We start from the raw sequence: 144,179 nt of genomic DNA on the forward strand, positions 1-144,179 counted from the left end.
AATGCTAAACCCTATGATAATCTTCTTTTAACTAAATAATCTGCACTTGAAGTACCCCGGGAGTACCCCCAAACTGACTTTTATTCAACGTATGGACACAAATTGGGTCTAGCATTTGTAATTAGTAAATAGTCCCCATTGTATGTAATTCCATCATCATCTATCAGAGGAAGGTCAATAGATACTGGATCCCAAATAACTTTAAGGCCCCCCTATACCTAGGGATAACACATTCATAAACATTGCACATTGCACTAGGGCTCCTATCAGGTAGGGCAGTCTATTGATGTAGTGGGGTGTGGGACCAATCGGCTTTACAGGGAAACATTATTAATATTAAGTGGAAAGGTAAAAATGATGGCCCTGTAGGCATTTTGCACCTCCTAGAATTTACTGACAGCCTTTTGCTCCAGTGTACTTTACTGATTGGTTTCTGGTTGGGCAACAATGATATAAATGATATAAATAACCATCTTGCCCTGCTGTAAATATTTTGTCCTAATGCCACCATCTTCCCCTTTTGCAACCATCTACTACTACTGCCACCATCTTGCCTTACTCTCACTATCATGGTCTAGTGTCACCATCCTGCCTTACCTTCTCTATCTTGACCTACTGCCGCCATCTTGCTCTACCCTCTCTGTCTTGACCTACTGCTGCCATCTTGCTCTACCCTCTCTGTCTTGACCTACTGCTGCCATCTTGCCTTACTCTCTTACAGTATTACACTCTCTATCATGGTCTACCGTTACCTTCTTGCTCTACCCTCTCTATCTTGGCCTACTGCCACCATCTTGCCTTACTCTATTACAATATTACGCTCTCTATCATGGTCTACTGTTACCATTTTGCCTTACCCTCTCTATCTTGACCTACTGTCACCATCTTTGCCTTACTCTCTCTTTCTTGATCTACTGTCATCATCTCACCCAGTGGTTACCATCTTTATAACAATCTTGTCCTACTGTCACCATCTTGTCCCATTACTGCCATCCTGCCCTACTGTCGCCATATTGCCTACTGTCACCGTCTTGCTCTACTTTAACAATCTTGCTCTTCTGTCATCAGTCCAACTGTCGCCATATACTGAGGCCCTCAATAACCCTTATCACCCCCCCAAGTAGTTGCTGGGTCTGTTGACTATAGCTCAACCTTTTAAGGTCTGCCTGATTTCCTTCACCATGGAAGAGAATATCCAGTCATGTCTCCCTCTATTATCTTCGTTCATCTGCTGAGTACTCAGATTTATGCACTGAAATCTCTCTTGGGTACGAGGATTTTGACCTTTAGTCTCAGTATTGACATTATCGAGGTAGGCCTCCTATCCAGCCTGTGATACAACTCTGTGTACAGAAACGGTCGACTATTTGTATTGTGCCGCTTTTTCCATCTCCCCATAGATACCTGAAAAACCAATATTTACTTTAGAAATAAAAGTGTAATAACCAGGATAAAGAGTAACGTGCCAGTAACCAGCGCCTGGTGATCTCTAGCAAGGCAATATGTATTGCAAATAGAAGTCCTGGGTAACAGTGCCAATAATATTGTCTCATTTAATAAATATTTCTACTTAAATATGTAATATTTTAATGAAATGGGAAAACATGTTTTTTTCAAAACCCATCGGTTAAAAGAGCTTCTCCAGCAGAATCCTGCATTGTAATCTGTTTTTCCCATGGGGCTAGCCATATTCTTCATTTCCCAGGGTGCCACAGCCATGTGACCTTTGCAATGATAAACTTCAGTCTCACTTTACTGCTGCGCTGCAAGTTGGAGTGATATCCCCCCTCCTCACCTCCAGCAGCCGATCAGCAGAACAATGGGAAGGGAGCAAAATAGCAGCTCCCAGTAGGTATCAGAATAGCACTCAATAGTAAGAAATCCAAGTCCGGCTTGGGACTCCTCCAGTTACATGGGAGTAGGAGAAACAATAGGTTAGCTGAAAGCAATTCTAATGTGTAGCGCTGGCTCCTTCTGAAAGCTCAGACTCAGGCACACTTTACTGCTGCGCTGCAAGTTGGGGTGATATCCCCCCCCCCCTCCCCCCCAGCAGCCGATCAGCAGAACAATGGGAAGGGAGCAAGATAGCAGCTCCCAGTAGGTATCAGAATAGCACTCAATGTTAAGAAATCCAAGTCCGGCTTGGGACTCCTCCAGTTACATGGGAGTAGGAGAAACAATAGGTTAGCTGAAAGCAGTTCTAATGTTTAGCGCTGGCTCCTTCTGAAAGCTCAGACTCAGGCACACTTTACTGCTGCGCTGCAAGTTGGAGTGATATCCCCCCCCCCTCACCCCCAGCAGCCGATCAGCAGAACAATGGGAAGGGAGCAAGATAGCAGCTCCCAGTAGGTATCAGAATAGCACTCAATAGTAAGAAATCCAAGTCCGGCTTGGGACTCCTCCAGTTACATGGGAGTAGGAGAAACAATAGGTTAGCTCAGTGCTGTCCAACTTCTGTTGTACCGAGGGCCGGAATTTTTCCGACCTACGTGGTGGTGGGCCAATAATGGAAACCAGTTTTGACCACTCCCCTTTTTGAAACCGCTCCCACTTGAAAACACACCCATGTTATCACATGACCATACCCATATTAATGGTTGTAGTACAGCAAAAACCTGCCATACTCTGCCTGCCCTACCCTGCCTGTGTGTGCCATACTCTGCCTTCCCTACCCTGCCTGTATGTGCCATACTCTGCCTTCCTTACCCTGCCTGTATGTGCCATACTCTGCCTTCCCTACCCTGCCTGTGTGTGCCATACTCTGCCTTCCTTACCCTGCCTGTGTGTGCCATACTCTGCCTTCCCTACTCTGCCTGTATGTGCCATACTCTGCCTTCCTTACCCTGCCTGTATGTGCCATACTCTGCCTTCCCTACCCTGCCTGTGTGTGCCATACTCTGCCTTCCTTACCCTGCCTGTGTGTGCCATACTCTGCCTTCCCTACCCTGCCTGTGTGTGCCATACTCTGCTTGCCCTATGATGCCTTTGTGTATGGCACACACAGGCAGCCTACAGTGACACAATGCTGGCACTGCTCCTACAGTCTGCACAATAACTATATATTAAAAAACTTTTTAATTGAAGTACCACCTCAGTATATGTTCTTTTTGTAGTATGCAGGGATTGTTTGTGGGTTTCTACTGCTCCTGAGGTGTGAACAGGGGAACAATGGGGGTGATTACAGCCTGAGCCTGAGGTGTGAACACTGCAGGGGGTGAACAATGCAGAGATTAAAAGGTGTGAACAACACAAGGAATTACATATTTAAACAATACAGCCTGATTACAGCCTGAATCTGAGGTGAGAACCATGCAGGGGGGGCAGTTAATCACAGTACTGATACCATTTAAGGCTTACACAAGAGTAACCCATCAAAGCAGCCAGACAGGTGGGGGGCCAGCACTGGGTTAGCTGAAAGCAGTTCTAATGTGTAGCGCTGGCTGAAAGCTCAGACTCAGGCACACTTTACTGCTGCGCTGCAAGTTGGAGTGATATCCCCCCCCCCCTCACCCCCAGCAGCCGATCAGCAGAACAATGGGAAGGGAGCAAGATAGCAGCTCTCAGTAGGTATCAGAATAGCACTCAATAGTAAGAAATCCAAGTCTGGCTTGGGACTCCTCCAGTTACATGGGAGTAGGAGAAACAATAGGTTAGCTGAAAGCAGTTCTAATGTGTAGCGCTGGCTGAAAGCTCAGACTCAGGCACACTTTACTGCTGCGCTGCAAGTTGGAGTGGTATCCCCCCCCCTCACCCCCAGCAGCCGATCAGCAGAACAATGGGAAGGGAGCAAGATAGCAGCTCCCAGTAGGTATCAGAATAGCACCCAATAGTAAGAAATCCAAGTCCGGCTTGGGACTCCTCCAGTTACATGGGAGTAGGAGAAACAATAGGTTATCTGAAAGCAGTTCTAATGAGTAGCGCTGGCTGAAAGCTCAGACTCAGGCACAATGCACTGAGATGGCCAAATAGAAATAGAGAAACTGATTGCTTCAGAAGCAAAGACTTTTTTTTTTTGTGAAACGCTCGAGTTGTATAAAAGTCACAAAAACATTTCTTGACTTTTTTGAATTGTCACGCAAAAAAATTCCCTAAAGTAAAAAATCCGAAGAAAGATCTTCCAGGGAAGGGAAGCGACATCTGCCATTGGCTTCTATATGATCTTGATGAATCTTGAAAAAGTCATATCTATTTTTTGTATCTTTTAGCGCTAAAAATTGGAGGGGAAAAACCTAACTGTTAGTAAATGCCCCCCCCCATATCTGTCATAATTATATATGTACTGGTTTCCATGGTGGCCATTTTTTGGAAAACAGAAGGACTTCCAGAATCCATTTATGGACCTTTTTCACATAAGTCAACTAAATGAGCCAATGTCAGGAATACGGGTTCTGTTTTCTCTTTAAAGGGAGTAAATATTTAGGGGATAGGAGCTGCCAAAACTACTGAGAGTTGTAGTCTGACAATATCTATGTACCCCTAGGTCAGACCCTACTGCTCTATACACACAATTACTGTCTGTGTGGGACAAGGGATGCCATGTATGTGCCCCCCAACCCAATAATAATCCCCCCAGTTCTGTACAGGCCCAAACACATTGACGTTACTGTAACACATACTGTACTGCTTCCCCAGCAATGGAAAACTACTGGCTGCCCCAGGGGGCCAGCAGGTTTGTCACTTGTATTTATTGCACAGTTAACAATCTGCTTATTTTGTAACAACACCGCGGAACTATTGTAAAATTGCAGTCAAACTGCAGGCGGAGTCGGGTTAGGAGGCCAAATGGGGATTTACTTAAAAATAAGGTCACATGTTTGCTGATAGACAGATAAACTGTTATTGGTTTATTAACAGTGTCTGACCCAACACACCTTGTCTGATTGCCGATACTAACTGGGGTACCGTAGCCAGGGCCGCCATCAGGGGGGCACAGGGGGCACAGTCGTTCCGGGCCTGAGGAGTTTCACTTTTAAGGGGGGACAGGCTGTGCTGTGCTATAGTTGTCTCATTAGCTCGGGCCCCCTTTAATCAATTATGAGCCCTTTTTATTTAGCCATTTAGGCACCCAAGGGCTGCCCCCCTAAACCCCCGCCCTAGGCACGGACCCTCAAGTGCTTATATAGTAAACACATAGGTTTCTTCAATGTGGCACGTGGCACGTGGCAATAGGACACAAGAATAATGACATTCAAAGATGAAATCTGGGGAAATAGTGTGGGTCGTAAGTTGCTGGAATTCTTGAAAAATAGCTTTGCATTGGGATTTGTCTCTAAAATGTGCACATTGAACTGCATTGGTCAGTGGAGCCTTATGGGTAAGAGACATTTCTACTGTAAATAGGTTGTTCAACTTAAACGGGTGAAGGCACACGGAGCTACTAGTAGCAGCTACTTGTCATGGCTACTAAAATAGACAATGCTGATCATTTACTGATAATTGTCTCTATGTGTGTTTTAGCAGAGGCAATTCTCAGTATTGTCTATGGCAGGGGATTGTCTGCAGTTTAGTAGCCTTGAAAAAGTAGCTGCTACTAGTAGCCCAGTGTGTCTGAGACAATATGCAACTGCTCTTCGTTTTCTTGGATTATTTAGGTCTTGTTCAGCTATCTGGTTGCTAGGGTCAAAATTTAACCTAGTGATCATGCAGGGTTTGAAAGAGAGATAGCAATATGAAGAGAAAAATAAGAAATAGAAAGTAACAACAACAACAATAAAACTGTCACCTCGCACAGGAGTCGTGTTTTTGGGGGTCAGCGACCCCCATTTGAAAGCTGGAAAGAGTCAGAATGGGAAGGCAAATATTTCAAAAACTACACAAAATAAAAAATCAAGACCATTTGAGAGGTTGCTAAGAATAGGGCACAGGTGAACCGCTCCTTTAAGACTGTTGTACAGGGGTTTATTTTTCAGCTGGCATTTAGGGATAGGGAAGTGTCAAAACCACCCCCTGCCACCTAGGGGCAAAAGTATAGAGAAAGGGGAGACTCTGACTGTTAGGGGCCAGAAAGTAGGGGGTTCAAGGCACTAACTGATACGCAGTGTTATACTGCCCAATATTTGGGGGGGATTTAAACTGTGGGACCCTGTTGTTTCCAATTCCACAGCTTCTGGGTGAATGGGAGGATACTGGGTGGTTTTCGGGTGCTGCTCCCCCAACTAAATCTCTGCTGGGAGAACCCAGGGGGGCCAGAAGCCTCATTTATTGTTTGAATTCTCCTGCAACAAAATATTCTCGCAAAGCTCCCATCCATTTATTGCTCCTGGCAGGTGTATTTGTCCCTGTCGGGCCCTGGTTACTTATTAAGGGCTGATAAGGGCAGGGCTATGGGAGGCATGTGGGAATGAATGGCACACATTGAGGTTAATGGTTAAACCGGGCACACAATGGGCAGATAAACCCGTCGCTTCCACAGGAGCAAACAAACCAGCGCTGCTTATAAAACACTCAGTGTGCAGCATAAAGACATTTTCCCATAGCTGATAAGGTGCCTTTTATTGGTCGCCCTCCCAGCAGGTTTATGAGCAACGAGCCTATCTGTGGCCCCTGTAACGTGTCCTTGGGCACCATATCCATTGTATGGGAGCCTCACACCAGCTTGTTATCATTTACTTAGTCAGCGCTGGCATCTCTATCAGTGCCATAGAACCAGGGTTTAGAGACATGGGCTGAAATATATCAAAGCTGCAGTGTGCATGGGTCAGAAGAGCTTACAATCTAGAGGAATGCCGGTCGGGTACCCGCAGGCTACTTGCAAGAAAAGCTGGTACCCAGTGGGTAGGATTTTTGGATGCAGGTATAGATGCATTCAGGGGTCTGCAGGTCAGGGGTCGGGTTGCGGGTCTTATATTATATTTTATTACCTATATTATCAATAACAAAGCAAGTAAAAATGCAGGTTGTGGGTCCAGGTCACGGGTTGCAGGTCACAGGTCCAGGTCTCACAAACTGGTTCCACGCAGGACTCTAATGCAAAGGGAATAGTAGTGTCTACATTGAGAAGTAAGTACAGCGGTGACCCGGTTCTGAGTAGGGAAAAGGCCCGCTGAGATGAGGCACAAATCTAATGGTATTTTAAAGTATTAAAGGACAAGTGAATCCCAGTCTGGCTAGAAATGCTGTACAGGTAAGGGATCCCTTATCCGGAAACCCATTATCCAGAAAGCTCCGAATTACGGAAAGCCTGTCTCCCATAGACTCCATTTTAATGAAATAATTCAGAATTTTAAAACTGATTTCATTTTTCTCTGTAATAATAAAACAGTACCTGTACTTGATCCCAACTAAGATATAATTACCCCTTATTGGGGGCAGAACAGCCCTATTGGGTTTATTTAATGGTTAAATGATTCCCTTTTCTCTGTAATAATAAAACAGTACCTGTACTTGATCCCAACTAAGATATAATTACCCCTTATTGGGACAGAACAGCCCTATTGGGTTTATTTAATGGTTAAATGATTCCCTTTTCTCTGTAATAATAAAACAGTACCTGTACTTGATCCCAACTAAGATATAATTACCCCTTATTGGGGGCAGAACAGCCCTATTGGGTTTATTTCATGGTTAAATGATTCCCTTTTCTCTGTAATAATAAAACAGTACCTGTACTTGATCCCAACTAAGATATAATTACCCCTTATTGGGGGCAGAACAGCCCTATTGGGTTTATTTAATGGTTAAATGATTCCCTTTTCTCTGTAATAATAAAACAGTACCTGTACTTGATCCCAACTAAGATATAATTACCCCTTATTGGGGGCAGAACAGCCCTATTGGGTTTAATTAATGATTTATTGATTTTTTGGTAGACTTAAGATATGGACCCCTTATCCGGAATACCCTTGGTCCTGAGCATTCTGGATAATGGGTCCTATACTTGTATTACATATACTGAACTTATTGTACCAGCCCAGAGGCTTAGCAGCCCTATAATTGTAATGACCCAGGCCTTCAAAGTTGCCCCTAGCAGCTCCCCATCTTGGATCTTGTTAGGCCATCTGTGTGTCAGTGACACTGCACGTGCTCAGTGGGCTCTGGGCTGCTGTTGGGAAACTTAGCTAAGGGGTTGTGGGAAATCAACCAGCAGTAACTTAGGTGCTTCTGCCATAGAAGCTAAAGCTACAGGGCTAATATACTGATACTAATTAGCCTTTTGTTGTGAATGTTATATATTATATATACAGTATATTGTGAGTTGCCCTAAGTTCAGGCTAGTGAATGTGCTGGGAATCAGCAGAAAGATGATGGGGGGCTACTGGGGGCAACGTCAGGGGCACACATTTCCCTACTAAAGGGCTATGGGGGCCTCGGGCTGGTTCAAAAGTAAAAAGAGTTATTTCTCGGCTAATGTTTTGTTGAGGTTTAGTTCTCCTTTAACTCCTCCACCTGAGCTAGACTCTAACCTTACATATTCCTGATTGTAAGAACAATGGCCTCTGTACCTTTATTTGTTTAAGCCAAAGTGGAGGATAAAACTCCCCGGCCCATGGGCTAAATCCCACAATTGCACACTTTATGCTTCAATAAATAATGGATAATAATCTCCATTTCTGATGCAGGTCATACCCAAAATTACACGATGGTCTTTAGATAAAAAGAACATCTGTAACTTATTAATGAACCAGCAAGAATAATGCGGCGCATACTGCTTCTCCCCCCCAATCCCGCGTGTTCATGGGCTCTCCCCAAGCAGAATAATAATAATGAGATTGTCCTCCTTGGTGCTGCTATCAAAAGGCAACGAGCCCTTGGGTGTCCTGAACTGGGGGCCTATTGCCCTCTTGGACACAGATAGGAAGCTTCTCGCAAAGGTCCTTTTTTCTACCAACCCCTATTTCTGTAGGGAAATGAGAGCAGGGCAGGCAGTAACCTTTCCAACACTTTCCCCTGTCTCTGTCCCTATATATTAGGTACCTACCTAGTTCTACCAACCCCTATTTCTGTAGGGAAATGAGAGCAGGGCAGGCAGTAACCCTTCCAGCACTTTCCCCTGTCTCTGTCCCTATATATTAGGTACCTACCTAGTGCTACCAACCCCTATTTCTGTAGGGAAATGAGAGCAGGGCAGGCAGTAACCCTTCCAACACTTTCCCCTGTCTCTGCCCCTATATATTAGGTACCTACCTAGTGCTACCAACCCCTATTTCTGTAGGGAAATGAGAGCAGGGCAGGCAGTAACCCTTCCAACACTTTCCCCTGTCTCTGCCCCTATATATTAGGTACCTACCTAGTGCTACCAACCCCTATTTCTGTAGGGAAATGAGAGCAGGGCAGGCAGTAACCCTTCCAACACTTTCCCCTGTCTCTGCCCCTATATATTAGGTACCTACCTAGTGCTACCAACCCCTATTTCTGTAGGGAAATGAGAGCAGGGCAGGCAGTAACCCTTCCAACACTTTCCCCTGTCTCTGCCCCTATATATTAGGTACCTACCTAGTGCTACCAACCCCTATTTCTGTAGGGAAATGAGAGCAGGGCAGGCAGTAACCCTTCCAACACTTTCCCCTGTCTCTGCCCCTATATATTAGGTACCTACCTAGTGCTACCAACCCCTATTTCTGTAGGGAAATGAGAGCAGGGCAGGCAGTAACCCTTCCAACACTTTCCCCTGTCTCTGCCCCTATATATTAGGTACCTACCTAGTGCTACCAACCCCTATTTCTGTAGGGAAATGAGAGCAGGGCAGGCAGTAACCCTTCCAACACTTTCCCCTGTCTCTGTCCCTATATATTAGGTACCTACCTAGTGCTACCAACCCCTATTTCTGTAGGGAAATGAGAGCAGGGCAGGCAGTAACCCTTCCAACACTTTCCCCTGTCTCTGCCCCTATATATTAGGTACCTACCTAGTGCTACCAACCCCTATTTCTGTAGGGAATGAGAGCAGAGCAGACGTGCCTGTCTGAGCTGTGAGTAACCTACAGAATGGAGAGTGTTAGCCCGGGTCCAGTAGGGCCTGGGCGGACGCGTTCTCAGCGCGAGGCCCAGGCCTTGGGGCCTACAGTGGAGGGCCAGAGATCCACTAGAAACATCACTAAGCCCCAGGAGGAGAAAGCAGGGAAGAAGCCAAGATCTGCCTCCCTGGGGAGAGTCCCTGCAGCAGCCCCGGAGGAATGGGCCAAGCCGGCAGCCAGAGGCCACAGGGAAGCTACTGGTAAAGGGGAGAGTGGAAGTGGGAAGGAGGGAGGAAAGAGCCACAAAGGTGGAAATGTGGTGAAGAAGTGTGTGGGGAGGAGAGGAGGCAAAGTGGAAATGGCAGTAAGTGCAGACTCAGACAGTTCTGTTGTAGAAAGTTCTGCAGAAAATGTTACTGATTATGTTGTTACACCTGCATGTAAAACTGAGTGTGTGGCTCCCCCGGCAGTGACTGCCCCTCACCAACATGGGGCCCCTGCTGCTGCCCCTGGGGGGGAGCCAACCCTGCTGCCCAGTCACAACACATTGCTGGGTGATGTTACACACACTGCTGAGAGTACAAGTTGCACAATAACACAAACTGTTGGTGTACATACCCAAGATGGCGCATCTGTAAGTGCAGTACCAGCTCCCATAAACACTTCCCCTGCTCCATCCCAGGCTCCCACTGCTCTGGGGAAGGGAACTCCTTCTCTCCCTGGGGGGAAAGTGCTGAAGGAAGCCAGCAAGCAAGCACAGAATGCCAAACAGCAAGAGTCCAGCGGCCATCTTGGATATCCTAAGCACATGGCTTCCAAACAGGAAGTGCATGGTGCTGGCGGCCATCTTGGATTTCCAAAGCACATGGCTTCTAAGCAGGAAGTGGATGTTGCTGGCGGCCATATTGGATGTGGCAAAGAGCAGAGCCGACTTCATGGCAGCCATCTTGGTACTCCCAATTTGAGTAGCAGCCATCTTGGAGGTGCAGAAGGTTTGCGGAAGCACAGTGGCGGCCATCTTGCTACACCTGAATTGGAAGGCAGACATGTTGGTGCTCCAAGCCTGAATGTTAATACGCACAGTGCCAAAACAAATACCTTAGCTGGGCAGGCCATCTCTGTGCTTAAACAGTCTCCTTTTGAAGGGGACAAGATTGATAGTGACCAACTGATTCAGTCAATCAGACTGATGGAAGATCTGGAGGCAAAAAGGAAGCAGCTGGGCGTTGAGATGAAGGCTGCCTACAACCAGTACTCCTATGCAAAAGTGGAGGATCAGGAGTATTACTTGTCTAAAGTTAACCATCTAAATGCTGAAATGTTTTCACTGGAGAAAGAGCTGGACAGCGTGAGGGGCCAAATAGGGCCAATGGCGGAGGTGTACGCCAACAGGAGGCGCTTTGAAGCATCTGCGAAAATCCTGAAGGAGCCGGTGCCATACAGATCTCCCAGGCAGGTCTCCTCATCCGAGAGCGAGCGGGAAGGAAGAACGCCAGGGAAACTGCACCATAAGAAGACGGTTGTTGCCCAGATACATGCCCCTAATTTCGTCTTTACCCAGGAGGAACTGGCAACAGTGCAAGGGAAGGTGAAGAAGGGCAACCTGCCCCAGAGAGAGGTGGAGACTTTTGTCTTTTCCCAAGATGACTTTCCATCTCTTCCATCCTATCAGGAAAGTGGGGCCCCCCAGGGCCAAACCGAGGTTTCTGTTGTAAAACAGAGTGCTTCAGATGCTTCTGCTCTGGGGCATGGGGAGTGTTCGGATATGGAATTGACGGTAACACCTTGTGTGGATGGGCCGGTGGCAGTGAGTGTTGGAGTGGCAGATGGCAAGAAGGAGGAGCCTAGTGTGGGTGTGGCTTGTATGAGTGATGGAGAAAGTGATGGTGAGAATGCTGGGGTGGTAACGCGGTGCGTGGAGTCAGTTCTGCAGGAACCACAGGGCAGGGAGAGTGGAACTGCAGGGGCAAGTGATGTGGCAGTTGAGGCACCCTCTGGGGCTCATCAGTCCGTTCCGCTTACTGTGCCGGTACCTGGTGTCTCCTCAGCACCTAATCCATTAATGCCACCCCCTCCCTCATCAATCCAGGCAAATAACGCATCCATGGGTAGAAACTCAGGCCAAAAGACCAACCCCCCACAGCCACCTAATGCTTGGAATAGGCCCCTAAATCGAGTGAGAGTCCCAGGGGTGGAGCGGCGAGTTACTGGCCCAGTGTTCAAGCTGAGAAACCGCATTAGGCTGAAATGGGAAGGAGAAAGGGAGGCAATGCCCAGCAGGGATGTGATTGGGAAGGAGTTGCTGCTGAAACAGGCCACCCTAACCCCTGCAGATGTGAGAGCCTGCATAAAGAACTCCGAGTTGGAGTACGACATTGTTTTCAGGACCTCTAACAAACTTGAGTACTTCTGGCATGAGTATGACCACTTTAGATCCACGGGTCTCTGGAAGAACTTTAAGGTGATTCCAGTCACTAAGCCAGAGACCAAAAAGGTCACGGTTTTGTTTAAAAATGACAATGTCCCTCCTGAAGACATAGCAATATGGCTGGGCAGGCATTGTAAGGTTCTCTCCCCCCTCACTATGGACATAGACAACAATGGGTACTGGTCTGGGGGTTGGTGTGCTAATGTGGAGCTCCGAATGCGCTATAACATCCCTCAGCATCTCCCTAACTCAGTCTTTATTGGGGATGAGAGGGGAGTGGTCTTTTACCCCGGGCAGCCGAGGGCTTGTTTCAAATGTGGCTCTTATGGTCACCGTGCAAATGCCTGTGCAGTGGTCAGGTGTTCACTTTGTGGTGATGTTGGGCACATAGGGCGAGACTGTAAGGACGTAAAGTGCAACCTGTGTGGATTCTTTGGCCACTCGCACAGGGCTTGTCCTGAGGCTCTTCATAATATCAGGGAGAGTTGCCCTAATTTGGAGGAGGAGATGGCTGAGGAAATGCTGGAAGAGATTAGAGAGGAACTCAGAGAATGTCAGCCCCCAGTCCAAGGGTCAGAGTCTCATCAGTCCATAAGTCAGCCTATACTGGCTGTACAACCACACAACCCATCCCCACCTCCTCACCAACCCAAAGGTCCCAAGTCTGCTCCTTTGCCTCAGAGGCAGAGTTCTAAGCCCATACTCCTAAAATCTGGTTCTGTAGCTCCAAAATCCTCTGTCCCTTCTAAAGGAAAAGATTGGGTGGAAGTTGGCAGAGGGAAAGGAAAGCAGCAAGCCCCACAGAGACTAATTCCCTCCATGAAAATTGACCTCTCAAATAAATTTGCCCCTTTGAGTAGACAAAAATCTTGGGGGGAAGAAATGGAGGAACATGATGAGCTCAAAAGAATGGAAAGGGAGGAGGAGAGGCAGGCTGAGCCGGAGAGAGTCCCTTTGGAAGCTGATCCAGTACATTCCCCTGGTCAATGTCTTGCTGAAGAATCTGATAGTGGGGCGGAGGGGGATTCCGAAAGCAAGAGTGGGGATGAGGGGGAAATGGACACAGGGCAGGAGCATGTAACCCAAAAAAGGCCCTCTGAAAGGCAGGGGGTTAAAACCCAGGTAAAGAAAGGTAGTGGGGGTGGTTACCTTTCTGTGGACACAGATGAAATTGTGTCTATTGGGGATGATGATCCTGTCCCTTCAGGTGTTCAGGTCAAAAGGTATGGGGACCTGGAGGGGGATACCAGTCAGGAGGATAAGAGACAAGAAGAGGCAAGGAAGAGAAATAAAAGATATAAACATAAATCTTAACCATGGTTTTCTCTCCACTCAGGATCATGTCCACCAATGTATCAAGCATGAAGTCGCCCCGTGCCATGTTCCAAGTATATCAAGCCCTTGAACACTCCTCGGCAGATATCATTTTCCTCCAGGAAACCAGATTGGGATCCTCTGTGGATCTTCGGAGGGCTTCCCGGGAGTGGCATTGTGGTCCCAGCTTCTTCTCGATTGCGCCAGAACCAGGTGCAGGAGTTGGGATCCTATTTCGGGGACATTCAGGGATCCAGGTGCATCGTCTCGTGGAAGTTGAGGTAGGGAGATGTCTCCTATTGGATGTGTCAGTTGCGGGGCGCAGATTGCGGCTTATTAACACCTATGGGCCTCAGTCAGGGCTCGGGAGGAGAACTCTACTTAGGGAATTACAGCAGTACCTCCACACCTCCATCCCGGTCGTCTGGGCTGGAGACTTTAACCAAGTCCTTAATGCTGCTGATAGGTCAGGTCGCTTCTTTGATAAGCATGAAAGTCACTTCTTGAAGAACATGCTGCAGCAGGCGGATATGGTTGATGTCTTCACCCATGATGGCCGGGTAGGGAAACATACTTATCACTGTGCTGGGAAAAGTAGTCGGCTAGATATGGCTTTTGTCCAGTCAGAGGAGGTCTTCACAGAAGTTGAGGAAGTCCTAGTTGACTACTCAGATCATCTTGCCTTATCCTTTCTGTTGGGGGCTTCCTCAGTTCCAGCTAAGGGTCGGGGGTTGTGGAGGTTGAGTGCTGAATCCCTGGAGGGGGAGGCAGTTAGGCACTCCTTTGAGGCACTCCTTCAGCTCGAGTTGACAAGGACTATGCTTTTCGACTCTATGTCGCAGTGGTGGGAGGAGGCTAAGGAGTCATTCCGCAACTTCTTCCATAAACTATCTGTTGTTAGGGAGGGAAATAAGTATAAAAAGTACCTGTCCCTACGAAAGAAGCTTGAGTCTTATATTTCGGATGGGGTGGCAGGGGATAAAGTTTCCCAGCTGAAGCTCTTGATCAGGGAGCATCAGTACAGTCGCTACAGGTCTCTGGTTCTAGAGAGGGATTATGGTGGTTTCCATTCCCCTGATCCTTTTCGGAATTGCAGAGAGTCTGTGGAGAAAAAGGTAATAACTGGCCTGAAGGACTCCCAGGGTATAGTCCAGACATCCAAGGGTGGGATCTTGCGAGTTGTTCAGGACTACTATGCTGACCTGTTTAAGAGCAAAGCTTTGGAGGGGGAGAAGATAAAAGCCTTCTTGGAGGGAACCCCGGGTCCTGATCTGCAGAATTTGGACTTTTCGTCTTTGGTGGCTGACATTACAGAGGATGAGGTCAAAATGGCGATTGACCAGCTTCATTTAAAGAAAGCCCCAGGCCCAGACGGCCTCACAGCCGAATTTTATAAGACCTTTAAAGACCTTTTGGCCCCAATTCTCGTGGAGGTCTTTAGAGACTGCCTGGGAGGAGGTGTCTTACCTCCCTCCATGAGATTGTCCTCCTTAGTGTTGCTATCAAAAGGCAAGGATCCCTCGGATGTCAAGAATTGGAGGCCTATTGCCCTCTTGAACACAGACAGGAAGCTTCTCGCAAAGATGCTTTTCTCTAGACTGATTTTGTTTTCAGGCACTTTATTGTCCCGTGAGCAGTTCTGCACGGTGAAAGGGCGGAGCATCTTTGGGGCACTCTTGTCAATTCGTGAAGTGCTTGAAACATGCAAAGCTCAGAGTAGTGGGAGATATGTGGTAGGTCTTGACCAGGCCAAAGCTTTTGATAGAGTGGATCATCAGTACCTATGGGCCACCTTGCGTAAGTACGGCATCCCGGATCAATTTGTCGAATGGCTCACTGTTTTGTACAGGGAGGGAGAGAGCTTCCCACTTGTTAACGGTTGGCGTGGTGAAAACTTTGGGGTTGAGGCCGGGGTGCGTCAGGGTTGTCCTCTGAGTCCATTGCTCTATGTCTTTGCCATAGACCCTTTCCTGCGAGCGGTGCAGGCCTTGGATTTGGAGGGCTTTCGGGCCCCTCGTTGCCTGCCCCTGAAGCTGGTAGCCTACGCGGACGATGTCACAGTCGTTGTCTCACATCCTGAGGAGGTGAACTTGTTGACTGATGCCATCGAAAGTTACTCAGAGGCCTCCGGGTCGCTGGTCAACACTGACAAGTCGGAGGCTTTCTGGACTGTGGAAGGGGAGCCAGATTTCCCTCTTCCTGATTTTCAGCTTGCCTCCAAAGAAATTAGTATCCTTGGGGTCAAATTTGGGAGGGAAGACAATTCCAAACTCAATTGGGAATCAAAGTTGGATGCCGTGAATGCAAGGGTACAGCGGTGGAAAAAGTGGAGGCTGTCCTATAGGGAAAGGGTGAAGCTCATCAAAACTTACCTGGTCCCTCTCCTCCTGTATGTGTCTTTTGTTTATCCTTTGCCAGAAGCTTTCTATGCGAGGATCCACAGTCTGTTCTTCCAGATGCTCTGGGGGAGCAGGCTGAACCCTGTAAAAAGAGGGATAACCTACCTGCGGACAAAAGAGGGTGGGTTGGACATGTTGTGTCCTGTGGCCTTCTTTGGCACCATTTTCCTGAAGTTTAACTTTGGGCACCTGGGTCAAAGAACTGAAGTTCCGTGGCAAAGCAGTGTCAGGGCCTGGGTATCCCCTTTTGTAGGTGACTGGTTACAGGGCGATAGGGTGAAGCAGGTGCGGGTGCGACATAGCCATCTCCCATCATACTTTGTCCTTGGGCTGAAGCTTTTGAGGAGATGGGATATCAGAGTAGATGATCTCGGTACAGCCTCCAGGCGCGCTCTTTATATGAGGGTGCTAGATGTCTACTTTGCTATTCCGCTCGCCTTGAGGGACTGCGTTGGGAACACTCTGGTCAGGAGCTTGCGTTTCCTCAATAGCAAGAGGTTGCCTCCCAAGTTATTTGACCTATCCTGGCTCTCTCTTCAGGGAAAACTCTTTGTCAGGGGAAATGTCAAGTATTTGTCGGTGGTCGACCGAAATTGCCCCTGGGGATGTGGTGTGGAGGAGTCCCAGGAGCATTTTCTGCAGCATTGTCCCTTGGCAAAGAGTGTGCGCTCTCAGGTCTCCCGAGCTCTCTGTGCTCCGCTCCTGGACACTCTGGGCTATGCTGAACTGGCCTATGGTGTGTCGGCCCAACAGCACAGCCACGACCACGAGACGCTGTACCTGGTTATTACGGTATATAGGTACCATCTATGGCACGGGCGATGCCGCTATTCCTTTGGTTCGGATGTGACCCCTGAGAACATTGCTAAATCCATCATGGTGGAGCTAAGATACATTCGATCGTTAGAGTTGGCTCGATCCTCTTGTACCCCGGCATTATGGAGGGGCTTTACCCTGTAGGCTTCACCCCAAGGCAGTTTCCTTCTGCTACTGAGTTGGTTTTTGTATGTTTATATTTATTTCAAGAACGTGATACTGCCTTTTTGTTTATTTTTAGGCATTTTCAACAGATCCCAAGCCTTTGCCTTCATTATTATGGCGGAAGCCTTGTATTGGGTTTGGGGGTCTTCTTTTTCTTTTGGGTGGGGGAAGGGGTTAGGGTGGGCGTGGGCTTTGGAAATTTTGGTTTGGTGGAAGGGAATGGAAGCCACAAAATGAAAACTGGACAGAGACAAGACTTTGGAACTGGCTATCCATTGGGTGATGTGGGATTGGTGAGGGTGTGGGGAGGGGAGGCGGTCAATATGGACAAAGGGGTGGACTTTGATAGTTGGCCGTCCTCATGTGGGTGGAATGGGGAGGGAGTAACAAGTGAACTGGTTATGATTAATTCAACAAAACCCTTACTTTTGTATTGTTAGTATAAGAATTGTATTGTTTTGTTTCTTATTGTAAGCATTTTTATTTTTAATAAAAATTCCTATATATTAGGTACCTACCTAGTGCTACCAACCCCTATTTCTGTAGGGAAATGAGAGCAGGGCAGGCAGTAACCCTTCCAACACTTTCCCCTGTCTCTGCCCCTATATATTAGGTACCTACCTAGTGCTACCAACCCCTATTTCTGTGTCTCTGTGTCTTACTCACACTTAAATGTATGTATATGCCTTGTAGATTGTAAGCTCTTTACCTCTTCTAAGGCAGTGTGTTTGAGCTATACACACTTGTACAGTGCTGGGGAATATGTTGTAGCGCTGTACATGCTGATAGTAATACCAAGGATTCTGTGTGACTATTGGGAAGGAGGGTTTTCCATATATCATGAGAGAAGAGACGGTAACATGTCTCCATCTAGTGGCAAAATTATATCAAGCAGCAAAACTGATACATACAGGGAGATCCATATACACACGGCTCAAGAACAAGGCTCTTTGGCTGACTGGCAACCTATGGGTTCTGGCAAATGCCAGTAAGGTGCCATAGACAGTCACTATTTATTGGGCTGGTGGGGGGGATGTTTGAGCCTCTGGGTACTGGAAATCACTTAACATAACATCACTGTCAGTGTAGAAAACAACAATATAACCCAATATACCCCCACAGTTGCTGTCTAGGAGTCACATTTGATTCATTTATTCCCCACACTCAAACACTCCCTAAATTATGTCACTTTCACACGCATTCGACCCTCCTTACACAGCAGACTCCCAAAATTCTCACCCACGCCCTCATCATATCTCACTTAGACTACTGTAACTCACTGCCCCCACCCCAATGCCTCTCTGCCAGTCCCGGCACTGGTGCCCCCTATATACGGGATTCACTCCAAGACTCATGCACCCACTCACACCAGTGCTGCGCCACTATATACAGTATAACCCCCTTAATCACCTAGTGCCCCCCAACATAACTGTCACTCTGCACGTCCTTCTCTCCTCCGCCCTCATTACTGCCCCCACCCCAATGCCTCTCTGCCAGTCCCGGCACTGGTGCCCCCTATATACGGGATTCACTCCAAGACTCATGCACCCACTCACACCAGTGCTGCGCCACTATATACAGTATAACCCGCTTAATCACCTAGTGCCCCCCAACATAACTGTCACTCTGCACGTCCTTCTCTCCTCCGCACTCATTACTGCCCCCACCCCAATGCCTCTCTGCCAGTCCCGGCACTGGTGCCCCCTATATACGGGATTCACTCCAAGACTCATGCACCCACTCACACCAGTGCCGCGCCACTATATACAGTATAACCCCCTTAATCACCTAGTGCCCCCCAACATAACTGTCACTCTGCACGTCCTTCTCTCCTCCGCCCTCATTACTGCCCCTGCCTGTACTGCCTGCCTATAGCCTACAACTGCCCATTAACGCACCAATAGAATCCATTTCGTAAGATTTTCGGAACTTGTGTGGGCTCAGAAATATCGTCCGGACCATGCCGACTGGTCGTTTAGTCGATCAGACAGGTTCGGTGGGATAAAATCTGCGCAGTATTGTGTATCTGCCGTTACCCTTGGGGGACCTACAATGGGAGTCACTTTCGTACGATTGGTGCTGCCAACTATTTCATGTTCAGAACATCCTCCCATTGGTTATTATTAGGGCTTTATCCTACAATTTCAGGCTGAATGTGAGTTTAATATTGTTGCATTTAAACATACGATCAACATCCCAACGTTTGGCAGAAGACTGAAATCTGAACGTGTATGGGTGGCTTAAGGCCTCGGCAACTTGACCACCTACCAAGCCCCCAGCTCACACACACACAATTCATTTCTAACACTGGGTACCAATGTAGGGACCCATAGGGCTAATGGCCCCTATGGCTTTAAATCCCTACAGATTCATTTCCTTTAGTTCCTGGACAGAAGGGAATGTAGCTAAGTGAGTTCATTTACCTATATTTGTAGAGTGTAAGCTCTTTTGGGCAGGGCTCTCTTCCCCTCCTGTATCGGTTACTGATTGCTTTATATGTTACTCCTTGTAGAGTGTAAGCTCTTTTGGGCAGGGCCCTCTTCCCCTCTTGTATCGGTTATTGATTGCTTTATATGTTACTCTGTATGCCCAATGTATGTAACCCACTTATTGTACAGCGCTGCGGGATATGTTGGCGCTTTAGAAATAAATGTTAATAATAATAATAATACTGTATATACCTGAGGTCCCAATTCTGTTGGGGTGTGTGCCCAGGTTTCTAAACTCTTGCCTCAGGAGGACACAAAAGATAACTTGTACATAGGGTTTCTCTGTGTTTTATTCCCTTTTATTTTATTTCCTGTGTGTATGTGTAGGTCTCTTTTTGTAATATCTTTGTAAATGCACTGTTTACCCTTGTAATATTAAATATAAAATTTAATAAATTATGTCCTTTGGCTCTAAGACTCACCTGCTTGTACGACGTTTGGGACAAAAATGTATTAACTGTTTGTCTGTATGTGTGGGGGGGGGGCAAGTTCTGTGTAAGTGCTAATTAACTAGTTGAATGCCAGCAGGAGAGTGTGTTTGACTGTAATTTAACCCTTTGGCTGCTAGAGTGCTAACCCTAAAGCTAACCCTAACTACAGTGAGAGAGAGTAGGTGATACATTTGTGTATTAGGAATAGTACCTGTTGCAGAGAGCTGGCTAACAGGTAGGGTGACCACTTCCTGTCCCACTTTGATTTGGTGCTGGGAAAGGGGCTGCACTTCCTCTTTGGCTTCCGACTGAGGAGCCTGGGCCTTGGCCCTAGTAAAAGAGGTAGGACCTTGGTGAAGTCGAGGAATGGGGCCCCGTTAATGGAGCATTAGATAGCGTCAGGTGTAATGCCCCCATATCAGTACTACTCTAGGGGCCCTATTATTTATATTGTGTAAAATTTCCCACAGCTTTTTACACTGTTTTTTTTCCAGTGAATTTTGTTGAACACAGTAATAAATAGGCCCCTAGGGGTGTAAGGCAGTTAGGGTTGGGCCCCCATACCAGTACCACTCTAGGGGTGTAAAGCAGTTAGGGTTGGGCCCCCGTACCAGTACCACTCTAGGGGTGTAAGGCAGTTAGGGTTGAGCTGAAAGAGCAGTTCTGAGCTCCAACATAGGAGTGGCAGATTGGAGGTATCTCTCCCAGGCCATATTGCCTGTAGTGTAGGGATCCCGGTGGGTAGGGAATCAGGATAAATTAATTCCCTGAGGGGATCCAGGCCACTAGGGGGTGTCACAGAGGTGAAGTGAGATTCCTGCCAAGTCTGTACTCAGGGGAGTGTCAGTCTGTATTACACTCTGTATGTGGTGTCGCCTGTACCACTGGCCTCTGGGAAGCTGTACTGAGTAACCCTGTGGGTGTTCAATGTGTTCAATAAACTCTTTCTGTTTTGTTTTTGCAGGAACCTCTAGCGCCCTCTGCCTTTATTTTCCTGTATAGCAGAAAGAGAGGTTTACTTACACAACCCCCTCACTTTCCTCTTCCACTTAGCGAAGTCCCATTCTGGGTAAGAGAGCCCAGTGAAACCCATGTTCTACTGGTACCAGTCCAGGAAGGCAGTTATTGAGCCAAAATAGCAGTTACATCACTATTAGAATGTAAGCTCTCCTGGCAGGGCCCTCCCCCTATTGTCTCTTAATAATACTGGGTTGTACCTGTGATTCGATTTTGGTGACGTGTTCATTTGAACAGTTATGTCACAGTATCCCTTTTACTCTGTAAAGCACTGCAGAGAACAATGGCACTATATAAATAATAATAATAACTAATAATATACCAGCATACTATGAAAATAAAGCAGCATAGGGATTCCCCTGTACTAAGCACAATTCAGCAGGAACAGCCCCCTAAGTTTGCTCATAGTCTTTACAGAGAGATACCATAAAACTATGGCAGCATAGGGATTCCCTGTACTAAGCACAATTCAGCAGGAACAGCCCCCTAAGTTTGCTCATAGCCTGTACAGAGAGATACCATAAAACTATGGCAGCATAGGGATTCCCCTGTACTAAGCACAATTCAGCAGGAACAGCCCCCTAAGTTTGCTCATAGCCTGTACAGAGAGATACCATAAAACTATGGCAGCATAGGGATTCCCCTGTACTAAGCACAATTCAGCAGGAACAGCCCCCTAAGTTTGCTCATAGCCTGTACAGAGAGATACCATAAAACTATGGCACATAGGGATTCCCCTGTACTAAGCACAATTCAGCAGGAACAGCCCCCTAAGTTTGCTCATAGCCTGTACAGAGAGATACCATAAAACTATGGCACATAGGGATTCCCCTGTACTAAGCACAATTCAGCGGGAACAGCCCCCTAAGTTTGCTCATAGCCTGTACAGAGAGATACCATAAAACTATGGCAGCATAGGGATTCCCCTGTACTAAGCACAATTCAGCAGGAACAGCCCCCTAAGTTTGCTCATAGCCTGTACAGAGAGATACCATAAAGCTATGGCAGCATAGGGATTCCCCTGTACTAAGCACAATTCAGCAGGAACAGCCTCCATGTTTGCTCATAGCTTGTACAGAGAGAGTAACAACCTATTTTTTTATTTCAGTGCATTTTCTTTCAGGGTACAAAGATGTATTTCCCAGCGCAGCAGTGAATGTGGCCCCCAGGCAGCGCTCCCTAATTACCAGCGCTCTCCATTCCTCGCTTGAGTCTGAAACCATAAAACATTCCCACCGAGGGAACAAACCCATAAACAAACCAGGGAGGCCGATATTTAATAAGAATGAATTTATTTCAAGTAAAATAAGTGTTTGTACCAATCTGCAATACAAAACAATAGAAAGAAATCTCAAACTTTGGCTTTTTTTTTTCTATATACACAAATTTTAACATTTTCTTTTTGTACAAAATGTAGATTTTTTTTCTCACAAATACAAAGGCACGGGTAAATTGCATGCGCCAAAGGGAAACAACGAAATAAAAGCGCAAATCTGTCCAATAACGAAGCCGAACCGAGAAAGTAAGATTTTCCGTGATTTGTGTGGATTTGGCAGTTTTTGCAGAAAAAAATAAGTATCATAAGCAATGAATAGTGATGAGCGAATCTGTCCCATTTCGCCAAAAAATTCAGTAAACATCAACAAAATTGCGAAACGCGTTTGTTGCACGACTTTCTTGTCTCCCGTGTCTTTTTTTTCTTTTTTGCCCACACCAACCCATTTTGATGCAACTTTGTAGCGCCAAATTTCACGAAACAATTGGCCAATGCCGAAATTTTTCGCCAGGAATGACTTTGCAGAGAAATTTGCTGCAAAAAAAGTTGTGAATAAGGAAAAAGTCACAGTAGCGTCAAAAAAAATTGCAGTCACGTCTAAAAAGTCGCGTCAAACACATTGCGGTTGCACCAGAAAAATTTGTGAAACGGCGAAAAATTCACGTAACGCATTTGTCGAACCGCATCTTTTCTTTTTTTGCCGCTGCTACCCATTTTGCCACACGCGCCTATTTTGATGCAACCACTCCCAAATTGCTGCGACAAATTTTTCCGTGAATGAGGAAAAAGTTCCGGTCGGGTCAAAAAATTCACAGTAGTGTCAAAAAAAGTTGCAGTTGCATAAAAAAAAGTCATGGTCGCGACTAAAAAATCATATCAAACACATTGCAGTTGCACCAGAAAAATTGGCGAAACGGCGAAAAATTCACGTAACGCGTTTGTCACGTGACTTTCTTGTTGCCCGCGCCTTTTCTTTGCTGCCCACCCCTTTTCTTTTTTTGCTGCTGCTGCCCATTTTGCCACACGCGCCCATTTTGATGCGACCACTCACGCCGAATTTTCACTGAACTTTCACTAAACAATTGGCCAATGCCAATTTTTTTCGCCAGGAATGGATTTGCAGAAAAATTTGCTGCAAAAAAAATTTGTGAATGAGGAAAAAGTTCTGGTCGCGTTTTAAAAAAGTCACAGTAGCGTCAAAAAAAGTTGCAGTCGCATAAAAAAGTCATGGTCGCGGCTAAAAAGTCATGTCTGGTTTCACCAGAAAAGTCGCGGTCACATCAGAAAAGTTGTGGCTGCATCAAAAAAAGCCACACGATAGACGCGTTTCGCAATTTTTTTGCCGTTTTGCAAATTCTTCCACAATTTCGAATCCTTAAAAAAAAAAGCCTGGATTTGGCCCGAATCCCAAAACGAATCCGGGATTCGGTGCATCACTGCGAAATTCCGCATCTCGCCATTGCCAAATTATTTAGTGAAACTGGCGCAAAAATGTGCAAAGACAAAAATTTAGAGATGAAAACAGAGAAAAAAGTTGCGGCCGCATCAAAAAAGTTGTGGTTGTGTCAAATAAGTTCCAATTGCGTCAAAAAAGCTGCATTTCGTGAATTTTTCATCAGTTTTGTAAAAAAAATTTCGCCGAAGGTAAACGGGACAGATTCGCTCATCACTGTGTATCCTATTTGTGGGTGGAAAACAATTTGCACGTTTTATTTTACAAAATACTTTGCAACTTAGTTTGACCCCAATTCTACATCCGCATTTGTCTGAATTTGGGGGCAACTGTATTCAAATTCCCAAGTTTTGAGAAATGTAAAGAGGAATTTTGTAAACTTTTCAGAATTTGAGTTTTTCAAAATTTTTAGATTTAGCAATTGACAACATCTTGAAAATTTGAATGAAAAAATTCAGCAAACGCCACCTGTTGGGCATCTAGAGAAGGACATGGGAGGAGCTTTTTTTTTAGACAAAATTTTACTCTTTGAAAACAAATGGAACAGTCTTTTATAAATATCCCAGATATGGAAAACCCTGTGGCCCCTCCCATTTAGTTACCTCTCAGACCCCATAGTACTTTCTCCATCCCAGTCCAAAGACTGGCGTTGGGCTCAGGGGGCAAAACACTCTCATAGGCTGGATGTAAATAGTAACAGAACCTATCACGCCCACCAAGCCCAAGTGCCCAATAAAACTCTTCAGACAGAGATGACCATGTTTACATTGGACTCCCGAAGCCCTACGGCAGGGCAAGGTGTTTTGACCACCATGGAGCTGAAATGAAAACCCCCCATGAAATGAAAACCCCCCAATGAAATGAAAACCACATCTAGATTTAATAATAATTGTCTTGAATTAGTTGGCGCTGCCCAAGTATCCAACAACATCAGCAACAGAACTGCACTTTAGCATCTCCATCCTCTCTAAGCTTGACTCAGGCTCAATATTTTTTACATAAGGTTAAATCGACCACGCATTTCACGCTCAAGTTCCACACACGTTCTTCCTCTCTTGTTTAAGTGGTTTTGGAAAGAAAATCAATGATCTCAATACAGAGAGGTAGACGCCATATAATGATATGATGAGTAGAAGGTGCATAGATCAACCGGTTCAGGCATCAAACCAGCAGGACCGTATAATTCTGCCACCCAACACTATCACTTGATTGAATAACACTGGACTTCAGTTCTTCTTTTAATACAAAGTACATTAAACTCAGGAACCAATAGATAACGGTATCCATACATCACTGCAATCAGATTGATTTATATTGAATACTGTGTACTGGTTATCTCCCATTACAGTGACACATTACGCCCCAGAATCTGAATTAGAAATACTGCAGCTGACCAGTTACAGCTGATGGGTTAGTAGGTATGGGATATAAACATGGAGATCATTAGTAAACTGACCTCCAGGGACGGTGATTCCACTATATTTCTAGGTGGCATTCTCAAATTGGCAAGAGTTGGCTTCAGCCTTTAGATATAGATAACATGGCCCAATAGAATTACAAGTGAGTGTACTGGAAGATATGGGATTTTATATACATAGATATGTAAGGTTCTGGTTATGGTAGACTTGCCACCCATTCTAGAATAATACACCAGTGCCTTCATCACTGTTCTGGATCTTCCCACAAAGCATCATTCTTACCAGATAGGTGGATACCCTCTGTGAAGATCATGGTGGACTCAACATCATATGAATATGATTGTCAACTCATGTAATTCACTCACAATACACAAGCTCTTTGGTTCATCACATTAATTATAGCAGGGAAAGCAACCTTCCATGCCGGCTATTGTTGCAAAGACTCCAACTTCTAGGGCGCTACCACCAGTGTTGGAGGGGACATCCTGGGAGCTGTAGTCCGTGCTGGACTGGCCCTCAGGGATACCAGGAAAAGTCCCGGCGGACCCAGGTGTCAGTGGGCCCTCCTCCCTCTTACCATTTGGCCTAATTTATGGTCATTCCCTATTTCTCTATGGCAGGGATCCCCAACCTTTTATACCCGTGAACCACATTCAAATGGAAAACATGTTGTAGAGCAACACAAGCATGAAAAAAGTTGCACCTGGGGGTGCAAATAAGAGCTATAATTGGCTATTTGGTAGCCCCTATGTGGACTGGCAGCCTATAGAAGGCTCTGTTTGGCTTTACACTGGGTATTATGCAATCAACACTTGCCTCCAAGCCAGAAATTCAAAAACGACACTTACTTTGAGGCCACTGGGAGCAACATCCAAGGGGTTGGGGAGCAACATGTTACTCACAAGCTACTGGTTGGGGATCACTGCTCTATGGGAACAACTAAATATTAAGAAGAATAGATTATAGTATGTAAAGATAAAAGACTAGGAAAATATAGAGGTTGAGTGAAGAGTGAATAAAAAATAGTTTGGAGTGGGCCCCTGGTCTAGGGTTTTCTGGTGGGCCCCTGTCATCCCAGTCCGACCCTGGCCTATTCCAGCTCAACCCCAATGCAACCTTAAAGTGGCGGTGGTGGAATTGCCACTAACCCATGTTCACCTAATATATAAAACGTACAGTCCTCATTAAGCACTAACGACCAAAACTTTGATTAGAACAGAAACAGTCTCTCTTAATCTGGGCGTTCTAAATGGTCATGTTAATTGCCAATTCTTGACCAATCTGCCGTCCGTAGGTTGCGTATAGGACCGAAATGATTGGTATCATTCAGTCATTCGGATGTTGGGCCAAATTTGAGGAGCTCCAAACTATTGAACACTGCCGTATACACAAATAACAGCATTTTAGCCAAGCCACAATTCTGTTTGTAAATATAACTCCTTCCTGCCCCCAACTTAGCCTCTGCAAACAGTAACTCCAGCCAAGTTCTACCTTGCCTTGAAGAGTAGATACACCAGATGGCCCAAACAAGGCGATGACATAAAGTGACATTAGTGGAACCATATGATGCTTTGATACTTGCAAAGAAATATTTCATGACCTCCAACTTGAAAAATCACAGTTCTTCATTTATTTATACCAAAACTAAAATAAAAGGCGTCCCTTTCGGCTTGGGCCCCTACAATAAATACATCAGGTTAGAACTTGTGAGAATTTGAAAGCTTTCCTAAAAATAAATAATCACCTGGATACAAAAATACAATCGAAACGTAGTCAGTTTTGGAGACTAACAGTCCATTCAGCATGCGCGCATGGAAAAATATCCAACAATAGAAAGATCTACGTCCAAGAAATGTGTAAGTCGGTTCTGTTGAGCGGGTTCCAGTGTTCGGGGCAACCAAATGCGGAAATCCATTACGTTCTACATGGCCCTAAAGTGAACCTGACTGAAGAAAGTTCTACAATATAAATAAACTCGGAGCCCAACGTCCGAGGCTCCGGCTGAACTTGAAATGGCTCAAGGATGGATGATGATGATGAAATGTTACCATTGTTATTCCATTTGGAACAAGTCTTCTAAAAAAAAATACTTTTTTTATCCAAGTTAAAAAATAAGGAAACAAATCCCAGATGCAGCGCAAAAATACTCAAAACTAAATTGTGCCAAGTTACTGAGAAAGTAGTGGTTCAAGGGTGGTGGCCTTAGAACGTTGTCCACAGCCGCTAGAAGACCTCCATTGGAAATTATATTGTAGGGGGCAACAAACCCTCTATCGTCTTTCTACAAGTTAATCGGAGGCATTGTAGGTGGGTGATTTTTGATTTATCTGGAGAGGCTCCTAACTGAAGGCTCTTTAGAAATATATAGGAGTTTGTCTATGTTTGTGGAGGCTAAGCCTCCCTAAAACTTCATTATTCTGTACCCAAGACTAGAGGACAGAAAGGACATGACCAGCACTCATCTTCAAACACGTTGAACAATTCCCTACAGGAGAAAGAAGGAGGAGGCCATTTTGTAGCTGAGGCCACAGTTGAGTTGACTGTACATAATGATATGTTGAGCGTTATTGCTGGTTTCTATGGTCCGTAGGTAACTGCTGATCTCGGAGTATGTTCTCTCTCAGATCTGCTTAGGGTAGAGATATCGTCCATTGAGAACTTTTTCGTCAGGGATGTCTTTTCATCGACCTTTAGAATGCAGCCAATCACATTCAAGTCTCCATAAAGAGGTCCATGCCTGTTTCCACCAACAGCATTTCTGTAGGGTCATCTGCCTCTGAACATAAGTACTTTGTTGATGGAGGTAAGATTTGCCAAAATGCTGGCTTCGAAATCCCCATCGTGGACTCCCGTTAGGCGAAAAGCCCCGGCCGATGCATTGTTTTCCCAGTAGTGGTGCCAATGGCCCTTGCTGTCGGCTCCAAAGCCGTATAAATCCACCTACATAGGGAAGAAATATTTACATTTATTATTATGTTGGGGTTATGGGGACCAGTTGAAGAGCTACTTAGAACAGGTCCATCTATAATGTCCTAAATGTTAATATAAAGGAAAACTAAAGACTTTACCGTCCCAGCCCAGAAGTTCAGCAGCGCTAAAATAGTAATGATCTAGGTCTTCAGAGTTGGACCAGGTAAGTGACAGCTGCTGGGTATTAGCCGAAAGAAAGAGGGGAACTCCCGTGGACAGAGACCTTCCCTTCTAAAAGTCGGTGGTGGCCATAAGCTGGTACTGATACCCAAAATATGAGCTATAACATTCCTGGCTTTAGTTCTCCTTTAAAAGTAAAATCTCCATATAAAAACTGGTTGAGTTTGTACCTTATCACAGACATGAAGGGCAAATATGACAGCCAGGAGGCCCGTGGAGGGGTATCGGCCATGATTCAGTAGCCACTTATCGTACACGTACTTCATCAGCTCCGGACTATATACCAGAACCTAGAACATAAAAATCTCCTGTTAGTGACACAGTACCATGCAGATGGACATTAGGTCTAGAACCACATAGAGGAACCTGCAAATGGCATGCACACAGAGATTGCTGCAAGGCTTACAATCTAATCTTCTGCAACTGAGAGGAATAGAGATAAAGGGGGGATTTATCAGGTGGTTCAAAGCTTTTGGGCGCTCCCACCTGGCCAGGTAAGAGTTAGCTACATGGGAAATGTTGCCATTTCAGGACTTTGGGAACCCTGCCCTAGGGTGGGGGAGACTTGGGAACCTGGCTGTCTATAAGACTTATGTACAGATGCAGCCATGTTCCTTTACCATGTTGTTGGGTTATGTCTTTTCCAGTTAACACAGTGGGAAAAATACCAAAATTCACCACCAGGTGGCGCATGGTCTATGTGCTTTATTGTGTTCTATTGTGTTTTGATGTTTATTTTATTGTGTTTTATTGTGTATTGGATCTATTGTATTTTGCTGGCAAGTCTTTGCACTCTAGCACCATCTAGAGGCAGAATGTAACACTCATAAATGGTGTCTGGACAAGGGGAGACAAAATGTGAAAACTTGCTGGCTGTATCTGTACCTCTGTATAAAGTGCAACATTTAGAAGCAAACTGCCATGTTTTTACCCACCCTTGTCTATAGTTTATTCTGTGCACAGGCCGTTACCATCTCTATGTCCCATTTCATACATATGAGTGGGATCTGCCATGCTGGTTATCTCAGTTGAAACATGGAAGCAACAGCAGAACCATGCTATTTATTTTCTATTTTTATTTACCAATATGTATAAATACATAGATGGAAAGTTCTGGCCACAAAATAATCTCTATTCTCCCACTGTACTGTTTAAGGGAAGCAACATGGCAGCTCCTATATGTAAATATATAGAAGTATACAGAGAAGGAAGTCTATACGGTACATATTAGCCATGCCCTGGCCCTTAGGTTAAAATAAACAGATGAGGCAGAATGATAAGGACTTCTGTACCCAAGAGCTTACAGCCTCATACATAAAACAGCAGCCTGGCAGCAGGGCAGTAAATGCCCGTGTATCCTCGGATCTATGAGCAGGTTTATGGCCCCGGTCTAACTGGCTTTATGCTCCTCTGAGGGAGTTGGGGTTGTTTATAGGGAGCTCGGCACCATCTGACTTGTATTTATGTTATCTGCTGGGATAGTTGCGCAGACAGACTAAGCTGCCGTCCTTGGATGAAGCCCCAGGCAGAATTTTGGCAGCTGACTGGGAAGTGTGACGGTCGTATGATCCCCAGTAGTGATGAGCAAAACTCTTTGCCAGGCATGGAACCGCTGCAAAAAGGCATGGAATCCCCCGATATCGCTGTGCCTACGGGTGGGCAATATCAGGTGAATTCAGGCTAATTCGGTTGTTTGATCCTGGGGCCAACCGATCGAATTAGAACACCGGTAATAGGCGCAGTCAGCTGGGGGACTGTATCAACGAGCCAATACGGTCCCCGATTCGACTAAATTTTTTAACCTGCCCAAACGATATCTGGCCAAATTCAGGCCAGATATTGGTTGGGCAGGCCCGTCGGTAGTGCCCATACACGGGCCGATAAGCTACCGAATCTGTCTAAGGAACCAATATCGGCAGCTAGAATCGGCCTGTGTATGGGGACCTTTACTCAAATAAATTGCAGTCACGTCAAAAAAGTTGCTTAGTAGCAGTTTCAGCAGTTTTGCAGATTTTTCACCTGAAGCCAAAAGGGACAGATTCGCTCATCGCTACTCATCACTAATCCCCTGTCATTATGCCCAGAGCGCTACCCTAACGTGGCCATCACTGACATTCATGTGAGCGCCACAAGTCTTGCCACAATCCTTCTGCCCTTCCCGGAGCATTTAAAGAGATACTGCCATCATGTTTATCTAATCTGATTTTCTTCTCTCATTGCTGAACCATACGCTGTCCTCTCCAGGCAGCAGTGCTGTATATGTAAATAAGCCCATAAGATACAGAAGAATTGATCTTAAGGCACTTACTAGGCACTTTGCACCCCCTAGAAAAGTCACTCAGTGATCAACAGGCATAAACAGGGTCGGACTGGGAAAAAACCCGGTGGGCCCCGGGGGCCAACCGTTCCTCCCCTGGTGTGTTAAACTTACATGTGCTCAGGGAAGCACGTTGGGTGGGGGACCCTGCAGGGGGTTAGGGAGGTTCAGCAGGGGCCCCTGCGGGGGGGGTAAGGGAGGCTTGGCGGGGGGGCCCCTGCGGGGGGGGGAGTAAGGGAGGCTTGGCGGGGGCCCCTGCGGGGGGGGGTAAGGGAGGTTTAGCGGGGGGGGAGGTTAGGGGGTGCGGGGGATGTGGCCGACGGGGGCACCCCGGTGGACCCTGCACCCCCTAGTCCGACCCTGGGCATAAACCCTGACCCCGCGGTCTGCCTCTGGCATTGTAACCCTCCAAAGTGGCGTCCCTAAAGGGCCCTACTCTTTGTGGCATCCAATAAGTGCAGGTTAGAGAATGCAGTGCTTTACTGCCCCTTTCAGTTCACGATTTATAGCAACAAGGATACAACGAGAGGCGGAGGAAGAAATGAACCGTTGCCTCCTTACCTTGTCCTTGGAGACGCGGATTTTACGTGGGACTTGAACATACGTTCTGTGGAGAAGAAATAGAGAAACTAAATACAATGAAATTGATCACCCGATATTCCCATGTGTTAAACCATTATAGCACAATGCGGATTGGCACCGGGCTAGTAGCCCCAGTGTCGGACTGGCCCACGGGGATACCAGGAAAATTCCCCCAGGGGTCAGTGGGCCCTCCTGCTTCTACCCATTTGGCCTAATTCATTGTCATTACTTATTTTTCTATGGGAACAAAGCAACTAAATATATATAAAGATAGATTATAGTATGTAAAGATGAAAAAACTAGGAAAATATAGATACTGAGTGGATGAAAAAAGTTTGGAGAGTGGGCCCCTGGTCTAAGGTTTCTGGGGGGTCCCTGGGGTCCCAGTCCGACCCTGAGTAACCCCCAGCAGTTAATTATACATCATTCCCTGCCCCAGAGGAGCTTACAATCAAATTAACCTGCCTGTATATTTTTGGATTATAGGAGGAAACCACAATACCTAGAAGAAACCCACTCAGGAACAAAAGGAACATACACACTCCTTGTATGTATGTATGTATATTTTTATTTATAAAGCGCTACTTATGTACGCAGCGCTGTACTTGCAAATAGCGCCCTGTCTGGAATCGAACCTTGGCCCCCGGCAAGGAGTAAGTATTTCCAGCTTTAAAGGCTTCACCTTTCACTCTAAACTCCGTTAAACCCCAAACTATTGAGTGTCTCTGTCTCATGTTTAAAAGATTTTGTCAACTTGTTGCAATGACACTCATTTTGCCCTAGGGGGAGACAGAGAACTACTTGCTACTAATTCTGTTCATTATGAACTGAGAAAAACAAAAATAATCACTCAAGTGATACAAAGGCCGTGAAACATTTCCATGACTCCGGGGGGGAGTCACATAGAGTGTAACAAAGCCTTCTGTGTAATAAAATAAAGGGACCCGACCCCAATAAATAAAGTTATAGAGTATATACATACACATAGGCCTGTAGCAGTGTTGGCTAGGGAGGGGTGCTATAAGCCAGTGCTGGATAAAATCATTAATTCCAATGCTGAGGGAATTGTTTAAAAGGAAAGTGGCCCTAAAATGCTGTTGCGTAAAGGCAAACTAACCCTAATATAGCGGATGCACATTACAACTATATATTCATACCTGCTGAAGGGCCCCAGGGAACTGTTTCTACATGGCCCTATAAAGGGCAGTTCCTTTGTCCTGTGCTAAGGGGAGAAAGAATCCCAGACCTGCAGGAATGTGCCTTTATAAAACGTAAATGAGCCACTGATCACTGTTAGGTTTAGTTCCCCTTTAACTGCAAATTGTAAATGAAGAGCGTTGTGTTTCTAGGAATAGAGGCAGTTTACTTCTGTACATGGTGTTGCGCAATGAAATGATAAATAGCCTTGGCCGCACCCCGGGAGCTGCAGATGGTATCTCCCAATATGCACCCGGTGTTCGGCACCCATTGTGACGTCACTCTGACACTAACAAGTCAATTTAATGAGGCCCCGCCCACACATTCTGACTGGAACTTACTGGTTTTAACTAAAGCAATAAATAAATATGATATTTCATGGGGAATAAATATACGCTGACTTATGTATCCTTCTCCCTAGCAACACGGGGGCTTATAATTACTACCTGGTAACAGGCCCCTTTCCCCTGCCCTTCTTATACTGGGGTGCTTTTGAGCAGGGTAAGTGGGGGTTGCTACAGGGATTCTTTAGTAGCTCCAATATATATTTAGTTATTATTATAGATACACCCCTGGCCATGCCCCCAATCACACTCACAGCTTTTCTAGGGTTTATACCATTTTAAATGGCAGGGGGAAAAATTCAATTTAACTATAAAAAGTGGGGTCTTGGGGGGCTGCCAATCCACGTGACTAGTGAAAAATCTCTGCTTACACATATACACATGCATGGAAACTGCTGCACTGCTCAACTGAAATGCTACTTGTACACATCACCATCTAGTGGTCATAAACAGAATCACCAGCGTAAAATTCTTAGCCCAATCAAGCAATATGGCAGCTCCCAATCAAATGTATAGGTGCACAAAGGCAGAGGCCAAAGAGATCAGAGCTAGTGGCACAAGTGCCCCCCTTGGAACCACTGGAACCACTGGCAATGTTAGTTGCTTCGATCTGCCAACTGTCTGCATTAAAAATCCATAGTTTGGGTGCAAGGGATCCCTGTATGGTTTGCTTCACTTTATTTTATTACTGAGCCCTAAAATATTCTCTGCACACAGCGAGCTTTGCCTTTAGTTATAGGTAAGAGTCAGTTTCCTTTGGGAGGAATTTCCCAAAAAGAAAATGCTGCATCTGAATGGGATTAAAGTGTAACTAATATTAGTTTATTTTATAAGCCAAACACAATGCGCCTCTGTCGGAACCTGAGCAGTGAAAGTGGCACCGGGGAAAAGCTGATTCTGGGATCTGAACCTTTGTTTTAAAAGCTCTAAATAAAATCTATTATCTAGCGGAGTCTGGAGAGAAGGATTCTGGGATTAACAACAAGTAAAGGGAACATTGGGCCGGGCAGGGTTCTGGTACTGGTGCCAAGCTGACGACATTTCCCAACAAAGCTCATATTTGCAGATTAACTTTTTCGAGTGAATTCCACAAGGAGTAGGAGGGGCCACTTCCTGCCGAGTGGCGTAATAAGTGCAATCAGGGTCGGAGTTAGCCTTTATTTGCTCATTGTTACTCATAGGGTATCAGTTTATAGAGCAAATGTTTGCACTGAACACATCCTTATTGGCTCTGATGAGCTTAAGGGTTTAACCTCATAGGATCTTTACTTACTGAACATGTTAGTGTGGCGCTCAGGCTACTAATGGTGCTCAGGCTACTAATGGTGCTCAGGCTACAAATGGCGCTCAGGCTACTAATGGCGCTCAGGCTACTAACGGCGCTCAGGCTACTAACGGCGCTCAGGCTACTAACGGTGCTCAGGCTACAAACGGTGCTCAGCCTACTAATGGTGCTCAGGCTACTAATGGCGCTCAGGCTACAAATGGCGCTCAGGCTACTAATGGCGCTCAGGCTACTAATGGCGCTCAGGCTACTAATGGCGCTCAGGCTACTAATGGCGCTCAGGCTACTAACGGCGCTCAGGCTACTAACGGCGCTCAGGCTACTAACGGCGCTCAGGCTACTAATGGCGCTCAGGCTACTAATGGCGCTCAGGCTACTAATGGCGCTCAGGCTACTAATGGCGCTCGTATGGCTGTAGGCATAGATATGGTTCTGTTAGCCCCCTGTAGGCATATGTATGGTTCTGTTAGCCCCCTGTAGGCATACATATGGTTCTGTTAGCCCCCTGTAGGCATACATATGGTTCTGTTAGCCCCCTGTAGGCATACATATGGTTCTGTTAGCCCCCTGTAGGCATACATATGGTTCTGTTAGCCCCCTGTAGGCATAGATATGGTTCTGTTAGCCCCCTGTAGGCATATGTATGGTTCTGTTAGCCCCCTGTAGGCATACGTATGGTTCTGTTAGCCCCCTGTAGGCATATATTTGGTTCTGTTAGCCCCCTGTAGGCATAGATATGGTTCTGTTAGCCACCTGTAGGCATACATATGGTTCTGTTAGCCCCCTGTAGGCATAGATATGGTTCTGTTAGCCCCCTGTAGGCATACATATGGTTCTGTTAGCCCCCTGTAGGCACACATATGGTTCTGTTAGCCCCCTGTAGGCACACATATGGTTCTGTTAGCCCCCTGTAGGCATACATATGGTTCTGTTAGCCCCCTGTAGGCATAGATATGGTTCTGTTAGCCCCCTGTAGGCACACATATGGTTCTGTTAGCCCCCTGTAGGCACACATATGGTTCTGTTAGCCCCCTGTAGGCATACATATGGTTCTGTTAGCCCCCTGTAGGCATAGATATGGTTCTGTTAGCCCCCTGTAGGCATACATATGGTTCTGTTAGCCCCCTGTAGGCATACATATGGTTCTGTTAGCCCCCTGTAGGCATACGTATGGTTCTGTTAGCCACCTGTAGGCATACATATGGTTCTTTTAGCCCCCTGTAGGCACACATATGGTTCTGTTAGCCCCCTGTAGGCATACATATGGTTCTGTTAGCCACCTGTAGGCATACATTTGGTTCTGTTAGCCCCCTGTAGGCATACATTTGGTTCTGTTAGCCCCCTGTAGGCATACATTTGGTTCTGTTAGCCCCCTGTAGGCATACGTATGGTTCTGTTAGCCATCTGTAGGCATACGTATGGTTCTGTTAGCCATCTGTAGGCATACGTATGGTTCTGTTAGCCATCTGTAGGCATACGTATGGTTCTGTTAGCCATCTGTAGGCATACGTATGGTTCTGTTAGCCCCCTGTAGGCATACATTTGGTTCTGTTAGCCACCTGTAGGCATACATATGGTTCTGTTAGCCCCCTGTAGGCATACATATGGTTCTGTTAGCCACCTGTAGGCATACATATGGTTCTGTTAGCCACCTGTAGGCATACATTTGGTTCTGTTAGCCCCCTGTAGGCATACATACATACATACATACATACATACATAAGGTTTGGGTCTGGTTCATTATCTCTATTTCTCTTCCTACACTGTTACTTAGGGTTCTGTGTTGCCCTGGGCTCCTGGTGGCTCAGAGTTGGTTGCCGCCCCAGTCCTGTCTCTGCTTTCAATTTCCTATTTGGACCCTGATACTCCTTGTCCTGTTTGATTAACTGACTGGTTACTCCTCCTTATCTAGTTATCATAGGTCTGCTTATGACCCCAGCCTGTCCATTGGGTTCAACCTTTTGGTTTAAATGAAATCACTCCAGATTCTCTACATACTCCAACTAATTTTTGTTTTCTGGTTTGGTATTGGATTATTTGGGTTCCTTAGTTCTGCCTTTGTTTTTGTATAGTACTTCAGCCTTTGTTGCTGCTCTGCTAAGCATTGGACTCATAATAAGGCACAATTTCTGTTGACCCAGAGCAGGATCCAAGGGTTTATTCAAGGCCCCAGGTCTGCCCAAGAGCTTCATAGACTTCTTTATATGACACAACCTCAAAGCAATACAGCCTGTGGGTATTCACAGCAGAACAGATACAGAAACTGAACTTACCGGTTGATAGTCCCATGAGTGAGCGCGCTGGCTAACCACTGCAGGTCTAGAGTCTTGAAAGGGATAAGGATCATACTGACATTGGCCTGCAGGTCTCTGACGCTCTCAGGATACACAAAGTGGTGAGTGGTTTTACCTCCAACGTCTTTCTCAAAACGCGCCGTCGGGGCGTGGTTCATCCTGAGCGCCAATAAGAGAGAGGGAGTCATTCATATCCATGGTTTTCTCATTGACATTATGTTTAAATAATGGGATTTAGGCAACAAATTGCCGTTACTATATCAACTGATGGGAACTTTTTGAGGCTTTGCAAATAGCCAATCCCAAGGCTGAGGGAAACGTCCATGGAAGCAGTGAGCGTCACTACCGCGGCTCTGGATGAATAGGGCCCCAATGTATTTATAAACAGAATTGTTTTGTATGATTCCATAACAGTCTCAACACATGTATATATTAAAGGAGAAGGAAAGGTAAAAATCACTGGGGGGGGGGGGGGGGGGGGGGGGCGGTGCCAAAATGTTAGGCACATGTCTATAGGACAGCCCGAACCCATCCGACCCAAGGGTAAACCCAACCCGCACTTCCCTAGTGTCTAACTTTTGGCACCCCCAGTGAGTTTTACCTTTCCTTCTCCTCTAAAAGGGGGACAAATAACCCCCCCCAATACAACATAATGTAAAACTACCCAAAGTGCTCTTTAGGGCACTGGCTACTGGTACAAAAATGGCATTCAGTCCCAATTCCATATCATTTTTAAACCACTGAAATTGTATAATTAAGGTACAGGTATGGGACCTGTTATCCAGAATGCTCGGGACCTGGGGTTTTCCGGATAAGGGATCTTTCTGTAATTTGGATCTCCACAATTTAGGTCTGCTAAAAATCATTTAAATATTGAATAAACCCAATAGGGCTGTTCTGCCCCCAATAAGGGGTAATTATATCTTAGTTGGGATCAAGTACAGGTACTGTTTTATTATTACAGAGAAAAAGGGAATCATTTAACCATGAAATAAACCCAATAGGGCTGTTCTGCCCCAATAAGGGGTAATTATATCTTAGTTGGGATCAAGTACAGGTACTGTTTTATTATTACAGAGAAAAGGGAATCATTTAACCATGAAATAAACCCAATAGAGCTGTTCTGCCCCCAATAAGGGGTAATTATATCTTAGTTGGGATCAAGTACAGGTACTGTTTTATTATTACAGAGAAAAGGGAATCATTTAACCATGAAATAAACCCAATAGGGCTGTTCTGCCCCCAATAAGGGGTAATTATATCTTAGTTGGGATCAAGTACAGGTACTGTTTTATTATTACAGAGAAAAGGGAATCATTTAACCATTAAATAAACCCAATAGGGCTGTTCTGCCCCCAATAAGGGGTAATTATATCTTAGTTGGGATCAAGTACAGGTACTGTTTTATTATTACAGAGAAAAGGGAATCATTTAACCATGAAATAAACCCAATAGGGCTGTTCTGCCCCAATAAGGGGTAATTATATCTTAGTTGGGATCAAGTACAGGTACTGTTTTATTATTACAGAGAAAAGGGAATCATTTAACCATGAAATAAACCCAATAGGGCTGTTCTGCCCCAATAAGGGGTAATTATATCTTAGTTGGGATCAAGTACAGGTACTGTTTTATTATTACAGAGAAAAGAGAATCATTTAACCATGAAATAAACCCAATAGGGCTGTTCTGCCCCAATAAGGGGTAATTATATCTTAGTTGGGATCAAGTACAGGTACTGTTTTATTATTACAGAGAAAAGGGAATCATTTAACCATTAAATAAACCCAATAGGGCTGTTCTGCCCCAATAAGGGGTAATTATATCTTAGTTGGGATCAAGTACAGGTACTGTTTTATTATTACAGAAAAAAGTAAATAATTTTTAAAAATTAGAATTATTTGCTTATAATGGCGTCTATGGGAGACAGCCTTCCCGTAATTTGGAACTTTCTGTATAATGGGTTTCCGGATAAGGGATGTGCTTTGGAAAGCTGCTTATTATTACATTTTTGGGTTTTCAATATGAAATAAGCCCCTTTTTAAGAACTAAAACCTGATTTTTTTGTCACCATGGCTTGAGTTCTGCCAGATTTCTATGAGGGCATTTTGATTGTTGTCGGGCGTTGGCATCTCCGCTGCCCATGTGGGGGGGGGGGGGTTGTTCTGAGGAGGCAGTTTAATGAGGTTGTTTTTTCATCAAATAAAAGCTGTGTATTCATACAGGATGGTGTTTATTTTCGACACATCCCTGGGCTCATTTTATTCCGGTGACTCAGGATCCAAATCAGAGTTTATTTATTCTTAAAGAAGAGATTGCCTTGTTTGGCGTGGGGGGCAACTTGGGGCCTTCCAAGTGCCGACACTAACAATTCTGTCAATTGTTCTGGTTATTGAATTCCTCAATACAGGAATGATTTTATTCTATGGAATTATACATTCCCGAGTCTCCCGAGCAGGGAATTCATCTGACTGACAGTGAAGCCAAACAATATTATCTGCATCATTTATAGAGCAAATATTGTATGTGTGCGACTGTGTGCAAAGAAAACACGTCTGAGATTTGCCAGAGATCAGAAATCGTCTTTTAGCAAAACAGTCACACTAAGGGGCCAGTTTTTTCTTTTTCTGATTCAAATTTAGGGGCAGATTTATTAAAATGTGAATTTAAAGCTCAATACATAAAAACTCACCCACGTTTTATTAATTCCTATGGGATTCTTTGATATTTATCAATGGGTGAATAGAAAGTAGGTGAATTTTTCTATAGTGATTAATGATGGGCGAACAAATTTGCCAGGAATTGATTTCCACGAGTGACCGCAGAAAAATTTGGCACGCGTCCAAAAGTTGATGCCTGTGTCAAAAGAATTGTTGCGCGTCAAAAAGAATTGTCTCTCTCATCGAAAGAATTGTCTGGTGCCAAAAAGAATCGTCTCTCATCAAAAGAATTGTCTTTTGCGCCAAAAAGAATTGTCTCTCAACAAAAGAATTGTCTCTCATCTCTTGTGTCAAAAAGAATTGTCTCTCGCACCAAAAAGAATTGTCTCTCATCTCTTGCGTCAAAAAGAATTGTCTCTCGCGCCAAAAAGAATTGTCTCTCATCTCTTGCGTCAAAAAGAATTGTCTCTCGCGCCAAAAAGAATTGTCTCTCATCTCTTGCGTCAAAAAGAATTGTCTCTCATCAAAAGAATTGTCTCTCGTGCCAAAAAGAATTGTCTCTCATTAAAAGAATTGTCTCTCATCTCTTGCGTCAAAAAGAATTGTCTCTCATCTCTTGCGTCAAAAAGAATTGTCTCTCATCTCTTGCGTCAAAAAGAATTGTCTCTCGCGCCAAAAAGAATTGTCTCTCATCTCTCGTGCCAAAAAGAATTGTCTCTCATTAAAAGAATTGTCTCTCATCTCTTGCGTCAAAAAGAATTGTCTCTCGCGCCAAAAAGAATTGTCTCTCATCTCTTGCGTCAAAAAGAATTGTCTCTCATCTCTTGCGTCAAAAAGAATTGTCTCTCATCTCTTGCGTCAAAAAGAATTGTCTCTCGCGCCAAAAAGAATTGTCTCTCATCTCTTGCGTCAAAAAGAATTGTCTCTCATCTCTTGCGTCAAAAAGAATTGTCTCTTGCGCCAAAAAGAATTGTCTCCTCTCTTGCGCCAAAAAGAATTGTCTCTCATCTCTTGCGTCAAAAAGAATTGTCTCTCATCTCTTGCGCCAAAAAGAATTGTCTCTCGCGCCAAAAAGAATTGTCTCTCATCTCTTGCGCCAAAAAGAATTGTCTCTTGCGCCAAAAAGAATTGTCTCTCGCATCAAAAAGAATTGTCTCTCATCTCTTGCGTGAAAAAGAATTGTCTCTCATCTCTTGCGTGAAAAAGAATTGTCTCTCATCTCTTGCGTCAAAAAGAATTGTCTCTTGTGCCAAAAAGAATTGTCTCTCATCTCTCGTGCCAAAAAGAATTGTCTCTCGCATAAAAAAGAATTGTCTCTCATCTCTCGCGCCAAAAAGAATTGTCTCTCGCATAAAAAAGAATTGTCTCTCATCTCTTGCGCCAAAAAGAATTGTCTCTCATCTCTTGCGCCAAAAAGAATTGTCTCTCATCTCTCGCGCCAAAAAGAATTGTCTCTCATCTCTTGCACCAAAAAGAATTGTCTCTCATCTCTCGCGCCAAAAAGAATTGTCTCTCGCATAAAAAAGAATTGTCTCTCATCTCTCGCACCAAAAAGAACTGTCTCTCATCTCTTGCGTCAAAAAGAATTGTCTGACATTCAGGGAAATGGGTCAAGTCGTGGTTCAAAAACCTCCACAACCATGAAAATAAGAATGCGGATAAATGGGCCTCCCTCGTTAAAGAATATCAACTGATTTATTACATTTCCTAGACTTTTTTTTTCTTTTTGAATATTTCAAAAAGTGAAAACGACTGATTACATTTTCTAGATTATTTATTCAAAAATCAAAGAAGATGGGAAATGGATGAAATAAACTTTCTGGATTGTTTTTTCTTCTTTTAAAATGTAACAAAGTAAAACTTTTATCATTTTCTAAATTGTGTTCTTAACACTTATCTATTGGACTTGCTGGATTGATTTCTGCTTTCTCTTGTTTTTAAAGCTATTAGATTTCTCAGAGCCGTGTCATTTCCCCTTTAATAATCCAATAGACCATTACGTGGAGCTAATTTCTCACCTCAAGACAAAGTCATGTTCGTCAATCTCCGGCCCATAGTTGGAGCTCTTCAGATTTCCCGAGTTTCCCACCACGGCACAGGTTCTACAGCGGTACGGGCCCTGGTCCATCAAATCCAAATCTCCCGGAATGACTTCAAATAATTCTTCCATTACTTCATAAATGTCCTTGGGTTTCGTCTCGCCCTGCAGAGTCTGTTTGGGAAAGAAAATCGCCAGTAACCAACACATTCTCTGTATTTCTGCTGTATTTCTCTGAATGTCCTCAATTGGAAAATTCTTGGTTCTATTTGCAGAGAGTTTGGCCATTGGTGTAAAGATCACCAATATTGGACTTTGGAGCAGAGGAAATGAATCCTCTGGATACATGGCATTGCAGCATCTGGCAGTTTGACACAAATAGTCTAGGTTGGACAGTTGGACAGATGCCACCTACCTGAATGCTTAATGCCAGTGGTAAAGTTTGGTGGAGGAGAATCAATGGTCTGAGGCTTTTTTCATGGTTTGGATTAGGGACCCCTGTTGACATTGAAAGCACATCCTAAGGATACGGGGTATAAGGACCTCTCTGACAATTCTGTCCTTCCTACTTTGTGGCAAAAATTTGTTGAAGGCTATTTGCTTTTTCAGCCCCTGTACAAAAAAAAGTCCATACAGAATGGGTTTGCCAAGATAGGAGCGGAAGAACTTGACTGTACAGAGCCCTGACCTCAACCCAACTGGACACTGTAAGGAGAATTGGAACCCCAACTGTGAGCCAGGCCTAAACCCCAACATCAGTGCCCAAGCTCACTAATACTCTGGGGCTGAATGGAAGAGACTCCCAGCAACAGTGTTCCAGCATCTAGTGGGAACCTTCCCAGAAGGGCAGGGGCAGTTATACCCCTTGGTTTGGGAATGAGATGTTGCACAGGCAGGTGTTGAGACACTTCTGGTTATACAGTTATGGGACCTGTTATGCAGAATGCTCAGGATCTGGTGTTTTCCAGATAAGGGATCTTTGCATAATTTGGGTCTCCATACCTTAAGTCTACTAAAAAGTAATTTAACCATGAAATAAACCCAATAGGGCTGTTCTGCCCCAATAAGGGGTAATTATATCTTAGTTGGGATCAAGTACAGGTACTGTTTTATTATTACAGAGAAAAGGGAATCATTTAACCATGAAATAAACCCAATAGGGCTGTTCTGCCCCAATAAGGGGTAATTATATCTTAGTTGGGATCAAGTACAGGTACTGTTTTATTATTACAGAGAAAAGGGAATCATTTAACCATGAAATAAACCCAATAGGGCTGTTCTGCCCCCAATAAGGGGTAATTATATCTTAGTTGGGATCAAGTACAGGTACTGTTTTATTATTACAGAGAAACCATTTTAATCAGGTGTAAAAGCAATTTTTTTTTAAAACCTAATTAATTCTATACTTTTACTTTCAATTTAATACAGAGCTGATAAACCGCAGGTGTCAGTGCTAATATGTATAAATACACAGGGTTACATTGATGTTATATCCATAGACATTTATAGGCGCTTATAGCAGGCAGTGGGAAGTACAGTAAAGTACAGAATGCTCTGTGCAATGGTGAAAGGAGAAATCAATTTATATGGGGCCAACAAATTCCATTTATCAACAATAAATAATTGTTTTCAGACAGGCTAATACGCAGCCCGGGCAATTTGTGTGTTTTATGGTACGGCGCCGGCATTTCATTTTATCTGAGTACTATTGAACTACTCATCCTATTAAATTTTTTTTTTTTTTTTTGCAGGGAATATAGTAAATCTCAGCTGAAAAAAAAAGATTAGACAGCGAAACTTTGGAGTTGGGATGCACAGAATCCAGGATTAAAGGGCAAGTCAAGCAATTTACCAAACGTATCCCACACTTTACAAAAAATCAGAAAGAAATAAATTCAAAAAAGAATCATATTTTATTTGAAAACCATATTAAAACCATACGAACCCCAAAATACGCCGTCTTACGTGTTTCGTACCCCAATGGTACATGGGTCATAGGCAGAACTGCCGTTGGGGTACGAAACATGCAAGGCGGCGTATTTTGAGGTTCGTATGTTTTTAATATGGTTTTCAAATAAAATGTGATTCTTCTTTTTTGAATTTTTTTCTTTTTGATTTTTTGTAAAGTGTGGGAGAGGTTTGGTAGAAATAAAGGGGGCCATACACTAGAAGATTTGCTCGTTTGGTGAAGTCGCCAAGCAAGTGGATCTTCTCCTGATGGCCACCTAAAGGTGGGCGATGTCGGGACAATTCAATCGTTTGGCATAGGCGCCGTCGGATTGGGGACCGCATCAACGGGCCAATGTGTTCCCCGATCCGACATTAAATCAAATCTGCCCAATCAAGACCTGGCCAATTTTAGGTCAGGTATCAGTCAGGTAGGCCCATCGGGGGGGGGCCATAACCAGGCAGATAAGCTGCAGAATCAGTCTGAAGCACTGATTGACTGGGCTGCCGGGACACAGGGAAAATACCCGGTGGGCCCCAGCCGCCCAGACCCGACCCTGTTGCCGCTCCCCCTGCTGCCATTGTCCTCCCCTGACTGTTTCATGCACGGTGAGGGCAGGATGTTGGGCAGGGGCCCATAGGGGCAGGGTTAGGGGGGCGTGGCCAGTGGGGGCACCTTAAGAGGTGCAGGGCCCCTGGGACAGCAGCTCCGGTGGGCCCTGCAGCCCCCCAGTCCGACCTGAAGGACCCAAATCGGCAAATATACAAATTATGGGTTGGATTCTCCCGAATCAAAGAACTGATGGATTTACATAGTAACATAGTAAGTTAGGTTGAAAAAAGACACACGTCCATCACGTTCAACCATAATGCCTATATATAACCTGCCTAACTGCCAGTTGATCCAGAGGAAGGCAAAAAAACCCATCTGAAGCCTCTCTAATTTGCCCCAGAGGGGAAAAAATTCCTTCCTGACTCCAAGATGGCAATCGGACCAGTCCCTGGGGCAACTGGAGCTAACTAAGAGCTTACCATAACCTAGTTAGTGTATAGAGATTATTAGCCCAACATACCAACCACCACTTGTACACAGTATCCGGTATGACGTTATTCTGTTTGCTCAGTAGCGGCAAGACGGACAGATTAAACCTCTCGTCAAACCAGGTGGAAGCTTCCGGCTCCGCGACGCAGGTATCGCAGCCGCATTGCCTCCTGGGGCTCATAAACCTCCACAGCTGCTCCCGGAACTTGTACAGCGAAGTGGCCTTGGAGTTGTCAGTGTAAGTCATGTAAGTCATGATGAAGAGCACAACGAAACACACAGCCACAAATATCTTGGCATTCTTAAAGCGCCGAAACGCCATCATTTAGTCTAAATCCTCCGCCAGAGACGCAATTCCAAGTCAGATGTAACCGCGAAGCCACAATGGTCGCCGCCCCCGACTGAGCCGACGGTTATTTAGCTATAATTGTCTTTTTCTCAGTCTGATCGGCTTCCTCATGGCTGCAGTAGCTACAATTTTTCAATTCATTTTTTTTTTCCCCCGTTCTGCGATGGAATTCTTGATCCGACGTGGGGGCCGAAGATTGTTTTTTCTAAGTTCTTATAAATTTGTTTCAAATTTCTCGACACCTGGAAAGAAAATGGAAAACGGTTAGATTTCTATGGGCTTATTTAGCAATTCAAGTTCGTTTTTTCTAAATCCAATAAACTTGCAAATCAAATCCTAGTTTATTTATTAATGTGGTAAAGTCGTGTGATTAAAAAAACTCCAGTACCTCGAATTTTTGAGTTAATAAACTCGACTAAAACTTGAATATATCAAATTGAAAATACGGCTGGACTTTGGCTAGGACTCCCACTGACTTCTATTGACTTCTATAGAAACTCACAAGCTTTTATATGCCCAAGTTACATTACCCAATTTTCTCCCCCTTAAACAGGGTTGGACTGGGGGGAGCAGGTCCCACCGGGGCTCCAAGGTGGCCCCCTCCAGCCGCTTCCCCCACCACGCTCCATCCCCCCCCCACGCCCCCTTAACCCCCTTCCACGCTCATAAGTGAAACGCGTCACGGGAGGACACCTGCAGCTGGGGGGAGTGGCAACAGGCATCAGGTCTGGGTCGCCGGTGCCCACCGACGCTGCCCTTAAAATGATGAGTGAATCTGTCCCGTTTCGCTTCGCCGTAACATTCGCAAAACGTCAAGAAAATTCCCAAAACAGCGGAAAAATCCACAAAACGCATTTGTCGTGCAACTTTTTTGTCTTCAGTGTCTTTTTTTTGATGGCAACCATTTTGATGATACCGTGCCCAATTTGACACCACCGTGTTCATTATGATGCGGGCGATTTGCTGCGGTAAATTTTTACATGGCAAATTTTTTTTGCCAATGGCGGAATGCGGAAATTCGATGCAAATCCATGCTTGCCGGAAAAATTCGCTCAATTGCTTGAATGCGGCTGTGTAGCCTGTCAGCTGTATTCAAGGAACCCCCCCCTGAAATGCACATCTTTGCACTAAAATCACTGTGACCAGTGGGTAGAATAAATACTAACTTAGTGTGTTAGGGGAATAGACGGAACCCTAAATATATCCTTCATATCAAGAAGGGACTATACTCCCTATATATATATTGTCTGAGACAATTTGCAATTGGTTTGCATTTTTTATTTCTTGTGGTTTTTCAGTTATTTCACTATTTCTTTAGCAGCTCTCCGGTTTGGTATTTTAGAAGCTATCGGGTTGCTAGGGTCTTGTTTACCTTAGTAACCAGGCAGTGGTTGGAATGAGAAACTGAAATATGTTGGATTTGTTGTCTGAGACAATTTGCAATTGTTTTTTTTTTTATTTCTTGTGTTTTTTTTCAGTTATTTCACTTTTTCTTTAGCAGCTCTCCAGTTTGGTATTTTAGAAGCTATTGGGTTGCTAGGGTCTTGTTTACCTTAGTAACCAGGCAGTGGTTGGAATGAGAAACTGAAATATTTTGGATTTGTTGTCTGAGACAATTTGCAATTGTTTTTTTTATTTTTTATTTCTTGTGGTTTTTTCAGTTATTTCGCTTTTTCTTTAGCAGCTCTCCAGTTTGGTATTTTAGAAGCTATGAGGTTGCTAGGGTCTTGTTTTCCTTAGTAACCAGGCAGTGGTTGGAATGAGACCCGCGGACCCGTTTGCGGACTTTCGGCAAAACTCGCGAATATTCGCGAACTTTGCGAACCCCATAGACTTCAATGGGAAGGCGAACTTTAAAACCTAGAAAAGCCATTTCTGGCCAGAAAACTGATTTTAAAGTTATTTAAAGGGTGCCACGACCTGGACAGTGACATGCAGGAGGGGGGTCAAGCAAAAATTTCTCTGAAAAAAAACCGCAAAAAAAAAAAACCGCAAAAAAAAACGCCAAAAAAACCGCCAAAAAATAACGGCAAAAAAAAAACCGCAAGCTATTCCTATGTATACGCAAAGGCGAAAAACCGAAGCGAAAAAACGCGGCGGAAAAAAACGAGGCGGAAAAAAACGAGGCGAAAAAACGCAGCGCAAAAAAAAACGCGGCAAACCCAAAATGGCGAACATCGCCAAAAGTTCGCAAATTTCCGCTACATCTCTAGTAATGGCTACGGAAAAGTCGCAACAATTTGCGAAAAAGTCGCAACGGCAACGAAAAAATCGCAAAATACCGATCATTACGAAAAAAACGCATTCGGCCGCTTTCGATCTGTTCGTGGATTAGTAAATCGGCCTCTTAAAGTTAATTTAAAGATGAGGGAGACTGCCCTATTATGTTGTATTTCGTAGCCCCTATAGGCCAGACACCGGCACAACTGAAAGGGTTAAAGCCACCAATCGGGATGCCCAGGGGCATAAACCCCGAAAGCAAAAATGTGTTGTTTTTTGGCTTCACTTTGATCCCCGGTGTGATTTCCTGATTCACTTTCTGCAGAAAACACAAAATGACTTTACAGCCGGCCGGGAATTGTTTCCCCCCAGTTCCATTTATCTACCCAGCCGCATTTACTATTGTCTGAATAGCGGGGAGGTAAATAGCTAAAGCTTCTCTTGCACTTCATGCAGTTTCCTTCTCCGACCCACCGTAATCCTATTAGAGGCTTAAACCAACAAGCCCATTTTATTTTTTTTTTCCACTTATTTTTCACAGTTATTGGAACAGAAATACGTTTCAGACCTCAGTAGGTGGATAATCTGATATTTTTAAAGACAGAAAGCAGTTAAACCCGGGCAAAATCAGAGAATGTACCGTATGTAAGTATATTTATACAGCGCTACTGGTATATAAGCCCCACTGTACATTTCTGCAATACATCTATAGCGCAGGCAGGGGGCGCAATCCTGGAAATGTCATGTGACTGTAAGATACTCATTCATCATTGTATGCTGTTTTATAATACAGGTATAGGACCCGTTATCCAGAATGCTCGGGACCAGGGGTATTCTGGATAAGGGGTCTTTCCGTAACTTGGATCTCCATACCCTTTAATAGGTAATTATATTTTAGTTGGGATCAAGTACAGGTACTGTTTTATTATTACAGAGAAAAGGGAATCATTTAACCATGAAATAAACCCAATAGGGCTGTTCTGCCCCAATAAGGGGTAATTATATCTTAGTTGGGATCAAGTACAGGTACTGTTTTATTATTACAGAGAAAAGGGAATCATTTAACCATTAAATAAACCCAATAGGGCTGTTCTGCCCCAATAAGGGGTAATTATATCTTAGTTGGGATCAAGTACAGGTACTGTTTTATTATTACAGAGAAAAGGGAATCATTTAACCATGAAATAAACCCAATAGGGCTGTTCTGCCCCCAATAAGGGGTAATTATATCTTAGTTGGGATCAAGTACAGGTACTGTTTTATTATTACAGAGAAAAGGGAATCATTTAACCATGAAATAAACCCAATAGGGCTGTTCTGCCCCCAATAAGGGGTAATTATATCTTAGTTGGGATCAAGTACAGGTACTGTTTTATTATTACAGAGAAAAGGGAATCATTTAACCATTAAATAAACCCAATAGGGCTGTTCTGCCCCAATAAGGGGTAATTATATCTTAGTTGGGATCAAGTACAGGTACTGTTTTATTATTACAGAGAAAAGGGAATCATTTAACCATTAAATAAACCCAATAGGGCTGTTCTGCCCCCAATAAGGGGTAATTATATCTTAGTTGGGATCAAGTACAGGTACTGTTTTATTATTACAGAGAAAAAGGAAATCAGTTTTAAAATTGTGAATTATTTGCTTATAATGGAGTCTATGGGAGACAGGCTTTCCGTAATTCAGAGCTTTCTGGATAATGGGTTTCCGGATAAGGAATCCCCCGCAGTGAGTGTAATCACTTACCATATACCCCGAGTTGCTGCTCCAGGGATCCCGAAGATAGATGAGAGAAGGAAGAGGATTGCTTGCTCGCAGTTACCCCGGGCTGGTGTAGTTTTCTACTAACAGGAGCACCCACCCGTGGATATAAGGTAAGTGATTACACTCACTGGGGTGAGGGGCCTAACATTTTGGCACCCCCCAGTGATTTTACCTTTCTATCTCCTTTAAAGATGCTGCAAATATTAATGTAAAACAATAAAAAAGCAACACAAGGTAGAATCCATTTTTTTGTGTTACTTTCCCTTTAATGCTAAAGTACCACATGCTTTATCTATCAGCCACTAGTACTTTGCTTGAGCTAAGCCTTCTGGACTACTGCAAAGGAGATTCCTCTATTGTAGGGATCCCCAACCTTTTTTATTCATGAGTGACACTCAGATGTAAAGTGTTGGGGAGCCACACAAGCATAAAAAAAGTTCCCCATGGGGACTGCTGGCCTGCAGGGGGCTCTGCTTGGGGTAAAACTGTCTCTGGGCTTCCAAAACTTGTCTCCAAGCCAGAAATGTAAAAATGGCACCTACTTTGAGGTAAGTGGGAACAACATCAAAAGGGGTTGGTGAGCAACATGTTGCCCCCGAGCCACTGGTTGGGGATCACTGCTCTGTCGTATACACTGAGAAAAGAAATCCTTAAGCACATGATCAGAATCCCAACGTATTTCCAGATCCAAATTTCTTTTACTCTTTATAAATATAAATCCTATGGGGAAGATTGGTCTTTGCAACTGAAACAATCAGTTTCTCTTTTTGTATCTTTGCCTGCTTGATTGCTGCTTTTGCTCTTTCTTATTGCTGTAAAAGTTCTAGGTTTCTATGGGCTGTATCCCTCCACTCAGCAAATCAGCGTGCAAGAGATATTTATTTGGATCCCCTAGAGCAGTGATCCCCAACCAGTGTCTTGGGGGCAACATGTTGCTCCCCAACCCCTTGGGTGTTGCTCTCAGTGCCCCCAAACCAGGGAGTTATTTTTGAATTTCTGACTTGGGGGCAAGTTTTGGTTGAATAAAAACAAGATTTCCTACCAAATAAAGCCCCTGTAAGCTGATAGGGTGCATAGAGGCCCCTAATAGCCAATCACAGCCCTTATTTGGCTCCTCCATGAACTTTTATGGTGCTTGTGTTGCTCCCCAAGTCTTTTTACATTTGATTGTGGCTCACGAGTAAGAAAGTTTGGGGACCCCTAGAGCCACGGAGCCACACGGGTTACCTTTGCAAACTACCAGTAATGGCCGCACTACTAGTCAGCAGCTCCCATCACACAAAGTGCCTCTTTCAAGTGATCTCTGATGCACCGGTGACGAACATTCCCCGGAGCGTAACCAACGTTACTTGCCGCCAATGTTGATAATGCATGAAAAAAAGAATAACAGGACAACAACGCGACCTTCTCTGTGACATGCAATTTAACTAATTAAACCTCAAGGGGGAAGAATAATGTCCCTGCACTGACTAGTGATTCCTAATGCCGAACGCTCGGTGCCAGGGGAACTTGAGTTTCACAGCAGACAAAACCCGTTACACAACAGCAGAGCAGGACGGGCACAACAGCTGGTACATAGAGAAACCAAATATGCCCAAGGACGGGCAGTTTTAAAGGGGAACTAAAAGTATGACTAATTGGAACTTCATTTACCCAGGTCTGAGTTTTGCTGTAGAAGGGGCCACCGGCTGCCCTAAGAGTGAGAACATGTAGTTGTTTCTTTAGGGCCCCTGAGAGGTTGGGCTTCCAGGAATATCTTCAAGAGCAAATAATACTGATAGGCGAAATGTTTCGCCAGGCATGGATGGCGACAAAAGAATAGCCGCGGGCGACAAAAGAATAGCCGCGGGTGACAAAAGAATAGCAGCGGGCGACAAAAGAATAGCAGCGGTTGACAAAAGAATAGCCGCGGACGACAAAAGAATAGCCCCATGGGCGACAAAAAATAGCCGCAGACGACAAAAGAATAGCAGCGGGCGACAAAAGAATAGCAGCGGGCGACAAAAAAATAGCCGCAGACGACAAAAGAATAGCCACGTGACAAAAGAATAGCAGCGGGCGATAAAAGAATAGCAGCGGGCGACAAAAGAATAGCCACGGGAGACAAAAAAATAGCCGCAGACGACAAAAGAATAGCAGCGGGCGACAAAAGAATTGCCGCGGGCGACAAAAGAGTAGCCACGGGCGACAAAAGAATAGCCACGGACGACAAAAGAATAGCCACGGGCGACAAAAGAATAGCCACGGGCGACAAAAGAATAGCCGCGCGACAACGGGTCAGATTCGCTCATCACTAGCAAATAAGCATTCACCTTAAACATAACAACATTTGGAAATGTTTGGAGATGTAGTTTGGCAACACCCAGCCGGTTGTTATAAATACATTAAATAATAAGAAATGCCTGTTTGTGCAACCTTATTACATAAAACCGCAGTTACTGCAAAGGAACGGGGCACTAATGGGAAATGGCGCCGGGACAAAAATACAATTAAACTCACAAATGTAACGTCCTGATCTGCAAACCCGCAATATTCATATATCAGCCCCTCGGTACGGAGTGTCAGCTTATCAGATTGCTAATGGGACCTTTACTGAGGGATTCAGCATAACAGGGAGACGTGGCCAACACTCGGGCAGTGCAGCCAACATACTGGGCTCATCACAGAGATAGGAATTCCAGCACACTGGTACAGGTATATCCGGAATGTTGTAAAAGTAACATCTGCTAAACAGAGTTTCATCCCATGAAAGGGAGAGTTCAACAAAGAGGCAACTAGTAACATATGTATCTGCTAGACTTGCCCCCCCTGAGAGGGCCCCATGTGTTCTGTGAGGGTCATCAGAGTCTTTGAGTAGGGTCTAAAATGCCTCAGGTCTGCACATAGTAACCTATGGAAAGGGACTGGGGCTGTGGGATAGCAGGTATAGTAGGGAGAGATGGTGCCTATAGTAGCAGTGGGGGGATAATAGCCTCTGGGAAGGGACTGGGGCTGTGGGATAGCAGGTATAGTAGGGAGAGATGGTGCCTATAGTAGCAGTGGGGGGATAATAGCCTCTGGGAAGGGACTGTGGCTGTGGGATAGCAGGTATAGTAGGGAGAGATGGTGCCTATAGTAGCAGTGGGGGGATAATAGCCTCTGGGAAGGGACTGGGGCTGTGGGATAGCAGGTATAGTAGGGAGAGATGGTGCCTATAGTAGCAGTGGGATAATAGCCTCTGGGAAGGGACTGGGGCTGTGGGATAGCAGGTATAGTAGGGAGAGATGGTGCCTATAGTAGCAGTGGGGGATAATAGCCTCTGGGAAGGGACTGGGGCTGTGGGATAGCAGGTATAGTAGGGAGAGATGGTGCCTATAGTAGCAGTGGGATAATAGCCTCTGGGAAGGGACTGGGGCTGTGGGATAGCAGGTATAGTAGGGAGAGATGGTGCCTATAGTAGCAGTGGGGGGATAATAGCCTCTGGGAAGGGACTGGGGCTGTGGGATAGCAGGTATAGTAGGGAGAGATGGTGCCTATAGTAGCAGTGGGGGGATAATAGCCTCTGGGAAGGGACTGGGGCTGTGGGATAGCAGGTATAGTAGGGAGAGATGGTGCCTATAGTAGCAGTGGGGGGATAATAGCCTCTGGGAAGGGACTGGGGCTGTGGGATAGCAGGTATAGTAGGGAGAGATGGTGCCTATAGTAGCAGTGGGGGGATAATAGCCTCTGGGAAGGGACTGGGGCTGTGGGATAGCAGGTATAGTAGGGAGAGATGGTGCCTATAGTAGCAGTGGGGGGATAATAGCCTCTGGGAAGGGACTGGGGCTGAGGGATAGCAGGTATAGTAGGGAGAGATGGTGCCTATAGTAGCAGTGGAATGATAGCCGCTCTATATACAATGTCTATTCTCTCTGTGCCCCACAGTCACTAATAAAGCACTAATAAAGCCCTGCTGCTGGCTCCTGGGCACCAGAAGGAGTTAATAGACAAACTGTTTTCTTTTTTTCAGAGGGGGTAGAATCAGTGCCGCCGCTTCATATCACACCTGACTGGGTTTATGGCAGTTGCTATTTCTAAATGTTATGCACCAGTAAATATAAGCGCTTAGGAACTCGTTACGAACGCAGAACTAAGGCACTTGCTTAAAAGTGGAGATGTCAGACTCATGGTCCTATGGCTACGGCGGCGATATACAGCACCCAGCATGGTCAGAGGGATGGGGGAATGCAATTTAACCCTTACTTGCAACCTGGTTCTTTCTTGTTACCGAACAAGCCATTAACAAGCTTGGAAAACCATTATGGCATTTAAAGTACCCCTGCGTTAAAGGGGTTAAATCTTAGGATGGTGTAGACTACAGATATTCTAAGCCAATCTGCAATTGGTCTTCATTTTTTATTATTTATAGTTTTTAGTTATTCTGCAAGCTCTCCAGTTTGGAGTTTCAGCAGCTAGCTGGTTGCTAGGGTCCAAATGACCTTAGCAACCAGGTAGTGATGTGAATGAGAGACTGAAATATGAATAGGGAGGGGCCCGAATAGAAAGATAAGTTATAAAAAGTAACAACAATGGAAATGTAGCCTCACAGAGCAACAGTTTTTATTAGCTGCCCCCATTAGAAAGCTGGAAAGAGTCTGAAGAGGAAGGCAAATACTTAAAAAACTATAAAAAAATAAATAATAAAGACCAAGGATTAAGTTTTGTGAGCAAATCTTTCCCCCGATAGGCCTACCTTGGGTGGGGGATATTGTGCTATGGAGGAGATAGGAAGAGTCAGAGCCAGGACCACATTAATGAGCTGATGGGACATTTGGCCAATTTTTGGCCAGATATTGGTCAGGGAGGCCAGTCGGAGTGCCCCATACATGGTCTTAAGGACCTGAATCGGCAGCTGAAATCTGCCTTTGGCCACCTTAAAACTTCCTACCTTGGCCCTCACTAGTAGAATGTGTGCACATATTCAGTAGAACTCATTGGAGGTAGTTTGTAGTTGTTGGGCTTTTTGGCTGGTTTTGACTTCAAGACCAGAGGGAGAGGGTTTTTTTTTTAATAGACTGTCCATATGCTGAAACCTCAAACATGTGATTACTGTAGGAAGAGCTCCAGTTTTGAGTAGAACCTGAGTAGAACCTGAGTAGAACCCATGCACCCATTCAACAGAACTCATTGAAGATAACGGGTTAGTGTTGGGCGTTGTAGCTGTTTTGAATGGGCAGTTTCAAAAGACTCTTCATCTCAGCATATTTATGGAACCCTGGCAGATCTGGAAGTCAAAAGGTTGTCGGTACCCTCTCAGTTACAATTCAGGTTATTGAATTAGTGATATTTGTTCAATTACGTGGGTGGCTAAATTAGACAACATTACCCAACAACTACTCTATTAATGGGCTTCTAAATGAATGAATACAATGGAAGCCATATACTCATGCAGAGGTCGTATGATAAAACAAGGTTCGATAGGCCTAGTGGGTGGGCCCTGTCCTAGTAGAATTCCCATCAGTTTGTCATTATTTACACTGTGGGACTATTAAAAAAAACCTATACAATTTGGCACAAGAGTTGGCTTAGGTGTCAGGTTCTCCAGAAGGTCCTTGGAAACCTAGTCTGATACTAAATAGACCAGGATATAAGTGACCACGCCTATTTTTGCATTTTGGCAGCATTTTTTCTTCATGACCATGGACAGAGGGCAGTTCCTACCAACTGCTGTCTGCCGAAGCCTCATCTTAACAGTTTTATAGATCCAGACGTCAGAAGGTTAGCAGCATCCTTTCACTTATATGCCATTCAGGTCAACGGAATAATAGGATTCAGTCATTCAATTGGTAGGATAACATAACACGATAATTGTCCAATTAATGGGCTTTTGGAAGCTGTGGTCAGACTCAGGTTGTCAAGTTCTCTGGTGGTCCCTAGGAGACCAATTCCAACATTGGATAGACCAATATATTTTTGTGCATCGTCCCTTTCACACAAGTGAATCAATAAACTAGCACAACTGTTAATTAGAACGGCTACTTGCCCCAGTGGTAGACCTGAACTCTAGACTACAAGCCTACGATAAGAGGAGAAATTAAAAAAAAAATCAATCCAGTGAGTAATGTGAGCATGGCCTCTATGTTGACACCTTTGCCCTTTACGTTGATGTTGTATTAGAAGTCTTAAAAGCCATACAATCAGGTCCCTCATGAAGTTGGTTTTCTTGAACTGCTGTCATTTAATTGATGGTGCAGTTACAGCTAATGGCAAATGTTCCTTTCTAAAAAGCAATGATCTGAGGACGCAGGTCTTACTGTAACTCCCCGGAGCAAAGGAAAGGGAAACGAATGACCCCAAATGCCCCATGGCTGAGGTTCATCTCTAGAGAAATCCTTGTAGTGTCTCTCTCTGTTCTGGCAGGTGACGTTTCTTGAGAAAAACAGCCTTGACCTTTTGTAGGACCTGTATTTTTCTCGGAAGGGTATTTCTCTGCTGTGTGCGCTACGACTACTGACAGTTTGGACAGCTTTTACGGCGCAGGTGTTTTTTTCTACCGTACAGTATGAATTCCATATGTCTGTTATCTGGTAATACAGTAGAGCAGTCATTTCCGAAGTTCAAGAATTAGGTCAGGTCTCCTTTATGGTGCACAGATATATAGGGAATAGCGTGCCCCCTATTGCAGAAGTCAAGGATATAATAAATCACAGAGGAACCTCTATTATCCTCAGATTTTAAAGTAGGAGGTACAGTATATCATTTATGACAATTCAAACATTTCAATGGGTTATAGCAGGGGTGGGCAAACTTTTTGGCTCAGGGGCTACATTGACTTACAGCTGGGCCGGGCCAGCGTTATGCCCAGGGCTGCCATCAGAAATCACGGGGCCCCTCAGCTCCCCCCCCCCAGCATCCTGCAGCTCCCCTCCCCAACATCCTCCAGCTCCCCCCAGCATCCTGCAGCACCCCCCCAGCATCCTCCCCAATATCCTCCTGCTCCACTCCCCAGCTTCCTGCAGCTCCCCCCCAGCATCCTCCAGCTTCATTCCCCAGCTCCCCTCAGCATTCTCCCCAGCATCCTCCATCACCCCCCAGTAACCTGAGGCTCCCTGTGGCTGCTTCTGTCCCTGCGGCATCCTCCGACTTCTGTACCCCCCCCCCCCGCATCCTTTTATATAGTTGTTGCCCTGTGTGCACTAACATCACGCAAACTCACGTGGAGCAACAAATCAAAGCCCATATTTCTTTTAAGGGGCCCGTGTCAGCGGGCCAGATTACAAAGGCCAGCGGGCCGGATGTGGCACGCAGGCCGTAGTTTGCCCACCCCTGGGTTATAGCATCATGTTGCTCCCCAACCCCTTGGATGTTGCTCCCGGTGGCCTCAAAGACGGTGCTTATTTTTGAATTTGTGGCTTAGTGGCACATTTTGGTTGCATTGAAAACCAGATGTACTGCCACACAGAGCCTTCGATAGGCTGCCGGTCCACATAGGAACTACCGAATAGCCAATGATAGCTCTTATTTGGAACCCTTGGAATTTTTTTCATGCTTGCGTTGCTCCCCAACACTTTGAATGTGGCTCAAGTGTATAAAAGGTTGGGGATCCCTGGGTTATAGGTTACATTATTACATCACTTAATGCTCTTTATATCTCATGACATCACATAGCACCATTTATAAGGAGAAATTTTACTGGATATCAGTGTTGCTTGCCAATTAACCTGCCCGATCGATATCTGCCCGATTTCAGGCCAGATGTCGGTCGGACAGGCCCCTCGTTTGTGCCCCTACACAGGCTGATAAGCTGCCGAATTGGTCTTAGGGACCGATATTGGCACCTACAATCGGCCCGTGTATGGCCACCTTTAGAGTTGGGAAGAATGACTTTTTGTTGTTCTAGATACGCCCGGAAGCCTAACTTGAAGGTCAGTTAGGATGAGATTTGGGGTTAAAACATATTTTCTGCCCTTGAAACTATGGCTGAATGGTTTTTTATGAGCTAAGAAAGAGGGGCCCTGACCAAAGTTTGGACCTCCACAGGGGTCTTGAACAGAAAAAGTCCAACAAGCACTGAATGAAATAGTTTCAAGCAAGGGTTGGGTGCCTTTTTAGCAATGGAAATAACCTTCTAATGAATGCTCAGTTTGGCACGTCTCTCGCGTTCCATGCAGATCATTTTTGCATAACATTTCGGAGCATTAATTAGCCCCAGCCGCCGCCATCCGCAAGTGAAAGGTCAGGCACTTATTAGCTTCGTTCTTTGCTAATTTGAAAGCGATTCCAGTTGGATCTGATCATTTCCATGCACCGGAGCGACCTGGCATTTTGGCGCGGGCACCACGCGAGGGAGATATTTGCAAAAGGCGCCTAATAAATATGGAATGTAATCTTCCATTAAAAAATAACGAGGAAACGCTGTTTTGCCTAAATGCAAGTACATGGAGGTGAAATGTGATGGCTTCTCAGACGCTTCTCGCTACTGCGGCTCCGCAGTAAAGCAAACTGTTTATTCTTGTCGTGACCTTTCCATTGAAAATGGCAACCACCCCCCCCACCACACTTGTAAACAGAGCAGATGTTATCCATCATTTCCATCCCGCGTCGCAGCTAATTAGTACCTTCTAATTAGCTGTCAGCTGCTAGAATACTCATTCGGAATTTTACTGTACAAAAAAGGTCCAAGTTTGAATAATCAGGCAATGAAAATGCATTCACATAATAAAGGGAAACAACAAGACGTGGCGCCCCGAGCCGTGGATGGATCCGACGTGCAGACGGCTAAATATGGCTTCATTGGCAATCTGGGCCCAATCGTAACTCCACTTTTGTCCCGTAGCAACAACAGCCTGACTCAGTTCACCCCGGGATATTAATGGCTGCTAATTGTAGCTGGTGAAACATTTCCATAAGACAAATGGCAGTAAAAAGGGGAATAATGTGCTCCGTCGGCAGTTTATGGCACGCTCATGTTAGAACATGTACTTGACTTTTATGTGTCAAATGGTCACTGAAATTCCTCTGTGCAGTTGGGGAGCTTTATAGGAGTACAAAACCTATACTTAGACAAGCCCCCAACATTGGCCCACCCTTCACTTTCCACAACCATACCCCATATCCACAGCCTGCCATGTCTGACTGCTTTCCTTCCTGTCCATGGCTCTCTGGCTGTGACTTCCAACCAGAAGTATGGATCATATTGGCTTCCAGTGTTGGCTTCCATGCTCCTGGTCCTTGATTGCCTCTAGGTCAAACACTAGACATGACAGTTGACTTTCATTACAGGTATGGGGCTATTCTTGGGAGGTCTCCTTGGTGGCTGGGTATATGGGGGACCAATGCACGGACCTTTAAATTAAGGTATGGGTTTGCTTTATAGCCAAATTTGCCTGTGGGCAATAACCCAGGGCAACCAGTCAAATTGTTGGTTGCTACGAGTTATTGCTCATGGGCAAATTCACCAAGTATTGATAAATGAGTCCCATAATATTTGAATTTGGCCAAATTGTCACCAAACCAGTGACCAAATAGTGAACAGAATCGAAACCCTAATTTGTATATTGCAAAATTCTGTTAAAAATCTGTTTCAAAGAATTCTTGCTTTTGGTCGTCCAAGCCCTTAGGAATCGGTCCAAGCTGAATCCTTCATTAAAGTTCTGAGGTTCCGTGGGACTGAATCGAGCTGGTTCCTCGGAAGGATCTATAGTGTTTAATGCTCATGGTCCTTGATTGCCTAAAGGTCAAACACTAGACATGACAGTTGACTTTCAGTATGGGTATGGGGCTGTTTTTCTGGAGGTCTCCTTGGTGGCTGGGTATATGAGGACCAGTGCACAGACCCTATCATTAAGATATGGGTTTGCTCTCCTTTATAGACCAGACACCATTCTGTCTGCTCCACTTCATATCCTTGGATATCTTCCAGCTTGGACACTAGCAAGCAAGGAACATATTGGCCTCCAGGGAAGAGTTGAACTGAGGTACCCAGGGCCCACTGAGTACCCGACTTAAGGGCCCACCATTCAGCCACTGCACTACTTACTTTGATGTTCAAAATTAAAGATGGCCGTGCATACCATTGTGGAGTGGGGAGTGGTGGTGGCTGGGGGGAAGCTGGTCAGGTGGCAGAGCCCAACAGGGTTGGGGCCTTCTGGGATTTTTCCTGGTATGCCGGTGGCCAGTCCAACCCTGTTCCAGTGAATTTATGGTCACAGAGGTTGGTAATCAAAAAGGCAGACCTGGCAGGTACCACCCCTGCTGGCCATCACTGCCAGCTATGGGGCAGCAGGAATGGTTGGGGAAAGGGGCCCTTTGGTTAAAGACTCCTTTAAAGACCATTAACACTGTCATGCTTAAATAAATCCCAGAGGCAGAGAATCAAAAGAAGCAATTGCCCCCTGGAAATTACAGACATTTGTCTCTGTAAATTGCTGGTAAATATGCTAAGGGAGTTTGCAACCAGACTTTAATATATCAAAAACCAACACGGATATAATAAAAGCAGCTTTGGAAGAGATTTCATTAAACACCCACGGCCGTTTGGGTGCACTTGTATAGCAAGGATACTTTCCATTTATTGTATGACATGGCAGGATGGTAAATACAGGTGCAAAAACATCTACCAAGTTATTCCACGGGTGGTGCAATGTTTAACCGGCCCCAGACTAACACTGCCCGCCTTCCTTATACCCAAGCCAAGAGCAATAAATGGAATGACTTGCTCCTGGTGTAGGTAGAGTAGAGCAAACAGTGACTCCAATTGCTCTTTGTCCAAGTCACTTTAATAATAATATTCTACGAGCAGAGGCTTAGATAAACCGAGTTTCAGAAGAAATAAACTCTATAGATCCTTCCGAGGAACCAGCTCGATTCAGTTCCACGGAACCTCGGAGCTTTAATGAAGGATTCAGCTTGGACCGATTCCTAAGGGCTTGGACGACCAAAAGCAAGAATTCTTTGAAACAGATTTTTAACAGAATTTTGCAATATACAAATCAGGGTTCAGATTCCGTTCACTATTTGGTCACGGGTTTCGTGGCACATCCAAAATTTGGCCAAATTCAAATATTATGGGGCTCATTTATCAAAACTTGGTGAATTTGCCCGTGGGCAGTAACTCATAGCAACCAATCAGTAAGTGGCTTTTTTTCTGCTGCAGGCAGAACAATGAATATAACAATCTGACTGGTTGCCATGGGTTATTGCCCACAGGCAAATTTGCCCAGTGTTGATAAATCACCACCAGTGCATTTCTACCAGAAACCATTGGCGCTTAGTGATTGGTTGTTTCCCGTTAAGGCGATAAAGTGACTTCTGTCGGCCCAATCAACTGTGATTGCCCTTTTGCATTGGTCCCCAGGCTTCCATGATATTGTTACTAGCATTGCTTGCAGTTTCAGTCTTGCCTGAGGTGCCATTGTTTCCTGTCCAATTGACCACAACCTTCTCCACCAAGGAGAGGTCACATGACCTCAATGGGGAAGGAAATTGTATTTACAGAAATACAGAAATGTATTTAGCTGCCCAATGCAAATAGGTATGTGGGCTACTATAGGTATGGGAACTGTTATCCAGAAAGCCCTGAAACATGGCAGTGCCACTTTCCAGAAGATGGCGCACCTAGCTTGGAGAAATATACCAGCCAACCCTCTCTCCTTCCAGCTGACCAGAGGAATCATAGTGAAAGCAGCAGAAGCCCTAGAAGGGAACCCAGTAGTATGGAGATACTGGTCCTGAGTGAGGCTACAATGGGGTCCAAGACTTTGCTCTGCTCAAGGGCAGGGTTAGCCTGTACCCACTGCCTCTATGCTCAACTTGCTCATACACTTATATCGGTGGGGTCTTTGTAAATGACCCCTCATGTTTCACCCAGCAATCACCCCATTAATTATGGCACTGACAACTGTATTCCTGCACCCCTCTTTTACACAGCACCCAAAATTGCATAGCAACCAATGCGTACACCTTCTCCCTAAACTATTCCGGCAGCTGGAGAGTTAAGCCCATACATTCCCCATTCCTGGGGCCTATCGAAGCCAACTCCCATATGTTTCACTGGCTGGGATTTCACTTTTTTTTGGACGCCCCAAATCCTTTGCTACGGAAATGACTGGAATTTTCTGGAAAGCGTGACCTCATCTGGGAAGCCTGAGAAATGCCTGGCCGCTCCGCAGCTATAAATCTGCCAACGGCAACAAAGAGCCCCAATTGTGCAGTTAAATCCCCACCGATAAACAGAAATGATCATAGTTATTTACTATGTAACCACCTTGCCTCTTAAAGGAACAGTAACACCAAAATATGAGAGCATTTTACATTAATTCAAATATAATGTACTGTTGCTGGTAACACTGGTCTGTGTGGTTTAAAAACTCTAAACAAGCAAGAAACTTCTACCAGTGCAGGGCAACAATACGTTATATTTGAATTATTTTGAATTTATACTTACTACCGGGTATATTGAATAACTTTGATACATTTTCATTTCTTGGCGTTACTGTTCTTTTAAGAATCGGCCTGGCTAATCAGAAATGTATTTAGCTGCCCAATGCAAGTAGGTATGTGGGCTACTAAAGGTATGGGATCTGTTATCCACAAAGCCCTGAAACATGGCAGAGCCACTTTCCATAAGATGGCGCCCCTAGCTTGGAGAAATATACCAGCCAACCCTCACTCCTTCCAGTCCCACAGATGTCTCCCATTACGGCCCTTCCCTGCGTGGGTTAAATACGACAGGGCTCAGGTGGATCCCGGCCACAAGCCTCCCAGGCAGCTGCTCGAACAGCTAATTCAACCCTTCATTGATGTTGCTAGGCTACAGCCCATAATAATATACTGGTGCATGCTGGGAGACCTATTAAAGCAACATGTAGGCAAACACTGTTCTAAAGGGTTTATATCCCCTTTAATAGAGAGGGTTTTTTCCGCGACTAGTGGACTCCAGTTTTCTCAGGACAAACTAGAGGCTGGCAAAAAAAATGGCTCTTATTTAATGGGAGAAAACATGTTTAATAGATAATTGAAATTCCTTCGTATATTGATACCCAAAAAGGATTTAGAGACCTATAAATTAAAGGGAAACTACACCCCCAAACAATGTAGGTGTCTCTATCATATGTAAAACCCTGCTTTATCTAAATAAACCATTTTCATATAAATATACTTTTTTAGCAGTATGTGCCATTGGGTAATCCTAAATAGGAAACTGCCATTTTAGGTACTAAGGGCCGCCCCCTGGGATCATAGGAGTCACAGTGCACACAAACAAGCCAAGGCACACATACATGCTAGGCCCCATCAGCCAATGAATGGGCAGAGTTCTGCCTTTTGCTCCCACACTACTTCCTGTTACAGTTAGAGCTGCATCACTTCCTGTCAGCTGATCTCTGAGGGAGCTCACAGCCCATCACTAAATGGCGGCTCAAGGGAAAGGATGTAAAAGGGCAATATTTACTGATATATATATTCCAGTTTGGGGAGATTCTTTAATAGGCCACTTAACATAATATAAACTGTCTGTTGGTTACGTATTCATTCTGGGGGTGTAGTTTCCCTTTAATAGCAATGAGTGCAGCCATTATGTTCCTGCAACTCTATGGCAGGAAATGAGGTAAGGGGGCTGTAATGATTGGCAGGCGTCCCTACCTATCACCAATGAATATCAGTTGCTTGCCTTTATGTGTATAAGAGAGGGATAGATAAAGGTTATATCGGGGATTTTTGGGATAAAAAGTGACTCTTCATCAGCTTCAATATTCTGGTTTATCCCACAGCGTCAACTACCTGCACTTATTGCCCCATCCAATGAAAAAATAATATATTAAATGCTGATTGGTTGCTATGGATTACTTTACTAGTAAAAACACTATCCATTTTATGACACTGAGCAACATTTCTATCTCTTCAGCTGAATACGGCAGTGATCTGCAGCCTGAGACCCTGCTGCTGTTGCTGAACTATAACTTCTAGTTGCAGTGCCAGGGCTTTAGTTCAGCAACATGGGGGGGGAGGAGCTTTAGGTTCTAAATTAGTCAGCTGAAGGGTTAACTCCGAGTTGCTGAAGCACAGGAAATTCTAGTTCCCCGGAATACATACATGCACGGACAAGCCCCTCTGCTGAGTCTGTTGGTTTTTTCCCAGGCAAAAATTAGTTCCCTTAGCCCTTTATAAATGCTGTATGGCTGGGAGGGAGCCTTACCCATCATGCCTCAGGTGTAGGCGCAGTAATGAGGGTGTATTGATCTCCTACAGCTGTTTATACAGTCAATGAGTAGACCCCTGTCTTAAATAAGAGCCCCTCATGTATGTCCCACTTACTTATAATGTATAGAGTGCTATTCTGAGACAATTTGCAATTGGTCTTCATTTTTTTTATTATTTGCAGTATTTAAATGATTTGGCTTTTGGTTCAGCAGCTCTCCAGTTTGGAATTTCAGCAGCTGCCTGGTTGCTGGGGTCTGATTCAACCTAGCAACCAGGCAGTGGATTGCTAGAGGGCCATGGAGATGAACAGAGGAGGGCCTAAATAGAAAGATAAGTAATAAAAAAAAGTAACAATAAAATTATAGCCTTCTGGCTCCATAAACTTCTAACTTCAGAATCCTCCTCCCTTCCCTCTAGGCCAGGCATCCTCAAACTACGGCCCCCCCAAGGTAATTTTCACGGCCCCCACTATGATCTGATGCCAAGGAAGCAGGGGGGGAGCTGGAGGATGCAATGGGAAGCTGGCCATAGTATGAGGGCACGGGGGGGGACTTTAGTCCGGCCCCCCAATAGTCTGAGGGATCATAAACTGGCCCCCTGCTTAAAAAGTTTGAGGACCCCTGCTCTAGGCAAGCTCTTCACATGCTAAGCCCCCCATTCAGCCCCCCACTCAGCCCCAGACTCAGCCCCCCATTCAGCCCCCCACTCAGCCCCCCATTCAGTCCCCACTCAGCCCCCACTCAGCCCCTACGCACTTCAGTGTTGCTCCTGTCTGTTCTACATTCCACACTGACCCTTCCCTGACTCATCCCATTTTTATCTATAGAACATTCTCCCTGTTCATCTCTCCCACATTTCCCAGGAACATTCTGATAACGCAGCGGCTAAAGAAATACCTTCAAAATCCTGTCCAGCAATAACCGTATATATATTACTATGTTTATACGACTATATTAAAGGGGTGGTTCACCTTTAAAAAAGCTTTTAGTATGTTATAGAATGTACCATTCCTAGCACCTTTGCAATTTGTCTTCATTTTGTATTTATTATAGTTTTTGAATTATTTTCCTTCTTTATCTACATCTTTCCAGCTTTCACATGGGGGGGTCACTGACCCCGCTAGCCAAAAAACTATTGACTGTGGGAAGCTACAATGTTATTCTTATTAATACTTTTAATTCCTTATCTTTTTATTTAGTCCCTCTTCTATTCATATTCCCGTCTCTCATTCACACCAGTGCCTGGTTGCCTGGTAAACAAGACCCTAGCAACCTGATAGCTGCTGAAATTCCAAACTGGAGAGCTGCTATATTAAACGTTTCTAAAACTATGATTAGTCCATCATTCAAAAACTATAACTGAAAAACAACAAAAAATAAAAAATGCTGACCAATTGCAATTTGTCTACATCATACTAAAAGGTGAAATCCTCTTTTATTTGCAATTGGTCGTTATTTTTTTTTATTATTTGTTCAGTGGCTGTCTCTCAGTTTGTAATTTTGGCAGTTGTCTGGTTGCTAGGGTCCAATTTCACCTAGCAAGCGGTGTGCCCCGGCGGCCCAGACCCGTCCCTTGCGGCACCCCCCCTGCCCCGACGCGTTAAATTTACGCGCTCGGGGAAGGGCGTTGGGTGGGGGGCTCTGCGAGGGGGGCCCCTTAGGGGGGGGGAGGCTAGGGGCGCAGGCCATATGGGCGGGCTATGGGCGCGGGCCCTTGTGGGCCCTTCGCCCCCCAGTCCTACCCTGGCGGGGGCCCCTGCAGGGGATGCGTCAGCGGAGGTACGTTGGGGGGTGTGGGCCCCCCTGATGCGTTTCTCATACCTGCATTCAGGGGAGGACATTGGGCGGGGGCCTCTGCAGGGGGGGAAGGGGTGCGGGGTGGGGTCCCCTGCAGAGGATGTGTCAGCGGAGATACCTTGGGGGGTGTGGGCCCCCCTGATGTGTTTCACATACGTGCATTCAGGGGAGGACGACGAGCGGGGGCCCCTGCGTGGGGGATGAAGGGGATAGGGGTGTGCGGCTGGGGCCCCTTCAGAGGATGCGTCAGCGGAGGTACCTTGTGGGGTGCAGGGCCCTTCACCCCCCTGTCCGACCAAGCCAAAATGACGGTGATTTAAGTGTCATTCCAGGAAATGGGCTCATGTAGCGGATATAGTGGTGTGTACCCCTTTAAATGGACTCCACAATGTTTATCATGGTCTGACTTCCCCTTTAGGCCCGACACGTTCTGTCTCTGCAACATGTTCGCAGCGTTAGTCGGTGATGTCAGGCAGGCTTGGCGGGAGTGCGGAACATATTGGATTTGGCCGCCCAGTTCTCTCTTGGAACGAAGCTGGTTTTGAAAAGTCGCCACCTGAATCCGACCCAAAGGAACTGCGTGCCAGGGAAGGCGGCGTACGAAGGCTGATTGTTACCATAAGGCTCGCCGCATTATCCACTACGGGTTACTGTGATACCAAGGGAACAGCCGGAGAGAATGGAGGCGGAAAAAAGAGCAACTTAAAGTCCTGGGCGTTTTATATCTCATTGTTGTAAAATATAATGATTGTGGGATAAATCTCACCAGTAAACGGCATTTGTTTTCCTTTATTGAATATTGCTTATATTGTAGGTGCAAGAAAAGCAGAAAAAATGGTTCTAACTATATACTATTAAAGGTATTGGGAATGGAGTCTTAAGTAAGGCTGAAACTGCCAGTAACACCTCCAGGGTCGGACTGGCCGCCGGGACACCGGGAAAAATCCTGGTGGGCCCCAGCGGTCCAGTCCGACCTTTGCCGGTGCTCCCCCTTCTGACAGTTCCTCCCCTTATGCGTTCAATTTATACGGGCTCAGGGAGGACGTCAGGTGGGGGCCCTGCGGGGGGGTAGGGGAAACGGCTGGCTGGGGCACCTGCAGGGCCCCTGGGGCGGGAGCCCCGGTGGGCCCTGCACCCCCCAGTCCGACCCTGAACACCTCCACTGAAAGGAAGAAGAGTCTGTGTCTTTAAAATAGACTAAAGGCAATTTGAACATAAATGTAGTCAGGGTCGGACTGGGTGGGACACCGGGAAAAAACCTGGTGGGCCCCCCCCGGGCAAGATCTGGTCCCTGCTGAGCACTCTGGGGCCCACAGGTATAAGTATGCGCGCTTGGGGAAGGGGGTTGGGTGAATGGCAGGGGCCTGGGGGGATCTTTGGGGACCACGGCAGGGGTCCCTTGGGGGGGGTGTGGGCCCTGCACCCCCCAGTCCAACCCTGAATGTAGTAATGATTTAACTAAAGACCCGACTTCTGCATGTAGGCCACTAATAGTGTAACTGAAGCAGATATTAAAGGGGAAGTTAACCTTTCTGTTACACTAGGTTCACTAATTACCTTTGCAAGTGGTCCTTTATTTATTCCGTGGCATTTAAATCCTGTCACTGACCCATTCTCATTTGTTTATTTCTTATCTTCCCATCCCAGCCTTATCCCAGTCTGCCAGCCATTACACTTGCAACCTCCCGGTGTCAGTCACTTCAGCAGCCAGATAGCGGCTTAAATGCCAAGATGTAGGAGGAAAAAAGAAACGATTAAAACCCACATAATAAGAAAAAATGAAGATAATTGCCGGACTGCTGTCTGCATTATGGGAAACGTTTATTACAGGATCAACAGCAACTTAGCAATTAAACTGCGCAACAGTTACAACCTTATCAATTAAGTGCAAGAACTGTCGCGTGACTGCTGAATCAGCATTTTGGTTAAAATTCATGTGGTTATGTGAGTAACATTCTTCCTTCCTTCCTTCCTTTCCTCATCTTCCTCATGTCAAGTTAACCATCAAGTCAGGGAAACTTTTGCCCCTGATCCTTTTCCATTGGTTTTAACAGTGAGCACAGTGGGGTTTTCCTAAGGCTTACCCCCCAGAAATTCTGTAAGATGCAGGAGTTTCAACCTTTGTGAAAATGAAAATCTGGTTATCAACCAGGGGAGCAGATACAGTTTCCTACAGTATTAACCAGGGGAGCAGATACAGTTTCCTACAGTATTAACCAGGGGAGCAGATACAGTTTCCTACAATATCAACCAGGGGAGCAGATACAGTTGTCCTACAGTATCAACCAGGGGAGCAGATACAGTTTCCTACAGTATTAACCAGGGGAGCAGATACAGTTTCCTACAATATCAACCAGGGGAGCAGATACAGTTGTCCTACAGTATCAACCAGGGGAGCAGATACAGTTTCCTACAGTATTAACCAGGGGAGCAGATACAGTTTCCTACAATATCAACCAGGGGAGCAGATACAGTTTCCTACAATATCAACCAGGGGAGCAGATACAGTTGTCCTACAGTATCAACCAAGGGAGCAGATACATTTTCCTACAATATCAACCAGGGGAGCAGATACAGTTGTCCTACAGTATCAACCAAGGGAGCAGATACAGTTGTCCTACAGTATCAACCAAGGGAGCAGATACAGTTTCCTACAGTATTAACCAAAGGAACAGATACAGGTGGTCTACAGTATTAACCAGGGGAGCAGATACAGTTGTCCTACAGTATCAACCAAGGGAGCAGATTCAGTTGACCTACAGTATCAACCAAGAGAGCAGATACCGTTGTCCTAAAGTATCAACCAAGGGAGCAGATACTGTTGTCCAAAAGTATCAACCAAGGGAGCAGATACTGTTGTCCTAAAGTATCAACCAAGGGAGCAGATGCAGTTGTCCTACAGTATTAACCAAAGGAACAGATACAGTTTCCTACAGTATTAACCAAAGGAACAGATACAGGTGGTCTACAGTATTAACCAGGGGAGCAGATACAGTTGTCCTACAGTATTAACCAGGGGAGCAGATACAGTTTCCTACAATATCAACCAGGGGAGCAGATACAGTTGTCCTACAGTATCAACCAAGGGAGCAGATACAGTTGTCCTACAGTATCAACCAAGGGAGCAGATACAGTTTCCTACAGTATTAACCAAAGGAACAGATACAGTTGTCCTACAGTATTAACCAGGGGAGCAGATACAGTTGACCTACAGTATCAACCAAGGGAGCAGATACAGTTGACCTACAGTATCAACCAAGAGAGCAGATACCGTTGTCCTAAAGTATCAACCAAGGGAGCAGATACTGTTGTCCTAAAGTATCAACCAAGGGAGCAGATGCAGTTGTCTTAAAGTATCAACCAAGGGAGCAGATACTGTTGTCCTAAAGTATCAACCAAGGGAGCAGATGCAGTTGTCCTACAGTATTAACTAAAGGAACAGATACAGGTGTCCGACAGTATCAACCAGGGGAGCAGATACAGTTGACCTACAGTCCTACAGTATTTTGACATGGGACAGTTTTAATGGAGTTTCCAAAAACTCAAGAAGCTTGTTTGCCATGCATGGAACAATGTGCCAAGTGCAAAATGCCCTGATTTCTGCTCCTGAGGAGCATCACTGTACATGGGAATGCAGTGCAAGATGCTTGTAATCACAACACAGAAGCCTACTGCCACGAGACATGTTCAGTACAAAAACACATTAACCCTAATTTATAATAAAAGGCACTAAGTTTGCCCAGGAGCAGTAACTCATAGCAACCAATAAACAGGTGACCGGTAAATTCTACCTGCTGATTGGTTGCTATGGGTTACTGCTCCTGGGCAAACTTTATTACATACCCCTTATTCATTGTACCCTGCAACCCAAATTCCTTCTACTTATTGCATATATTCAGTTGAATCATTCTGTATCTCTCTACCTTTACATGCGACGGCTTCTGTTATGCATCTGCTATTCCAGTGGATCCACAGACTGCGCTGAGTGCTGGTGGGTCTCTCCTATATCTGGTGCCTCGTGACTCTAAGGAAACAAGAAGGGCAATGTCAGTATTTCCTTATCTGTAACAGTCAGGCATTATCTGTTTGCAACACTGGAGGGAAAATGAGGGTATGATATGTACTTTTCCCATCCAAACCCATAGGCTGCATTCTGAGCAGTTAAACCCAGGGAAGGGATAGGCTGGATTCTGAGCAGTTAAACCCAGGGAAGGGATAGGCTGGAACCTAAGCAGTCAAACCAAGGGAAGGGATAGGCTGGAACCTAAGCAGTTAAACCCAGGGAATGGATAGGCTGGAACCTAAGCAGTTAAACCTAGGGAAGGAATAGGCTGGATTCTGAGCAGTTAAACCCAGGGGAGGGATAGGCTGGACCCTAAGTAGTTAAACCCAGGGAAGGAATAGGCTGGATTCTGAGCAGTTAAACCCAGGGAAGGGATAGGCTGGATTCTGAGCAGTTAAACCCAGCGAAGGGATAGGCTGGATTCTGAGCAGTTAAACCCAGGGAAGGGAGAGGCTGGATTCTGAGCAGTTAAACCCAGGGAAGGAATAGGCTGGATTCTGAGCAGTTAAACCCAGGGAAGGGATAGGCTGGATTCTGAGCAGTTAAACCCAGCGAAGGGATAGGCTGGATTCTGAGCAGTTAAACCCAGGGAAGGGAGAGGCTGGATTCTGAGCAGTTAAACCCAGGGAAGGGATAGGCTGGATTCTGAGCAGCTAAACCCAGGGAAGGGATAGGCTGGATTCTGAGCAGTTAAACCCAGGGAAGGGATAGGCTGGATTCTGAGCAGTTAAACCCAGGGAAGGGATAGGCTGGACCCTTAGCAATTAAACCCAGGGAAGGGATAGGCTGGACCCAGAGCAGTTAAACCCAGGGAAGGGATAGGCTGGACCCTTAGCAATTAAACACTGCATTATTAACAGGGAGTTGTATTGTGATACATAATTCAGAAAAAGAAGAAAAAGGTATTATCTGTGCAAATCTGACTCACAAGCTATCGATATGTTATTCCTGTCCCTTTATTGGGCACAATTCCAAGCAACGTGGCGCTAAAAAGGCGCCGGCTGTGAGCTCTTTTGAGCAGGAAGCCTTGATGCCTTTGTGGCAACGGGTTGCACTTGGCAGGCTTTGTCCCTGGCCTCCCCGCGCCGGCACTGATTGCCGAGCACCGCGGCGCATGTCAAACGTAGAATTCTTATCTCCGCAAAAACACGCCGGCGGTGCTTAGTGCTGCATTCAAACAGCTCCGAAAGGTGCTCGTATTCCCATTCTTCCAACAGAAAGCAACAAACAAGCCACTTGATAATGTGGAAAAGTACACGGGTTAACCCCTTGAATGCCAAAGTAACGGCGCAGACCTGCTGACGATCTATTTGCCCAGACCAGAAACACCAGGAAAGGGTTACAAACTAAATACAGATAATGTTTCCTTAGTGCACATACCCTAACACTTGGCACCATTTACACAAAGCATAATACCTGCATTTTGTGATCCAGTTTATGGGGGGGGGGGGCAGATAAAGGAGAACTAAAGGTATTAATACACAAAGGGCCCCTGCACAGGCAGCAACCATCTCTCCAAAATGGCTCTTCTCCAGTGATGAGCGAATCTGTCCCGTTTCGCTTCACCGAAAAATTCGCGAATCAAGGCGAATGTCAAAAAAAATTGTCGCCCGCAGCTATTCTTTTGTCGCCCACGGCTATTCTTTTTTTGCGTGGCTATTCTTTTGTCGCCCGCGGCTATTCTTTTGTTGCGCAGCTATTCTTTTGGTGCCCGCGGCTATTCTTTTGTCGCCCGCGGCTATTCTTTTGTTGCGCAGCTATTCTTTTGGTGCCCGCGGCTATTCTTTTGGCGCCCGCGGCTATTCTTTTATCGCGTGGCTATTCTTTTGTCACCCGCGGCTATTCTTTTGGCGCCCGCAGCTATTCTTTTGGCGCCCGCAGCTATTCTTTTGGCGCCCATGGCTATTCTTTTGTCGCCCGTGGCTATTCTTTTGTCGCCCGTGGCTATTCTTGTGTCGCCCGCGGCTATTCTTTTGTCGCCCGCGGCTATTCTTTTGTCACCCGTGGCAATTCTTTTGACGCACAACTATTCTTTTGAAGCCTGTGACTATTCTTTTTTGATGCGGGCGACAATTTTTGGATGCACGGAAAATTTTTCCGCGCCAAATTTTTTCATCGTTTCGCGAAACAATCCGCCAATGGCGAAACGTGGAAATTCGCCACAAACCCCTGCCTGCCGAAACATTCAGGGTCCATTAAAAGGGTTGTTCGCCTTTGAGTTAACCAGTTAACTTAGTAGGATATAGAGCAAGCTATTCCGAGAAAAGTTACAATTGATCTTCATTTTTTTATTATTGGTAGTTCTTTACAAAATTATTTTACTTTTTTTACTCTCCAGTTTGGAATTTCAGCAGTTATCTGGTTGCTAGGTTCCAATTTACCTAAGCAACCAGGGAGTAGTTTGAGAGAGAGACTGATATATGAATAGGAGAGGGGGCTGAATAGAAAGAAAATTACAAAAACAATAATAATAAAATCGTTTTGTTGGCCCATTTGAAAGCTGGAAAGAGGCAAATATAGTTCAAAAAGTATAAAAGATAAAAAATGAAGACCAATTGAAAAGTTGCTTAGGATATAACATATTAAAAGATAACTTAAGAGCTGCTGATGGACTGCAAGTTCTGGGGGCCACTGGGCATGGTCCCTCTTTTGACTCCGAGCCTCCTGCTGCAGTGACACAAGGTTTGGCCGATGGCGACGATGACAATTTATTCTCAGGATCAAATATTGTGGACAAACTTATAAATCAGATTTCCCAGCATTGTTCTGAGCGCTGGAAGGGTAAGGAATGCGATCAGTTATCCCCGGTGTCTATTCTGCGCTGGGCCAGGCTGCCAGCTGCCCCAAATGAAGCCTCTGCCGAGCTGCCAGCCCCCCCTGCGCGAGCCCCCCCTGCGCGAGCCCCCCCTGCGCGAGCCCCCCCTGCGCGAGCCCCCCCTGTGCGAGCCATGGGAATGGATAAAATCAGACAAAAGACACAAAAGAAAAAGTTGGATTTTGGACAGAAGTGAAATGAATGCCCAGGGGACAGGTTGGCTTTCATGCTGGCTCAGCGACTGCCGCACAGGTTGAAGCCTAACAAAATAAAGTAAATGCACTTGTAACTGTTAGATCATTAAGAGTGGGAAATCCATAATGGGGGGGACCCTATGAAGGTAATGTGGGCCCGTTAATCTCTCCTGTTTACCTTCCAGCTTGTTATTCAGACTGCTGTCTTGTTGCTAGGGTTACTGACCATCACAACCAGTTTTAGAACTCTTCTTAGATTCTCTCTTATGCATTGTTCCAGTCTGTCATTCAGACTGCAAGCTTGGTGCTAGGATTATTGACCCTTACAGGCTCTTCTCCTACTCTTATGCTAGTCTGTCACTGAGACAACCGCCTTGTTGCTACACTGAGTGACCCTCACAGCCAGTCGACCCTTTCAGACTCTCTTCTACTCACAGTTGAACTTTGCCATTCAGACTGTTGCCTTGTTGCTAGAGTTACTAACCCTCAAAGCCAGTAAGTTGTTTTTAGAAACTTGGGTATTCATTTCCCAGTCTGTCATTCAGACTGCTGCCTTGTTGCTATGGTTACTGAAAATAGCAGCCAGTTAGCAGTTAGCAGACCATCTCCTATTCAGCATTCAAGTCTGTCATTCACACTGCTGCTTTGTTACTAGAGTCACTAACCTTTACAGCCAGTTAATCATTTCTATTCATCTTTCAGTCTGTCATTCAGACCGCTGCCTTGTTGCTAGACAGTAAGCAGTTTCAGATCCTCTTATTCGTTTTCTAGTCCGTCATTCACACTGCTGCTTTGTTGCTAGAGTCACTGGCCTTTACAGCCAATTTCAATTTTCTGATGCTCTTATTCATCTTCCAGTCTGTAATTCACACTGCTGCCTTGTTGCTAGGCTTACTGACTATTACAACTAGTAGGCAGTTTTAGATCCTCTTATTAATTTTCCATTCTGTCATTCTGGGCGTGGTCAAAAAAAATTCCACATTTTTTTTGTGTCCATTGGTCCAACTGGGCACAATGGGAACCCAACACAAGCAATTCATAAGCAGGAAATAAAGAGCAGGAGGTGCCAGGAGGAGACATAGAGAGAACAGGGACGAAGGGCAGATGTGTTGGAGCTGGGAGATAAGAGATAAGAATGGTAGGAAGGAAAACAAAAGAGAACTTCGATCAATCACACTGTGAGCAGCAGAATTCCTCTGTGTGAACCCAGCACTAACTGTTATTGGTTATGGAACACTTAGGGGAAAAAACATCCTAGCAACCTAGCTTCCTGGCTCACCTATACAATCAAATGCACAAACACACTATCTCATGTATTATAAGGGATAATGTACCCCCTACTGTAAATGATAAGGATATTAGCAGTCACTGAGGGGTTCTGTGCCCATATAAAGGCACAAGGCTGCAGGCTGAGTTATACAGGGAACTCTGAGTATCACTCATGTATTATAAGGGATAATGTACCCCCTACTGTAAATGATAAGGATATTAGCAGTCACTGAGGGGTTCTGTGCCCATATAAAGGCACAAGGCTGCAGGCTGAGTTATACAGGGAACTCTGAGTATCACTCATGTATTATAAGGGATAATGTACCCCCTACTGTAAATGATAAGGATATTAGCAGTCACTGAGGGGTTCTGTGCCCCCCATATAAAGGCACAAGGCTGCAGGCTGAGTTATACAGGGAACTCTGAGTATCACTCATGTATTATAAGGGATAATGTACCCCCTACTGTAAATGATAAGGATATTAGCAGTCACTGAGGGGTTCTGTGCCCATATAAAGGCACAAGGCTGCAGGCTGAGTTATACAGGTCAGGGGAACTCAAAGATGACTTTTTAAATCCATAAGTACACAGAGAATGAATGGTCTGTACATACACTCTAATCCTATACTAACAATAACAACTTCAGCCCATATGTATAAAGGGAAGTTTTGCACATACATTCTATTCCTATGTAATACAGTGCATGTAAAGGTAAATACATTGAATATAAGACACTAATATAAGAACATCACTGACATTTCAGTTTATCGGTAAAGCAGACTGCGAAATGTTTAATAATGTGAAATAATCTAGATTTTAACTTATTGCAACTGTATCTTGTATTTATTTGTATTTATTGTTATACTGTGTATTTATCTATTATTATCTTAATAACCCCCCGTTTGTATTCATGTATTCTACTGTACAGCGCTGCGTACATAAGTAGCACTTTATAAATAAAGATATACATACATACAAATAATAATAAGAAAAAATGTTTTTTTGTCCAAATGCTATCTGTGCTATTATAGAGTCACTGAACAGCAGGAAATGCCTATTCCGGTATCTCACCGGGCCCTTCCGTTCATTCTCTCTCTCTATATACTGAGCCCTCTCTCTATATACTGAGCCCTCTCTCTATATACTGAGCCCTCTCTCTATATACTGAGCCCTCTCTCTATATACTGAGCCCTCTCTCTATATACTGAGCCCTCTCTCTATATACTGAGCCCTCTCTCTATATACTGAGCCCTCTCTCTATATACTGAGCCCTCTCTCTATATACTGAGCCCTCTCTCTGAGCGCATTACTTTTGACATCTATAATAAACATTTTTTTAAATATTTTAGAAACTTTATCTGTAAAGATAAAAAAAAAAAAAACCAAAGTCCATTTCCCAACCAAAAAAAAATGCTTTTAGCGAATGTGACCTTTAAAAAAATGAAATCATATGGAGAGAAAAATCTTTGAAATGTACATGAGAGGAGATCTTTGTCTGGCCGGAGAGACGTAAATACCATTTTAATGCGCCTCTCGGAGGGGCGCAATGTGGGACGAGAGCGGCAGGAAGCGGCGCGTGGCTCTGCGAGTATCTGCGTTACATTGTACCGAGGGGAGTTCTAAAGAATGTAATTGCTTGCCTGCGGCCTTCAGCCAGGGCTCTCTCACTATCTGGCAATGTAAAGGGACCAATTAATGGCTTTTAATTCTCACATGATTCATGCATTCCTTTCAAAGGGGACATCAAACCTCTTTCATTTTTTTTTAAAGCAACAGAGAATTCTGTCACAGTGGCACAGATTCTATCTCATCTACCCCCCCCCCCCCCCCCCCCCCCCATTGTAAGCAGCAGTCCTGCCCTGCTTTATGGCTGAGATTCTAGCTATCTGTATAACAGAGCATTCTGTCACAGTGGCACAGATCCTATCTGATCCCCCCCATTGTAAGCAGCAGTCCTGCCCTGCTTTATGGCTGAGATTCTAGCTATCTGTATAACAGAGCATTCTGTCACAGTGGCACAGATCCTATCTGATCCCCCCATTGTAAGCAGCAGTCCTGCCCTGCTTTATGGCTGAGATTCTAGCTATCTGTATAACAGAGCATTCTGTCACAGTGGCACAGATCCTATCTGACCCCCCCCATTGTAAGCTGCAGTCCTGCCCTGCTTTATGGCTGAGATTCTAGCTATCTGTATAACAGAGCATTCTGTCACAGTGGCACAGATCCTATCTGATCCCCCCATTGTAAGCAGCAGTCCTGCCCTGCTTTATGGCTGAGATTCTAGCTATCTGTATAACAGAGCATTCTGTCACAGTGGCACAGATCCTATATGATCCTCCCATTGTAAGCAGCAGTCCTGCCCTGCTTTATGGCTGAGATTCTAGCTATCTGTATAACAGCATTCTGTCACAGTGGCACAGATCCTATCTGATCCCCCCATTGTAAGCAGCAGTCCTGCCCTGCTTTATGGCTGAGATTCTAGCTATCTGTATAACAGAGCATTCTGTCACAGTGGCACAGATCCTATCTGATCCCCCCCATTGTAAGCAGCAGTCCTGCCCTGCTTTATGGCTGAGATTCTAGCTATCTGTATAACAGAGCATTCTGTCACAGTGGCACTGATCCTATCTGATCCCCCCCATTGTAAGCAGCAGTCCTGCCCTGCTTTATGGCTGAGATTCTAGCTATCTGTATAACAGAGCATTCTGTCACAGTGGCACAGATCCTATCTGATCCCCCCATTGTAAGCAGCAGTCCTGCCCTGCTTTATGGCTGAGATTCTAGCTATCTGTATAACAGAGCATTCTGTCACAGTGGCACAGATCCTATCTGATCCCCCCATTGTAAGCAGCAGTCCTGCCCTGCTTTATGGCTGAGATTCTAGCTATCTGTATAACAGAGCATTCTGCTCACAGCTGTGCTTTTGTGAAAAACAAGCCCATTGCAAAGAATGGGAAACCTGTTAGGCAGACAAGGATAGTGACAAGTGATCTAAGCTCTGAAACTCCAACATGAATAGTCGCTGAAACATGAACAATATAAATAGTGAATATCTAACTATACCTGGTGATGGATATTGCAATTGGCTTTGAGAGGCCACTGCTTTGCTGGGTGAAAGACACAATCACCTGACTGTGAACTGAAATAAACTAAAGGGCAACACCAACTAGACTGCATGCTTTACCTTTATGGTTATTACGGAGCAGGTCCCGGTCCTGGGATGGTCCGCCAGTCCCAATGCAATAAGGCTTCAGTTAAATGCCTTTATACTCTCCATGGCAAGAGGATGAAACCATCAATAATTTGGGGGAGTTCCTAGAACGGACCCCACCCTTTGTCAGCCAAAGGTGGGGGTTCCACCCTATATGTTGTAATAATTCATCCATTAAGACAATAAAGGCATTCCAAGTAAACTAAAGTGCCGTCACTTTTAGAAGACAGCGAAATGCGCTGTAACCTTCCCGGAGTCCCCGCGTCTCTCACGCATTTCAATCTGTTTACAGACTATAAAATTCTGACGACAAATCACTCAAACTCTTTTATTTCTTTTTCTCGTTCGTGTTTAACGTCACTTTGTTTAATGTCACTTTGTGTCTCCCTGCCCCTCGCATACTTTGCGATACTGTAACAAGCAGGGTAAAACCCAAGGCAAACAAATGCGCCGGGGAGCACAAACTCCCACTCGGGTCGGGACAAAGCAAATACACTGGAAGGGCAACTGACAGATCCTTTCAGTTCTGATAAGAAAGGGTTATTTTGCTATATTTGCTTTACAATTTGCTATGAGATGTTCGTCAATAAACAATTGCCCCCAAGGCCTTTCCTCTTACTGCCCCAGGTACATAGTTTGTTATGTTTAGATTCCTTGCTCTGCTTTGTAACTGACAGTCTAGCTCTCTGTTGCTATGGATACATTAAAGGGTTCATTTACCCGGGGTCAAACTGGGGTATCCGGGGCCCACTAGGGCTGCCACCTCAGGGGCCCCCAGTTGCAAGCTCCTCCAAAGCCTTTAACTACCTTTAATTTCTCCTTGTGGCTATGATCTGGGCTGGGGGTGAGCACCCAGGGTCAGATTCGGCCGCTGGGACACCGGGACCAGGCCCGGATTTGTGTAAAGGCCACAAAGGCCCGCGCCTAGGGCGGCACAAGTTTAGGGGCGGCATGCCGCCCCGCCGCAACAGAATTTTTACATTTGGCTCCCATACGGAGCAGTCGGGACCTCTCCCCACTGCTCTGTATATGCGCACTCAGGGGGGGGCGGGGCCGGCCTCGGGGGGCCGCGAAGTTAAATCCAGCCCTGACCGGGACACTGGTGGACCCCAGCGGCCCAGACCCGACCCTATTGCTGCTTCCCCAGGCCACCGATGTCCACCCCTTACGCATTTCACATAAGTGTGTTGGGCGGGGGCCCCTACGGGAGCTTAGGGGTGCGTGGCAGGGGCCCCTGTGGGGGACATGGCCTGCGGAGGCACCTTGGGGGGTGCGGGGCCCCAGACCCTGTGAGCACCCACAATTCCACAGGAGCGGGTCTGGGATAGCACAGGGCCGGGACACCAGGGTGTGGCCCACTGGTGGGCCCCAGCGGCCCAGACCCGACCCTATTGCCAATTCCCCAGGCTGCCGATCTCCTCCCCTTACGCATTTCACATACACGTGTTCAGGGAGGAGGACCCTGTGAGCACCCACAATTCCACAGGAGTGGGTCTGGGATAGCACAGGGCATAAGGGCCAGGGCCCACTGAGATTTTCCCTGGGTCCCACCCACAATTCCACAGGAGTGGGTCTGGGATAGCACAGGGCATAAGGGCCCACTGAGATTGTCCCTGGGTCCCACCCACAATTCCCCAGGAGTGGGTCTGGGATAGCACAGGGCATAAGGGCCCACTGAGATTGTCCCTGGGTCCCACCCACAATTCCACAGGAGCGGGTCTGGGATAGCACAGGGCATAAGGGCCCACTGAGATTGTCCCTGGGTCCCACCCACAATTCCACAGGAGCGGGTCTGGGATAGCACAGGGCATAAGGGCCCAATGAGATTTTCCCTGGGTCCCTCCGGCCCAGTCCCAGTTACAAAATTAACCCCCTTATAGCTTTAATTTACAAATTAAGGTCGGTGCTTTCCTATTTGCCAGAAGGTTTTCCCAGGGGTTTAGACCAATAGCACGTGGGGCTGATTTGGGTGCAACGATCATTGTGTTTTTTTTAGTATTAATTAATCTGCAATTACCAATTACAGTTTCCGTTTAACTCTGCATATCTGCTACGAAGCTAAAAATACTGTTTCCGTTATACATGGGTCGGACTTTATATGCTGAGCCGTAAGGAAGGGGCACAGACAGGCAGCTGACTGCTGTAGGGGGGGATTTACAGATGAAATAATAAAACAACAAGAAGATTTCCCTTATGAGGGGAAGCAGGACAATGGCGGCAGGGTGTAAATACACCGGCGGGGGCAACACCCTGTCATGTCATCCGAAACCCAAGCAAATTTGGCACGGGCGGGCGAATAATCACAAAGGGGTGTTAGATACGTCTCCTGACCCCAAACTATGTAGCAGACTACAGCTAATTAGTTTTCAGTTGAAGTCACTGCTCTCACTTCATTGTTTTACACGGGACGTCTTTCTTGCCCCCGACGCCCAGGCCGCCCTGTATATGGGCACCTTGACCCCTCCATTTTGTCCTTAGAGGGATTATTTTATTCTAAACAGAGGAACAGAGGCACAAAACTGCTATTTAATCAATGTATTTACAGACTACATTAAAGTTTATTAAATTTTGGTTTCCCTGTTCCTGACTGAAGGTGGCCATACAGATTTCAGCTTCTGATCCAAGTCCTTAAGGCTGATGGCCCACGGAACGCGTTAGTCTCCCAGTATATATTTCTGCTGCCACTGGGGACTGACCTCTCTGAAATGCCTTTCCACCAGTAACAATAGGAGTCGCCGGTGGAAAGGTCTATGCATTGCTTCGGCTTTCCGAATTTGCACAAAGTTGCCTGCAGGAGAAAACTTTGCACAACTTCACAATGCCAAAGCAATGCCATTTCAGAGAGGTTAGTTGCCCGTGGTAGGAGATCTATCGCGGGCAAGCAACTCATCAGCCTAACCGATTCAGAAGCTTATCTGCCTGTGTATGGGGCCCCCGACATGCCTCCCTGATCTTGGCGAAAATCAGGCAGGATTGATCTTCCAGTTGGATTGGGGACTGCGTTGGCTCACTGGTGCGGGCCCCGGTCCGATGGCTTTTATGCCCATCATTGCAGTTCAGTTGTTAGGCCCTAGCCTGATATCCCTAACCCAAGGTGGGCATATCAAGGAAAGATTTGTCTTGGTCTGGGTTGGGAAGGAGCTGGTCACAAGCAGTTCCAAGTTATTCACACCCCACGTATGAAAGAGACCATAAGGCTAACTTCTGTTTGATGGGGAAGGGTGCAAACCAGGAAGAAGCTGCCATGAAGCAGAACAAACTTCTTTTTATTGCCTCGAGGGTTCCATTAACTGAAAACTGTATCCAGACAGGCGGCTTATCTTCACCTTAGATCTCCATTAGTTTGCATGTGACCTCTTCTGATATTTGCATTCGGCCACAAGGAGAGAGTAACAGCCCATTCTCCTAACAGCTGGGGAGTACAGCACGGGTGTAGGTTCTGCTGTCACAACAATCGTATGGGTTGTCAGGATAAATAAAGGGAAAAGCAACTTTGGTGGATATTTTATCCACCTCCTGTATATTGTCTATGAGTCCTGAGCCCCACAGGCTTCCTTTCCCAAGGCTACAGCCCCAGTCCTGCACTCCTATTGGTCACATTAAGGTGCTGCGCTAATCACTGCATTCCCAAGGCACCAATTTGTCCGACTGGGGGAAATAAAAGAAGTCTCTAAAGCCTCTAATGAGTTCATAGAGGGCAATGCTAATGTTATTCGGCACTCTGGAAAGGCAAATGCGGAGAGTCACTCTCAAGAGCCAAAGGGCAGGTTCCCCCCCCAGCTGCTGACTTGGTCACGGCGTGTTCAGTAAAGTGGCATGACGAGATTTAGCGGTGATTGGCAAGTCTAATCGACCAAAGTGTGCCGCGTAGTTCACCCCAAGCCGTTCCTACCCCCCGCCACGCAACGTTCAGGATTAGAGGCTGAAAATGAAATCGTCGTGCAACTTTTATTTTTCATTTTGAAACCAATTTATTTCCTGGTATAAATAACGAGGTGACGAGTGACACGGCCAGGGATTAGAGGAGGCAGATTTGTTTTCTCATGGCTAACAGCCTTCCGTGGATAATGCAAATGGAAGCTTAAAAGATAGAGCGGCCAATTATAGAAAGATTTCTGCCTTCCTAATCCCCCCAGAAATGAACTAATATGAACTTTAGCCTTAATCCCCCGCGCCTGATTTCCACTGGTTTTAATTATCCAATTTATACTTTTGTATTACAACGGTACCCCTTGCACGCACACACACACATATATATATACACTGTTTATATTATCAGATAAATAGACTGTATCAGAAACACAATGTAAAACCTCTACATAAAGTAAATTAAGGTGGCCATACACGAGCAGATCCACTCGCTTGGCGATGTCGCCAAGCGAGCGGATCTTCCCCCGATATCCCCACCTACGGGTGGGCGATATCGGGGACCATTTAGGTAAAAAAAATAATAATCCGATCGTTTGGCCCTGGGGCCAGACGATCGGATTATGTGGGCGGCAATGGGGCAGTCGGATCGGGGACCGCATCAATGAGTCGATGCGGTCCCCGATCCGACCAGATTTTCTAACCTGGCCGATCGAGATCTGGCCAATTTCAGGCCAGATATCGGTCGGCCAGGCCGATCTGCTCTCCCCATACACGGGCCGATTAGCTGCCGAATCGGTCCAAGGGACCCATATCGGCAGCTATAGTCGGCCCGTGTATGGCCACCTTTAGAGTCATTTTCCAAAAGTTAAAAGGAGGCTTTGAAGGTCCCAATACATGGGCAGATTTAAGATGCCAATTCAGGTCCTTCACACCAATTTGGCAGCTTAACTCCCCAACAGGCCTACCCGATATCTGGCCAAATATTTATTATGCCGGTTTGATATTCCCGCTGGATCAGGACGGCATTGGCTCATTGATGCAGCCCTTGCTCCTACCGGTACTATTCGCGTCATTGTAATTCAGCCATTTGGGCCTAAGGTGGGAAGATCCAATCATTTGGCGACCTCGCAAAACAAGTGGATATTATAGTGTATGGCCACCATAGGGGCCATACTCAGGGATCAATGATCACTGCAGGGCTGGTTAAATGTCTACAATGGAGGCTTCATCAGTTAAAAGCCACCCAAGGCTACTCCATGCCCTCATTGGCACCCCACTCAGGATCACACATTCGGAGGACTGTCTGCCTAGGGCAGCACAAATTTAGGTGTGGCTGGGTGGCATGCCGCCCCTAAATTTGTGCCGCCCTAGGCCCTGGCCTTTGTGGTCTTGCCACAAATCCGGGCCTGATAGCCCAGCACAGCCAGCAGGTCATCCAGCAACGGGGGCAGCCTATGTAGGCAGTGTTGGGGTATAGAAATGAACCAAATGAGTTTCTAGTAGTGCCCCCCCACCCCTCTCCCAAATGCACATCCCTGCCCTGGGGAACCACAGGGAACTATACATAGACACGCGCTTGGGCAAAGCAAATAAGTGACTGTTCTGTTACAGACACACAAACAATTTGATTTTTTTCTGCCTTGGAACAAATATTAAACATTTATAACCAGCGCCGAATGCCGTCTGGTTCACCCTGTGCCAGGTCCTAGTCCATCACGGAGACGGGGGGAAAATGGAAAATGACTCATTGTTTATCAGTGTTCAGAAAAAGAAACACATTGGGCTGAAAAGCTGAAAATTGTGTTGGCGCTATGATAAATCTGGCTACTGCCTATCCCTTCCTGCTCAGTATCCCTACTGCCTATCCCTTCCTGCTTCTGGCCCTGTAGCAGGGGGGCTTCTGGCTCTGTAGCAGGGGGGCTTCTGGCTCTGTAGCAGGGGGGCTTCTGGTCCTGTAGCAGGGGGGCTTCTGGCCCTGTAGCAGGGGGGCTTCTGGCTCTGTAGCAGGGGGGCTTCTGGCCCTGTAGCAGGGGGGCTTCTGGCTCTGTAGCAGGAGGGCTTCTGGCCCTGTAGCAGGGGGCTTCTGGCTCTGTAGCAGGGGGGCTTCTGGCCCTGTAGCAGGGGGGCTTCTGGCTCTGTAGCAGGGGGGCTTCTGGCTCTGTAGCAGGAGGGCTTCTGGCCCTGTAGCCGGGGGCCTTCTGGCTCTGTAGCAGGGGGGCTTCTGGCTCTGTAGCAGGGGGGCTTCTGGCCCTGTAGCCGGGGGGCTTATGGCTCTGTAGCAGGGGGACTTCTGGCTCTGTAGCAGGGGGGCTTCTGGTCCTGTAGCAGGGGGGCTTCTGGCCCTGTAGCAGGGGGATATCAGGGAATAAATATCATATTCAATATCACTATTTAATTAACATCTGTGTGATTTTATATTTTAATCTATTGGGGTTTGTTCACTATATGGCACTTTATTGTGTGTTTTTGGACTCTTGCCTTGTTATACACCTCCTAATAAAGTTTGTTTATTTGATTATATATACTTGATGCAGGGTTATAATGTAGCCCTGCATGGTGTAAAAAATAACAGTGGAGGGTATATAAAGGTTGTTAATGCTACGCCTCCTCTATTAAAGCACCCAATGGTGTGAAACATAAGGAGGGCGGAATATGGGGACCATGTGGCACTGCGATGCACCATTGTATCGTTGGGTATAGTTTTGATTCCTACTTATTTATAACCATTAAATGTTTCACTGCTTTGTAGTGTATGTATGGGGGGCAGGGTGGCTTCTCTAATGCCCCTGGTTGCTAAGTGGCTTCCCTGTGGCTGTCACTCTTCCCCGCAACAGGGACACAAATAGAACTCAGCCAACAATCCTTCCTATCACTTTCAGTTGCTGAAACTGCTCTCAGCTGTGCCCGACTATAAACAGGCCCCGAGCAGCCGACCACTCCCATGACCCTCGGCAAAGTGTCGAGTTGAGCAACTGCAAGTAACTGCAACCCCAGCGTCCTTGGGCAGCCAGTGACTGGGATAAAATGCTGCATTGTGGGGAAAAAAAAACATGTCGAATGTACACAAAATTGCACTTTTCGTTCTACACTTGCAGAGGTAAATGTCCCCGTACTTATCAAATTCCATGGGGGCAAAAAGGGGTGGACTTACCCCTAGTTCCGGCCCAGTGGGCAAGACGGACCCTATAGAGCGCTATCATATTGCACTGGGGCTATATTAATCCTATAAACCCCTATAAATGTATGTTTTTTACCTTAAACTTCTGTATATAGTATTTGATAGACTGTAAGCTCTGTGGTACCAGAATTGTTCCGCCTCAAACTTCTGTGCATGGTGTATAGTGTGATGTTGCTTACAAAATTAGGAGTATAGATTGTAATAGATTGTAAGCTCTATGGTGCAGGGACATATTATGGGTAAAAAAGTCTAGGTATAGTGTATAATAGATTGTAAGCTCTGTGGTGCAGTTACATTTTGTGGGTGAAAAAGTCTAGGTATAGTGTGTAATAGATAGTAAGCTCTGTGGTGCAGGGACATTTTGTGGGTGAAAAAGTCTAGGTATAGTGTGTAATAGATTGTAAGCTCTGTGGTGCAGGGACATTTTGTGGGTGAAAAAGTCTAGGTATAGTGTGTAATAGATTGTAAGCTCTGTGGTGCAGGGACATTTTGTGGGTGAAAAAGTCTAGGTATAGTGTGTAATAGATTGTAAGCTCTGTGGTGCAGGGACATTTTGTGGGTGAAAAAGTCTAGGTATAGTGTGTAATAGATTGTAAGCTCTGTGGTGCAGGGACATTTTGTGGGTGAAAAAGTCTAGGTATAGTGTGTAATAGATTGTAAGCTCTGTGGTGCAGGGACATTTTGTGGGTGAAAAAGTCTAGGTATAGTGTGTAATAGATTGTAAGCTCTGTGGTGCAGGGACATTTTGTGGGTGAAAAAGTCTAGGTATAGTGTGTAATAGATTGTAAGCTCTGTGGTGCAGGGACATTTTGTGGGTGAAAAAGTCTAGGTATAGTGTGTAATAGATTGTAAGCTCTGTGGTGCACTGACATTTTGTGGGTGAACAAGTCTAGGCATAGTGTGTAATAGATTGTAAGCTTTGTGGTGCAGGGACATTCTGTGGGTGAAAAAGTCTACGTATAGTGTGTAATAGATTGTAAGCTCTGTGGTGCACTGACATTTTGTGGGTGAACAAGTCTAGGCATAGTGTGTAATAGATTGTAAGCTCTAGGGTAGAGGAATTCTTGTGTGGTGCAGAGTAGAAAATCTATACCACAGGGAATTTTAAAGATTGTAAAGTAAGTATAGATTGCAAGCTCTATGGTATACAGAATTTTTGTGTATGTAATACTGCATATACTGGGATATAGAGTGCGAGCTCTATGGTACAGGGTTTTGCTGTGTGTGAAAACTGAGTCTGCTGTTCCAGCATAGATTGCAAGCTCAGTGGTTCGGGTACATATTGTGCCTGGAAGCTTTAGGGAGCGGGGGCTTTGGGCAGCTGTAAATCCCATGTAGCTCAGCCCATAGAACTCACAGCAGCAGATAAAGATTGCGGTGGGAACGCTACAAACAGATGTTCTTTGCCTACAGCGAAATATTTAAGTGAAAACATTAAAGACTGTGGAGGAGCAGTTACAGGTAAGAAAGGGGCTTCTGTAAATGAGCAACGACCCCTTTAATATAAACATCAGGAAGGCCGGCCCCCTGGGGAGAAGGGGGAGGGGCCTGCGAGTTTTACTGAAAAGCCCGATTCCTACAAATAAAGGGCCCCGCGAGTCCCACTGTAACGGGAGCCGGAAAAGCCAATGGGAAAATGTTCAGGAATTCCACAAACTCTCTAACAAGATTCAGCAGAATTCTCACTCCATCTGAAATGTGATCGAGGCAAAAAATAATCGGAGTCACAAGGATAATATGATGAATTAGTGCTGTTTGGGGGCCACATCCGCTATATTGTCTATTGTATGAATATATCCTAGAGGAAACGGATAGGAAACACGGCGCTGACATACGCTAGGTCAGGGCTGCAGGGTTATACAGGGATAATGTACCCCCTACTGTAAATGATAAGGATATTAGCAGTCACTGAGGGGTTCTGTGCCCATATAAAGGCACAAGGCTGCAGGCTGAGTTATACAGGGAACTCTGAGTATCACTCATGTATTATAAGGGATAATGTACCCCCTACTGTAAATGATAAGGATATTAGCAGTCACTGAGGGGTTCTGTGCCCATATAAAGGCACAAGGCTGCAGGCTGAGTTATACAGGGAACTCTGAGTATCACTCATGTATTATAAGGGATAATGTACCCCCTACTGTAAATGATAAGGATATTAGCAGTCACTGAGGGGTTCTGTGCCCATATAAAGGCACAAGGCTGCAGGCTGAGTTATACAGGGAACTCTGAGTATCACTCATGTATTATAAGGGATAATGTACCCCCTACTGTAAATGATAAGGATATTAGCAGTCACTGAGGGGTTCTGTGCCCATATAAAGGCACAAGGCTGCAGGCTGAGTTAACCCCCAAGGATATCGTCGGATACACAATATATGTAAGGATATTATCATTAGCTAACTAAAATTTTCTAACTTGTCTGATCAACTAAACGACTGATCTTCATGGTATGAAAATTATGGGGAAGATAATTCGGAGCCCATACACACAGAAACAACGTTTTGCACAGTTATATTGGTGTGTGTATGGGCAGCTATAGAACACACACACAACTCCCAGCACCCCCCTTGCCCAACAGCTGTGTAAATACAATTTATAATGAGAATCAGGTTGAGCAAATGCAGGCAAAGTTTTGCCCCTATGCAGGGACCAATCAGCAGTTGGCTTTTTGCTGTTCTAGTGCTGTCAGAATAAATAAACACATGTCAAGATCTGCTTGATTGGCCCAGTGTCTATATATTTACCCCCTCAGAGAAGCTAAGTGGCCCTCCAGAGAAGCTAAGTGCCCCTCCAGAGAAGCTAAGTGGCGCTCCAGAGAAGCTAAGTGCCCCTCCAGAAAAGTTAAGTGCCCCTCCAGAGAAGGTAAGTGCCGCCCCAAAGAAGTTAAGTGCCCCCCCAGAGAAGCTTAGTGCCCCCCAGAGAAGCTAAGTGCCCCTCCAGAGAAGCTAAGTGGCCCTCCAGAGAAGCTAAGTGCCCCTCCAGAAAAGTTAAGTGCCCCTCCAGAGAAGCTAAGTGCCGCCCCAAAGAAGTTAAGTGCCCCCCCAAGAGAGGCTAAGTGCCCCCCATGGGGTTCTGCACTGATTAGAATTACCAGGCATGGATTCTCAGCAAAATTCCACATTTCACCGTTGGCGAATTATTTCACAATTTTTTCGCCCATTTTCTGGCAAATGGAAATGGCAAAGTGCCAGCTATTACCCACACTGCTTTGCAGAATCTTCCCCCATGAAATGAATTCCTGCCACCTTCCTCCGCCTCACGTTCCCCGCGCTGCCCCCAATCCCCGGCTCCCTGCGCCGCACATCGAGTTCCTACTCGCACAGCCAGAAATGGCAAACCCCCCAACTGCCTCCTCCATTGTGACTCACAGCCAGTAACTGGGGGCCAGTAATGTGCCAGCTTGATACATACGTATTGATACATACATACCTATATAGATACATACGTATAGATACATACATACCTATATAGATACATACCTATATAGATACATACGTATAGATACATACATACCTATATAGATACATACCTATATAGATACATACGTATAGATACATATTTATATACATATACAGATACATACTGTACATATATAGATACATACATATACATACATACATATGTAGATACATACATATATAGTGTAACGTGACTATTGTGATATCACTTACTGTAGCTCCACCCATTATATTATTACCCAGTGTAACTTGACTATTGTGATATCACTCACTGTAGCTCCACCCATTATGATATTACCTAGTGTAACTTGACTATTGTGATATCACTCACTGTAGCTCCACGCATTATATCACTCACTTTAGCTCCACCCATTATGATATTACTTGCTGTAACTTCACTATCCTGGCTTCAGCATTGTCATATCACATACTGTAGCTTCAGCACTATGATATTATTTATTGCAGCTTTATCCATTGTGATATTACCTACTGTAGCTTAACCCATTGTGATATTACCTACTTTAGCTTAGCCCAATGTGATATTACCTACTGTAGCTTAACCCATTGTGATATTACCTACTGTAGCTTAACCCATTGTGATATTACCTACTGTAGCTTACCCATTGTGATATTATCTACTGTAGCTTAACCCATTGTGATATTACCTACTTTAGCTTAACCCATTGTGATATTACCTACTATAGCTTAACCCATTGTGATATTACCTACTGTAACTTCACCATAGTGATATCACCTTGTTGTGTTGCCTGTAACCAGCTCTCCGTGCCCAGACAGTGATTCACTGCTCACATGTTGTCATGTTTCCAGTAACTGCCAGTTAAATGACTCTATATTTGCCCTCTTCATTGTCATCACTCTGCCCAAGGTGGCAAGTTCTGAGAATAAACACCCCCCTTCTGTAGGGTCACATACTTGGCACCTATGCCCCCCACCCAATGCCATTCACTTTCAGATAAAGGTTCAGACTGAGCCTTGGAATAGGGGTTACTCAGTACAATAAACTATGTCTCTTTTACATATAGATTGTAAGCTCTACGGGGCAGGGACCTCCATCCTCTTGTGTCTTTGACTCAACTGATTGCATCTGTATCTTGTATTTATTTGTATTTATTGTTATACTGTGTATTTATCTATTATTATCTTAATAACCCCCTGTTTGTATTAATGTATTCTACTGTACAGCGCTGGGTACATAAGTAGCACTTTATAAATACAGACATACATACATACATACCTCCAGATCCCTTTAATAATACCCTTTGAATTTTTGGAAAGTCCCTTTGTTTTGACCCTCCCCTCCCCCTTGTTTGTATTTTTTTAACCCTACATGTACAAGTATTAACCCATTACTGCCTTTACCATTCCTCTTATTTCACCCTGCCTTAAGGTCCCCATACACGGGCCGATTGTAGCTGCCGATATCGCTCCCATGGTCCATATCAGCCCGTGTAGGGGCAGAAATGAGGGGCCTGCCCGACCGATATCTGGCCTGAAATTGGCCAGATATCGATCGGGCAGGTTAGAAAATTCAGTCGGATATGGGACCTCATTGGCTCGTTGATGCGGTTCCCGGACCGACTGCCCCATTGCTGCCAATATAATTCGATCGTTTGGCCCCAGGGCCAAACAATCGAATTAGCCTACACGTTCCCTAATATCGCCCACCCATAGGTGGGGATATCGGGTGAAGATCGCCAAGCGAGCGAATCTCAATGTGTATGGGGACCATTAGGCCTGTCTATATTGGGGCTATAGATCAAATAAAGGGGGGTGTCCCATCCGCAGACAGGTCTGCCTTCAGGTAAAAGTCTCCACAATAATCAACATGCTGTAGTAATAGGCAGGGGCGGGCCTAGCTGACCGGTTGCCCTAGGCAACCCGGGGGGGTGCCATGGGTCATTGCCCCCACCAGGTATTTACAAGTGGTGGAGGCAATGACAAAGGAGCGCGGACTAGGGGTAGGCAGGAGAGGGTCCCGCAGGGTCGGACTGGGCCGCCGGGACACCGGGAAAAATCCCGGTGGGCCCCGGCCCTAGTGAGCCCCAGCTGCCCAGTCCGACCCTTGCCGGCGCTCCCCCCTACTGACTGTTCCTCCCCGACACGTTCAATTTATACGCGCTCGGGGAGGACGTCAGGCGGGGGCCCTGCGGGGGGGTTAGGGGACGCGGCTGGGGCACTTGCAGGGCCCCTGGGGTGGGAGCCCCGGTGGGCCCTGCACCCCCCAGTCCGACCCTGGGGTCCCGCCTTGTGCCCCCCAATTGTTGTGCCCCCAATTGTTGCGCCCCCCAATCGTTGTGCCCCCAATAGTTGCGCCCCCAATCATTGTGCCCCCAATCGTTGCGCCCCCCAATAGTTGCGCCCCCAATCATTGTGCCCCCAATCATTGTGTCCCCCAATCGTTGCGCCCTAGACAGCTACCTCTTCTGCCTACCCCTAGTTCCGGCCCTGGTAATAGGCCACTCTCCCGCTTCCTATACTTTGCACACACACAGCAAGGCAAAGGGGTTTCCACTATTGAAACTGATTTGTACGTGTACTTTAAAGGGGATATAAACCCTCCGAATAGATTGAAAGCCATTTGTAACGTACCTCGTACCCGCCAATGAGCAACGAGAGTCTTTAAAGCCTTCATCTCCTCCAAAAGATCCTGCGGAGATTGCAGATCCCGGCAGGGCCACAGTAATTCCCTATGCAGTACAGGCTAAGTATAGCGATCATGTCAGTACTAATGCTGCCAAGTCGGAACCAGCAGTGCTCAGCTAAAAGTTACTCCCACGCCGCATTCAGCACTTTACAGCCTGCAGATGTTATTTTAGCTTTAAATGCAGCACCAAGTACATTTTCACAAGCCCCTTTTCTTATTTCGTGGTGTAGGTTTGCCTTTAAACACACACATTCCCTGGCGGGTTAATAGCCTGGAACCCAGATGAATGGAGCTGACAAAGGGGAAGAATTCACTCTCATTGACTCCTTTTATCCGACGCTCAATGGCGCTGACGTAAAAACCTTGTGAGCTCGGCTCGCGGTGTCAATCTCGAGACCTGCCTGGAAATTCTGCCGCGAAAGAATCCAAGTGTTTCATGTTTTTATATAAATAGAGAAAACCCCGTGCAAATATTTAGGTGAAGCCTCAGAAAGTTCATTGCTGGGTGTTTGTACCTGTTTCGAGAGGGAAGGAGGGGGGGCTTAATAGTCTTATAGATTTAAAGGGGACATACACCCCCAAATTGAATGTGCCTGATAGAAGACAATGTCATTGTAAGCAACTTTCCAATATACATTCATTACAAACATTCGATGGTTTTAGAGTTTTGTGTAAATGTAATTGCAACGTCTGTTCAGCCATTTCTGTTCTCAGGTTCCATCCCTTGAAACAATGTATCAGTCTGCCACAATGTTTCAGCACCTCCCAGGCAATGGCCGGGCAGACGCTGCTTTCCAACACAATTACATTGGCATACAGAATTGAAACCAACGGACGTTCTTAATGAATGTATATTAGAATTTCGTTCAGAATTACATTTTCTTTCATCGGGACAAAATGTTGTGTTTGGGTTTATATGCCCTTTAAATAGTGTAAGGAACGTTTAAAAAAAAAACCAACTAATTCCACCGATTGGCCATATAAAGGTTAAGCAAACCCAGAGAAATATCTACGGTATGTAGTCCATGTAATGAGTTAACCTCCCCTGCTGTGGGAAGTTCCCCATAGTGTAGTATAGTCTATGGGAGGGTTGTGCCCCTATTGACCCTGGAGTGTTATAAACATTCCCTAGCCTATAAAAGGGACTGTATTCTACTCTCTCTTGAGACTCAACTCTATGTGGGAGGATGGAGGCATCTGGAGAACCTCTTGCAGGACGATCCAGGACCCTAAGGTATGGAGGACAACATAGAGCAGTGGTTGTTGGACTTTTTTTTGGAGATTTAGCCTTGGGTCGAGGCTCATACAATGGTTAGAAGTATAGGAGAACATTTTTCCAGAATCAACCTACTGACTCCATGGTTCTAGGCTGCTCTACAGGGGGCCAGCTCCAGAGTTTGGAAAGTACCACCTTAGCTAAAGGTGGGGAAAGGGACAACATGAACGAGGGTTTGTAGTAACAAGATAGATATTGTCATAGCACAACAGGCACTGTACTTATTGGGGGGGTAGCTCCCCAGGTGACACCCACCACTAAGTATTGGGTAATGCCACAAAGGGACCATTGAGATCTTCATATGCCAGGGATTGTCGGCCATACACATCAAGATCTGCTTGTTTGTTGATAATGCAGAATAAGTGGATCTTTGCCCCATTTGGCCACTTACATATTGGGGTAGGGTAGCTCCCCAGGTGACACCCACCACCAGGTATTGGGTAATGCCAGAAAGGGACCACTGAAATCTTTATATACCAGGGATTGTCGGCCATACACATCAAGATCTGCTTGTTTGTTGATAATGCAGAATGAGAGGATCTTTGCCCCATTTGACCACTTATATTTTGGGGTAGGGTAGCTCCCCAGGTGACACCCACCACCAGGTATTGGGTAATGCCAGAAAGGGACCACTGAAAGCTTTATATACCAGGGATTGTCGGCGATACACATCAAGATCTGCTTGTTTGTTGATAATACAGAATGAGCAGATCTTTGTCCTCATTTGGCCACTTACATATTGGGGGGTGGGGTAGCTCCCCAGGTGACACCCACCAGTAGGTACTGAGTAATGCCACAAAGGGACCACTGAGATCTTCATATGCCAGGGATTGTCGGCCATACACATCAAGATCAGCGGGTACTGAGCAATGCCAGATTTGCTGCTGAAGTACCTTAGTTCTTCAAAAATGTTGATGGTTCCTGTTGAAGAACCATTGGTGCCCAAACATCAGTCTGAAGACCGTGTGGGATTTACAGTTCAGCTTGGAGACTCTATGTCAGGACTCTACTTGGAGACCAGCAACAGACAACACCCCCCTGCCCCCCGTATATCGGTACATCCTATCGTTCAATGAATCATTACACTACAGAGGATTGCTATCATCATCTACTGGAACCCTACGGCTGCACTGAGAATAAAATACATTCCCCGGGAACTCCGGCTTCCGAACCAAAATGTGTTAAAGAGCCGCACACAACCCAGAAACAACCCCTAATATCCCCTTCAAAAAGTAGGAATAAATACAATTTTTATAGGCTGAAATCCAGCTGCAAAACAGTTCTTCTCTTTCTGCATCATTTGAAATCCTGGCAGGGGAGGAGGGACTAAAACACTGATGTTACACATTGTAACAACTTCTCCACAGCTTACAGACAGCCTAAACCTTGAAATACTGTAGCTCAGACAGAAGCGAAAGCCTTAGTCACGGCAATTATGCACAACATATGTATCAACTCGTCTGAACAAAGTCATAAGTGATGAGGTTCAAAGGAGAGTGACATCACAATTGAACCCCGGAGGGAACGGCGAGTGGATCTGACGAGTAACCGCAGTCACGTTGAATCCGAGATTCCCTGTATCAGGACCCTATTGGGAATCTGGCCCCAATGCAGCATGTAATATACATGGCAGCATGGCAACTCCACCCAGAAAGTGCTTTTGCCTAATTGAACAAAATGTCATTCTAAGCCAACAAACATCAGTTGCACATTTTCAAGTGTATTTGTTAATGTAATTTCTATTGGAGGTTTGTCTGGCTCTTTCTATTCCCTGCTGTTGTTGCTTCTGACTCCTGAAACAATGTAGCAGACACTGATTTCAGTAGTCATTGTTACAGAACCAGACAAGAGAAAGGGGGAATTTTGTTTCCAAATAACATGAAACACAATGTTTGTTGCTCAGAATGTCATTATCACTGTACAAAAAAAAAACAGGTTTGGGTGGATTTGCCCTTTAACTTGCTCTCGATGTGCGGCAGATCCTAGTCTTTCAGTGACGAAAGATTTTATTTGTTACAGTATGTTCAGTATGTTCTGTTTGCACAAAAGCAATGAGAATGATCCACTTTGCAGGGCAAACCCAAGTTATTGCCCCGGAGGGGGCAGAGGGGGGTACCCAGAAACTTAAGGTCAGATAGGGGAGGAATGGGAAATGCCAATTATACTGCTGGGTTCATCTGTACCATAGAGGTAGGGTGGGATAGAATATAGGAAAACCTTTAGTTGTTGTTGAATTATAACACTCAGCACCCACAGACCCACCGGAGTTATGATAAAGTCCACCCATGAACTCATTTGTTATTACTATAAAAGATAATGGAATTGGAAAGCTGACCAGATGGGCCCGATTTGGCCACTTACATCTTGGGCCAAATCAGGCTGATCCAATCAGATCATAATAGGAAGCTATACAGAGATCTATCGGATCCAACACTGGGGATGGCCCATACACGGGCAGATAAGCTGCCAACTTGGTCTGAAGGGAGCGAATCAGAAGCTGAAATCTGCCCATGTTTGTCCGGCTTGAGTAAAGCTGGCCATACACGTGGCGATCTCACGATGTTTCGTACGACCGTCGGTCGCACGAAACATCGTCAGATCCGCCACACACCATTCAGGGCTGAATCGGCAGGTAAGGAGGTAGAAACAATAGGATTTCTACCTCCTTCTGCCGATTCAGCTCTGAAGGGAGAATTTTGGTCAGGCGCCTTCTATGGCGCCCGATCAAAATTTTCTAACCTGGCCGATCGGCGAGTCGACCGATATCAGCAGCTTCCTGCGATATCGGTCGGCTCGCTGACATGCCATACACGCACCGATTATCGTACGAAACGAGGTTTCGTACGATAATATCGGTGCGTGTATGGCCACCTTAACTTCCAAATATACATTCAAAAGCAGCGTCTGTCGGCCCCTCTTTGTTCCCTTGTTCTGACTACTGAAACAATGTAACAACAGTCAGTTGGGGTCATTAAGCTGCCAATCCAGTCCTTCCTTCCGGACCGAGTTGGCAGCATATTGGCCGTGTATGGAGCCCTCCGTTGGGCCTGCCCGACTAATATCTAACAATCAGTTCGGCCTGATACTGCCCACCTCAAAGATGGCCACCTTGCCCTGGAGTCGGAACAGCCGGTGCAGAGAACATAAACAGACATAAAGTGCTTGCAATGAATAAATCCCCTTACTAATGAATCTGTCATGTCTATTCAGGGGCCTGTGGTTGTTGGGGCATGCTGGGAATTGTAGTTCCACAAGACCTAAACTTACAAAGTCCAGTAAAACATAACTTGTTCCAACGGTAACAATGAGGGGTGCTACTTTCCTGTGGGCATTCCCTACAACTTGTAGTACCACTTCTCACCTTTGGCCTGCAGGAGGAATCTCTTCCATAGAGAATAAAGGAACAGTGCCACCACCTATGAATAAGATATGGGTTTGGCTCTAAGGGGCCACTGTCCCTAAGCTACAGGAAAGCTGGGACCGGCAATAGGAAAGGTGGGGGGGGGGGTACGTATTACTCTGCAGGGCTGCTGTATGCACACAGATACACAACAGCCCTATGGAATGGGACATTTCCCAGGGGGAGATTAAAATCACATTATTACAGTAACCACACGCCAAGCATGTTCTGACTTTCACTGTTTAAGCCCCAAACTCAAAGAAAGGTAAGTATAGCGCCCACCCCTGTTAGATTGTAAGCTCTGTGGGGCAGGGACCAACAATGCCTAAATGTTTATATAATGAGAGCTAAAATCAGCATAAGGCTCAGCAGCAACTCCCATCATGCTCAGCAATCCCTGCACCCCTCGAATAAGAACAGAAACTTTCAGTGAAGGAGAATAAAGGGTAAATGACACAAATTCAGGCAATTCCAACATTTACCCCCAAACTATTTATAAGGCAAATCCCCAAATTGTGGGGAGAGCTTCTCTGCAGTGATACTCACCCCCCCAACCTCAGTTACACGTCTGCCAGAGCCCCCTTCACGGTAACTTTACACTGCAGCCCCCAACACAAATTCCATTGTGTAACTGTACCCTCGGCAATTGCCTCCCACCCCCACCCACAGTGCAACACATCCTGCCCGGCCTCCAGCTCAGCCTCCCCAACTGCTAGAGAGGGGCCAAAGCCAGAGGTAGGGGGGCCCCACAGGAGGTACTTGAGGGCAAATCTGACTATTTATTACACTGTAAAAAAAGCTAAGGGGGGGGGCTGAACAAATCCAATAAATCATAAAACCCCTAAGGTATAGCCCCCCAAACTTACACTAAGGGGTACGCATGTCCTGTATACAGTGCCCCCCAATAAAATACAGTAGATACAGCCTCTCCCCAAATCTCACCGACCATAAATAATATCAGAAAAGCCCAATATGCATATGCCAACAAGATGGCAAGCCCACTGTAACATACCTGTGCCCCCCAGCCGTAACATAGCTCTGCCCCCCGGCTGTAACGTAACTGTGCCCCCTGGCTGTAACGTAACTGTGCCCCCCGGCTGTAACATAACTGTGCCCCCCAGCCGTAACATAGCTCTGCCCCCCGGCTGTAACGTAACTGTGCCCCCCGGCTGTAATGTAACTGTGCCCCCCGGCTGTAACGTAACTGTGCCCCCCGGCTGTAACATAACTGTGCCCCCCAGCCGTAACATAGCTCTGCCCCCCGGCTGTAACATAACTGTGCCCCCCAGCCGTAACATAGCTCTGCCCCCCGGCTGTAACATAACTGTGCCCCCCAGCCGTAACATAGCTCTGCCCCCCGGCTGTAACATACCTGTGCCCCCCGGCTGTAATGTAACTGTGCCCCCCGGCTGTAACGTAACTGTGCCCCCCAGCCGCAACACAACTGTGCCCCCGGCTGTAAAGTAACTGTGCCCCCGGCTGTAACGTAACTGTGCCCCCCGGCTGTAACATAACTGTGCCCCCCAGCCGTAACAGAGCTCTGCCCCCCGGCTGTAATGTAACTGTGCCCCCCGGCTGTAACATAACTGTGCCCCCAGCCGTAACATAGCTCTGCCCCCCGGCTGTAACGTAACTGTGCCCCCCGGCTGTAATGTAACTGTGCCCCCCGGCTGTAACGTAACTGTGCCCCCCGGCTGTAACATAACTGTGCCCCCCGGCTGTAACATAGCTCTGCCCCCCCCTAGCTACACTGAGGGAACAGTGCTGAAACAGATGCCCATATATTGCCCAGAGAGGGGCAGTAAGTGAGGAATCCCCAGTGTCAGTGTGTGAGATGCCTCTCAGTATTATTGCTATGCCCCCTACTACCCTCAGAGAATCAGTTTACCCAAAACCACATTATACCCACACCAGCCTGCCCATGTACCAGCCAGTGCCCACACCAGCCTGCCCATGTACCAGCCAGTGCCCACACCAGTCTGCCCATGTACCAGCCAGTGCCCACACCAGTCTGCCCATGTACCAGCCTGTGCCCACACCAGTCTTCCCATGTACCAGCCAGTGCCCACACCAGTCTTCCCATGTACCAGCCAGTGCCCACACCAGTCTCCCCATGTACCAGCCAGTACCAACACCAGTCTGCCCATATACCAGCAGCCAGTGCCCACACCAGTCTGCCCATGTACCAGCCAGTACCAACACCAGTCTGCCCATATACCAGCCAGTGCCCACACCAGTCTGCCCATGTACCAGCCAGTACTAACACCAGTCTACCCATATACCAGCCAGTGCCCACACCAGTCTTCCCATGTACCAGCCTGTGCCCACACCAGTCTTCCCATGTACCAGCCAGTGCCCACACCAATCTTCCCATTTACCAGCCAGTGCCCACACCAGTTTCCCCATGTACCAGCCAGTACCAACACCAGTCTGCCCATGTACCAGCCAGTACCAACACCAGTCTACCCATATACCAGCCAGTGCCCACACCAGTCTGCCAATGTACCAGCCAGTGCCCACACCAGTCTGCCCATGTACCAGCCTGTGCCCACACCAGTCTTCCCATATACCAGCCAGTGCCCACACCAGTCTGCCCATATACCAGCCAGTGTCCACACCAGTCTGCCCATGTATCAGCCAGTGCCAACACCAGTCTGCCCATATACCAGCCAGTGCCCACACCAGTCTGCCCATGTACCAGCCAGTACCAACACCAGTCTGCCCATATACCAGCCAGTGCCCACACCAGTCTGCCCATGTACCAGCCAGTGCCCACACCAGTCTGCCCTTGTACCAGCCATTAACACCAGCCTGCCCATGTACCAGCCATTAACACCAGTCTGCCCATGTACCAGCCATTAACACCAGCCTGCCCATGTACCAGCCATTAACACCAGCCTGCCCATGTACCAGCCATTAACACCAGCCTGCCCATGTACCAGCCATTAACACCAGCCTGCCCATGTACCAGCCATTAACACCAGCCTGCCCATGTACCAGCCATTAACACCAGCCTGCCCATATACCAGCCATTAACACCAGCCTGCCCATATACCAGCCATTAACACCAGTCTGCCCATATACCAGCCATTAACACCAGTCTGCCCATGTACCAGTCAGAGAACCTACTCCAGTTTGCCCAAGTGCAATAGGTCCCCACCCAGTGCTTCCAATTTGCCAGACAGGACCTGCCCGGCTGCCATGGGACAATCCCATAGTTACCCCAGGCTGCCCAAGTGCCAGTCCGTACCCAGCTCGTTACTGGGCACCGTGTCTGTAACAGCCCCCCAAGCCCAACACAGAGAGACCAGGGAACAACTTACCGGGAATCCTGCTCCTAAGCAGCCGCCAGTTCCATCCCAGCAACCCCTCCGCCCGGAGCTCCTCTTCCCTCCCCGGTCCGCTCCTCTCTCCCCTCCGTCCCCTCCCGCTCATATACAGGGGCCAGCCACGTGGATTGGAGAGAAGAGAAACAAACCCCGCCCGCCTGTGTCACTGGGAGAGGGGGAGAGGGGGAGAGAGGGGTGGGGGGCAGAGGGGAGAGGGGGAGAGAGGGAGACCCGGAGTCCTGCGCTGCTCCCCGGCTTCTCTGCCCGCTACATGCTGGGAATCTCAGCCCCTCCGCTGCCCTCCCTGCCACCCACAGACGGGCACCTACAGACCCACAGACTGGCACCCACAGACTGGCACCCACAGACCCCCAGACCGGCACCCACAGACCCCCAGACCGGCACCCACAGACCCCCAGACCGGCACCCACAGACCCCCAGACCGGCACCCACAGACCCCCAGACGGGCACCTACAGACCCCCAGACCGGCACCCACAGACCCCCAGACCGGCACCCACAGACCCCCAGACCGGCACCCACAGACCCCCAGACCGGCACCCACAGACCCCCAGACCGGCACCCACAGACCCCCAGCTCCGCACTGTCCCCGGATTCTCTGCTCCTTATTGAGCCCGGTACGTTCCCCACTGATTCCCAGCGCTACAGGCAAAGAGCCCAATACCCTCAGCCTCCCCGCTACTCCCGTACTGCTGCCCCCTATCTGCCCGGTGTTACCCCCCCCCCCCGCCCCTGTGCCCAAGGCTCCAGCCTCCCCGATTCCGGTCTCTGCCCGGGCTCAGCACCCCCCAGCCCTTCCCCCATCTACTGCCCCTGCGGCCCCCTAGCCTATCGCCTCCTCTGCCCCCCTCCCTGTCCCCAACTGACCCTCTAGCCCCCCCACCCCCAAATTAGCCCCCCACTCCCCCAGTTCCCTGCCATACACAGTGCCCCCAGTCCGGATTAACTATTTGCCCATTAGCCGGCACCTTCCCCCTTCCAGCCCCCCCTACAGAATGTCTGTTTAGTACCAGCCTGGCATCATCTGCCCCTGCTCCTGCCCCTACCCCTGCCCGTCTATCTCTCTGTGTCAGTACCAGCCTGGCATTGCCTGTGCCCCCTATCTTCACCTCCTATATACCTGTGCCCCCTATATTCACCTCCTATGTACCTGTGCCCCCTATATTCACCTCCTATATACCTGTGCCCCCTATATTCACCTCCTATATACCTGTGCCCCCTATATTCACCTCCTATATACCTGTGCCCCCTATATTCACCTCCTATATACCTGTGCCCCCTATATTCACCTCCTATATACCTGTGCCCCCTATATTCACCTCCTATATACCTGTGCCCCCTATATTCACCTCCTATATACCTGTGCCCCCTATATTCACCTCCTATATACCTGTGCCCCCTATATTCACCTCCTATATACCTGTGCCCCCTATATTCACCTCCTATATACCTGTACCCCCTGTGCCCCCAGAAGCTGTGTCAGGACCAGCCTGGCATCTATTCCCTGGCACTTCCCCCCTGTGCCCCCACAATCTGTATGCCCCCACCAGCCATTCCCTTCTCCCCAGGCCTTTCTCCCTCCATAGCACCTGGGAGCCCCTGGCACAGCCCCTGGCACAGCCCCAGCCGCAGGGCACAGGCGGGGGGAGTCACTTACATGGGGGCCCTCCAGCTTTCTCCTTTGGCTGCAGATTCTCCTGAGGCAGAAATCCATTCAGGTTCCACTAACCCGGCTCCACAGGGCACATTAGCGATGTGACGAACTGAGTTTAACCTGAGACCCTCCTGCTGCTGTGAAACTGCAACTCTCAACCCCCTGACAGGCGAAAGCAGGATCATCAATGTTCTGCGTACTGAGCACTGACACTGTTGCACAATAAATACTTTTTCTCACATAATGTTTCTCAGACAGGGGCCCCTATTTCAGGACAAGCGGCCTCTCTGTCCGACCAGAAATCCTTCCCTGCAGGCGATGAGTTTGTCTGAATTTCCAAATCAGAAATCGCGCATCGAGGTGCATGGAATCTATTGCCCCCTGCTGGCCAATGTGAGAACTGAACTGCAGCGCTACTTTAATCGCTCGCTGCTCCGCTGCCTCCAATGAACCGACAACTCTGGGCACCAATCAGTGCTGTACCCTGGGCACCAATCAGTGCTGTACCCTGGGCACCAAACAGCGCTGTACCCTGGGCACCAAACAGCGCTGTACCCTGGGCACCAATCAGCGCTGTACCCTGGGCACCAAACAGCGCTGTACCCTGGGCACCAATCAGTGCTGTACCCTGGGCACCAATCAGTGCTGTACCCTGGGCACCAAACAGCGCTGTACCCTGGGCACCAATCAGTGCTGTACCCTGGGCACCAATCAGTGCTGTACCCTGGGCACCAATCAGTGCTGTACCCTGGGCACCAAACAGCGCTGTACCCTGGGCACCAATCAGTGCTGTACCCTGGGCATTGTATCCAGTTACCCCGGGAGGGGCACAAGTTGAAAATACCCAATGTAAGCACCTATGTACCTGGTCCTTCCATACAGACCAAAGAATTTAGGTTATGAACTTACAGAGGTAGATAAGTAGGTAGGTGGCTGTTTTGCTTGTAGATTTCTAGTACTGATTGGCAGTTATTTAGTAAAGTTTTTTTGCTGAAATACCAAACTGGAAAGTTGCTGAACAAAGTAATTGAAAAACCAAAACAAACTTGCCTAAGGACTTTTAATCCAGCTCAGCGCGGCCCCCCAGTCACTGCCCCAGGCACAATGCTATGTACATGAAGCCTAAGGGGGTCATTTACTACTGACAATTCGCCAGTAACGATGAGCAAATCTGTCCCGTTCCGCCGAAAAATTCTCGAAACCGCGTAAAAATAAACGAAACGGTGTATAAACTCACGGAACATGGCTATCGTGCGACTTTTTTGATGCGCGCAATTTTTTTTTAACACTATCACAACTTTTTTGACATGACCACTAGTGATGAGCGAATCTGTCCTGTTTCGCTTCGCCATAAAATTTGCAAAACGGCAAAAAATCCGTGAAACCCATTTGTCACGTGACTTTTTTGTCGCCCGTTTTCCGCCAATTTGTCAGTGGGGAATTGCGGAAATTTTTTTTTTTACGTCACCAAGACTTTTTTGAAGCGGCCGCGACTTTTCCCCTCACTCTGCGAGTTTTTTCCGCAGCAAATGTTTATGGCTGTTTCACGAAAAAAATCCACCAATGATGAAATGCGGAATTTTGCTGAGAATACATGTGCGGACCGCAGCGGGGGTCCCTTGGGGAGGGTTTGTGGGGTCCCTGCAGTGGCAGCCCCAGTGGGTCCTGCACCCCCAGTCCAAATAGAAGTAAAGCATTAAAGGCTCCCCAAAGAAGCCCCATAACTACTGTAGGTTGGGGGGGGCCTCTCTGCAATAACTGTATCCCCGGAATGTAGGAGTTTTACTAACATTGTCACGTCCTATGGAATGTACGATGGGCGGGGCTAAAATTTGTTGGGGTCATATAGCACAATTCCAAATTATTAACCCAACCTTTTGAGCAGACATGGTCACCTTGGGGAGTTGGGGGGTCAGAACCCCCGTTTCCAGCAGGTATATGGGGCATTGGTAGATGTGGGACTGACAAGCATCTTCCTTTATTCCATTTAGACTTATTGTGTTCAACGCCAGTGCTTGGACCAATGGGCAACATCTGATCTGCTGGGCAACAAGGTGGCCATACAGTGTAAGTGAGGTCACCAAGCGAGTGGATTTTCTCCCAATGAGTGGGCAATATCAGGCTAATTTGATCCTTTGGCCCAGGGCCCAATTAAGATCTGGCCAATTTCAGGCCAGATGTTGGTCATGGAGGTCCATCAGTGCCGAATCGGTGCTCTAATCGGCCCATGTATGGCCGTCTTACTGGTGCATTCTCTGCTTATGCCCCAATCAGAACCTGCCCATTCCCAAGGAGAGAAAACTGTAGCCCAGGCATCTGCCCTTGGGTTGAGGAACACAGAGGGTCATAGGGGGCCCCCCAATATTGTGCTCTTTTGAATATGTAGCAAATTCCCCTTGCCTGAGCATTGGGGACTGGAGGGATCCACAAATGTAGAACCATAAGAATCACCCCACCAATACTAAGCTTAATATTTTTCCAGCTGCCCCCAGGCTCATATATAAAGGATTCTGGCTGCACAACCTTCTCTATAGTAGGTGCAACGTTAGGGACCTTCGCTGACACCTCCTCAGGGCAGGGCATCATTTCCCAGTCATTCTAATGACAGAATATCATGTAGAAAGAGTTCACGTGATCACGTGCACAGCCCTAGGCGGCAAGTTGTCATGGAAATGGGCTAACAATAGGACATTTCATCTTTCAGCGTCTGAAAAAATAAATCACATAAGAACAATGGGCCTCGTTTAGTAATATAAGTGCAAGCTCCTGGATATAAAAACTGCATGTACAGGTATAGGACCTGTTATCCAGAATGCTCGGGACCAAGGGTATTCTGTATAAGGGGTCTTGATTAAAATGGAGACTATGGGAGATGGGCTTTCTATAATTCGGAGCTTTCTGGATAACAGGTTTCCGGGTAACGGATCCCATACCTGTACATAGAACAGGCATCCCTTTGCCCATGTCTGCCACCATCAGTTATCATTAGTCCCATACTACTAAGTTAGCAGGGCCCTCCCCACAGGGGCCCCCAATAATTGGCACTGGTCATCAGGGACCCATGGCTGGTACCCCTTGTACCCCCCAAGCAGAAGGGCAGGCAATGCTGATCTAAAGAAGCAAACAGGGGGGCAGAACTTGGCTTCTCGCTAATTATATGGGGGTTATGTAATAAAAGATACTCAGATACAGAATTATAAACACTGGGCAAATCTTCACCTGGGCAGTAACCCATAGCAACCAATCAATGATCAGCTTTTTGCAGCTAGCTGCAGGAAGAACAATGAAAGCCAACATCGGTTGCCATGGGTTACTGCCCAGTTGTAAATTTGCCCAGTGTTTATAAATGGCTTCCGCTAAGTTTTTGTAGATTGTAAGCTCTTTTGGGCAGGGCTCACCTCTTGTATTGGTTATTGATTGCTTTATATGTTACTCTGTATGCCCAATGTATGTAACCCACTTATTGTACAGCGCTGCGGGATATGTTGGCACTTTATAAATAAATGTTATTAATAATAATAATAATAATAATAAAGTTTGCCCAGGAGCAGTAACCCATAGCAACCAATCATTGCACTAATACAGGTCTATATTAAATATATGACATAAAAAGTCTTTTGATCTTGATATAAAAAAATAAAAACAAATTCAAAATCAATGTTAAAAGATAAAGTTAAGCAAGAAACTGTAATACAGGGAAGGGGCCACATACAGTACCCCGGGGTGCAAGTGCTAGAGAGTTAGATTGTAAGCTCTACGGGGCAATATGATCTAAAAGCTTAATTTCATTATATTTTGACAATTTTATTGTACTTTCCAGTTATGAAAACTTTCCTGCACTTATCCTTTTTGAAATATTAAAGTAGGAAATTATATTTTGCAAGACTGAGTGTTTAAATGATTTTCTAGACTTAAGGTATGGAGATCCAAAATACAGAAAGACCCCTTATCCGGAAAACCCTAGGTCCCCTAGGGACCTATAGGGGACAATTAGAGCTTTCAGCAATAAATGTAATGAAAACAAAAACTTTATTAATTAATGCATTATTTCTCACAGTCCACAGAATAGAAGAGAAAGCAAAAAAGAATAGAAGAAAAGAATAAGAAAAGAATGTATAAGTTCCCCTTTAATCGGACATGTGACTGAGATAGCAAAGCTGGGCAAGCCGAATAAAATGACTGCTCCGTGTTATGGGAACTGATAGAAACATATAGGAAGGAAATAAAAGATGGAAGAGATATTTTGGGGTGACCCAATCCCTTTATTTCAAAGGAGAAATGAAGAATGAGGGACCAGACAGGGTCCCATAGGAAACCATTAGGAATCTACATAGAAACATGAAGTAAAGCAGCGCCGTATGGGAATCATTGTGCAGCAGTCGGGCTCCTCCCAGCCTTTATAATGGTTACATGGAAACAGCACCATCTGCAAAGCATAATGAGAGTGTCAGCGAAGGGAACAGATAACAGACAGTGATAGATGGAGTGTCTGACCTTTGGCCAGAAATGGTATCAGTCTGACTGCTGTGTATTCCCCTAGATAGGGAGGTGTCAGTAACGTTCCCAAAGGGACGAGGAAACACATTAAATCCTATTAGATACTTATAGAGACTGGGAAATACTATGAGGTTGTGCCGACATTCATTCAATAGAAACACTGAATTGTGCTTAGTACAGGGAAATCTCTCTGTACAGGCTATGAGCAAACCCAGGGGGCTGTTCCTGCTGAATTGTGCTTAGTACAGGGGAATCCCTATGTGCCATAGTTTTATGGTATCTCGCTGTAAAGGCTATGAGCAAACTTAGGGGTCTGTTCCTGCTGAATTGTGCTTAGTACAGGGGAATCCCTATGTGCCATAGTTTTATGGTATCTCTCTGTACAGGCTATGAGCAAACTTAGGGGGCTGTTCCTGCTGAATTGTGCTTAGTACAGGGGAATCCCTATGTGCCATAGTTTTATGGTATCTCTCTGTACAGGCTATGAGCAAACTTAGGGGGCTGTTCCTGCTGAATTGTGCTTAGTACAGGGGAATCCCTATGTGCCATAGTTTTATGGTATTTCTCTGTACAGGCTATGAGCAAACTTAGGGGGCTGTTCCTGCTGAATTGTGCTTAGTACAGGGGAATCCCTATGTGCCATAGTTTTATGGTATCTCTCTGTACAGGCTATGAGCAAACTTAGGGGGCTGTTCCTGCTGAATTGTGCTTAGTACAGGGGAATCCCTATGTGCCATAGTTTTATGGTATCTCTCTGTACAGGCTATGGGCAAACTTAGGGGGCTGTTCCTGCTGAATTGTGCTTAGTACAGGGGAATCCCTATGTGCCATAGTTTTATGGTATCTCTCTGTACAGGCTATGAGCAAACTTAGGGGGCTGTTCCTGCTGAATTGTGCTTAGTACAGGGGAATCCCTATGTGCCATAGTTTTATGGTATCTCTCTGTACAGGCTATGAGCAAACTTAGGGGGCTGTTCCTGCTGAATTGTGCTTAGTACAGGGGAATCCCTATGTGCCATAGTTTTATGGTATTTCTCTGTACAGGCTATGAGCAAACTTAGGGGGCTGTTCCTGCTGAATTGTGCTTAGTACAGGGGAATCATTTGGCTTTTTCAGCCAAAGTATGATGGGAATTAGATGCTAACTTATAAGGTAATTACACAGAACAAGGACAGGGGGAAATGACGGAGCGCAGACAGTCGGGCCCTTGTGTGACTAAACATTATAAATAATATATTGCTTACAATTCCAGATAACAAGTTGCCCGTGTCTCCCAGTATTGAAGCCTTTCAGACAGGGAAATTGTACAGCATTAATGTACTGTGGCCAATCAAGATTGTGTATCAGCTTTGGCTGTGTATCAGTGGGTGGGGGGTCAAGGTGCAGAGGAAGTATATAGCATTGGGCCAGCTGCAGTGCTCAGAATTAAAGGGGAAGCTCACCTTACAAGGTCTGCTAAAAATCATTTAAATATTGAATAAACTATTGTAACGCTTTTCTGACCCAATTTACCAAACCCAGGCTAGTAGTGATAATGTGAGCATGGGTTACATTGCGACACTTAATACAAAGGGGTGAGCCTCCGCTATATGGGAGAATTAGATGGAGCTGAGGGTGTAGTTGAACTACAACTAGCTGAGGTGTGTAGTGCAAATAGAGAATAATGGACGCCAGAGGATTCTTGCTTAATAACTATGGTACAATTTATTGGACAAAGGCACAACTTTATAGTGCAGCAGGGTTATACTCACAGACACAGCAGTGTATGATGTCACAGATAGTACAGCAGATGTGACACTTTAGGCACAGAATAACCCACTTGGAGGATGCACAGAGGATTAGTTGACACCTGAGATATAGACCTTTCAGAAGGGAGTGTTCCGGCCGACTGTGGTCCAGGGGAGAGCTCCTAACACTGGTACCTGGCGTCTAATAAAACCGGTCCCTAAAGAACGACTACAGAGCCGGGGTGGGCTAAACCCTTTGTTACAACTCCTGGTTGGGGCTATAGACTGCCCTTACTAAATAGACTGACTACAATCACCTCTCCTAGAGGGTGCTATTAACAAATCTGTCTGTGCTGGCTTTACCTCGTTCACGGGGCCCTGTCCCCGACTTAGCACTAGGGTAGGTGGTCCCCTAGGGTACAAATGGCTTCTGGGCCTAGGTTCTGGTCCAGGCTCAGTTGGGATCTGTCCAGAACACAGCATGCAGCCAAAAGAGGAAGCCACTTCCTTGTGCAAGACACTATATAGTCTGCCAAGGGGAGTGGTCAACCTGGGCTAAACCTATAGAGGGCAGCCTAATAACAGTAACCTGAGATCAGAGGGCTCTGCCCTATAACAATACAGATTAGATAAGAATAAGGGATAACACCATAGGGAGCTTAACCCTATGGGTCCCTACACTATATTGAATACATTTTTTTTGCCCCCAATAAGGGGTAATTATAGATTAGTTGGGACCAAGTACAGGTACTGTTTTATTATTACAGAGAAAAGGGAATCATTTAACCATTAAATAAACCCAATAGGGCTGTTCTGCCCCCAATAAGGGGTAATTATATCTTAGTTGGGATCAAGTACAGGTACTGTTTTATTATTACAGAGAAAAGGGAATCATTTAACCATTAAATAAACCCAATAGGGCTGTTCTGCCCCAATAAGGGGTAATTATATCTTAGTTGGGATCAAGTACAGGTACTGTTTTATTATTACAGAGAAAAGGGAATCATTTAACCATTAAATAGACCCAATAGGGCTGTTCTGCCCCCAATAAGGGGTAATTATATCTTAGTTGGGATCAAGTACAGGTACTGTTTTATTATTAAAGAGAAAAGGGAATAATTTAACCATTAAATAAACCCAATAGGGCTGTTCTGCCCCAATAAGGGGTAATTATATCTTAGTTGGGATCAAGTACAGGTACTGTTTTATTATTACACAGAAAAGGGAATCATTTAACCATTAAATAAACCCAATAGGGCTGTTCTGCCCCCAATAAGGGGTAATTATATCTTAGTTGGGATCAAGTACAGGTACTGTTTTATTATTACAGAGAAAAGGGAATCATTTAACCATTAAATAAACCCAATAGGGCTGTTCTGCCCCAATAAGGGGTAATTATATCTTAGTTGGGATCAAGTACAGGTACTGTTTTATTATTACAGAGAAAAGGGAATCATTTAACCATTAAATAGACCCAATAGGGCTGTTCTGCCCCCAATAAGGGGTAATTATATCTTAGTTGGGATCAAGTACAGGTACTGTTTTATTATTACAGAGAAAAGGGAATCATTTTTAAAAATTAGAATTATTTGCTTATAATGGAGTCTATGGCAGATGGTCTTTCCGTAACTCGGAACTTTCTGGATAATGGGTTTCCGAATAATACCTGTATATCATTTGCAATTGATATATGTAAATATATTTTAATGATATAATAATATATATTCTAACATATATATAACATCTTTTTATGACTTGGGTCAGTAGGAGCAGACTCATACAACCTGACTGGCTTGGAATGTTCAAAGTAAAAAACAATGGTTTGTAGAGTGTAAGCTCTTTTGGGCAGGGCTCCCTTCCCCTCCTGTATCGGTTACTGATTGCTTTATATGTTACTCCTTGTAGAGTGTAAGCTCTTTTGGGCAGGGCTCCCTTCCCCTCCTGTATCGGTTACTGATTGCTTTATATGTTACTCCTTGTAGAGTGTAAGCTCTTTTGGGCAGGGCTCCCTTCCCCTCCTGTATCGGTTACTGATTGCTTTATATGTTACTCCTTGTAGATTGTAAGCTCTTTTGGGCAGGGCTCTCTTCCCCTCCTGTATCGGTTACTGATTGCTTTATATGTTACTCCTTGTAGAGTGTAAGCTCTTTTGGGCAGGGCTCCCTTCCCCTCCTGTATCGGTTACTGATTGCTTTATATGTTACTCCTTGTAGAGTGTAAGCTCTTTTGAGCAGGGCTCTCTTCCCCTCCTGTATCGGTTGTTGGTTACTTTATATGTTACTCTGTATGCCCAATGTATGGAACCCACTTATTGTACAGCGCTGCGGGATATGTTGGCTCTTTATAAATAAATGTTAATAATAATAATTTAGGATCAGCCTTGTTTTTTTAGGCAATTCCATGATGTAGGACCCCTCGTGTCTCCTACTTGTCCAAATATATAGAGACATATATGATTAATACATGTAAATAAGGATCTTCTGGATCTTTTGATTCATGATAGTCATGATTACCCAACAGTGTGGAATAAAGAGACCCCCAAGATAGATATACTGCAAATGATTGACCCAGCGAGCCAATGGCACCACAGCCCTTGAAGATCCTTGGACTCCTTACTGATTCTGCCCCATTGCTCTCTATCTTTTCTCCAATGAGAATCTACCCCATCCAGCCACCAATGTCTTGGCCGTCCAAACTTCTACTACCTTGTGGGTTTCTATTTATTAGTTTCTTCAAGAGAAACTGACACCAGAAATGAACCCTTTTTTTTACATCTATAACAACATTGCATGATATTTATAATTTTGCCATAAAAGTATATGGCCATGCTGATCCCCCATGTCCCTCTATGAGGGGGCGGCCATATTGGTGCAGCAGGAGGCCGTTAGCATTAGAAGCTATAATTGGCTGAGAAGGGACAGTCAGGTTGGCCAAACAGGTTTAGGGACTTCAAGTAACAATTACTTACACAAGCAGCCCTATCTGTGAGAAATGATCAGCAGGACCCATAGGGAACGTTTAATGTACATTCATATTTTAAAGAGTATTTTATAGCCTTTTTATGTGGACAGTTGTCCTTTATTCTTATCAGTCACAATTTTTTTACGATGTAGAACTGCACCCAAATGTCGTACATGTGACACATTATTTAAACACAATAATATCTAAGTTACCTGGGGACTCGACTGTTTACCTACATCAACATGACGCTTTATTTCTCATATTCTAGTAACCGAAATGAATGGGGGTTTGTGCGTGATTGCTACAGCCAACACACCGCAACAACGTCCAATGGGAATCCAAGGACAAGTGCTGTCACTTTGCTGCTATACACTGTCCCATTTTGGAGCCCAAACCAACTAATATTGTCCATACAGCTAGCCACAAGGTATCTTCACTTGGACTTCTTCCTAGTGGTTGGGGCCACCACTATTCTATACCTATATTTGTCTACATCATTTTTTATTTACCTTGTTTAAAAGTGACCTAATTTACTAGGATGTGATCCCCCATCCTAAAGAGAAACATCTGCTGTTCAAAAATACATGGTAAATTCAATATATCCCTGCAACCTATATCAGTGATCCCCAACCAGCGGCTCAGGGGCAACATGTTGCTCCCCAACCCCTTGGGTGTTGCTCTCAGTGCCCCAAACCAGGGAGTTAATTTTGAATTCCTGACTTGGGGGCAAGTTTTGGTTCAATAAAAACAAGATTTCCTACCAAATAAAGCCCCTGTAAGCTGATAAGGTGCATAGAGGCCCCTAATAGCCAATCACAGCCCTTATTTGGCTCCTCCATGAACTTTTATGGTGCTTGTGTTGCTCCCCAAGTCTTTTTACATTTGACTGTGGCTCCCGAGTAAGAAAGGTTGGGGATCCCCCTATGCATAGAATTAAAATGATGTATGTAATCGAAAAACAATGAAAAAACAGTAAACCAACCCGAGCAATTAAAAAAAAAGATTGCACAGTGAACTTGGGGTTAAAATAGCCGTTCCATTAGTCTTACTGTGCAATGAACATTTTATGGATAATAACGAGCAATACTGGAAGTACAATAAAATCACTAAAACCGTGGTAAAATCACCGAAATAAAACGAAGATTTAATGACACATGTGAATACCATTCAGGCTTGTCACAATGGGAAATAAAAGAATTAAAAAATGTGTGTGTATATATATATATATGGTTGTGTGTACACTTGTCTCTTGGTGTGTTATTATCTTTAGGAGCTTTATAGCAAAATGCACAATAGCATGTTCCCTGCTTCTCTTTCTAGAGGTAAAATCAGCATGAAATCAGCTGTTTTCAGATCGTTTTGACGTAATTACGCCGTTTTTAAAATAGCAACAAAAAAAATGGTCTATCTGATCAAAAAGCCACTTCCAAACAGCAAATAAAAACATGAAAACGGCACTTAATATGGGTTAGAATCAAAGAGTTGATAATAAAATGGTAAAAATGCATGCACTCGTCATGCAATCATCATGGGCGGCTGTTTTTATAGAATAAAGTAGTGATGAGCGAATCTGTTCCGTTTCGCTGAAAAAAATAGCGAATCTTTCAAAAGATCTGCAAAACGGCGAAAATGTTGTGCGTCAAAAATAATTGTCACCCGCGGCTATTATTTTGTCGCCTGCAGCTATTATTTTGTCGCCCGCGGCTATTATTTTGTCGCACAGCTATTCTTTTGTCGCCCGCCGCTATTATTTTGTTGCCCAGCTATTCTTTTGACGCCTGCGACTATTGTTTTTTGATGCCGGCGACAAATTTTTCCGCGGCAAATTTTTTCATCCGTTCGCCGTGAATCCATGCCTGGCGAAACATTTCGCCCATCACTATAATAAAGTAATTTTGGGCACCAAAGTGGTTAAGGAAGGGTGCCTTGGACTGTGGGGAGGTGCTGGGGGCAGAGAACCCTGGGAGCTGCTATGTGGGAGGAACAGGATTGGTTGTATGATCTATGGGAGAGCTGGTATATAAAAGGGGACGCCTTACCCGCCTTTTCTTTCACCATCATCCAAAATGGCGACCGATCATCCCACCCCTTTTTTCTTTTTGTGTTTCTAGTTGGACAGTACCTGTATATTGTTTCATGCACAATGGTAGAGTTAATCTTGTTCTATTATACTATTTTGTTATTGATACATTGGGTACAACTGTGGGCGGGTATTTTTGAATTTGGTCCTTGCCCTTTGGGGTGTGTTTTAATAGGTTGTACTTGGCTGGCGTCTGAGCGTATCCTACTTTTGGAAGGGGCACATTTACTAAGATCCTGGGCTAAAACTTTTGGAAGGGGCACATTTACTAAGATTCTGGGCTAAAATCGCGATATGGTAAAAATTCGTATTAACCACGATAATTTTTGATGTTCTAAAATGCCACGAAAATTCTTTTATCGGTCGTACGAAAATATTGCAATTTTTGTGCCGAAAAGTTTGTTAAGCCATGAAAACCTTTGTGGCTTTGATGCTTTCCATGTCTGGCTTGGGAAGCCTTCCATAGGACTCAATGGGACTCGACAGATCAAACCTGGTGAAAAGATAGTCCCGAGGAAAGTGTAACCAAAGCTTTAAAGAATTCTGAAATGTTTGTAGTCTTTGTGCAAAATACGATTTTCTCGTGGTTGTTTTTAATGAAGACCACAAATAAGTTGTGGAATTTTAACAAAATGTTCTCATACATTCCGAAATGTTCTATAAGTAAAAAAAAAAAAAAAAAGTTAGAAAAAATATCAAATTATCTCAAAATTGTTTAGTAAATGGGCCCCTTAGTGTTTTTATTAAATCTATTTAGTTACTGTTATGATGCTTAGGGCGCTTCTACACACGACTACCTCCCCACAGGCTAAGGGGCACATTTATTAAAATCCGATGTTTTTCTGCGCTTTTCACGATATGGTAAAAATTCGTAGTAATTACGATAATTTCTGATGTTCTAAAATGTCTTTAATCACTCATACAAAAATATCGCAATTGCTTGTCCGAAAGTTTGTTATGCCACGAAAACCTTTGTGGCTTTGAGGCTTTCCATGTCTGGCTTGGGAAGCCTTCCATAGGGCTCAATGGGACTCGACAGATCAAACCTGGCGGAAAGATAGTCCCGAGGAAAGTTTAACCAAAGCTTTAAAGAATTCCAGTCTTTGTGCAAAATACAATTTTTTTAATGGTTTTTTAACGAAAACCTCGTGGAATTTTAATGAACTTTTCCCATACATTCCGAAATGCTCTGTAAGTTAAAAAATTATCTCAAAATTGTTTAGTAAATGGGCCCCTAAATGTTGAAAAATGATAAATAATACGTCTGGTTTCCTGTTTCTGGCTTTGCAACCATTGCCTTCTGTTTCTTCCAGTGAGATATTTCATCTACAGCTACAGGACTGCAGAATAGTCTGTGGGCATCAAACGAATAGTCGTGCGTCAACAGAATAGTCGGGGGTGACAAAAGAATAGTGGTGGGCATCAAAAGAATAGTCGCGGCTGACAAAAGAATAGTCGCGAGCATCAAAAGAATAGTCGCGGGTGACAAAAGAATAGTCGCGAGCAACAAAAGGATAGTCGCGGGCGACAATTTTTTTTGACGCGCAACATTTTTGCCGTTTCACACATTTTTTAACAGATTCGCTCATCACTACTGAACTCCAATAGCCCCTGGAGCCCATTCCACTATGCTATAGTTCCAAAGGTCCATCCTATCTTATCCATTATCTGTACCATGAAAGCTGTTTTCTGCTTTACTTCTGGAGTAAAATGTGTTCAGCAAAAGAAGATTCAGTGCAGCCTATTTATTATAGATATCACATGAACTCTGATACAGATACTAGCATTCTGGTTTGCCCATATATATGTTCCGTCCCAGTTCTGGAATCCCAAGTCTTGTTCTAGGTCTTGTCCTTGGCACTGAGCTAACTGGCTTTTAGCAAAAGGGCCTTCCTTATGTCTGTATAGTGTTTATAGGGTCACTGAAAGCTGATCTGAGCATGCTCGGGGTCCTGGAAATTCAGAACAGGAGGCAGGAGAATGGCAGTATGTGGGCAACACCAAACCTAAATTCATATATGCCAGAAGGTAAGTGAATTTGGGCAAAACAAAGTGTCTTTAAAGGAGAAGGAAAGGCTAGTAAAGAGTTAATCTCAAGCTGCAGGCATACCTTCAGTTCTCTCAATAGTGCCCTTAAGTCTCCCCATATTTCTCCCGTTCAGAAGATCAGAAGCCAAACAGGAAGAAAAAACGCTGAGCTGTGTAAAGAAAGTTCCCATAATGCCTCACTCCTGCACCAAGACCGGTGTACATGCTCAGTTAGTTAGACTATGAGTCAGCTTCCTGTTGATTGGGTCAGATCCACATTCCTAAGGGAGGGGAAGGGAGTTCTTAGCATTCTTGAGGCAGGGGGGAGCAGGAGAGAGCAGAGAACTGCGTGTCTCTGGCAGAGGAAACAACAAATCTTTTGACAGAGGACTCAGTGTAGCGTTTCAGGGCTTTTTTTTGTTGTTACACTAAACAGGGCAAGTTTCATTTTCCACCTTCTGGGTTCTACCAAGTCACTACCAAGTTTTAGGGTGAAGACACACGGAGCTACAAAGTAGCAGCTACTTGTCATGGCTACTAAATGCCAGAAAATACCCTTCCATAGACAATACTGAGAATTGCCTCCGCTAAAACACACATAGAGACAATTATCAGTAAATGATCAGCATTGTCTATTTTAGTAGCCACGACAAGTAGCTGCAACTAGTAGCTCTGTGTGTCTTCACCCTTAAGAGGAAAAAAGTAACAAAACAAATGACTTATCCACAGGTAAGCCCTCTGTATAATGAATAGCTGCTTATCTCGAAGCTTGACATGGCTGCATCTTATAGGGTGAGAGGGGTTTGTTTATACAGAGGTCATTGTTTCCAAATGATCCTGTTTGCAGGGAGGTTGCTCAGAGGAATTTCTGTTAGTGCTTTGTAGGACACAAGACCTACTTATTTGTGCTCATGTTAAGGTGTATATTTGTATATACTGCCCCTTTATGTTTTCTATAAGCAAACACAGTCCTCAAAAACTTTGAAGTCGGAAATAACCTGACATTTACCTGACCATATTGTCATTACCGCTGCTCACAACATGCATACGGCTGCCCTTTATCTAGTGCAAAGCCAATATCATATATAGAGAAAACAACAAGCCCATAGCTAACCCTCTCATAAACATTCTGCCTTGGAAAAGAGATTAAAATGATGAAAGAAGAGATTATTTTTCTGAGCTGTAGACACAGATTATAAATTATCCAAAGTCAATATTACACAATGGTAACAAGGCCGACACTGCAACGGAGAAACAATCCGTGTAGCTACATGAAAGGGAATGGATGATATACTGGGGCTAACCAAGGAGAAGGGTGTATGGAAGGACATACATGAGCTTATACATTAGCAATGTTCTATTAAACCTCATATTGTTTAAAAGAACACCCCACAGACAGAAGCACAGGTTAATAACTTACTATAGGCAGGCTATGACCAAAACCAGGGACATTGATGTATCACATATATTTTACCATTTCACTGTGACTTGGGCTTTAACCACTGGCCGGAACTACCTCCCAGTCCAAATGGTACAAAGCAACCTTATTATCCAGGGAAGGGCAGGTCAGTGTAGATCTAATGTCTCTAATGATCAAACCAATTTGCTGATCAGTAAACATATGAATAATACTCAATATTCCCTTTAGAACCCTTCCACTACCCCTAGCAACACCTCTGGCAAAGTCTTTCTTTCCTTCCATACAATGATGTTGATGAACTCCATAAGGGGAGTAGGGAGAAAGTATCCTATTCAACACAATGGTCCTTATCTTCTCTGACTGCAGTTTCACCCCTGGAACGTCTATACCATCAATGGCTGAAATGGTACTGTTTTATTATTACAGAGAAAAGGGAATCATTTAACCATGAAATAAACCCAATAGGGCTGTTCTGCCCCAATAAGGGGTAATTATATCTTAGTTGGGATCAAGTACAGGTACTGTTTTATTATTACAGAGAAAAGGGAATCATTTAACCATGAAATAAACCCAATAGGGCTGTTCTGCCCCAATAAGGGGTAATTATATCTTAGTTGGGATCAAGTACAGGTACTATGTTATTATTACAGAGAAAAGGGAATCATTTAACCATTAAATAAACCCAATAGGGCTGTTCTGCCCCAATAAGGGGTAATTATATCTTAGTTGGGATCAAGTACAGGTACTGTTTTATTATTACAGAGAAAAGGGAATCATTTAACCATTAAATAAACCCAATAGGGCTGTTCTGCCCCAATAAGGGGTAATTATATCTTAGTTGGGATCAAGTACAGGTACTGTGTTATTATTACAGAGAAAAGGGAATCATTTAACCATTAAATAAACCCAATAGGGCTGTTCTGCCCCAATAAGGGGTAATTATATCTTAGTTGGGATCAAGTACAGGTACTGTTTTATTATTACAGAGAAAAGGGAATCATTTAACCATGAAATAAACCCAATAGGGCTGTTCTGCCCCAATAAGGGGTAATTATATCTTAGTTGGGATCAAGTACAGGTACTGTTTTATTATTACAGAGAAAAGGGAATCATTTAACCATTAAATAAACCCAATAGGGCTGTTCTGCCCCAATAAGGGGTAATTATATCTTAGTTGGGATCAAGTACAGGTACTGTTTTATTATTACAGAGAAAAGGGAATCATTTAACCATGAAATAAACCCAATAGGGCTGTTCTGCCCCAATAAGGGGTAATTATATCTTAGTTGGGATCAAGTACAGGTGCTGTTTTATTATTACAGAGAAAAAGGAAATCATTTTCAAAAATTAGAATTATTTGCTTCTAATGGAGTCTATGGGAGATGGCCTTTCTGTAATTTGGAACTTTCTGTATAAGGGGTTTCCGGATAAGGGATCCCATACCTGTAAAAGAAAACATTTTGCAACCTTTCTGACAACAAAATAACCAAAGTCACCAAGGGACGAGCAAAACCCCAAATATGACCACTAATTGCCCGGGAATATGATAATGAGTAACTAACGATGCACACTGGGCCCTATATAAGCACCACTTCTTCCTCTTAATACTGTTCATTACTCTCAAATTAAAACAGGATAATTTATAAATAATATAGATATGACTGCAATGATAATGTAATGGCTATGGGCTCCTCATAGGGTAAAATATTGTAAAATATAGTTTTGCATGAAATAAAATAAGAACACGTCCTTTCATGGTACTCCGGCCTATTTTCAGAACCCTCGGCAGCTTGGAGTACAATGAAAATTGTCATAATTTGCCTCGGCAGCCGCTCACAGCTAAGCTTTAAGAAAATTTGTACCTGGAAGCCTATTTTTCCTCATTATAATAACCCACTTTCGACTGCAGAGCCCCTTTTATGAAAAATGACAGTTAATGAACGTGTATTAATTTACATCCCTGCCATATGGCTTTCAAATAGCGTTAGGGCAATAAGTGAGCAGCCTGCCGCGCCGCCATTAGCCTGACGTTCTTTGGGGCAGTAACTGCGGGGATTCAGTACTGAGGATAGAGAGATTTTGCAGCGTAAATCAGTAAGTCAGCTTTATACGTTTGAAAGGGCAAAGCAGTAGAACGTATATTTGCTTTTCAATACCTTATACCCTATTTTGGCACAGGTCTGTAATATACCTCGTTGCACTCCCTATTACATACGTCTCTTTCTTTTGCTACTAAGAATCTCAAGTTGTGGATAGTGATGAGCGAATCTGTCCCGTTTCGCCGAAAAATTCGCAAATCTTTCAAAAGATTTGCGAAAAATTCGCGAAACAGCGAAAATGTTGCGCGTCAAAAAGAATTGTCGTCCGCAGCTATTCTTTCATCGTTCACGCCTATTATTTCGTCGCGTGGCTATTATTTTGTTGCCTGCGTTATTATTTTGTCGCGCGGCTATTATTTTGTTGCCTGCGGCTATTATTTTGTCACACGGCTATTATTTTGTTGCCTGCGGCTATTCGTTTGTCGCACGGCTATTATTTTGTTGCCTGCGGCTATTATTTTGTCGCGCGGCTATTATTTTGTTGCCTGCGGCTATTCGTTTGTCGCACGGCTATTATTTTGTTGCCTGCGGCTATTATTTTGTCGCACGGCTATTGTTTTGTTGCCTGCGGCTATTATTTTGTCGAGCGGCTATTATTTTGTTGCCTGCGGCTATTTGTTTGTCGCACGGCTATTATTTTGTTGCCTGCGGCTATTATTTTGTCGCACGGCTATTGTTTTGTTGCCTGCGGCTATTATTTTGTCGCACGGCTATTGTTTTGTTGCCTGCGGCTATTATTTTGTCGGCCGCGGCAATTTTTGGACGCAGAGCGAATTTGTTCGCCAATGGCGAAACGCGGAAATTCGCCGCAAATCCATGCCTGGCGAAACATTTCACCCATCATTAGTTGTGGATAGTAATGAGCAATTTTTTCACTAGGCATGGATTCGCAGCGAAATTATGCATGTTGTCATTGGCGATTTTTTTCTCAAAACTGCTGCAAAAATTCTCAATGAAAATAAATTTGGTAAGATAAAAAAGTTGCCAAGGCAAAAAAGTCACCAAGAAAAATGCGACTGAGACAAAAAAGTCGCCACAAAAGAAACCCATTGACTTTAATGTATTTGGAGTGAGAAAAAAGAGCTTATAGACAAACAAAGTCACCAAGACAAAAAAGTCACCAAGAAAAATGTTGCTGCAACAAAAAAGTTGCCACAAAAAAAAGTCAATTTACTTTAATGCATTTGAAGTGACAAAAAGAAATTTGTTGCACATAAATAAGTCGTCTATTGACTTCAATGCATTTTGCTAATTTTTGGCTGTTTCACAAAGACTTGGAGAGCAACACAAGCACCATAAAAGTTCATGGAGGAGCCAAATAAGGGCTGTGATTGGCTATTAGGGGCCTCTATGCACCCTATCAGCTTACAGGGGCTTTATTTGGTAGGAAATCTTGTTTTTATTCAACCAAAACTTGCCCCCAAGTCAGGAATTCAAAAATAACTCCCTGGTTTGGGGGCACTGAGAGCAACACCCAAGGGGTTGGGGAGCAACATGTTGCCCTGAGCCACTGGTTGGGGATCCTGGTCTAGAGGATATCCCCCCCTATATATATAGTATGTATGTGCCCCTTGTGTTGATTATAGAAAGGAACCTACTTACTAGGCTGGAGACAGGTTCAAGTATTAGAACAGATGTCAGCTAACTTGCTAGTTTATAAAAGAAGTCAAAGAGAGAAGATGTAGCCCAGAGTCCAGGATAGAAGGTCTCGGGGAGAGTCCAAGTTATGGCAAGGGGACCAGGTCAGTAGGGCGTTCCTCTGAAGGTTTGCTATTGAGCTGCCCTTTGTTATCTGTTGGTAGAACCCAAGTGCGACAACTCTAACCAAAGGGCTATTGTGTTTGTTGCTGCTATTGATCCTAATATTGTTCTACTGTGTTCCAGCTAAAAATCATTTAATTATACAAGAACCAACGGCAGTAACACTAAGGTTGGACCCATCCTTCAGTGTAAGGGGAATATAACCAACTAGTGGCACTGCCTCTCACGTGGAACATCTACAGCACACATGTCAAACACAAGGCCCGCGGGCCAAATCCGGCCCGCCAGGCCTTGCAATGTGGCCCGCACCGCGCTGTCATCACTGCACGCCGCTGCGTTCCATCACAATGACGTGCGGTGACATAGGAGGCTTGTGATCTCGCCGGCCGTACTTGCTATCTATTACGCATGCGCATAGATAACAAGTCACGCGAGATTCAGGAGGCGTGACCTATAGTCCGGCATCCGATGTGCAGTACCGCCGCTCCCTATATGCAGAGTACGCAATCTGCGTAGGGCACCAACTCCCAGGGGGGCACCCAGCACCGCCGCTCCCTACGCAGAGTGCGCACTCTGCGCAAAAACATACCAAGTCTTCGCCAGCACCAGTCAGTGCCAGCGGCCCTTTTATAAGGTTGCACCCGTGCGTATGACGTCACACGTCAGCGACGAGGCGCAACCTTATAGTAGTGCCTGTTGCCGCGGCATAAGAGAGAAGGAGCCGCCGACATCACTGGTCTGTTGGGGGTACTTTCTGTGGGGGCTCTGTGTGTGCGGGCTGGCTACTGTCTATGGGGGGGGGGTACTGTGTATGATGAGGCAATTGGGGGTACTTATTTTTGGAGGCACTGTTTATGGGGGCAATTGGGGGTACTTTGTGTGGGGGCACTGTGTGTGGGGGCTACTGTCTATGGGGGGTACTGTGTATGAGGCAATTGGGGGCACTTTGTGTGGGGGCTACTGTCTATGGGGGGTATTGTGTATGAGGCAATTGGGGGCACTTTGTGTGGGGGCTACTGTCTATGGGGGGTACTGTGTATGAGGCAATTGGGGGCACTTTGTGTGGGGGCTACTGTCTATGGGGGGTACTGTGTATGAGGCAATTGGGGGCACTTTGTGTGGGGGCTACTGTCTATGGGGGATACTGTTGTCAGTTTATGACTGTTCAGTAAACCATTCGGCCCGCGATTTAGGCTGGATTTTAGATTTTGGCCCCTTCTCTGATTGAGTTCGACACCCCTGATCTACAGTCACCCTGTTGCTTTTGTGCTGCAATACAAACACACATTTACACACACAGGTAAGAAAGTGGAGCTCTACGAAGGTTTACAACTAAGAATTAGGCTTTCAGACATTCTATTCCATGATATCTCTTTCACCATTAATACTCCATACTGACTGGCTTTTCCTTTAATAGCCACCATTAAGCAACAGCCCCTGACAAAGCAAACAAATCCGAGTATTGCTGCACCTTTTAGCTTTGTTAGGGCTCAAACACATATAGATAATACATTACATTATATGGAATACAGCAGCATTTGTCACACATTCTGTTTAATTAATAATGTAAAACAATAATGAATGTAAATACGTTCAGGGGTCTAGATAGAATTCTCTTTCCGGCTCACCAGGATTCGCCACGTTTTGCTTTCTGGCAATTCTTTTGAAATGTAACATTGATCAAAAGCAAGTGATAAAAGTGATACCAAGTTACATAGTTATACTGGTTTAAAAAAAAGACCAAAGTTCATAATTTTCAATCCCCCAAATGAACCCCAGTTCACATACAGTATTTATACACCCAATAAACCCAATAGGATTGGCATGATGTTTATGGGGTACTTTTTATTTCTAAATGACACTGTTACACAGCAAATAATTCCCTCTGCCATTTAACCTTTTATTCTTGTACCAACAAATGTATTTGTAGCTGTAATATTGGTGTGTAGGCGCCATCTCAGTGCCTTGTGCCTGAGTCTGAGCTTTCAGCCAGCGCTACACATTAGAACTGCTTTCAGCTAACCTATTGTTTCTCCTACTCCCATGTAACTGGAGGAGTCCCAAGCCGGACTTGGATTTCTTACTATTGAGTGCTATTCTGATACCTACTGGGAGCTGCTATCTTGCTCCCTTCCCATTGTTCTGCTGATCGGCTGCTGGGGGGGGGGGGGGGGGGTATCACTCCAACTTGCAGCGCAGCAGTAAAGTGTGCCTGAGTCTGAGCTTTCAGAAGGAGCCGGCGCTACACATTAGAACCGCTTTCAGCTAACCTATTGTTTCTCCTACTCCCATGTAACTGGAGGAGTCCCAAGCCGGACTTGGATTTCTTACTATTGAGTGCTATTTTGATACCTACTGGGAGCTGCTATCTTGCTCCCTTCCCATTGTTCTGCTGATCGGCTGCTGGGGGGGAGGGGGGATATCACTCCAACTTGCAGCGCAGCAGTAAAGTGAGACTGAAGTTTATCAGAGCACAGGTCACATGGCTGTGGCACCCTGGGAAATGAAGAATATGGCAAGCCCCATGGGAGCTCTATTAACTGATAGGGTTTGTAACAAACAAAAAAATGTTTTCCCGTGCTAGTATTTCTTTAAGGATTAATTATATCTTAGTTGGGATCAAGTACAGGTACTGTTTTATTATTACAGAGAAAAGGGAATCATTTAACCATGAAATAAACCCAATAGGGCTGTTCTGCCCCAATAAGGGGTAATTATATCTTAGTTGGGATCAAGTACAGGTACTGTTTTATTATTACAGAGAAAAGGGAATCATTTAACCATTAAATAAACCCAATAGGGCTGTTCTGCCCCAATAAGGGGTAATTATATCTTAGTTGGGATCAAGTACAGGTACTGTTTTATTATTACAGAGAAAAGGGAATCATTTAACCATTAAATAAACCCAATAGGGCTGTTCTGCCCCAATAAGGGGTAATTATATCTTAGTTGGGATCAAGTACAGGTACTGTTTTATTATTACAGAGAAAAGGGAAATATTTAACCATTAAATAAACCCAATAGGGCTGTTCTGCCCCAATAAGGGGTAATTATATCTTAGTTGGGATCAAGTGCAGGTACTGTTTTATTATTACAGAGAAGATTGAGCTATTTAATTAAAATGGAGCCTATGGGAGATGGCTTTCCCATAATTTGGAGTTTTCTGGATAATGGGTTTCTGGACAACAGATCCCATACCTTTATTGTCTTTAATACATGGTTTGTAACATATATCATTTAGTTTAACCCTTGGTATTCCAGGCTGGGATACAGCAGGGCCTGTAACACACACAGGGCAGGGCTCTCTGTTTATAGAGAGAAGATCATCAATATAATGATGGTGTTTAAGGAATGCACATTAATGTGTCTCAGGAATTCTTTAGAAGATCTATTTATCTCAGGTGTAGGGTTGAGGATTGAGTAACACAGCGTTGATACAATGAGAGAAGCAATTAGGCAACAGGATCAGGTAAAAGTGGGAAGCAATTTAGCTTAGAAATAATGCGAGCAATTAATTAATTAATTAGAGCACAACAGAAAAAAGTTCTTTGGGGGGGCCAAATAAGGGCTGTGATTGGCTATTCGGTAGCCCCATGTGACTGCTGGCCGGCAGGAGGCTCTGATGGAGTAAAACTGTGTCTCTGGGCTTCCAAAACTTGTCTCCAAGCCAGAAATGTAAAAATGGCACCTACTTTGGGGCCACTGGGAGCAACACCCAAGGGGTTGGTGAGTAACATCTTGCTTCTGTGCCACTGGTTGGGGATCACTGTGAAATGGAGATCCGTCCTGTAGGGTAGAAAACCTCCTTGTCAGGGAATTCTCGGTTCTAGCTTGCCAGGCATCTACACTGGGCACAAGTCCTACACGTGCCTCTCTCTGTGCCAGGAACACGGATCCCATAATACCAGCCACACTCGCTCGTACTTGTGCCGTTCCTCCTAGCTTTTCTATTATCGTTCAGACAACATAATTACAGTACAACAGAAAAAAAGTTCTTTGGGGGCCAAATAAGGGCTGTGATTGGCTATTTGGTAGCCCCATGGGGACTGCTGGCCTGCCGGAGGCTCTGCTTGGGGTAAAACTGTGTCTCTGGGCTTCCAAAACTTGTCTCCAAGCCAGAAATGTAAAAATGGCACCTACTTTGGGGCTACTGGAAGCAAAATCAAAGGGGTTGGGGGGCAACATGTTGCTTCTGTGCCACTGGTTGGGGATCCACCCTGTAGGGTAGAAAACCTCCTTGTCAGGGAATTCTCGGTTCTAGTTTAGGCATCTACATTGGGCACAAGTCCAACACGTGCTTCTCTCTGTGCCAGGAACACGGATCCCATAATACCAGCCACACTCGCTCGTACTTGTGCCGTTCCTCCTCGCTTTCTATTCTTGTTCAGACAACATAATTACAGCACAACAGAAAAAAGTTCTTTGGGGGTGTCAGATAAGGGCTGTGATTGGCTATTTGGTAGCCCCATGTGACTGCTGGCCTGCCGGAGGCTCTGCTTCTGGTAAAACTGCGTGACTGGGCTTCCAAAACTTGCCCCAAGCCAGAAATGTAAAAATGGCACCTACTTTGAGGCCACTGGTTGGGGATCACTGTGAAATGGGGATCCAACCTTTCACCCTGTAGGGTAGAGAGCCTCCTTGTCAGGGAATTCTCGGTTCTAGTTTAGGCATCTACACTGGGCACAAGTCCTACACGTGCCTCTCTCTGTGCCAGGAACACAGATCCCATAATACCAGCCACACTCGCTCATACTTGTGCCGTTCCTCCTAGCTTTCTATTCTTGTTCAGACAACATAATTACAGCACAACAGAAAATATTTCTTTAGGGGTGCCAAATAAGGGCTGTGATTGGCTATTTGGTGGCCCCATTGGGACTGCTGGCCTGCAGGAGGCTCTGTTGGGGTAAAACTGTGTCTCTGGGCTTCCAAAACTTGCCTCCAAGCCAGAAATTGAAAAATGGAACCTACTTTGAGGCCACTGGGAGCAACATCCAAGGGGTTGGTGAGTAACATGTTGCTTCTGTGCCACTGGTTGGGGATCTCTGTGAAATGGGGATCCACCCTGTAGGGAATTCTCGGTTCTAGCTTGCCAGGCATCTACACTGGGCACAAGTCCTACACGTGCCTCTCTCTGTGCCAGGAACACGGATCCCATAATACCAGCCACACTCGCTCGTACTTGTGCCGTTCCTCCTAGCTTTTCTATTCTCGTTCAGACAACATAATTACAGCACAACAGAAAAAAAGTTCTTTGGGGGTGCCAAATAAGGGCTGTGATTGGCTATTTGGTAGCCCCATGGGGACTGCTGGCCTGCCGGAGGCTCTGCTTGGAGTAAAACTGTGTCTCTGGGCTTCCAAAACTTGTCTCCAAGCCAGAAATGTAAAAATGGCACCTACTTTGGGGCTACTGGAAGCAAAATCAAAGGGGTTGGGGGGCAACATGTTGCTTCTGTGCCACTGGTTGGGGATCCACACTGTAGGGTAGAAAACCTCCTTGTCAGGGAATTCTCGGTTCTAGTTTAGGCATCTACACTGGGCACAAGTCCTACATGTGCTTCTCTCTGTGCCAGGAACACGGATCCCATAATACCAGCCACACTCGCTCATACTTGTGCCGTTCCTCCTAACGTTTCTATTCTCGTTCAGGCAACATAATTACAGCGCAACAGAAACCATAATACAAACGGCCATGGCTAGGCACAAGCCCCACGTCCCCACACAATAAGCCAAGAGGGCTGCCAGCACCCAAATAATCTGTAAGCGGATAGTGATTGCCCCTCGGGGGCCGCCATGTAACTTCTTATTTATTAGGATCACTGCCCAGGCACTTGCTTGGCTCTCAGTTTCCCACAAAGAATTGTGAAATCTCCTGGGTCCCATGTTGTTCCAATGTTTGTGCTTTGTGGCAGCGGCACAATGTGAGGCAATGAAATAAGCTTTTAAATATATTTAATGTTTGCTCTAAACTGTTCAAGGTGTTAAACAACAGCCAAGAAATCATTGTAACCCCGACTGATTTACATTACTGTCCGTCAGCAAAATCTTTTTCCATCATTTTCTTTGGTTCTGTTTTAACTTTATGCTGCAATAAACATCAGCTGATTCCTCATCTGAGCTCTTTAAAGGGGAAATATACCCCTCATTTGTATTCAACTTGAAACAAATAAATAGATCTTGTACTGAAATGTCCTCATAAAATCCATATTTTTCTTTATTGCAGTAAATCATTGTTTTGCTTTTACCCTAACAAACCCTATGATACAAGGTATTTATGGTGCTTTAAAAATATATCCTTCCCGTACCCAACTTGTTGCTTATAGGGCTCATTTATATCTCCAAAGTCAGTGAGCAAAGTGCAGTTTGGAGTGGGCTTGCCATGTTTTTTTCCCACCATGCACCATTTTTCCCCACAATTCCAGCTTCATTGCAGCCGCAAAAGGGTCAAGTCTCTTCACACAATGGCCTGCACCTACCGCGTTCAACTTACAAAATGGGAACAACTGCACAAATACTTAGTTTCATATTGAGTGAGCTCCCTATCAGGGTTGGACTCGGCCAACGTGGCACTGGGGAAAAACCTGGGGGCCCCAGGCCAACCCAGATTGGAACCCCGTGGCACTTCCCCACTGTCTGATCTCTCCCCCCCTTGTGCCAAAGATAAGTAAAAAGGTAGGTGCGCCACTTGATCAGGGTCGGACTGGGCCCAGACCCAACCCTTACCGGCGTTCCCCTGGCCGACCGTTCCTCCCCTGATGTGTTAAACTTATGCGCACTCAGGGGAGTACATTGGCTGGGGACCCTACGGGGGTTAGGGAGGCTCAGCGGGGGGGGGGGGTTAGGGGGTAAGGGGGATGCAGCCAGCGGGGGCACCTGCAGGGGGGTTAGGGAGGCTCAGCAGGGGCCCCTGCAGTGGGCAAAAGGAGGCTCAGCGGGGGGTTAGGGGGTAAGGGGGATGCGGCCAGCGGGGGCACCTGTAGGGCCTCTGGAACCCCCCAGTCCGACCCTGAACTTGATTACCCACTAACCCCCCTACTCTTTGTTCATTTCCCATCACTTTACAAACCAACAGGAAGCCTACTGCCTCGCTGGTTACCCTCACCTTATGTCTCAATCTCTCTCCCTCTTAGAATGTAAGCTCTTGCGCGCTAGGCCCTTCCCCTATTGTCTCCTAACAATATCCAAATATAACCGTGAGTCATTTTTTACGGAAATATATGCCTGTACATGTTAATTGTTTGGCCTTGTATTTGTAACCCTTTACTCTGTAATGCACTGCATGAATTGATGGGGCAATAATAATCATAATAATAATAATATTAATATTAACTAATGAAAGAAGTGCAGCCCCAACACACACACCATGGCAGGGACACATATACCCGATTCAGCATTTTGACAGTTAAATCCAGACTATATCCCCCCGGGGGGCTATACCATTTGTTTCCTAATGATTTGCACAGAGGTTCAGACACAATGATTCCCTATCAGGGCAATACAATGTATAAGCAAAGGTGGGATGTTGCCGGTCAGGACACACAATGTTGTTATAGTAAAATACAACATCCAGGTGTTGTTCTCCAGATTTAAAGAATATTTAATAGCGTACGGGAGCGATTTCGCTATCAGGCCTGTCCCTATAATTAGAACCAATTACGCTCATTTGCGATGGAATATGTTTCCCTGACCCCATATTTAATTATCAAACCAGAAATTGCTAGTTTGGTGACACAGCAGGCATTATCTATTGTACAGCACTTTGCTCCGCTGTAACAGACTCGTTAGGTGCTTTATGTAAAGTTACATAGGAAAGTGACTGAAATCCCACTTCCCTGTAATAATTTATTCAGACCAATGAGAGAGGCATTCTGGGTAGTCTCTGCATGAATATCTAGAGGCATTTCTGGTGCCAATACCACAAATTAACGGCACTTTCTGCTCTCGTTTACAGCCACATCCCCCTTTTTATTTACAGATTTGTTTGGGATTTGCACACTGCCGGCTGCGGCCAAATCTCAGTATAAATCATTGCTCGGCTGAAGGTTTATTTCTGCACAAGCGGATTTGCTAATGCCGGCAAAATAACTCACAATGCGTCCAAAAAAAAAGCCGGAGATAGGAAAAATAGTTATTTTAGGTAAAATGTTCTTATTTTATTTTCAGATTCAGGATTTTTAGAGCTAAAAGTCGCAGAAAAAAGATTTCAAGATTTGCCATGTGTAAAAAATAGCTAAAAATCCGAATGTGACAACTTGCCGGCTAAAACTTGCCGATATCAAGTCAATGGCAAATGTCCCTTCCCTGGAGGATCCTTATTTTGCTTTGAAACTTGCCATTTTTTTGCCATTTTGATGGATAGTAAATCTCAAAAGAGTTGTGACTTTTTTTTTCTTCTAATTTGAACGCTAAAAATCCAACTCAGGAAAAAAAAATCCGATATTTAGTTAATGGCCCCATTTCATGTTCATACTGACTAGTGTAGCCTTTTTATAAGAAGTCATACTGCCTGGTTCTTATACCCTGTCTGGTTCCTGATCCCCTGTCTGGTTCCTGATGCCCTGTCTGGTTCTTATCCCCTGTCTGGTTCTTATCCTCTGCCCGGTTCTTATACCCTGCCTGGTTCCTGATCCCCTGTCTGGTTCCTGATCCCCTGTCTGGTTCCTGATCCCCTGTCTGGTTCCTGATCCCCTGTCTGGTTCCTGATCCCCTGTCTGGTTCCTGATCCCCTGTCTGGTTCCTGATGCCCTGTCTGGTTCCTGATCCCCTGTCTGGTTCTTATCTTCTGTATGGTTCTTATCCCCTGTCTGGTTCTTATCCCCTGTCTGGTTCTTATCCCCTGTCTGGTTCTTATCCCCTGTCTGGTTCTTATCCCCTGTCTGGTTCTTATCCCCTGTCTGGTTCTTATCCCCTGCCTGGTTCTTATCCCCTGTCTGGTTCTTATCCCCTGTCTGGTTCTTATCCCCTGTCTGGTTCTTATCCCCTGTCTGGTTCTTATCCCCTGTCTGGTTCTTATCCCCTGCCTGGTTCTTATCCTCTGTCTGGTTCTTATCCCCTGCCTGGTTCTTATCCTCTGTCTGGTTCTTATCCCCTGTCTGGTTCTTATCCCCTGCCTGGTTCTTATCCTCTGTCTGGTTCTTATCCCCTGTCTGGTTCTTATCCCCTGCCTGGTTCTTATCCTCTGTCTGGTTCTTATCCCCTGTCTGGTTCTTATCCCCTGCCTGGTTCTTATCCTCTGTCTGGTTCTTATCCCCTGTCTGGTTCTTATCCCCTGCCTGGTTCTTATCCCCTGTCTGGTTCTTATCCCCTGTCTGGTTCTTATCCCCTGCCTGGTTCTCATCCTCTGTCTGGTTCTTATCTTCTGTCTGGTTCTTATCCCCTGTCTGGTTCTTATACTCTGTCTGGTTCTTATCCCCTGTCTGGTTCTCATCCTCTGTCTGGTTCTTATCCTCTGTCTGGTTCTTATCCCCTGTCTGGTTCTTATCCCCTGTCTGGTTCTTATCTTCTGTCTGGTTCTTATCCCCTGTCTGGTTCTTATCCCCTGTCTGGTTCTTATCCCCTGTCTGGTTCGTATCCCCTGTCTGGTTCTTATCCCCTGTCTGGTTCTTATCTTCTGTCTGGTTCTTATCCCCTGTCTGGTTCTTATCTCCTGTCTGGTTCTTATCCCCTGTCTGGTTCTTATACCCTGTCTGGTTCTTATCCCCTGTCTGGTTCTTATCTTCTGTCTGGTTCTTATCCCCTGTCTGGTTCTTATCCCCTGTCTGGTTCTTATACCCTGCCTGGTTCCTGATCCCTTGTCTGGTTCCCGATCCCATGTCTTGTTCTTATTCCCTGTCTGGTTGTTATCCTCTGCCTGGTTCTTATCCCCCAGACAGGGGATAAGAACGAGACAGGGGATAAGAATCAGGCAGGGGATAAGAACCAGACAGGGGATAAGAACCAGACAGAGGATAAGAACCAGACAGGGGATAAGAACCAGACAGGGGATAAGAACCAGACAGAAGATAAGAACCAGACAGAGGATAAGAACCAGACAGGGGATAAGAACGAGACAGGGGATAAGAATCAGGCAGGGGATAAGAACCAGACAGGGGATAAGAACCAGACAGAGGATAAGAACCAGACAGGGGATAAGAACCAGACAGGGGATAAGAACCAGACAGAAGATAAGAACCAGACAGAGGATAAGAATCAGGCAGGGGATAAGAACCAGACAGGGGATAAGAACCAGACAGAGGATAAGAACCAGACAGGGGATAAGAACCAGACAGAGGATAAGAACCAGACAGGGGATAAGAACCAGACAGGGGATAAGAACCAGACAGAAGATAAGAACCAGACAGGGGATAAGAACCAGACAGGGGATACGAACCAGACAGGGGATAAGAACCAGGCAGGGGATAAGAACCAGGCAGGGGATAAGAACCAGACAGGGGATCAGGAACCAGACAGGGGAAAAGAACCATGCAGGGGATAAGAACCAGACAGGGGATACGAACCAGACAGGGGATAAGAACCAGACAGGGGATAAGAACCAGACAGGGGATCAGGAACCAGACAGGGGAAAAGAACCAGACAGGGGAAAAGAACCAGACAGGGGATAAGAACCAGACAGGGGATAAGAACCAGACAGGGGATAAGAACCAGACAGGGGATCAGGAACCAGACAGGGGAAAAGAACCAGACAGGGGATAAGAACCAGACAGGGGATAAGAAACAGGCAGGGTATAAGAACCAGACAAAGAAAAAGAACCAGGCAGGGGATCAGGAACCAGACAGGGGATAAGAATCAGACAGGGGATAAGAATCAAACAGGGAATAAGAATCAAACAGGGAATAAGAATCAAACAGGGAATAAGAACCAGACAGGGGATCAGGAACCAGACAGGGGATCAGGAACCAGACAGGGGATCAGGAACCAGACAGGGGATCAGCAGACACAAAATCAATAACACAGAAGCCAAAGAACACTGGTGGGACAGAGCACAGGCAACAGGCTAAATTCAGCTTGTGAACTAATGACCAAACCCCAGTGCCCTTTACAGTTACCTGGATAATGTACAAAGGGAAGACCAATGACTCCAGTTTCTCCCTAACCTTTTCCTTGTAGGAATCACGTCTCTAACCATCAATCTTAGTTATCCATCCTTTGTATGGAACTCTGTAGCGCGCAGAACCCCTACCTCCTTGGCCCCCTGGGATACGTGCCTTTTCAACTTAATCATTCTATTTCTGTATCAAAAGAACAGACCGTATGGAACATATGGAAAACCAATCCAACACAGACTGATGAATTCATTTATTTGTTTCCACTTCAGGAAGATTACTAATTACCATCGTATGTAGACGCTTCCTCTTGAACCAGATGAACACCCTGTTTTGTCAACAGCGTCAGATGCCGCAGGAATGGCCGATTAATCATTATAGTGAGCTGGCGTGTACTGTACAGTAATGGGATAGGCCGTTCCTTAAGCATTCTATTTAAGTTCCTTGTTTGAGCAACGAGAAGGGCTATTTTGTACTCATTGCATAGATCTGATTATAGGTAAATAGACTCTGTAGCCCTTTGTAAATACAGCTTAATTCCCCAGCTCCTTCCCTAGATAAACTAAGTACGAGAATTAAGACCAACCGGGAAACTCCAACATTCTCAGAGTGCAAATTTCCCACAACTCTCACGATTTCATCATTTTATCATCAATAGCCAGCTCTGCAATAATGACCCACCATGGGAAATATCATCGTCTGGAACAGTGGTCCCCAACCAGTGGCTCGTGAGCAACATGTTACTCCCCAACCCCTTGGATGTTGCTCCCAGTGGCCTCAAAACAGGGGCTTATTTTTGAATTCCAGGCTTTTGGGCAAGTTTTGGTTGCATAAAAACCAGATATACTGCCAAACAGAACATCCTGTAGGTTTCCAGTCCATATAGGGGCTAGCAAATAGCCTTATTTGGCACCCACAACAACATGTATTATGCCTGTGTTGCTCCCCAAGTCTTTTTACATTTGAATGTGGCTCAGGGGTAAAAAAGGTTGGGGATCCCTGGTCAAGGAGCATGGTCTAATTATTATGGCATTTTTAAGAAAATTCTCTAATTCAAACCAACATGGATAGAGATAACACAACGTCATAATCATAAATTATCAACTGATAAAAAAAACCCAGATGCCCCAATTTACCCTTATTTAGTTGGGTCAGCACATCTCAAAATTGTTGTATGATGACAACCATTTCCTGGCTTTCCCAGTATTCTGGTCAATAAAATACCCCAAAGTGCCCTCTTCTGCTTTAGACTTAGCGATGAGGTCTTCTGAGGAAAATAAAAGTATTCCAGTATTCTGGAAACGCCCTCTGTCCCACAGGTTTCAGAATCGACCCCTCCTCAAATTACTAGACCCAATTCCAATTGGAGAATGAAGGCCTGCTGACAACCCAAGGCACAAATGCATCTTACGTCCCAGCATGGCCGTCCGCTATGAGCATTTTTTGGGCAACATAGTATCGTTTCCACCAACCGGAGCGCAGCCTCTATTAGCTCACACATCCAGTAAGGGAAAAGAATTTTCCTATGATAGGTTCCGTTAAAACTGCACTAGACCAATAGCTATCTGTGAATAGATCGGAATGGGTGGCTGCAAACTTTGGTAATATCACTTTAATAACCACAATACTAAAAAAATGACAATTAACAGCTATTATGAGCATAGGACAAATCAATATAACTCATGTAGCTGCCAAGGAGCTCTGACACTCAAGGTGTAACACATCTACACCATTCAACTCACACCGAGGCAGATTTGCACACTCAAACAACTGTTTATTGAAGCACAGGGTGAACACTCACGTCCAGTCAAGTCACAGAGCAAACATTCCAAAGTGCATCTCAGGCGGGCAATCCAGTAGCTCATCCACAACAATTTTCCCCAACCTTCCATAGACCTGCTTCATCCGCAGGCAATTCCATGTCACCTTCCTAGCAGTCCGGTACCCTCCTAGTACCCCTCTGCCCTACTTCAGATAGGTATTCCATCCTTTCCAAAAGCCATTGCCTCTGGTCCCTACTCTTCCTCTCAATCACTCTGTCTGTGGCAGAGCCTCGGCTACTGAGCCACTATCTCCTCATTGGGGTGACTGCTACCCATTCCAAACATCCTTACAATCTAGAACACCTAGTGTTCCTTACCTGGGACACCCTTTCTTTCTATCTAGCTTGCTATGGCTGGAATGAATATTGACTGTGGATCTGTCCACCCTTTGCACTCTATCCCCATCTGCAGGCTGGGGTTTGAACTACACTTTCCCAAAACTTAAACTCCCTCTAATGACTGGAGGTTACCTAATGGCCTAACACACACACTATGTATGTATAACTTTATTTCTAAAGTGCCGCAAGGGTACGCAGCACTGTACAATCTTACAATATACAAAATTACACACAGGGAGGACAAGTGTTATAATAAATACAATAAATAAGTATAAATACACAGGGAGTAAGTGCCATGTGGTATGAGAAACAGTAGGATGGAGGTCACTGCCCCGTAGAGCTTACAATCTAAGTAATCTAACTAAATCTTACAATACAATAACCTTTAGTGCTAAAGCACATAGTTATACCCATATTGAAAAACATCACATTCACTCCATCAACCTTCTTGTTTCCCACCCCCTTACAATGGAAGCTTAGTGCTCTATGGTCTCACCACACCATCCTGAATAGTTTGATGGTGGATATGGACCAGGTGACACCGTGAAAAAGATTTGCTTTAATAGTGTGTTGCTGTGCACCAACAATAAACGTCTTTTCTGGAACTGTGCCCCTCACCCCCGTTTTCCTAAACTTGTTACACTCTAGTAGGTGTCTCAGCTGCCAACTCCTAGTTCTGACCCTGAGAACTTCTACAAGAAAACTCTATAGTTTATTTATTTATAATACCACTTTGCCGGGGCTCATTGCCAGGGTTCATTGCTACAGCCAACAGTTTGTGTAAAGGTGGCCATACACCTTCAGATCTGCTCGCTTGGCGACACCTACGGGTGGGCGATATCGGAAGAATCTAGGCTAAACAATCGAATTATAACAACGGGTGTAGGCAAAGCTGGTTCAGGGACCACATCAACAAGCCGATCCGACTAGATTTTTTAACCTGCCCGATTGATATCTGCCCAATTTCAGGCCAGATATCGGTCGGGCAGGCCCGTCGGTAGTGCCCATACACAGGCCAATTAGCTGCTGAACCGGTCTAAGGGGCCAATATCAGCAGCTAGAATCGGCCTTTGTATGGGGACCTTAAGTCACGATATTGAGCTCTGTAGAATGACCTATTCCATACCCAACCCCAGTATTAGCCTTGCCATGACCACAAATGATACAAAAGAGTTAATAAAATAGGGTTAATTAACTAGGAAGGAGGAGACTTTCATTAACAATCTCCTCCTACAAGTGCAATGAAGATCAAAGGAGGTGGAATTAATTGTGAAAAGAAACTGTTCATCAATGGCCGTGTCCTTCGCTGCTTTACAAATGTTTGTTGTTGTTGTTGTTGTTGTAAATACAACTATTTGTTCCCCTTTGCAGATAACATTTCCAGGACAAGCACCGAGCTAATGTAGAACACAAGTGTATATTGTGCCCTTAAGGGCAGATTTTCTGGACAGACACAAGGATGAGATCACTGTATCATAATTAAAGGAAACAGATAACAAAATGCCGTTCGGTCACATTTCCACCATTAATCCGCTTGCAGTCTATTGAGCAACACATTCATTAGTTCTGCCTGAGCTTCAAGACAATAAGAGTTTTCCCCTCTGTGAATCCATTTGTTAATGCCTGGTGTAACTACGGCACATTACGCCTAGCGACTAGGAACCAATCTGGGTAATAAAATAATGAAGTTTATAGAGTTTATCCTATCGCCTGATCCATTCCCAGTGCATCTCCCTTGCGTGCATCCGAGGGTAACTCATTCTATAAGGGCACATATTCTCCCAGTATAAAGGTCACGGAGAATAAAAGCCGTATGGGGGGAAGACAAAGGGTTCTCTATGTGATGTAACATAAGTTCGTCAGTTCTTCCTCCTGGGCTATGAAGCATAACTGAGCAATCCCGAATACTTTATCTCCTCTTTATTAAACCACGTTGCAACAAACGGACCATTGTCTGGTTTAAATTGTCTGTAGTTTCAGTATGACGGAAACGTAAATCTCTGCAAGCTGAGAAAGTTTTCTTTCTGGGAACACTACGTGGCCAAAAGGATTGGGACACCTGCCTGTCCAACGTCTCATTCCCAAACCAAGGAGATTAATGAGGTTGCCCCTCCCTTTGCTGCTATAACTGCCCCTGCCCTTCTGGGAAGGTTCCCACTAGATGTTGGGACAGTGTTGCTGGGAGTTGCTCCCATTCAGCCACAAGAGCATTAGTGAGGTTGGGCACTAATGTTGGGGATCAGGCTCACAGTCGGGGTTCCATCCCACAGGGGTTCAGTTGGGTTGCCCCTCCCATTGCTGCTATAACTGCCCCTACCCTTCTGGGAAGGTTCCCTCTAGATGTTGGAACAGTGTTGCTGGGAGTTGCTCCCATTCAGCCACAAGAGCATTAGTGAGGTTGGGCAGTGATGTTGGGGATCAGGCTCACAGTCGGGGTTCCATCCCACAGGGGTTCAGTTGGGTTTCACCACCCTTTGCTGCTATAACTGCCCCTGCCCTTCTAGGAAGGTTCCCTCTAGATGTTGGAACATTGTTGCTGGGAGTTGCTCCCATTCAGCCACAAGAGCATTAGTGAGGTTGGGCACTAATGTTGGGGATCAGGCTCACAGCCGGGGTTACAATTCATCCCACAGGGGTTCAGTTGGGTTGCCCCTCCCTTTGCTGCTATAACTGCCCCTACCCTTCTAGGAAGGTTCCCTGTAGATGTTGGAACATTGTTGCTGGGAGTTGCTCCCATTCAGCCACAAGAGCATTAGTGAGGTTGGGCAGTGATGTTGGGGATCAGGCTCACAGTCAGGGTTCCATCCCACAGGGGTTCAGTTGGGTTGCCCCTCCCCTTGCTGCTATAACTGCCCCTACCCTTCTAGGAAGGTTCCCTGTAGATGTTGGAACATTGTTGCAGGTAGTTGCTCCCATTCAGCCACAAGAGCATTAGTGAGGTTGGGCACTGATGTTGGGGATCAGGCTCACAGTCGGGGTTCCATCCCACAGGGGTTCAGTTGGGTTGCCCTTCCCTTTGCTGCTATAACTGCCCCTACTCTTCTAATAAGGTTCCCGCTAGATGTAAGTGGAAAACGTTGTTGATGTGATTTGCTTTGGGCACTGATGTTGGGGATCAGGCTCACAGTCGGGGTTCCAGTTCATCCCACAGGGGTTCAGTTGGGTTGTGGTCAGGGTACAGGTCACTCAAGTTTTTCCACTTTCATTTCTTCATACCGTATATACTTGAGTATAAGCCGATCCGATTCCAGAAAACTGGAAAAACTTATAGACTCGAGTATAAGCCTAGGGTGGGAAATGCAGCCGCTACTGCTAAGTTTCGATAATCAAAATAAATACCAATACAATTACATTAAATGAGGCATCAGTGGGGTATATGTTTTTGAATATTTATTTAAAAGAAAAACAGTAAACTAGCTCTGTAAGTGGAGAAGAGGGTCAACAAAAACAATATGGTATCAACAATGATACCTTAAGAGTACTACCCAATCAGCAACTGGAGGGTCTGGCTAATTTGCACACAAAGGACAGAGGGTGCTAGTCTGGAGGGACCCATGGCACCCGACCCGAGTATAAAACTAGGCTTATACTCGAGTATATACAGTATCCACTCTGTATGGACGTCGCTTTGTACATGGGGCCCGGGGCATTATTGTGTAAAAGTAAAGGCTTTCCTCAAACTTGGGCAGCAAAATAATGTTGTTGACACCTGTGCTGGCAATGATGGTGGTGTCTTCAATGGCCTCATCCAATCAGGTTTCTACATATTTTTGCCCATAAACTTCAATTGGGCACAAATTGGGGCATCTACCCTGGGCACAAAGTAGGGCTAGACAGGAAAGCAATTTAATGTAGGAAGAGTGGGTAGCCATGGAAGTTATCTAATATGAAAAAAACTAAGGCTGATGATTTGATTGATGCCATATTAATCAACTGGAACATTGGCACCTTGCAAGATGAGGTGGTTGCCCCATAGCCAATGGTTTAACTAGCAGGGTACCAAGCCAAGGGGACTGTATCCACAGGGAAGTGCCAAGATAACCAATTAGCACTGAGTATGCTCAGTAGGAACCTACAGAAACCTAGCATTGAGTATAAGGAAATAAGATTGGTATGGAGACGTGGAGATACAAGAGGGAGGGATATTTACAGTTAGGACTCCTGTACCTCTGGACTGGAGCTGTAGGATGTTTTTGGCTAATTCTCTTTTAAGAATTTAGTTGACTTTTACTGTTTCAGGCTGATTTATTGAAAATGACTCCAAACACCCGCCCATCTGTTCCACTTCCTGCTGCCTTCTTTCCCAGGCTTTGCAGGAGGGCAGACGCCACTCAGCACACTGCACTCTAGGGCAGGAATCAATCAGCAGCTAGGCCGACCTGATAGGGAACCGAAGTCTGGCTTTCCTTGTGTGACTACAGGGCTGTAATTGGCTCTCCCTCCTACTGTGCTTCTGGCAGGGACCATTAGGACACGCCCACCCACAGGGGCCATGGAGGGAGCACCAAAAAATATTAATAATAATTTTTAGTCCAAAATGCAATCAGCACCATATATTCATTATTCAGTTATCCTATATGTCTCCTTTAAGCTAAATGTGCTTATTCCGCACTTGAAAAATCCCATTTTTCTCCATGGTCTCATAATGCGGAAGGCTCCTTGTCTCTACTTGAACCCTGAGATGCCCTCTCCATCTTGACATCCGAGTTTCAATCAGAAGGAGTAGTAAAGCCGTTAATAAGGCTAAACAGCAGTGGTACTTGGTAGCACTTTACACTTGCGCGCATTATATTTATACTGTCAGTCTCCTGATGGAGAAAGAAATCTGCAGGCAACGGTGATGCCCTTCTGCTAATGGGATCATGGAGCCATCAATCAAGCTTGGCCATTCCCAGCAAAGAGTGACCCCGAGCCGTCCATTCATCCGCCTGAGAGCCTGATATTATGGCTTCTTTGTGTGTGGAGAAGACTCAGTCAGCTGGTTTGTCTGAATAGGATCAGTCTATAAGGGACAAAGGCTTCAGATTATCAGAGGTTAAAGCATGCTGGGAGCTGTAGTTCAGCAACATCAGGATTGTATCCTTACAGTATTGCTTGATAAATCATTTCCCCAACTCTTCAGGGTCAACGGCCTCATTAAAATGCAAAGGAACCCTCCAATGGGAATCCTACTCGGTGTAAATCTGTCTCCATGTTCTTTGTTGCTGCAACTGAAGCGTGAAGCTTTAAACCGAGTTCAAAGGGAAACTATACCCCAAACAATGTAGGTCTCTATACAAAATATATTGCATAAACAGCTCATATGTAAAACCCTGCTTCATCTAAATAAACCATTTTCATATAAATATACTTTTTAGCAGTATGTGCCATTGGGTAATCCTAAATAGGAAACTGCCATTTTAAGTACTAAGGGCCGCCCCCTGGGATCATAGGAGTCACAGTGCACACAAACAAGCCAAGGCACACATACATGCTAGGCCCCATCAGCCAATGAATGGGCAGAGTTCTGCCTTTTGCTCCCACACTACTTCCTGTTACAGTTAGAGCTGCATCACTTCCTGTCAGCTGATCTCTGAGGGAGCACACAGCCCATCACTAAATGGCGGCTCAAGGGAAAGGCTGTAAAAGGGCAATATTTACTGATATATATATATTCCAGTTTGGGGAGATTCTTTAATAGGCCACTTAATATAATATAAACTGTCTGTTGGTTACGTGTTCATTCTGGGGGTATAGTTTCCCTTTAAAGTAAACACAGTATCCCCTCCCTAAGTTTGGTTTCCATGGAGCCAAAATGGCACAGTAATCTCTGTATGATAAGATGCAACAAGATGGCTGCCATGGCTGTAGTCAGAAGCATTCTCATTGGTCACTTTTCTCCTGCATCGGTAATTAAGTTCTTGGCCCCCATTATTTAGGGAATTACGGGTGCAACAGGACATTTTACCATTGAGGGCTACCTTAATTCACATTTTTTCTTGTGAAATCTGTTTCTGAGTTCTGACCTATATATTTCAGCAACGGCTTGTTGAAGAACCATAAATCTGTGATGTAAATATGGAAACAGCAAGTAATAAAACACTTTTAAACATGAATAATTTACAAAAATGGAATTTATTGTATTTGCTAAAGTAAACTCACTTTGGAAAGCGTGAAATGCAATTCTCTCCTTCCTTTCTCACAGAAGGCAGCAGTCCTGCCCTGCTTTATGGCTGAGATTCTAGCTATCTGTATAACAGAGCATTCTGTCACAGTGGCACAGATCCTATCTGATCCCCCCCATTGTAAGCAGCAGTCCTGCCCTGCTTTATGGCTGAGATTCTAGCTATCTGTATAACAGAGCATTCTGTCACAGTGGCACAGATCCTATCTGATCCCCCCCATTGTAAGCAGCAGTCCTGCCCTGCTTTATGGCTGAGATTCTAGCTATCTGTATAACAGAGCATTCTGTCACAGTGGCACAGATCCTATCTGATACCCCCATTGTAAGCAGCAGTCCTGCCCTGCTTTATGGCTGAGATTCTAGCTATCTGTATAACAGAGCATTCTGTCACAGTGGCACAGATCCTATCTGATCCCCCCCATTGTAAGCAGCAGTCCTGCCCTGCTTTATGGCTGAGATTCTAGCTATCTGTATAACAGAGCATTCTGTCACAGTGGCACAGATCCTATCTGATACCCCCATTGTAAGCAGCAGTCCTGCCCTGCTTTATGGCTGAGATTCTAGCTATCTGTATAACAGAGCATTCTGTCACAGTGGCACAGATCCTATCTGATCCCCATTGTAAGCAGCAGCCCTGCCCTGCTTTATGGCTGAGATTCTAGCTATCTGTATAACAGAGCATTCTGTCACAGTGGCACAGATCCTATCCCCCCCCCCCCCCCCCATTGTAAGCAGCAGTCCTGCCCTGCTTTATGGCTGAGATTCTAGCTATCTGTATAACAGAGCATTCTGTCACAGTGGCACAGATCCTATCTGATCCCCCCCATTGTAAGCAGCAGTCCTGCCCTGCTTTATGGCTGAGATTCTAGCTATCTGTATAACAGAGCATTCTGTCACAGTGGCACAGATCCTATCTGATACCCCCATTGTAAGCAGCAGTCCTGCCCTGCTTTATGGCTGAGATTCTAGCTATCTTTATAACAGAGCATTCTGTCACAGTGGCACAGATCCTATCTGAACCCCCCATTGTAAGCAGCAGTCCTGCCCTGCTTTATGGCTGAGATTCTAGCTATCTGTATAACAGAGCATTCTGTCACAGTGGCACAGATCCTATCTGATCCCCCCATTGTAAGCAGCAGTCCTGCCCTGCTTTATGGCTGAGATTCTAGCTATCTGTATAACAGAGCATTCTGTCACAGTGGCACAGATCCTATCTGATCCCCCCATTGTAAGCAGCAGTCCTGCCCTGCTTTATGGCTGAGATTCTAGCTATCTGTATAACAGAGCATTCTGTCACAGTGGCACAGATCCTATCTGATCCCCCCCATTGTAAGCAGCAGTCCTGCCCTGCTTTATGGCTGAGATTCTAGCTATCTGTATAACAGAGCATTCTGTCACAGTGGCACAGATCCTATCTGATCCCCATTGTAAGCAGCAGTCCTGCCCTGCTTTATGGCTGAGATTCTAGCTATCTGTATAACAGAGCATTCTGTCACAGTGGCACAGATCCTATCTGATCCCCCCATTGTAAGCAGCAGTCCTGCCCTGCTTTATGGCTGAGATTCTAGCTATCTGTATAACAGAGCATTCTGTCACAGTGGCACAGATCCTATCTGATCCCCCCCCCCATTGTAAGCAGCAGTCCTGCCCTGCTTTATGGCTGAGATTCTAGCTATCTGTATAACAGAGCATTCTGTCACAGTGGCACAGCCATATTGTTTTTTGGCCTTTATATCTCATTTCAGTCTTATGTAACCATCCATATGTCTATCATACTGTATTTACCAAGAGGATAGAAAGAAAGAATATTGGAAGAGTTCAGTTTCAGTTCAGCAGCAGAAGGCAGTTATATTTGGATACAGGGGAGGCAACATGAGGATACGATTAGACGGGAATGTGCTGGGGGGGGGGGGAGATATTTGCTCCAATAATATGGGCTAATGGATCTTCTCAGAGTCTGCTTTCTGATGATGAACCACATGATGACTTTGAATTGCTAGAATTATCCACTAGTTGTAAAATGATTAACAGACTAAAGCACACGTGGCAGTGCAGTTTGATGAGATAAAGAGATCGGCGCTGATACAGAAGGTTCCATTTTTGTACTGGAAAGTACACAACTGCTGTGTTTTCTGTGTTTTTTTGTATATTCTTTCAAATATTCTGCACCTGTCCTGTTTCATTTGTATAGCAAAGTCCAAAAGTATCCCAAATATCACACAAAAGGTCAAAAATCCATATCAAAAACATACAAACCTTAGTCATAGGCAGTTGTGATCCCATGGGTTCTAGAGCATATATTTAAGCACAAAGTAACCCCCCCCCCCCTCATCACTAAAATCATTATCACTTAAAGAGAGACACCCTCTCTACACATCAAAACGTTTTTGCAAATTCATTAACAGGGTTTTTTTTTTAAATAAAAACATTAGCAGGGTTCTGTATAATAAATACTACATCAGTAAACATTACAAAAAATAGAAGTTTAACCGTTCACTGTCCATTGGTTACATTTTAACAGCAATAATCAAATCGTAAAATGGCTAAGCCATTTAATCAAACATACATTCAAAATTTTTAAGAAAACCCTTTCTTGGCTCCCATTCATTGTTGTGGCTCTGTGTTGGAGTTCTGTGTCTAAGCCTTGTTCCTGATCCTTTGCCTGTTCCTGGCCTTCTGTTCTCGCTGCCTGTCCTGGTCCTTTGCCTGTTCCTGACTTTCTGTTCTCACTGCCTGTCCTGGTCCTTTGCCTGTTCCTGACTTTCTGTTCTCACTGCCTGTCCTGGTCCTTTGCCTGTTCCTGACTTTCTGTTCTCACTGCCTGTCCTGGTCCTTTGCCTGTTCCTGACTTTCTGTTCTCACTGCCTGTCCTGGTCCTTTGCCTGTTCCTGACTTTCTGTTCTCACTGCCTGTCCTGGTCCTTTGCCTGTTCCTGACTTTCTGTTCTCACTGCCTGTCCTGGCCCTTTGCCTGTTCCTGACTTTGTGTTCTTGCTGCCTGCCATGGCCCTTTGCCTGTTCCTGACTTTCTGTTCTCGCTGCCTGTCCTGGCCCTTTGCCTGTTCCTGACTTTCTGTTCTCACTGCCTGTCCTGGTCCTTTGCCTGTTCCTGACTTTCTGTTCTCACTGCCTGTCCTGGTCCTTTGCCTGTTCCTGACTTTGTGTTCTTGCTGCCTGCCATGGCCCTTTGCCTGTTCCTGACTTTCTGTTCTCGCTGCCTGTCCTGGTCCTTTGCCTGTTCCTGACTTTCTGTTCTCACTGCCTGTCCTGGTCCTTTGCCTGTTCCTGACTTTCTGTTCTCACTGCCTGTCCTGGTCCTTTGCCTGTTGCTGACTTTGTGTTCTTGCTGCCTGCCATGGCCCTTTGCCTGTTGCTGACTTTGTGTTCTTGCTGCCTGCCATGGCCCTTTGCCTGTTCCTGACTTTCTGTTCTCACTGTCTGTCCTGGTCCTTTGCCTGTTCCTGACCTTCTGTTCTCACTGCCTGTCCTGGTCCTTTGCCTGTTCCTGACTTTCTGTTCTATGTGCCTGCCCTGGCCTTGCCTTCTACTTTGTCTGCTGGCTCCTGGCCTTACCTTTCCTGACTTCTTGCTGGCCTGCCCTGGCCCTTTGCCTGTTCCTGACTTTCTGTTCTCTGTGCCTGCCCTGGCCCTTTGCCTGTTCCTGACTTTCTGTTCTCTGTGCCTGCCCTGGCCCTTTGCCTGTTCCTGACTTTCTGTTCTCTGTGCCTGCCCTGGCCCTTTGCCTGTTCCTGACTTTCTGTTCTCTGTGCCTGCCCTGGCCCTTTGCCTGTTCCTGACTTTCTGTTCTCTGTGCCTGCCCTGGCCCTTTGCCTGTTCCTTTCTGTTCTCTGTGCTGCCCTGGCCCTTTGCTTGTTCCTGACTTTCTGTTCTCTGTGCCTGCCCTGGCCCTTTGCCTGTTCCTGACTTTCTGTTCTCTGTGCCTGCCCTGGCCCTTTGCCTGTTCCTGACTTTCTGTTCTCTGTGCCTGCCCTGGCCCTTTGCCTGTTCCTGACTTTCTGTTCTCTGTGCCTGTCCTGGTCCTTTCCCTGTTCCTGACTTTCTGTTCTTGCTGCCTCTCCTGGCCCTTTGCCTGTTCCTGACTTTCTGTTCTCGCTGCCTGTCCTTGTCCTTTGCCTGTTCCTGACTTTCTGTTCTTGCTGCCTCTCCTGGCCCTTTGCCTGTTCCTGACTTTCTGTTCTCTGTGCCTGTCCTGGTCCTTTGCCTGTTCCTGACTTTCTGTTCTCGCTGCCTGCCCTGACCTATTGCCTGTTGCTGCTATGCTTAATCCTTGTTTGCCCTTCATTACTGGAATTCCTTCTGCCGTGTTCAGGTTCTCAGTCGATCCTGCCGAAGAAAGTTCTGGGGCTCCAAAATGGCGTGGGTTAATGGCAGGGGTCTCCTGCTCTACTAGAGAGGGTTTCCCAGCAGTCCCAGGGCTCCTGTTTAACAGTCCGTTACATGTGTTTGTTTACAAAAATGTTTACATTGAATCACCCGAAGAGAAATGACTAATAATAAATCAGCCCCTAAATGACAATACTGGTTATGGATGGCAACATTATCAAGCTTTAATGACTATTATTGTGCCAGTTTGTCTTCCATGTTGGAATAATTCCACAGACCCAGAAGTTATTTTCCCACCAATTTTTTTCTTGGGCGCAAAGTGCACAGAAAGTGTTATTTTTCCATGGGGGAAAAGATCATGACCCCCCCCCCCCACTTTATCTTCCTTTCTCTTCCTGTCGTAAATGTGCCGGAATGAGTGAGGTCATCAGTGGGAATTTAATGTTATTATTCCTGCCAGCCATATACATTTATTCCAGATGATAATAAAGTACTCATTCGTTACAGCCTCGTTTTAGCCTAATAAGGATTGACGATACGTTAGACACTATTGCTCAAAGCAATTTCTTCTCGCAATTGCATTATATAGCCCTGCCGGCGCGGCGTTGGTGAGAGAATCTGAGAACATGAAATAATTGATCCGACATCTCACCGAGCTGATTGCCTTTGGCTTCCATTTAACCCCTAGCGGCCCTGTATCTGCCCCCGGTACATTCTCCTAGCTCCAGTAAGGACCCCAATGAGATAAAACCTTATTGCTAATAGCTTTACTCACTTTCAAGGGAAACTAAATTATATCATGACTATCTTTATTATTATCCGGAACATTGGGTATAGCAAAGCCGTGTTTCACCCATCGTAGAAAATAAACCCTAAACATATCTGATGAATTTGACTGAAGCTACTAGGATAAATCAATGGCAGTTTATTGCCACATTCTCTTTTGTGCCAAAGACCTTGAGAGAACAATGAATATAAAATCTTCTATTGTGTGTTGAGAACATTCTCTGCATTATGTATTAATAACTATAGCAAGGGTTCTGGTGTCAAGGAAAGTGACTACATGGTCAGATAATCTCACATCATATTCTCGAGGGGCATTTCATCCAGGGACGCGTCAAATTCTTGATGCCTTTGTAGACCAAATAATAGCACCATAAAAGTTTTTGTATCCCCTACTGTAATCTATAAGGATAAGTCGCTTAGGCATTCCGAGCTCACATATTGGACTTCAGTAATGAATAATGGCATAAGTCACCGAGGAAACTCATGGATAAGGCTGCAGGCAGAATGCCTTTATATGGGTTGTGGAACTTCAAGGTGGATTCCTATGTCCTTATATTCCTTAGTATGGGTACATTATTTTTTATTTCCATTAGTTGAGCATTTTCCCCAACATTCACTAAGGATTTCTGTAAATTTCTTAAGCTCAAACAGACTCTTTTGTACGTGTGGGCCACATTCAAATGGAAAAAGTGTTGGAGAGCAACACAAGCATGGAAAAAGTTCCTGGGGGTACATATAAGAGCTATAATTGGCTATTTGGTAGCCCCTATGTGGACTGGTAGCCTATAGAAGGCTCTGTTTGGCTTTACACTGGATTTTATGCAACCAAAATTTGCCCCCAAGCCAGAAATTCAAAAATGACACCTACTTGGCCCCTGGGAGCAACATTCAAGGGGTTGGGGGGCAACAAGTTGCTTACGAACCAAAGGTTGGGGATCACTGCTCTAGACCATTGCAGGGAGTAAATAACCCAATTTTAAAGAGAAGAGAAGCATTCACCCTAACTGCACTAGGCAAACTCAACAGCTTAGAACCTACATTACCCCCATGGTGGGCGCACTACTTAGGGATCAATGAATGAAAAGGGGTAACATTTGCCCATTAAGCCCATAGCAAATCATGCAACTTTGTGAGGTTACATTATAAAGTCGTGGATGAATGGTTTGGCCCAAATCTCCCAATTCGATCCCTACTCCTACTCTCTATATCAGGGATCCCCAACCTTTCTTACTCATGAGCCACAGTCAAATGTAAAAAGACTTGGGGAGCAACACAAGCACCATAAAAGTTCATGGAGGAGCCAAATACGGGCTGTGATTGGCTATTAGGGGCCTCTATGCACCCTATCAGCTTATAGGGGCTTTATTTGGTAGGATTTCTTGTTTTTATTCAACCAAAACTTGCCCCCAAGTCAGGAATTCAAAAATAACTCCCTGGTTTGGGGGCTCTGAGAGCAACATCCAAGGGGTTGGGGAGCAACATGTTGCCCTGAGCTACTGGTTGGGGATCACTGCTCTATACTAAGCCAGAGGGCAACATTCTGCTTGGCATAGGCTTATATATGTAACTTTTACTCTATTATAATCAAAGGTGCGTTTCCTTTAGCATTCATTACTCACATCACTAATAATGTTCTTTATTTCTAGGAATATCCCCTGCAATTCTGTGGATGGATGAGGATCAGGATGTGTCTACAACATGCCTTAACCATTGGCTTTCCCCTTCATGGAAGACGGCATTAAATAATAGTTGGTACAGGTACAGGACCCGTTATCCAGAATGCTTGGGACCAAGGGTATTCTGAATAAGGGATCTTTCCATAATTTGGATCGCCATACCTTAAGTCTACTAAAATATCAATAAAACAGTAATTAAACCCAATAGGATTGTTTTGCATCCAATAAGGATTAATTATATCTTAGTTGGGATCAAGTACAGGTACTGTTTTATTATTACAGAGAAAAGGGAATCATTTAACCATTAAATAAACTTAATAGGGCTGTTCTGCCCCCAATAAGGGGTAATTATATCTTAGTTGGGATCAAGTACAGGTACTGTTTTATTATTACAGAGAAAAGGGAATCATTTAACCATTAAATAAACCCAATAGGGCTGTTCTGCCCCCAATAAGGGGTAATTATATCTTAGTTGGGATCAAGTACAGGTACTGTTTTATTATTACAGAGAAAAGGGAATCATTTAACCATTAAATAAACCCAATAGGGCTGTTCTGCCCCCAATAAGGGGTAATTATATCTTAGTTGGGATCAAGTACAGGTACTGTTTTATTATTACAGAGAAAAGGGAATCATTTAACCATGAAATAAACCCAATAGGGCTGTTCTGCCCCCAATAAGGGGTAATTATATCTTAGTTGGGATCAAGTACAGGTACTGTTTTATTATTACAGAGAAAAAGGATATCCGTTTAAAAATTCTATATTATTTGACTATAATGGAGTCTATGGGA

At 45.4% G+C, this 144,179-nt stretch overlaps 1 protein-coding gene across 4 annotated transcripts; it reads right to left on the reverse strand.

Moving 5' to 3' along the window:
• Positions 1-26,705: 26,705 nt before the first annotated feature.
• On the reverse strand, positions 26,706-98,908 carry st3gal1 (ST3 beta-galactoside alpha-2,3-sialyltransferase 1). 4 transcript variants are annotated; one of them, XM_031903269.1, is made up of 8 exons: positions 98,648-98,908; positions 68,164-68,264; positions 43,983-44,542; positions 40,943-41,136; positions 36,247-36,426; positions 31,127-31,172; positions 28,419-28,538; positions 26,706-28,038 (listed from the first exon to the last, which is right to left on the reverse strand). In XM_031903269.1, exons 3-8 carry the CDS (start codon positions 44,274-44,276, stop codon positions 27,865-27,867), a joined length of 1,008 nt encoding a protein of 335 aa, XP_031759129.1. In that variant the 5' UTR covers positions 44,277-44,542; positions 68,164-68,264; positions 98,648-98,908; the 3' UTR covers positions 26,706-27,864.
• Between the last annotated feature and the right edge of the window lie 45,271 nt (positions 98,909-144,179).

Source organism: Xenopus tropicalis, chromosome 6 (assembly GCF_000004195.4).
Source record: "Xenopus tropicalis strain Nigerian chromosome 6, UCB_Xtro_10.0, whole genome shotgun sequence".
Taxonomy (NCBI): Eukaryota; Metazoa; Chordata; class Amphibia; order Anura; family Pipidae; genus Xenopus; species Xenopus tropicalis.

Excerpts from the sequence above, each read along its gene's own strand:
- st3gal1 (XM_031903269.1), bottom strand. The coding sequence starts at position 44,276 with ATGATGGCGTTTCGGCGCTTTAAGAATGCCAAGATATTTGTGGCTGTG. Across the intron at positions 31,173-36,246 it reads ACTCATGGGACTATCAACCG|AACGTATGTTCAAGTCCCAC; the intron begins GTAAGTTCAGTT and ends TCTTCTCCACAG. Across the intron at positions 28,539-31,126 it reads TCCGCGTCTCCAAGGACAAG|GTTCTGGTATATAGTCCGGA; the intron begins GTAAGGAGGCAA and ends TTTATGTTCTAG.